Source organism: Sceloporus occidentalis, unplaced genomic scaffold, assembly GCF_023333645.1.
Source record: "Sceloporus occidentalis isolate IW3139 unplaced genomic scaffold, rSceOcc1.0.p SCAF_4, whole genome shotgun sequence".
Classification (NCBI taxonomy): Eukaryota; Metazoa; Chordata; class Lepidosauria; order Squamata; family Phrynosomatidae; genus Sceloporus; species Sceloporus occidentalis.
In genome coordinates, this window is record NW_028316984.1 from 186,782,193 (window position 1) to 186,926,371 (window position 144,179).

Here is a 144,179-nt window from a genome sequence, read left to right on the forward strand (position 1 = left end):
GAAGAGGGAACTTGCAAAACCACCTCCAAATATTCCTTGCCTATGAAAACCCTATAGAATTAATGGGGCTGCCATAAGTCAACAGGCAACTTGAAGGCACATACACACACACCTGTTTGGTGGAAGGACAGTTACCTACAACTCCATCCCAGCTACCCCAAAATGCCCCGATTTGGTAGGGACAGTCTCTATTAATTCTCTGTCATCCTACATTTTCAGCTACCTTTGAAGTGTGCTGGTTTCTTCTCTTTCCATTTTCCCTTTTCATCCTTTGTTTATTTGAGTTAAAATGCAAAAGTAGTTTGCACTCAATTAACTCAGTGGGGGAAGAGAAGGGAGCAGAAACCTGCCCTGAGTACCCTCCTAAGAGAAAAGCAGAATAATCTGTGTGCACTTTCTCGTTAATAACTTTTGCCATCTTGACTATACTCTGATGTTGCTTAATGACATATGTCCCAGGATTCATCTTCAATATGTTGGAGGATATGCAACCCTAGTAGTGATAGATAACTGTCTTCCTCCTACTTAGGTAGTAGAAAAGCTTAGGCTGCATCTTGATAGCCACATTAGGTTCCTTCCGGCTAATGTTCAGGGCCATCAATTATTAATTTGGACTTGAAAACATTACATCGACTGGAACCATCTATTTTATTTCCCAGTGCTGTGAATGGAAGCTTTGATTCAATATTAACCATACAGGAAATACAGTGTTGCTGGAACGGTTACAGGTCTGACTCAGAAAGCCATCCATTTGAAAGATGAATCTCTGTTGAGGAACGTGCTGCAATGTGAATACAAGGCTTCAATAAAACATGTTTGTTGGTTTTAAACATGCTGGGCAAATTTAATTAGGAAGGCCGTATGAGCATCACTTCATTGGTTTCAAAGGGAGAATGCCGAGGAAGTTTTGACCTGCTGCCCTTATCTAACCACAAGTGATTGCAGATTTACAGTATGCTGAAACATAAAGTATGTTAAGCTGACAGCCCAGGCCTAAACATCTTTAACTGGAAGGATGATGTGCTGGTATCAGTGGCCTTACTATATCACAAATGTGCTTAGGGCTGTCAAGGAAAGCTTGGAAAAGTTTGCACAATGATTTCATTTTTTCAGACTTCAGCTCTCAGACTTTCCCGACCAGCATAGCCGTGGGAGTTCTGGGAATAGTTGTCGGCAAAGTAAACTTTCCAGGGGGGATTTTCAGAAGAATGTTTCAAAATTCTCAAATTAATTTAAGGATGAAAAGAATCAGGGGCGCATTACAGACAGCCTCTTTGGGGCGGCCGGTAGGCACTCCTTTCCCCGGTGTATCGGGGCCTCAGCTGCCAGAACGGCAGCCTCCGAGGCCCCGATCTGCCGCTTTTCAGGCCGTGGGGAAGTGGCAAAAGGCCGCTTCCCTGTGGCCTGGAAAGGGGTGTCCTTGGAGTTTCAATCCTCAAGGACACCTGGTGATGGCGGGGAGGAGGAGAAAGGGGCTGCTTGGCCCCTTTCTCCTCTGCGTCGCTGGCACAGCCATCTAAAGGCTGCGCTCAGTGACGCAAAGCTGGAAGGAGCTCCGAAACGGAGCTCCTTCCGGGCTGCAGAAAGGGTGCACTAGGCGCCCTCGCGCAGCCCCACTATGTCACAACCGCGCTGCCTCGTTTGGAGGCGGCGCGGTCGTGACGTAGTCATGGCGGTGGCTGTGTGGAACGGCCGTCACCATTTTGTACGTGCTGAGCACGTACTAGGATTGGGGGTGTGCAGAAGCGCCACCGCTTCCTAACCCTAGTACGTGCTCAGCACATACTTAAAGGCCCGTCTGTAACGAGCCTAAGAATTTGAGAAAAACTGTATGTGAAGAAAATGGAAACTGACATGTTAATTCATTGGGCCTTGGAGTTTTCAGTGCTCAGTACTTAAAAAGGGTCCCCCCCCCCAAAAAAAAAAAAAGTTTGAATCCTTGCATATGCAGACATATTAGTGTTGAAATGGGTTTGCCTTTTTCTGAAAGTATCTTCGTTTTAACATAGGCAGCATGTTCCCCAGCAAGTAGGAACAAAAAGCCTTGGAACACCTGTACTCACTGGATATGGCCCATACAAATATTGAAATATTAATTTCAGTTCTTTTTTGAAGAATTAACAAAAATTGGCAAGTATGAGACAAGTTTTAAAAATCTAAAATCAAAAAGCAAATCTGAGATTTCCCATCCCTAGATCTAACACACACAGTGGATTCCTGTATATGTTTACTGTGAAGTAAGTTTTATGTTCAAGAGTAATTGCTCCAAGAGAAATTTGCTAAGAACTGACGTATGTACATTATAGTGTGGAACGTATGTCTCTATCAATGCTGTACAGTTCCTTTAAAACCAGGCTGGGTTGCCATTGCCTTCCTCCACATTTGTGATAAGGTTTCTACCTCCCACAAAGGTAAAACATTTCCTTTTGGTCTATATTAGCTCAGTTTTACCTATACAACATTTAAATACCCACGCCCACCCTGCACCCCCAATGTAGCAGTACAGAGACTTCTTGAGAGATTCAGTGTTCTCAATCTAAGAAAGGGACCCATGGCTTCACAAAAGAGAGACACCCAAGAGGAGTTACTTTACTGCTGCTAAAGGAGTTTAAATTTTACTGTCCTTTGTCCTGGTCTCCATATGGCCAAGAAGGGAAGTGGCCTCTGTCTGCCTGTATTGAGATCCTTCCAAACCAACTGAACAACAGAAGTAACATTTGATGCAGAATGTAGGTCTGTGACTCCCACAGTGTCACTTTTTCCTCTATATAATTTGTTTTAACATTTTTTCTTTAGAAGTCATGGAACTTCAAAAGCTTGCATGATGTATTTTGTGCATTTCGGTTAGCTGATAAAGGTATCACTTTTTTGTGAATTTTGGGTTTAATTTTTTTACTGTTGGGCCAACACAGCTGCCCCTGAATATATTCCCTTCCTCTAAGGCTCTGGACTTTATTGCACAGGGGAAAATCAGGGGTTTAAAGAGCCATTATCCCGTGATTGTGGGAAGATTTTCACACATTGCGATTAAAGAGCCATTATTCTGGGAATAACCAGGCAATAAACAGCAACAAATCATTCACAGGATTTCCTCATGAATTATTTATTGCTGTTTATTGCCTGGTTATTCCCGGGATAATGGCATTTTAATCGCGATGTCGTGTGGTAATCTTTCACCCGATCAGACGATTTTCACGGGATAATGGCCCTTTGAACCCCCAATTTTCCCCATTTGACAAAGTCCTAAGAGTCTTGCCCAAGGGCTTCCAAAGCTGAGTAGGGGATTTAAACTCTGGTCTTATAGAGTTCTAGTCAAACTACTACACTGTGCTGGCTCTCTGGGGAATTAGACTTAATGTTTTTTGGGGGGAAATCTATCTTTCACTCAGCATGCAAAGGGATCTTGTAGCACCTTTGAGACTAACTGGAAAAAAGAAGCTGGTAGCCTGAGCTTTCGTAGACTTCAGCCTACTTCCTTAGATGTTTGTTATCACTTTCATGTGTACATCTCACATGTGTGAGTGAGGCTCAGTTAAAGATGCTTTTAATGGCATGTGAAAGCACCAGATACTTATCCCACAGGATTCTTGTGAGAACTTTGTAATACCATTGTTATTCTATGAATGTGTAAAACAGGGCAATGATCTTGTGTTACATATTCATGTTTCATAGTAAGGGAAAGCAGATGAATGGAAATTATCCTTTGTGCATTTCCATTTGTGTCTCATTCCTCACCACAAGAGCCTACAAGTTAAAGAATCCTCCACTGCTCAGTAGAGTGCAGGTTTTTCCAGATTTGTCTGGAACAAAATCACTTGTTCCACCTGTTTGTTATCTACGCTTGCCAGATCCAAATCTTAGTGTTGCTGTTGTTGTTTTTAAAAAGAGCAATTTACAGATTTAAGACTGAAATCCCAACAACTGTCAGGTAGAAAAAGAGCCCTGCAGGATTAGATGGAAGGGCTATTCTGCCACTTATCTTGCTCTTCATCGTGCCGAACCAGATGCCACGGGAAAGCTTAAGCAGATAGCAAGGGGCTCTTCCTCAGCTCTTCTCCAACATATGATATTAAATGCTAGACTGTCCCTGAACATGAAGCCTTTATATCAAGGCTGGAAACCCTGGGCCCTCCACTGATATGTGTTAGACTCCAATTCCCATGGCAAATGCTTAGGGATGATAGGGTAGTAGTAGCCCCCCAAGCCTGCTCTAATCCTATATATTATTTTGGAAGTTGCTGAGATCCAGTTTTGGGGAAAAAAGCAGATTATAAATAAACCAACACAATACAATGTTGTTTAATCCAGTTACCCTCCACTGATTTGTTTTATCCCCTGCTAAAGCCCAATTTAATATAACAAAATTGTACATTACATCAAAAAAGTGATTGCTGGTCCTGATTCTATCGCCCTTCAGTTTTATTAGAGAACCTGAAGATCAGCTGCCTTCTTGTTAGTAGTTAAAAGCTGCAGTAATGTTTCTACTTTGCAATCTACTGTTTCTACAGTAGTTTGTATTTTGCAACCTTGAAATCATCAAAATACTTCCTTCAGCCACAGCTCAAGTAGGTGAAGTGTACACCAGCTAGCCATTCCTGAGTCGTTCATTCAACAAAGCATCCTCATCTATGTACAACACCCCCCCAACAAATGTGGGAAAGGGATCATTGGTCAAATTCAGACAGCATCCTTGCAAAAATATATTCACACTGCATCCACACAAATGTCAGTTTCAGTATTGCAACTGCCATTGTGATGTGGAGCATGAAAAGGGGAAATGAAAGAACACTTAAGATTAGATTTGTGTCGCTTTTTAGGAGGTACTTCAGATGCTCGAATCACCCACACATTTGCATAGCATGTCCTTTGGTGCATTAAAAAAAACCTATAGGAAACCAAAGTGGTCAGACCTAGTAGAAAGGAAAGGCACGCAGAGTCAGACTACAATGCCAAATACGCTTAACAAAAATAGAAATGGCAATGAACAGAGTTCTGTGCAAATAATCAAACTTTTCACGTATTGGGAAGTTTGATTCTCTTTGGACTGAAATAAATTAGCACAGGTCCAAAACACACTGCAGAAATAATCTTGTTTGAGACTGCTTCAACTGCCCTGGCTCAATGCTAGGGAATTATGGGAACTGTAGTTTTGTGAGACATTGAGCCTTCTCTGTCAGAGAGCCCTGGGGCCACAATAAACTACAATTCCCAGGATTCCCTAGCACTGAGACAAGGCAATCAAAGTGGTCTCAAACTGGATAATTTCTGCAGCGTGTTTTGGACCACAGCTGACTTAAAAAGACTGTGGTTGCCAGGAACTGCTTTCCTGAAAGGTTACTGCTTATTTTCTACACATTTCAGCTTTGCCTAAAAATGCCACCATGCCTACTCCTTGTATTAAATCCCCATTTACTGTTTTCTTCCTTATTGTTGTTGCTGTGTGCTTTCAAGTCATTTCCAACTTATAGTGACCCTAAGGCGAACCGATCATGTGGTTTTCTTGGCAAGATTTGTTCAGAGCAGGTGTGCCATTGCCCAAGATCAACCAGTGGGTTTAATTTTCAGACACTGGTCATATCAGAATGCCTTTCTCAGAGAGATTTAAAAACAAAAATCCTGACCAAGGGCTTCAAAACATGTGCAAAGTGGCTTTGTAGTAGAAATGAAATAACTTGTTCCGCATCCATGAACTCATGATAAAACGTCACATATCAGCTCAAGTGGACTTCTCCCTGAATGTTTTCATCACCATAAACATACCGTCTAACATTTCATGGAAGAAAATCAATTTCATAGATTTGGCCAGGCAACATCAGAGTGTAGACAAGATGGCAAAAGTGAGGAAGAACACACAAGCTGAGAACTGTAGTTGGTGAGGCATTTCGCCTAGATATATCGCATAGATATAGGATGTGGGACACCTGCCTTAATGAAACTACGTGTGAAAGGGATCTAAGAGTCTTAGTAGACCACAAGTTGAACATGAGTCAACAGTGCAATGCAGCAGCTAGACTGGAGCTGGGGATGTTTAGCCTGGAGAAGAGAAGGTTAAGAGGTGATATGATAGCCCTGTTTAAGTATTTGAAAGTATTGAGGAGGGAGCAAGCTTGTTTTCTGCTGCTCCAGAGACTAGAACACGGAACAGTGGATGCAAGCTGCACGAAAGGAGATTCCACCTCAACATTAGGAGGACCTTCCTGACAGTAAGGGCTGTTTGACAGTGGAACACACTCCTTCCTCAGAGTGTGGTGGAGTCTCCTTCTTTGGAGGTCTTTAAGCAGAGGCTGGATGGCCATCTGTCGGGGATGCTTTGACTGAAAGTTCCTGCATGGCAGAATGGGGGTGGACTGGATGGCCCTTGTGGTCTCTTCCAACTCTATGATTCTAGGTTGCTGCCATTTGCTTTTGCCAGAGTCTACTGGGAAGAGCATGATTCCACCCCATTCTCTACTCTTCAGCCTACTACATTAATTGAGTGTAAACTACTTTTGGAACTCAGTTTGCAGCAACTGAAATAAGCTGAGGACAAAAGGGGAAAGGAGGAAGAGGAGGAGAAAGAATCAGGGACATTTTAAAAGCAGCTGAAAATGCAGGATGCAAGGGGAGTCAATGAAATTGTCCTTGTTAAATCAGGCCAGCTGGAGGGTTTGCAGTAACTCAAGGCAAAGGCAATGGCAAACCTTCTCTGAACAAATCTTGCCAAGAAAAACCCATGTCAGGCTCACCTTAGGGTCACCGTAAGTTGGAAATGACTTGAAAGCACACAACACACACATTCCAAACTAACACGGCTATAAGGTGCATCTACACTGCAAAAACAATTCAGTTTGACACCACTTTCAAGTACTGTAGCTCCATCCTATGGAACCCTAGGATTTCATAGTTTAACAAAGTCTTTTGGCTTCTTGTGAAACTACAAACCCCAGCATTTGGTGGGATGAAGCCGCAGCAGTTAAAGTGGCGTCAAACTGCATTATTTGTACAGTGTGCACGCACCCTTTTGGCCAAATATCATGCTGTCCTAGTTTCAGCAAGCTACAGGGGACTCGCTTGTGGTACTTCTTCTTGTGCAGCGCTTCCTTCCCATTAACCACTGATTTACGTGCCACTGCTACTGCGCCTGGAGACCAGGGTTCGATTCCCCGCTTGAGCCTAAAATCACACACTGGGTGACCTTTGGCAAGTCACACTCTCTCAACCTCAGAGGGCGGCAGCTGTGAGACAGCTAGCCTTTTCTGTCAGAGGGCTCTGGTGCCACAATAAACTACAGTTCCCACAATTCCCTAGCATTGAGCCAGGGCAAGTTAAAGCGCTCTCAAACTGGATTCATTTCTGCAGTGTGTATGTGTTTTGGACTTTAAAGCTCTCTCTCTCTGAGGGGAGACTGACCACGCCCCTCACTCGACGCCCAAAACCTAAGTCCCGCCTCTTTCTCCTCAGATCCGTCCCTTAGCAACAAGGAGAAAGAGAGCGCCTGCGCGCGAGGGAGATGGCGAACCCAGCACGCGCCGCCGCCTTCGCGCCTGCGCACTACGTCTCCCCTCCTCTCCCTCCTCCAAAATGGCCGCCGCTGCCGCCGCTCTCTCTCTCTCTCTCTCTCTCTCAGACCAAGAGGGGTGGTCTCTTCCGGTTCATGTCGGAGCAGAGGAAGCCGGGCGGCCATTTTGGATCATCCGGGAGCGGCAGCAGCAGCAGCAGCAGCAGCAGCAGCAGCCGCCTAGTGCCGCTGTCTGAGGGAAAAGGAGGCGAAGAAGGGGGCAGAATCAGGGGTGCAGGCTTGGCGGCGGCCTCCCCTCCTCTCTCTTTCTCTCACCCACATATATATATATATATATATATATATAATATCTATCTATATTTGTATCTATCTATCTATATATGATATTATAAATAGATATACATATATAGAGAGAGATAGAGAGAGGGAGGGCATAGGAAAAGAACCCGAAGCCCTGCATATATCTATATCTATATCTATATATATCTCCCCCTTTGGGCAGGGATTTGGGGTTTCTTCTGTGTGAAGGAGGAATTAAGCGAAACATGGGAGCCAAGGCCTTTTGAAGCAGGGTTTGGGGAGAGGAGAAGAGAAGAGAAGAGAAGAGAAGAGAGAAAGAAAGAAAAAAAGAAAGAGATCAAAAGGGCTGAGAGAGAAGTCTCCTCCTGGGGAAAGGGCCACTGAGGAAAGAGAAAGAAGAGGAGGAGGAGGATCAGCCAGAGGGGTCCATTTTTGCCCCCTTTCATTCCCCAGGATTGCATTCCTCTCTTTCCTGCAGAAGCAGCACCCTCATCCCTGTTCTCCTCCCTTTCCCCCATCTGCTGCTGCTGCTGCTCCTCTCTCATTCCCTTTGCCTCCTTCCTCCTCCCTAATCTTGAGCCCCTTTGCCCTGCATGAGAATCCCTTCCTCTGTCTCTAATCCGCCCCACCTTTGGAGGGACTCTATATACAATTCAAATCTCTCCCTAGGATGATCCCTGGAGACTCCTGAGGGGATCCCAGGCTGCTCTTCGGAGATAAATGAGACAGGAGGGCACTCCTTCTGGCGGAGGAGAAGGAGAAGGTGGAGGAAGAGGCCGAAATAAGACCCCAGGGTTCACCCCCCAGGCTCCTTTCTTCTTCATGGTGGCCTTTCATCACCACCACTGCCACCACCATCATGCAGTGAAATCGCACTCCCTTTTTCTGTAAATATATATATATATATATATATAAGTATTTTGGGGGGAGGTGTTAGGATTTTTTAGTAAGACTATTATATAGCTGGGTTCGGCCGTCACGATCGGGGCTTCGGCGCAAGTGAACGAAAATGTCCACTCGAACTCCCTTGCCCACCGTGAAGGAGCGCGACACTGAAAATGTGAGTGGTCTCCAGGGCTGTGAATTGATCTAAGGTGGTTTTACAGTAACCTCATGGCATTTTAATAGCTGATGTTGAATGCTTACAACATGGGGACGCGACGCTGACAATGCGAGCGGTCTTTCAAGGCTGTGGATCGGTGCAATGTGGTTTTGCAATAACTGAATACAATACATTTTAATAGCTGATGTTGAGTGCTTATAACATGGGAACGCTTATAAGCTGTGGTTTTGCAGTAACTTCGTATCTTTTTAATAGCTGGTGTTGAATGTTTACAACGTGGGAACGCAACACTGAAAACTGAATGGTCTTCAGGATCGTTGACAGGTGTAAGATGGTTTTGCAGTAGCTTCGTATCTTTAATAGCTAATATCGAATGCTTACTACACGGGAACACAACACTGAAAATTGAATGGTCTTTGGGACAGTTAATTAATTTAAGTTGCTTTTACAGTAGCTTCGTACCTTTTTAATAGCTAATATCGAATGCTTCCAACATGGGAGCATGCCACTGAAAGTGTGAGTGGTCTTCAGGACTGTTGATTGATATAAAGTGGTTTTACAGCAACAGCACATCTTTTTAATAGCTAATCTTGAATGCTTATACTACTGTAACATGTTTTGCTTCCCTCTTCTAAGGTGTGTGCACAGGATGTGTTGTGTCTGCCTTGCCTTCAAGTTGTTTTTGGCTTACAGCAATCCTTAGCTGAACATACCTCGGGGTTTTCTTGGCAAGACTTGTTCAGAGGAGGTTTGCCATGGCCTTCCCTGAGGCTGAGAGAGAGTGACTTGCCCAAGGTCACCCAATGGGTTTCATCGCCGAGCTGGGAATCGAAACCTGGTTTCCAGAGTTGTAGTCCAACTCTTAAACCACTACAACATGCTGGCTCTCGTGATAACAACGTGGCTTATTTAATAGGGAAATGTGTTTTCCTGAAAGTACTTGCATTTTCCTAAACAAGTTCAAATGTTGGCATTAGTAATTAGTTTATATATATGCAGAATTCAGAGAGATAGCTGTATTAGTCTGTAGAATCAATACATAGAGAGATCTTGTAGTAGCTTCGAGACTAACTGAAAGAAATTGGCAGTGTGAGCTTTTGTAGACTTCAGTCTACTACTTCCTTAGATGCATTTACATCTGAGGACATAGACTAAAGCCTACGAAAGCTCATGCTGCCAGTTTCTTTCAGTGAGTCTCAAAGGTGCTACAAGATCTCTACATACTCATATATATGCAGTTAGACTCTGACAAGTAAACTTCTTTCAAAGGGTAGTTTGAGATTTGTCATATCCTCAGCCTTGCTGGTATTGTAACATCCATTGTCTGGCAGCTGGACATGTGATAACAGATGTTTTACAGGTTGCTGTGATGAACATTGTTATTAGGAAAGCTCTCACTAAGGCCTGCCTATAGTAAGCTTCTGTTCATGTTTAAATTTGGAACCCTCCCTTCCCCTTCTTACTGAGCCCGTCATACTTTACTCATATGTCTTAAGAACCCAAGGGAGAATCAAACATCCAATGTCTTGGACACACAAGACATGTGTTGAGGGCTAAAAGCAGATTATGAATAAACATACAGCAGGAAGGAGTGGGTCGTTCCCTTTCACAAAGAAAGGTGACCTAGATAACATATCTTTCAAATATGACTTGTATTTCTCTAGAGGGAGAAATCCAGTTCTTAGGTTGATGGATAATTTCATTGAAATTGTTTCTGGAAGGAAGAGGCTTATGCTATCTTCAGACATAATGCTTGAATGTCTTTTACATAGATGCTAAAGAAAATTGCATTGCTTTTTCATTAACATGACTTTTTTAGTGCTGTGAAGTTGTTTTGCTGCTTTAAAGGTAGATGTTTCCCTGGGACTTTGGTAGGAAAACTATATTTGTTGGTCTTAAGGAAAAACTTGTTTGGAACAAATCAAAAGATAGCCATGGGGATTCCTTCTGTAAAATGTATTGTGTAGAGGAAATGTATTCATTGATATAGATAGGGCTTAAGACAGTGCAACTCTTCTTTTGCCTTTTGGCCTGATTGCAGATTTTACAGTAAACCTAACAGTTTGATAGTCTTAATAATGAAGACTGGCTTATTCATGGTGCTTTTGAAGGCAAGAACTAGACTAAACTAATTTTTATGTTTCTGTGGTCTAGTCTGATTGTCATTGACTGAAAGTACTTGAAACAGGGATGTGGAACAATTGTTGTATTGTCAGTGCGTTGTATTTGTTGAGTCAGATAAAACTTCTCTATTTGTTTACTCTGGTTCCTGAAACAAACTATGAAGCTAAATGGCTATAATCAGCCAAAGCTGGATTCGATTATTATAAAAAATAATACTTGTATATTCCAGGTCCTCAACGTTTCATTTTGGGGGGAGGAAAATGGCCAGTATTGAGGCTTTCATTGTAATGGACTGTAAATCATGACATTTTTTTTCAGCAGCTTAAATCATGTGGCCACTCTCTTTTTGATACTTTTGGATAGATAGGCTACTGTAGTTTAGAGTAACTATATCTACAAGTTCATCTGATAGGCTGTTCAGTTAGGTTTCTCTAGTGTGATTATTCAGTATAGATGGGATGAATTTTTAAATAGGTTGTGGATGGATGGTTGTTCCAGTTTTAAAAAACTAAGCAAAGTTAATACTTGTTGGGTGTTTGATGGCAGGTGGTTGGACTGGATGGCCCTTGATTCCAGCCCTAAAGATTCCTTCCAGCCCTAAGATGCTATGGCTCTGTGTTCAGAAATGGGCCTGGTTCTGATTTAAAAATATAAAATTAATAATATGTTGGGACTTGTGGTTGTTTTTTGCTTGGTTTGTTGTATCAGAGTTTGCAAACTGGGCAAAACTGGATTGGCTGGTCACAGATGAATGTAGATAATACTCTGATGAGTTAAAATTATAATTTACAGCAAGGCCTGTTCTTGACCAGAAAAGTGTTAAATCACAAGATGATCCATAATATGATTAAAGGTAACACAGGTCAGTATTGTCCTGATTTTATTTTAAATTTGGCTATGTAGAATTAACTGTAACTAACTAGAACTTAATAAATATTTTATTAATTACTCAGTTTAAAATATTATTCCATTTCAGCTGCAATGAATGGGGGCATAGTTGAACAAGGCAGAAAATGCAAAATATCTAAGCAGCACTTTTGGCTCCAGCAGTCCTAAGAGCCTTTAGTGCATTTCACACTTAAAATTTACTCATTATGATAAGAGATAAGAGATATGAATGAGCCAGTGCTGAATTTTCCAAGGTAATATTCATCAGCTTCTATTGGCAGAAACAGATAATGTTTTCTACAGTTTCATATTGGTTTCCAAAAAAATGCTGAATGAGCGTTGTTCTTGCCTGTGCTTGAAGCTGAACCATGTTAAGTAATTGTAAAAGTGAAGACAAATTGTACAAGTCAGTGCAGAAACCCATTTTTCTTTAGAAACACCACTGCGTACAATGACATCCTCTAACAGCAAATCTAAAAGATTTACAGATTGAGTGAGCAAAGAAAATACTGGTGCTTTGAACCAAAATTCTGAATCCATGAGTTGTCACTATTTTGCATCAGTGTGTGTGAGTTTAAGGTGATGAATTTCTGCTCACATTTTGTTTGATTTCTACTCTGAGAAACTGTATAATGCATTGTAATACCCAAAGGCTCCACTAACCTTTCTGCTTGTACCCTTTTGTCAGGGAGCTGTAGAATAGGCCTCCCCTTGAGGGGTAAGAACACGTTTTCCTTGGGCAGCAGCTGCAAAACAGAAAAATAGATGGTGGAGTATACGATTGTATGTATATTTCATGATGTGGCTCTTAATTTTGTGTGCTGGGTAATAGCCAGTCAGTTAATGTACAGACTATTTTCCCCCCAGTCGCAGGTTTATAAAAAAAGTATCATATCAAACAGTTTTTGCATTACTTTCAGGCAGAAAGTTTTATTTTACACAACTGAAGTATTTTGTTGTGTCTCAGTATCATTATATTGGCTTACATTGACCTAGAAAATCTTATTCTATAAAGACATCTGTTTCAGATGCATTTTCTTGGGCAGTACTAAGGTTTCTGTAACTGACACATTTTACTCAGTCATTTTGAAGAGACACCTGTGGTGTGAAATGATGAAGCTGGTAAATTCAGCTTGCTTTGCTTCATATTCTGGCGCAGCTCAGTTTTTAAATTCTAGTCAAAAAGCTTGCTGAATGAAACAAAAATCCTTTCAGCTGTGTCCACTGGCTATCCAGTGTAGTGCATTTGGTATACTCTGCTTCACTGGGCTTCAGACTTGAGTGCTGCTGATACAAGTAATTAGTAGTGAAACTATACTGCATTGGTTTTGCATATATTCAATAGTAACACCTTTAGTAACAGAGATTAGGGTATTTGCTGTAGATCATCATATACCTGCTACAGTGCCACACATCACTGCTCTTTTCATAGTGCAGTCTTACACGCTTGGATTCACTTGGATTCAGAGGGCCACCTCATTCAGTTCAGTGGGGCTTACTTCCATGTAAGTGTCCATAGGATTGATCTGTCGGTCACACCTTGAGCTGGAACTAGGTTTTGGTCACATCTTAACAGGATTGCAAAGGAGACTTTTATATTGCAATGCTTTCTTTACAAAATGTGGTTCTTTGTATTCACAACCCTTGGTTAGATGAATGTGAAGAACCACATTTTGTAAAGAAAGAGGCAACATAAAAGTCTCTTTTGTAGTGCTGATCAGATGTAACCAAAACCTTGGGTGTGAGTGTCCTTGGTTATTTCAAAGTATTTGAATAAGTGAGGTGGTATCATATATCCCTTTAGGCTTTGAGTTTTATATTTAAAGTGCTGAAGTTCCCAAGGTCCTATTATGGCAAGTCTCAGGATCACATCTCTTAATTGAACTTTTGGGTCATAAACTGGCTTCTTTAAAACGGTATCTTGAGTCAAGGGATTAATAGCTGAGCACAGGTTTCCTAACACGGGTCTCAGAACTTTGACCATTGGGTGTCCTTCTGGTTTCATGCATAATTACTAACAATGGCTATATGGAAAATGGACTTAGTTGGCACTTTTATTGATGATTCAGGCTTGACTATGTCTTGCTTTTTAGTTGCTATATTTACACTTCAGTGCTGATGTCAGGAAGAACTTGTTTTGATCAGTGAACAAAGTCACTGTGACTTCGATGTAGTAAACCTCATATGCAGACCACACATATCTTTGTTTCTTTTAAAAAATCCAGTGGTAGTGTTTTTGAACTATAAAATGTCTGTTTGTTCCCTCTCCTTTATATAGAAGAATAATTTCTTAAGGTCCTCCTTACTTCCTATTTGAGAACTTATATTTTTTTTCATTTTGTGTTAGTTGCCACTCTACCGATTCAAGCATCCGGATACTTCAAATTTTGATCTGTCCTAGGGTTGCCATAAATTGGAAATGACTTGACAACACACAACAACAACAAAAAACAACTTCAAGTTCAGAGTTGGATTCTTTACAACAGTCATAATAATCTTTACAATATGGCAGTGTTACAGTTTAAGTATGACACAAAGAAACAATTGCTACAACTGATGTAACTTAACAGGAGCTGAGTACAAATGAGGAGACAAATTGCAGTCTTTTGGATTTGGTGGTACTTAAAGTCTTTTGGCCACCAAAGCTTAACAAGCTGTTCTTGTTTCTGTATCCTTGGCATGATGATGGCCAGCTTTGTCACTCTTCTCCAGTCTGCAGGTTGGCTGTGGATGGGATTCTATATTTGGAATATGTGTGCTTGCTTTTGACCTACATGGTTAAACCTGCATGAGAAATACAGTGACACTGACATATTATAAGAACTGTTGAACACAAATGCTGCTGGTACATACCTTAGGTCAAGGATGAGGAAAATGTGACCCTCCAGAAATTGTTTAATGCAGCACCCATCATCCTTCACCACTGTCTTTGTTGGCTAGTACTGAGTTTCAGTCAAACAGCATCTGGAGGGTCATAAGTTGCCTGTGTCAACCTTAGCCTTTGGCCAGTCAATATTGTTAGTTTTCTGGTGATTTACATGTCCTGAAATTTTGTAAATTTTATGGTAGTTCAATTTCACCCCAGTTACATTTTAAAAAATGATTATCTTTAATGTGAAGAAAATTAGGATATGTGTCAAGATGATTGAGCTATTTGTGGTAAAGATTATACTTGCTCTGCTGGTTATCTTTTTAAACTGATTGTTGTTTAGTAAGTATGACCTGGTTAAAGTGGCCAATCAGTTTAACAGTCGTAGGTGCTATATAATTTGAGAGGGGGGGAACCTACTCACAGACTACAGTTATTGTGTTTGTGCAGTAAAATCTTTCTAAATTGTAATATGGCTTCAGTTTACAAGTTTCTGGATGCCTGTTTTGTCATTTCAAATGTCTCTTTAAAAAAAACCTGAGTTGCTTTATTTTCACATTGAGATGGATTGCAGTAGCCCAAGGTGTGTGTCTGTCTAGAATATGTTCCTTTGACTCTATTTTTAGACTGTTTTGTTTACAGAAGTACACTTGTCCCCATACCCAGGATATAGCAGCATATGAAGGAGAGAATATGTTAAATAATGGAAATGTTTAACTGAAACAAATAGTTTAATGCATATGGAAGAAGCAAAGGTAGCATTCCCTTTTTTTGGGGGGGGGTATATTTCATCAATAATCACCAATAATCAAATTATTCTGATGGAAAAATATACTGGAGATGAGGCCTAAAATCTATAATAGCAAATGATCAAATACTATATTGATGTTACGTAAGGTATGCTTACAGAAGCATTTTTCGGTTAGTTCAGAACAACCTAAGTGGTTGATAGATTGCTCCATGATTTGCAATAAATGATTGATTCCTGGTTCTTTAACAATAATAGGAAAAATAATATTTTCCTCAGTTGGCTGATTAGAATCTCTGAATTGCAATATCTCATTAGATTTGTACTTGTATATTCAGGCTTTCCCAGTATGTGGCCTGTGGGATAGTGGGGATCTGGAATTCATGATTTAAAAAAGTTCAAAAAGAATATCATCCCCCCAGGCATTCAAACAAGCATGAAGCCTAGCCAGGCTTGCTGTAGATGAGGAGACAATATTCACTGGAGGAAAAGATGCCCCACAGTTGGTAGAAGAGGAAATTTTTCCTTAATATTGCAAAACCTGCCGCTCCAACTTAAATGTATTGGGATAAACATATCCAAGGATATCCATTTAAATCAAATGTAGAGTTTTAGGATGAGTGCTGATGAGATTGTGAATTAGAGCACCAGCAGTTACAGGTTCAGTCTCCCTTATCCAAAATGCTTAGGACTAGGAATGGTTCGGAGTTTTGTTTTGTTTTGTTTTGTTTTTGGATTTCAGAATACCTCTATTTACGTGTACATAATAGTCTTGGCGATGGGAGACAAGTCTAAACACAAAATTAATTTATGTTTCATATACCTCTTATACTCATAGCCCGAATTCTGTTCATGAAACAAAGTTTGTGTGCATTGAGCCATTAGAATGCAACCCATGAAAAAAGTCTTGGTTTTTGGAATATTTTGAATTTTGGAATTCCAGATTTTTTTTGGGGGGGGGGGGCGCTCAACCTGTAGCATGCCAAACATAAAGCCTTTAGAGATTGGGTGTTCAAGTAGAAGCTCTCTATCAGGCCTTGATTGGTAGTTTCCTAGACATATAGGATGGGTGATTACTGGCAAGGGTAAGACTGGGAATGATTAAAGGGAATACTGTATTCACCCATAATCACTAGTTGGTCTCTTAAAACTATCCATAGTGCATGGAGAGGAAGTCCTTAGCAGCCCTAGAAACAGTTTGACTCTCCACTTTGTTATCCTTATAGGCTTAGGTTTTATCTCCTGGACTAGACAAATGCTTCTGATATCAGTTTTATAAGGAAAAAGTTCATACTGGTCCTAAGACGAGGAGTTTGTGTTATTACTATGTAGATTTTGGATAAACGAGGATAGGAACTTAAAATAAACATGAAGCATTTTCCCTGGCTTTTTAGACATTTCTAGGCTTTTTATGTCTGAGATAGATAATTACTGAAAGTGCCCTGCTCTGTAACTGATGAAGTTGAGTGTTGTGTTACATTGAATACTTTCTATGGATGATGAGGATGGATCTGAAAGCCCCAATATACAAGGGCTAAGCATGGAGTAGTTATATGCTGGGAAGCAGGCTTGGAAGGGTCAAAACATTTCATGGGCTGGTACCTCTTTCTTATAACTTGAAATTATTCCCAGACCTTTCTGAGATGCAAACCTAATGGGACCCTCATGTGATCACTGAACAGAAGTATAAAGATGCATTTCATCATATTTATTTGGAGTGGAAGATCTCTGTCTGTCAAGAACATAGCTTTCCACACTGTATTTGCAGGATTTCCTATAGTCTTAGACAGTGATTCCCAAACTTTGGTCCTCCAGTATTTTGGACTCCCTGAAGCCACAGTTGCATTGATTAACAGCCAGGAATTCTGGGAGCTGAAGTCACCACCTGGAGGACCATAACAATCTTCACTCTTGGGAGCCTGGGACATACCATTTATATACCATTTAGTTTCTTTACTGTAAAGAAATATCCACTCTCAGTCATAATCTGTCTGATTATAACAGATTTATTTATTATTTTTGTATACTTAAGTGTATAATAAAAAGAAAAGATTAAACCCTGTAATATTCCGTTAGAGTATTATGGAAAGTGAAATTTGCTTTATACCAAAAGCAGTTGCCTATGTTCAAGCAGAGTTTGTATTATGATCCATTTGCTTCACTTCTCAAACATCAGTGTGAATCTGTATTGTTCCAATTTATCTAATATATATCCTGCCTTTCCCTTGGTATGGGACCCAAAATTATCTTTATTATAATCCAATAAAAAGTGTAATAATATATAAAGTGTAATCTAAAAAGTGTAAAAATATATAAAAAGATTACTAATATGTAGTGCAACAAAGTGACTATACTGCTTCCTGTTGCCCCATAGGTTTTAAATACCAGCTGAAAAAATTAGGGAGAATTAGGCACGGAACAGACAGCCCTTTTGTGGCGTGGTGACGGTGTAGGGACCATGCGGCAACTACACGGTCCCTAACCCTAGCATGTACTGGTGGTGCCTCATGTACACTGGTGCCGCCATTATGATGTAATGGATGCATAGTGTCTGTGCGTCGCCCTGTGCTAGTTACGTAACAAGTGCGCCACTCAGACATAACTGGCATGGTGAACTTGGATGTAACTGCCGTGGTGGAAACCCCCCCCCCCCCGCTTTTTGCAGGTCCTTTTCCTCTGGAGTGAAGTTGCACGGTTTGGCGGCTGCGGCTTCCCTCTGGAGGAAAAAAGACTGCCAGCAGGTCGCCCTTTTCGGTCACTCTGTCCCAGGCCTTAGTCGACTTTCATGTTGCTGTAATTTTTTTGAAGGGAACAACATGAGTTGGAAAGGTGGCCACTTGGCTCCTGTCGAAAGCAAACAGTTGGGGTACTTCTGCTCAAAAGTGTTGTTACTTTATTTTCCAGCTAACTGAATGAAAACGGGTGAGCAAAGTGTGGCCCACAGACTCCATGCGTTTTGAAACTCCACCTCTCTACCTCTTTTCTGTCCCCAAACTTTTTTGTTCCCAAAATGTCCAGTGGGGATATGGGGACATTTCCACCATATTTTGCTGCTCCTTGGCCCCCTTTTTTGAAACTCCAAACATGGTGAAAATGCCCCTATCCTCCCAAAGGCATTTAAGGGCAATATTTTTCTTCTCTTGTTTTGCAGCAGCAGGTGCAGCCTTCCATAGTTACCCATCCCTGAATTTAAAAATTCATCCCCAAATAGCAGTAAAATCTTGGGGAATATTTTGGATAATTTCTTCTTTTGGAGATGGTACCTCCCACTACTGGTTACTTAGAGATAGCAATCTATATAGTGCAGGTTGTTGCTTTACTGTCCTATCTGTCCTTCAGGTTGTGGTTAGGGAAAAAACTGTGCAGAAGACAAGTGTGGATGTCATGTGGATCCTTAAGATGTATTCAGAATGGACTGCATCTGCTTGTATTTCAATGTCTGCTGCTTCACAACATAACCATGTGATAATATACTGTGTAGTAACAGTCTGCTTGAGTTTTGGGGTCTAGAGCTATTCAATCATATGCTCTCCAGAGAATATCATAAAAGTTATTTTGTGCAACAGAATAAATATTCTACAGTTCTGAGGCTTGATATTGGTTTAGTACAGTGTTTTGTATGTCTTGCTCAGCCTGAATACATGGGTCATTTCCAAACACTATTTCATATTTGGGTTACAGTAATATTTCCACAGTTTCTCTGCAGAATACAATAAATATAAGTACAGGAAGTAGATTCTTCTAAACTTGCACACTCTTTATTTTGTATATTTTGTAAGATTATTATTTAGTGGCTATAAAATTTCATGTCAATTTTTCTGTCTTTTAATGCTTATGTAAAGTACCAGAAATCTTGCAAGTTCTTATCTTCGGTTTTGTGCTAATGTATTACAGTACTGTAATAACTGTGCATGCAGTACCTACAAATTGAAAATGAACACAAGTATTTCTTTAGTAAAATTCCATTGCCACCTTGTCCAAATTTTTATTTTTGTTCATCTTTCTCTTCTCTTCTTGCTCTCGTCATCTTATTTCTTAATGAGAAAGGATGCCGGAACTTCAGTAGGGGAAAGCTTTTGTGAAAAGGTGGGTTATAAATTTTGTTTGTAAAGATTACTTATTTATAGCTTTCCTCTGTGTATATATGTTACCCAATTTGTTTCTCTCCTGAGTTGGCTGACTTTATTCCTGACCTTCCTGAAGATAAGATCTTATTCAGTTGCTGACACTGCAGTTGCTTGCGAAAGCACTAGCCCCCAATCCACTAGCGTTTCTGTAGACTTGGGTTGTTTTTTTTAAACTAGGAAAGACAGTGACACCATCACAAATTCTGTGATCCTTCTTGATTTTTCAGGATTGCTTCCTACTAGTAGTGAGAGACAGCTTTGCTTTTTTCCCCTCCTTATATTTTGCTGACTTCTCAGTGCCTGCCTACTCTTGAATCTGATTCTGGATCAGTTTTGCTTAAGGAAGGGTCTGAATAGACATGAATGAAGGCTTGACTATTTCTGTTTTATTTTGAAATTATATCTATTTTGGGGCTGTGTCCCCTCTGGCTGTGCACTGTCCTGTTTGGGAATCCCGGGAATTGTAGTTCATTGTGCCACCAGAGCTCCCTGACAGAGAAAAGTCTAAATGCATCACAGAACTACAGTTCCCAGAATTCCCTAGCATTGAGCCAGGGCAGTTAAAGCAGTCTCAAACTGGAATATTTCTGCAGTGTGTTTTGGACCTTCATTACCTTTCATTCTTCCCAGGGTAAAAGGGCCTTGTGGTGGTGTTATTGTGTGCCTTCAGGTCATTTTCCTGAAGCGACCTTAAGGCAACCCTATCATGGGGTTTGCTTGGTATGTTTCTTCAGAAGGGGTTTGCCATTGTCACCCTCTGAGGCTGAGAGAGTGTGATTTGGCCAAGGTCACCCAGTGAGTTTACATAGCTGAGCAGGGATCTGAACCCTGGTCTCCAAAGTTGTAGTCCAGCGCACAAACCACTACACCACACTGGTTCAAATTGACCTGCCATTTGCTGAGGATTTTCTTGAAAACTGCAACAAAGCCTGGCTGATCAGTGGTACCGAGTCTCAGGTGTGGGAGATGGGCGCCAGTCTGGGGACCCATCCAGGTTAGCCCCTTCATGTTTCCTGCCCTGTGAGCTCCTCTGTTCCATAATGTTGACTACTGAAACCTTTATAAATGCCCAAAATATTTTGATTTTCTTGTGAAGTAAACAGAAATGGTTCCTCCGCATGTCTTATGACTAATATACAGTGCTAAACCAAATGACCTTTTTTCCCTACCCTTTAATGGTACCCTCAAATCTCTTGCTCAAGAGGCAAAACCTGTTGATTAGGATCCCTTTAGAGCAGGGATGGGAAACCTAAGGACCTCCAGGTTCTGGCAAACTACCATTTCCGTCATGCCCCACCACCAGCTAAACTGAAGGAAGTTTTAGCCAGGCTCATAAGGGCTTAGCTGTAACTCCTCCGCTTATGGTGAATGCTACATGTAGTATCACCATAAGGTGAGTTGTATTGTGTTTGTTGTGTTATGGTGGCCTAGATCTTAGTCCTAACTAGAGTAGAACCATTAAGTCGGTGGGATTTACCTGCATGTTGACTCATTCAGCAAATGGTTTAATAGGCCTATTTCACATGGGGTGAAACAAATAAATCAACAAACAAACCCTGAATCTGAGGAAAGAGTTTTTAAATCAAGGCCCACCAGGTTGGGGAGTGGTGGATGGAATGATGTTGCACTGTGGGAGAAGGGACATGAACAGATGAAGTAACATTTGAAAATCATGTTTGTGGTTGGATAGCATAGGACAAATGAAATGATAAGGGTAAGAAAGTATATGGGGAAAGGTGGAAGGGAGAAAAAAACCCTACAAAGCTAAAAGATACACAGCATAGTTGGTGTATGAATGCAACTAACACTGCCAATTTGGGATATTTAGAACACTGCAAAGAATTCTTCAAATTCAGGTGCACTAAAGTAATTTCTGTGCAGCATATCTGATGGATTAAATTCTTGTGAGCATTTTTTTTTAAAAAAGTATTGACTGTTCTGTTTTGCCTAGGATTTTTTTGTTTTGGAGGTGGGGGGATTGAAACCATATGTCATACCCTCTGGAATGAATTGGATCCTGTGCAGTTGCTGTGATGGCTACCTTTTACTTATTATAAGACACTATAACATAGAAAGTATTGCATTCTGGTGAATGTATTTAGGTGTATGTTTGTAATGTAATAGTATCACAGCAAGATTATTGTTCCTGTTTACTTTACTCTAGTGTTTCTGCTTACATCAGTTAATTTTTCTGATTTTTCTAAGAATGAATGAATGAATAAAATCCTGTATCCTCTTCCCATTTTAGAACAAATAAATGAGACATGATGTACACTTATGTTGTATGCATCTCAACCATTTTATCACCACACATTGTGTACTTTAGTCGCTTCATATATTTTTGTTTTTTACTTTTAAGTACAATTGGCCCTCCACATTGGAGACTTTAACTTTTGCAGATTTGATTATTTGTGTTTTTGATCAATATGTTTTCTCTAGGTCCTACGTCGTAACTCTGCCAGAAGTTGACCATAGAGTTGTGCTGGAAAACCTAGAAGTTCTTAGAGATGACACTTCTCTAGGCATTTGTAGATTCTCCAGCTGATACTATTATCAACTTCTGGCAGATGTTCACCATAGAGTTGCACTGGAAGACCTGAAGATTCCTAGAGAGGTTCCCTTAAGTAAAAAGAATAGTGTTCTTTTATTTGAAGGTTTTGCCCCTTCATAGGGGTCCTTCACCCCTAACCCCAGCGAATGTGGAGGGACCACTGTACAGTATATAATTTTCCTTGATATAGAACAGGGGTAGGCAACCGTTTTGAGCCGGGGGCCGGGTTGCTGTCCCTCAGACAACTGGGGGGCCGAAGCCAAAAAATAAATAATTAAAAAATTAAAAAATATATATATATAAATAAACCAGGACAAATGTAGGACAAAATTTTCAAATGGAAGACACTTTTTTTTAAAAAAAAAATGGAGGACACATGAAAAAATTTGCTGATTTTTTAAAAAATGTTAATATAAATGCATGTTTCTGAGGCTTCTATAGACAATTGCCCCCCAAAGGCCCCGGCGGCAATTGGCGGCAGGACCAGGCTGGGGCCGGTCCCAAGGCCTTGCCGGGCCGCATCCGGCCCGCGGGCCGCAGGTTGCCTACCCCTGATATAGAACAGTGGTGGGCAGAGTACAGCCCTGAGGCCATGTGTAACTCACAGGGTTGGTTTTTTTTACTATCCTTGCTATTTTTTTTCTCCCCAAAACTGAATTGCCTCTTCCAAAAATAGCTGGGTGTGCAATCTATCTTTTATATAGGTTGCAGGGCGTTCTTGCATTTTTACCCCACCCTCATTTTTTTCAAAATGGAAAGTTAACTTCTGGTGACTTCCAGGTGGGGTTTTCTTTTGTATGTTTCTTTTTTTGCTGTTCTTGGAGCCCATTGAAGTTCCTAGAGGCCACAAAATGGCTGATGGACCTACTGCAGTTGTGCTTGTTGTTGTTGTTGTGTGCCTTCCAGTGATTTGGAAATTATGGCAGCCCTAAGTCAGACTGATCACAGATTTTTTTGGGGAGGGACAAGATTTGTTCACAGGAGGTTTGCCTTTGCCTTCCTCCTAGGCAGGGATTAGAACCCTGGTCTACAGAGTCCTAGTCCAACATTAAAACAGCTACACATCATGCTTGGCTAGTGGAGAAGAATTATGCATTTATTTTAAATATATTGAAAAGTGCAGTATTAAGCTTTCATTATTGGTGGAGGTCTAGCAAATCCAAGCTTCTGTTTCAACTTCTCAATTACATTGATTTTGAGAAGATATGGCTTATATTATACATTATTATTTCAGTATTGTTTGGTTTATGTTAACCTTCTGTTCCTTCATCTGAGGTGGTATGTGTGAGAAGGCTTTAAATTGTTAGTATAGTTATCTGTGGGCTGTGAGAGAAAATAGTGGTGATACTGTAGGCATTGCATGGATTTATTTAAAATTGATCCCTGCTGTGTAATCATATTTAGTCCTTAACATGTATTAACAGTGTGTTTAGGAAATACTAGGTTTATAGTCAAACCTCAGTTGCTGCAAATGTTGATTATATGATGTTAACAAACATGTTTCATGGAATCTTAGAAAAAGAGCTTAGTTGCAAGTAGAACAGTGTTCCATTGCTACTTCTTTTTATTCATCACCTTCATCAGTGCACATTATGCTTTGCAGAGCAAAAGAAACAAAAAGGCAGGCCCCTGCCACAAAGAGGCTGCCATCTAAATTTTACCAGTTTGTAGGGGAGTGAATGAAAGAGAGAAGCAAGAATAATGTGGCAAACAGGAAAAATGAACGTGCTAAGGGTAATGGAATGAATGTGAGTAAATTGGAATTACACACACCAAGGCTCTGTTTTGGTTAGAGATGTGGACCAAAACAAAGCCTAGCAAGTTGCATTGTGTTCAGGGGGCTTACTTCTAGTTAAGTGACACATGGGTCCAAAACACACTGCAGAAATAATCCAGTTTGAGACAACTTTTAACTGCCCTTCTCAATGCCAGTGAATTCTGGGAACTGTAGTTTTCTGCCAGAGGTCTGGTGCCACAATAAACTACAATTACAGTTCCCAGGATTCCTTAGCACTGAGACAGGACAGTTAAAAGCAGTCTCAAACTGGATTATTTCTGCAGTGTGTTTTGGACCATAACTGTATCTTAAGTGTCTGCCTGCTTCTGCCTGCATTAGTTCCTGCTCTAAATATTATCCTTCCCTAGATTTATTTTACCAAACTGTGAAATATATTATTCCAGAAACGCAGTAATTATCTTTCCTGATGAGATGAGCATTACAGGTCTTATATTTGAAGACTCTGGATAATATTGAGGAAATTTTGGTGGATTTGAAGTATACTGTTATAAAAAGTGTTACAACAGAGTATAATTTAAGTATTTTGAAATTAGTGCTGAATTGCTAATTCATAGTATTACAGTAGTCCACAAGGAATTTTGGCACGTTTTAACTTTCTAAAATTAAACTAAAAGGGGTGAACAAAAAGGGGGTCCATATTCTGTTTCCAGTTGTAGCTATTTAAATAGTTTTGTGAATCTACAAGGAGCAAAGCCTCCAAATTTCCTCTTTGCCTCCCAAGCAACTATTCTAAAGATTTAACTTTAGATGTCAAGGCTAAAATGTATGGACCTAAACATTTTTAATTAGTTTAGTCCTTTTTTCAAGCTAAGCCTGTGGCCATCGTCCGTATCTCCTAGTATAGCAAATGCCATGTCTGTTGGAGGTTGTATTAATTAGTACTTTGTGTGTGTCGTAAACTGTTGCTGCATCAGTGTCATAAACTCTTGTGTGTCGTAAACTGTTGCTGCATTTAATTGTGAATCCATGTTTTAGTTTATTGAGCTGTAGTTTTATCTCAAAGCTTTGTGTTTCTTCATTACAGCACACCTCTCATGGTGAAGGACGGCAGGAAGTTTCCTCTCGAACTAATCGCACTGGGGCCCGCTGTAGAAATTCTATAGCTTCCTGCGCAGATGAGCAACCCCATATTGGGAACTACCGACTTCTTAAAACGATTGGAAAGGGGAATTTTGCAAAAGTGAAACTGGCTAGACACATCCTTACTGGCAGAGAGGTAAAGTATGGGGCTACTATTGAAAACTAAAACAATTTAAAATAGGTTCTATGTGTGAAAGAGCAGCAAATTACATTGGTTTAGCAATGCCATAATGTATTTATGGCATTGATGTGATCCCGCCTCAATCCGCAGGGAGAGGCGGGAAATAGAATAATAATAATAATTATTATTATTATTAATATTATTATGACTTCTAAAAAATTAAATAAACCTGTGAATTTTGTACATTTAACAGACAGTGGATTCTATGCTTATAAAATGGGTACAAAACCAGGAATGGTTTAATCTGAAAACAATTGGAAAAACCCTGAATAAGATTTCCAAACTGAATTTTTGTACACCAAGGCAGAATAAATAGTGCTTCATTCAGAAAACTGCAGGAGCACTAGCTTATGGAAGCAATTTTTCTTTTGACATGTGAATTTTCTGTGCTCCATATCCATTCCCCATAATATTTAGCCTGTATTCCAGCTGTCTATGCCTTCTTAGTATATGTTGCTGGAAATTTATTTGGGTGATCATTTCTGCTAATTTCTAGAAATAAGCACATAAGAGACCTGCTGAATCATACTAGAGGCTTTTCTAGTCCAGCATTCTCACCACAGTGACTAGTCAGATACATGTGGGAAGCTTGCAAGCAGAACTTGGAAGGCAATAGCTCTTTCACTTTGTTGAATGCCAGCAACTGGAAATCAGAGGCATGCTGCCTCAGATCTTGGATGCAGCATATACATATAGTTAATATAAGTAGTAACCATTGGTTATCTGCTTGCTCCATCAATTTGACAAGTTGCTACATTGGTGGCTGTTGTCGCCAGTCCTTTAGTGTAGCTATGCTCTGTGTACTTCCTTTTGTCCTACCATTTAGCTTCACTGTATAACCCTGGATCCTTTAGGAGAAAAGAAATGTTTCTATTTTTCTTATCCATGATTTTATCAACTCTTCTCATGTCCCCCCACCTCGCCTTTCTCCCCACCTCCAAAACTGAACAGTCCCAAATATTATAATGATTCATCATGGGTGAGCTTCTCCAGATCCCTGATCATTTTCTGCATCTTTTCCAGGTCTGCAATTTCTATTTTGTTTGAAGGTATTTGTTTGTTTGATTTGTTTGAAGGTATTATGATACTCACTGTATTTTGATCCTGTTTCTGAGATTCCTAGCATGGAATTCACTTGTTCCACAGCTGTTCCGCCATCAAACCCCTAGGATATATTTTCTTGTACAGTCACTGCTGATGTAGCCTCATGTGAAATTAGGATTTGTTTCCCATATCTGCATCACTTTAACGTCTTCACATTAAAAGGCACTTGCCATTTTAATGACCATTCTGTAGTTTGAACAGTCCTCTAGTGCTGTTGGCAATCTCTATTCAGTTTTACTGCCCTCAGTAATTTGGAATAACCTAACTACTTACTGTAGGAATAGTTGCTTTTAAACTTGTAGGCTTTCTGGCAGTTGTTGGCTTCCTGTCAATTTATTTGCATAATTTATGAGAATAACATATACCTATGAGCATCCTTGAACTTTGTGCAGTAAGACGACAAATCTGGGCTGTCTGAAAAAACCTGTTACTAATACAAGAAATGAAGAAGCAAGTCTTAATAGCTTGATAGTTGACTCCTGATAACTCCAGAGGTTCTCACTGCTTGCTAGTGTGACATTTTTTTTATATTACTGTGATATGTACTTAAAAATACTGATTACTGCTGCATCCATCCCTACGTCTTTATATATGTGGCATTGGGCAGTCTTTATTAGGCTGTTTTACAAGGTTATTTTTGTGCTTATGAATTTAACAGCTCATTGTACTCTGGTTTTTTTAGCCATACAAGGGCTGTGCCTTAGCCTTTGTGGCATAAGTTATTGAAGGAGTAGTTGGATGAACTAATCTCCTGTGAAGCTCAAGAAATGTCTGTTTCATTCCAGACAGTAGCAGAGCAAACATCTTGTTTTCATCCCTTAAGAGTTTTGTTGTAATGTATTGTGAGTAATAAACTGATGGTCTTTGTTTTCATGTTTAAAGCTGTTGAGTAATTCCTGGTATAAAAAGCACCTAGAAACATAATGGAATTTAGTGCCTATCTCAGACAAGAGTGATAACACTGCTTATAAGGCAAAGCAACTCTTTGCAAACAGGCAGCTGTCTTGCACCAGTTGATGTTTCTGAGTAGCTTTGCATTTCAACTCCCCCCTGCCCGTATGTTACAGTTAATCCAGTCTGAAGGTGATAAAGCTTCTCTTCATCTTCTGAGCAACAGAAGGAGGTTGCATCTTGTCCTATTGTGTTGTCATTTTGAGGATGAGCTGGCATTGCTCTGTGGGGAAACTGTCTGTGTTGAACACATTGTAGAGAGTTGAATCAAGGGGAAGAGGCTTACTGCCCAGGGTGGGTTTTTTTTTTTTAAGCTGATTGATTGAGGCATACCAATAACATAACAGGGGAAGAAGAAATGAGATGTCATCATAATCTGCAAGTAGAAAGCATGTGTATGTTCAATGAAACATTTTTAAAGCTTTTGTCTTTTAAAACCTCCATATCAGACATATGCAGATGGATATAGTTGTTGGATAAGCAGAGAAGACAGTGTTAGAGGTTTATAAAGCTGTATGTGGTATGGAAAAAATGTATAGAAGAAATTGATTTTTCTTTCTTTTGCCAAAAACTCCTGAGCAAATTTAGGAGTTTTGAGGTAAGAGACAATGTCTTCATATAGGTTTTGAATTGGTTATTATTATTTTTTAAGAAACCACAGTTTTGTCTCTTCAGAAATCTCCAGTGAAAGAATGTCAGTTACCTTCTGAGGTAGTTTGTCAAATCGCTCTTATAATTACAAAGTTCTTACTAAAATTTAGCTGGAATTTCTTTTCTTGTAATTTCAGTCCACTGATTTGAGTCCTCCTGTCTGGAGCAGGGGTTCCCAACCTGTGCTCCAAGGAGCCCTTAGGCTCCAGGAAAATGGAAGAAATAAAAATGGAATGAAATTAAAGAATAAGAATCTGTTCTTATATATACTTATACAGTGTGCCCGTGTCATTCGCACACCAGAAGAAGCAACGGTGCACATGCCCGTGGTGCCTGCGTTCCACTGCACTGCATGCATGAGCCCCATTGTTTTCAATGGGATTCAAGCATATGCGGTATTTCCCTTACGTTGATGGGGGGGGGGGTGGAACGGATCCCTTGCATAAGGAAAGGGCTCACTGTATATATTCCAGTAACTTGTAAGACATAGGGTAGCCCTCTTAGCGGCTCCCCCATAGAAATAAGGGCTCCGCAAGTCAAAAAGGTTGGGGACCCCTGCTCTGGAGTATCAGAGAAGAAGTTTGCTCCATCTGACATATTTTCAGGTATTTAGAAGTAACAGTTGTATCATTTCTCAAACTTCTGCAGACTAAACATGCTTTTCTCCCTTAGAGGTCCCTCTTAAGGCTTTGTTTTTAAATTTTTTACTACTTTGATGAGTTTCCTCTATACCTGTTCTAGATTGTTGGTGCCCTTCTTGAACTGTGGTGTCCAGAACTGTGTACAATATTTCAGGTGACCTCTGACTCAAGCAGGATAGAGTGGTACTTTTGCTTTCTTCATTCCAGACACTACTTTCGTTGTGCATCCTTGAATTGCATTGATCTTTTTACTGTTGCACCACAGTGTTAACTAAGGCTTAACTTGTGCTCAGCTAAGACTGCAAATCCATTTCACATGTACTTTTGTTAAGCAGGTGTCACCCATCCTAGCTTTCTGCATTTTATTTTTTCTTCTTAATTGTAGTACTTTACATTAACCCTTGTTGAAATATATTATGGCTGCAATTCAGAATCCTCTCAGTGTAGCATATGCATGGATCTGCATATGGACCTACACTAGGCATAGTCATATACCCTCTCCTGACTTACTCAAAGCCCGTGAAATTGCCCCGCATGGCTATTTCCCGTAATGTGGGAACAGGCAGGATTCCAGAAGAGGCTGGCCAGATGCGAAATGGTGAAATAATTTTTGAGATCCTGGAAAGACCATAGCAGATCTAAGCACTGAAGTCATGAAATAGGTTCATGAAATAAAAAAGAAGTCTTGCCTGCTCCTCATGGAGCAGGAAACATCCATGTGGAATGCCTTCAGGGGCTTTTCAGTACATGGGGGAGTTGGCACTGGGGAGGTAGGGAATAGCAATGTCTGCAGCACCCCAGATAACGTCTGCATGCATAAAGGAAACTTATGTGTGCAGCTGCCCCTAACAGGATGTCGGCCTTTGTTAATTTTGTCCTCTGGGATATTAAGCTATTCTTGTAATTCACGTCATACAAATTTGGTGGGCATACCTTCATTCCATCAATCAAGTCAATTCTGTTCAGCACCAATTCTGGGCGGAAGCCCCTGGCATTCCTCTTGTCACTTCTCTTCAGGATGAAGAGGAACCATTGGTGAGCATTCTTTGGGTTCGGTCTGTCAGTCTTTAACAAATCTACCTAACAGTTGTATTGTGTAGCCCACACTTTACCAGGTTGTCAGCAACAATATCATGGGAATTCTGTCAAAAGCCTTTTTGAAACCCAAAATACACTACACCCACAGCATCTCCTAATCTACCAAGATTTATATCTCTGTCTTAAAACAAAACAAAAAATGGATTGGCTTGATTTGTTTTTGAGAAACCCATGTTGGATCCTAACAATCTTACTAATTGTGTTCTAAGTGCTCACAGATTGTTTAATGCTATGTTCAAGAACATGTCTTGGTAAAAGTTGTTATTATTATTATTATTAACCTTTATTTTTAAAGCACTGTAAATTTACACAGCGCTGTACATACAATCTTTTTAATTAGATGGTTCCCTGCCCTCAGGCTTACAATTTAAAAAGACACGACACAAAAGGAGAAGGGAAAGGTGGTGGGAAAGGGGATAAGGTCCAGCAGTTCCTCTCTACCGCCAAGGCCTGGACCAAGGCAGATGGACTGGAGGGAGGGCTTGGCTTCATAATGGATGGTTAATCTTCTTCCAGGGAGGCCTGTTGGAGCTAGCCTGCCCCTCTAGTAGGATAATACATATAAAGTACATAGCAATACAGGAAATGGTTCGATAAAACAGGCACCAAAAGAACATCAAATAGCAAGCAACAATTATGCAATGCCTTTGAAAGCTGCTCTGAACAGGATAGTCTTCAACTTCATTTTGAAGCTGGTTAAGGAAGTGATGGCCCTTGCTCTCAGGGGAAGAAGGTTCCAGGAGTGTTGTTGTTGTTGTTGTTGTTATGTTCCTCCAAGTATGTTCACAAGAGGTTTGCCATTGCCATCTTCTGAGGCTGAGAGAGTTCTACTTGCCTAAGATCATCCAGTGGGTTTATATGGCTGAGCCAGACATGAACCCTGATATCCAGAGTTATAGTCCAATGGTCAGACCACTACACCACAGTGACTCATCTTAGTAGAGCACTCTTTTCTTTTGGGAAGAAGAGTGAAGCAAAAAAGGTTTCTGTCATTTCATGATTTGATAGGCACAAACTGAAATCTGGTGGGATGAGGTTCTACATCCTGTTGCTTTTTCACCATCTCCTCCATGGAGTGGCTTTACCATTTCCTCCTCCTCCTCCTGTTGGTCCAAACATAAGCAAGATATGCCTTTTAATTATTTTGGGCCTCTTTAGAGGCCTTCCCTTACTCTGAGGGTTGGGTTTTCTGACTTTTTCCCTACCAGTACTGACTATTTGTTGGTTGATTATGTCCTCCTTTCATTTCTTGTGGCTTTTAATTTTTAATTTTAATTTTAAATCCCTTTAAATTCAGCTCATTAAAAAATTCTATTACACATTCACCCTAGTTTCTTCAGACAGTCTCCATTTTTCTTTTTCATTGGAATTCTTTGCAATTGTGCCTTAAGCATCTCACTTTTAGGGGTGTCCCCCACATCATGAACATCCTTCCTTTTGAACATCTCTGACCATGGGATCTCATTCAATATTTCCCTAAGCTTACAGAAAGTTCTTGATGTCCAGCATCCATGTCTGGCTATGTTCGGCATCTTTTTCTCTGTGTAACAGAGAACATGGTTGCCACCACCACGAAAGATCCCACTATTATCTCATTGACCAGTTGTTGTTTTTTTACTTTTGGTTAGGATTAGTTCCAACAAGGTTGCTCCCTTTGTTGGTTATTTACTTTGTATCTTCCCCTTTTCCCCATTTTGCAACCTAGGGCTCTCCTGCCTTCCTCCAGCATATTTTTGTAAATCTGGTAAAGTGTGAGTTAGACAATGCTAGCCATTCCATCTTCTGGACAGCAAAATTGTCAGTAGGGCAAGCAAAGAAATTGCTTTACCTTATATTCTTCAAAGTATTTGACTTCTGTAACTTTCAGACTGCATTATGTTTCCCAATACAGTACTACTGTATCTCTTTGTTTTGAATGTTTGATAATCTGTTCTATGATGGCATCATCCATGACTTCAGTCTGGCTTGGTGAACTATAGAAGACCCACACACTGATAACACTGTTCTCCCCCGGCTTAATTTTCTCCAAAATGTTCTCAGTCTGTTTTCCAGCATTAAGTGATGGGTATCCTGACATGTGTACACATCCATGACATATAACGTTGTTCCTTTCAGTTTCCTGTTTGGTCTATTTCTTTGGATTGGGTTATATCTCTCGGTTGCTACATTCCAGTCATGAGCCTCATCCCACCAGATTTCAGTTTGTGCCTACCAAATCATGTTTGCTTTCCTGTGTTAATAACTGAAGTTCATCTTATTTATCACACTCTGTACATTAGTGTAGAAACATTTGAGACTATAGGTCTTTGCCTCCAGCTGTTTGTTCATTTTCTTCTTCTACCTGTTGATGGGTTCTTATACTGTCATCTCAGTTTTTCCTGTATCATGGCTGGTGTGCCCAGTAGTTGGTTCTGGAGTACTGTTTTCCTCCCATGTATACCTTGGTTTAAACATCATTCTGCACAGGTTGTTAGAGCTCATAGCAAATAGGTTCTTGCCAATTTCTAAAGTACAACCTTTATCTTGTTAGAAGTCTTCGTTAAAGGAAATGCCAACTGTGGTCTAAAAAGCCAAATAATAGCACCATCTGTGAAACCAGTTGTTTACTTCCAGTATTCTCTCCCTGGGCCATGTCCTTCAACAGGAAGGTGTGATGAAATAACAGGGTCCTTCAACTCCCCACCTTTGAAATACATTGGAGGCTATATCTTGAAGCATAATTCCTCCCCACATGATCAGGTTGATGGCGGGCTAAGTTTGTCAACCTCTCTGTTGTTACATCATAAATATTCATACCTGAAAGACAGCATACTTCTTGAGACAACTGCTTCTGTTCCTCTTAACCTCATGATTGCTTTTTAAGGAGAGAGCTTGGAATGAATTACATAGCTTCATACTCACAGATTGGTTCCTATAGTTCTGCTTCTGTGTGTCATGCTCATCCAAGTGTCTGCCTCTTACATTTGACAATTCTCTTCTTCCCTCCTCCCTGATGAGATTCTGTAGAGCTCAAATAGATGCATCTTCTCTTCCATCAACATTCAACTTGCAGTTATTGTAGCTGTACCCCAAGAAAACAACAAAGTTGTTGGAGATCTTTGCAGCTACTTCACCATCCATGTTGAGTGGCTCTGTGTAGGCAATGTCACACCACTCTGGTCTGCCCACTTGAAACTCACCTGTTTTCATTTCCTTATTTCATATGTGCCTGTTTGCAAGCTCCAGAGAATGAAGGAGCAGCTCTAGAGAGCTACTGGTTTGTTTGCTTATTTACTTATTTAGAGTATTTATACCTCTCTCTTCAGCTACAAAGGCTCTCAGACTGTCTCAGAAATGGTTAATTTGACAGTTCTCTGCCCTCAGGCTTACAGTCTAAATAAGACACACAAGGAAAAGGGAATGGCAGTGGGGAGGGGGATTAAGTCCTGCAAATACTGCTGGATTCAGGGCAGTAACAGTTGGAATGGGGGGAGGGCCTTTCATCTGCCTCTGAGTCTAGGCATGATAGAGCAGTGGTGGCTGATTCTGCCCCCAACAAAGTCACTGGTTTACCTCCTGTCCACACTCACTAGTCAACAGAAACTCCTCTGTTTAGATGGTGTCATCAGGCAGAGCACATGGTCTAAAACACCAAAATACCCCACACAACAGCTTAGCCAAACAACCAGTCTTAACACACATGACACAAGCCTGTCTTATTCTGGTTTTCACCCATCCTGTGTAAAATGTCACTGTTTCACAAGCTTGTGTTGTCGAGGAAGTAGCTAGTGGCTGTCAGAAAGCAAGAAGTTGAAAATGGAAATGTTGCCTTTATAATGCCTTTGTGCAAATCTGTATTGAAACTGCACTTAGTAAACTAGTCACCACATCTCAAAAAATATTTTAGAGCTGAAAATAATGGTTAACAGTAGGAAAAGGCTATTACCTTCATGTTCTACTTTTGAATTTTCTGTAGTTGGCTGCTCTCAGAATTAAATATAGTACTAGGCAAGACTGTGGGCTGCTTCAGCAAGTGGTGCTCATGGTCTTAAACAGAACAAGAAATTTGTTGAGCTTTGGACAAATGGAGTGATTTCAAGGAATTTCATAAACTCTTAAATCACTTTAAGATACCTTTGAAAGGCTAGATTTGTAACTCCTTTTGCTGCTTGAGAGTTGCCCTTACTTTGTCAGTGCTGCAGTATCTGTTCTTTAGAATTGATAGCTACATTATTTCTTAGTTCCATGATTGCTGCCACTACATCTGTTTCATTTCCCCCATTGCTGCTAGTGAAACAGTTTCTAATTACATGGCTGTATTGGCTGTGTACACCTCTTTCAGTTGTCCTGTTGTTGAACCTGTATGCGGAAGACATCATGAGCAGAGCAGGCTTAGACTCAGGCAGGAGGTGTGAAGATAAGGAGAGGGAACATCAACAATGTAAGATACACAGGTGACACAGTGTGACACTAGCAGAAATAAACAAAGACCTGAAGCAATTATTGAAGGAGGTCAAGGAGGAAAGTGCAGAGGTTGGATTAATGCTGAACATTAAAAAACAAAAACAATGATAGAATAGTTACAAGAATTCACCCTAAACAATGAGAAAATTGCAATAGTTTCCATACCTTGGTTCAAATATTGATCAGAATGGAGACTGCAGTCAGGAAAGCAGAAGAAGGCTTGGATTAGGAAGGGCAGCTATGAAAGAACTGGACAAGATCCTAAAGTGTAAAGACATAACACTGAACACTAAAGTGAGAATAGTCTAAGCCATAGTATTCCCCATCACCATGTGTGGATGTGAGAAATGGACAGTGAAAAAAGCAGATAAGAAGAAAATCAATTAATTTGCAAGGTGGTGCTGGAAAGAGTGCTGAGGATACTGTGAATGGCCAAGAAGACAAACAAATGGGTTCTAGAACATCAAGCATGAACTCTCTTTGGAAGCCAAGATGACTAAATTGAGGTTGTCTTATTTTGGCTGCATCATGAAGACAAATGAATCATTAGAAAAGACAATGCTAGGGAAGGTGGAAGGCAGTAGAAAGAGAGGACAACCACATGCTTGATGATTAGACTCATTCAAAGAGAACCCCAGGCATGAGCCTGCAGGACCTGAGTAGAGGGGGTCTTGGAGATGTCTCATCCATAGTGTGGCCATGAGTCAAAGTCAACTTTAGGGCAGCTAACAATGATGACCGTTGTTGAACTTTATCAGACCCTTCTGTCTGTTCTGCCAGCATTTTACATGCATAAGAAATGGCTTTTTCTCATGCCTAAACCTTGGAGTCCCTGCCAGTAGTGTTCCCCCAACACTACTACCCTAAAACCTCCTTATTTCAGATTGTTTTGGATTGTTTTGTCTTACAGTGCACACGCGCCATATGTGGGCACACTATACACGGCTTCGAGCTTGCACTGAAGCCGTACAACAGTTAAAGAAATGGTCCCTCCACAAGCACACACCCCATTTTTTGCAATAGCATGCAAGCATACATGGATTTCCCCTTATGCAGGGGGATCCGGAAGGGATCCCCCACAGAGGGGAAGGGCCTGCTGTATTACTCTGGCCTTGCATCTGTATTTTTAATTTTGTATTTTGAACTGATTGTTATTTTTAGGTACTTGTCTGATTTTATCAACACATTTCCTATTTCTTACATGAATTATTTTTCACTGTGGGTTTTGTTAGTTGCCTTGGATATTTTAATGGAAAAGTAGGATATAAACAGAACTAGCCCAGGTCATTTTACTGCTTGAGACAAAGGACAAGAAAGTTACTTTTCTTCATTTTATAGACGCTAACTAGATGGGCAGTTGAACCATGCTTTCAGTATAGGGAATGGGACAATGTCTAGCACCATACCTGTGAAGAGTAAATTGTTCAAAAATATTGGGGTCTTCAGCCTGCTGAATTTAAGAGATTTATGAATTTATGCCTCATTCACACTATGATTTAAAGCGGCTTGCGAATAGGATCAAGCCAGCTTATATGTGCCTCGTTCACGCTCGAGTCAATTTCAAACCCGATTGTGTTCTGGCTGATTCAGATTGAACCAGCACAATTCCTCCTGAACCAGATTTTTTGAAAACAGATCTTTTGCAGGTTATTTTCAAAAGAACTGGTTTGCAACTGATGTGAACAAATATGAATACTCATTTATATCTCATTAGTGGGAAGCTAGTATGATCCTTCAGTTATTTTGCTATCCAGTTTGGGATATGTTTTTGTGTGTTCCCTGTTTGGGGATGTCAGATTTTTGTGTTTGCTTTTTGAGCACCAACTGTTTTGATGTCCACCTGATACTAGCTTTTAACAATTTCAGTTGGATAAGTTGTGAGACACATGATGAGTTACAACCTGTGATTTATTTTGGTTAGAGATTGAAGGTGGCACATCATGCCTCATTCGTTACACATCCATAGCAGTCCTGATTCACATCTATTGAGGATAAATGTTTGCACCCTCAGGTAATGCCAGGTATATTTTTGTAATGCATTCTAATTTTACAGATTGTATTTTCAGACTTAACATTGTTTTGTTTTTTGCAGTGCCCTTTCAATGAGTGGTTCACTGTTAATATCATTACTGCCTCTGAATCTTAGTATTGACAAAACCCAGTCTAACACTATTATTATTATTTTCTTCTAGGTTGCAATAAAAATAATTGATAAAACTCAATTGAATCCAACTAGCCTACAAAAGGTAAGTTCACTTAGATTGGAATAGGGGATGTGTGAACCAACCTGTGGCCTACCTGGCCATTTTAGTCGCCTTCACAGCCTCGCCCCTCCCAATTTATTTTTCAAATGCTGTATGAGTTCCATGCACAACTCAAAAATTGTTGAATTTATTTTAAAAGAAATATGAGGAATTTATTTTAAAAGAAATATGAGGGTGTGATGATATCAGCTTTTCAGATGTTCGTTTCCCTTTATAACCTATTCTACTATTATTCTCTTGTCTATTCTGTTTGAGTTAATTTTAAGCAGTGCATGCATCTTACTTTTTTTTAGAGAACTGCATGTTCAGTAGTTGTTTCGTTTGAATTATGACTTTTCCATCCAGTGGAATCCAGTGGATCTTTCAGTGTCATCAGATGAATTTCTTTTAGGCGTTTACACAAAAATGTCTTGAAATAATCACTTATTAGCCATATTTCTATATCCTAATACCCCCAGACTGCTGCATGAACTGAACAAAACTGTGGGCAGCATCTAAATAAAAGACAACTGCAGAGATCTGTTTTCTTAGATTGGAACTACACCATGAATGACAGATTGAAGTTTGAAAACTCAGGTTGCCACTAGTGAAATGCAATTGAGTAGTTGCAAAAGATGTAACCCTGATGTGTTTCCTCTGCAACCCCATCTCTTAGCTGTCTTCCCTTTAGGTGCACCCTTAATGCAAATCAGGATCCTTCTCTGGGAAAAAGTAGTCTTTGTGGGGGGGTGTTTAGAGAGAAAAAGGCAAAAGGATGTAGGAATCCATCCGTCCTACAGCTTCTTTGTTGGCAATCACCTGCTGCCTTTCAGCTATTCAGTGTTGCCAAACGTACAGCTCCAGGCTGTGAAACTATGCTGTGTTTTGAACAGTGATTATTGTAGTTGTTTGAATATTGACTCCTTATATTTTTCTCCTGTGCTGTTCTGGCAAGCCAGTGATAGCATGCTAGTATAATTGAGGACAGTAGCTGGTATAAAATAAAAATTACTTGATTGCCATCCCCCTTTTGCATTAAGAACAGCTTTTAGAAAATAATCAAGAAAATGCTTGGGAATGTCAACCATCTGGAGTTTTGGGCCACTTGAAAAGATGTATGAACCAAACATTGTTTTGAAGAGGATTAAACAGTACTGCACTTCCTAGGAATCAGGCTTTTTGTGTTCTTGGGAAGCCTCCAAAGACTGAAACACTCACCCACCCATTGTACGTTATCAGCATTTTAATTAAAGTTTCTTAGTTTGTGAAGGCAAAACTAAAGAAACAAAAACATGAAGTTTAGGCTTGTAAATTCATTACAGTTGTTGCAGTTGTTGTGTGCCTTCTACTTTTTTCTGACTTAAAAGTACCCTAAAGTGACCCTATCAGAGGGTTTTCTTGGGAAGATTTCTTCAGAGAGGATTTTCTTTTACTTCTGAGTAAAGATTTCTTCAAAGGGATTTCTTTTACCTCTGAGGCTTAGAGAGTGTGACTTGACCAAGGTCACTCAATACGTTTCTATGACTGAATGGAAATTCAAACCCTGGTCTCCATAGTCCAGTGCTGAAACCACTACACCATGCTTGCTCTTATTACAATTAACTGTTCATTTGATGTAGGGAGAAATAACATACCAATATAGTGAAGTCAAAATTTTATATCATTTAATTATATCTTGCCTTCCTCCCTTTATGGGGATTCAGGGCTGCTAATAAGGCAATTATCAGTCTCTTTTATTATATGCCTTGTCATCTTAAAAGAACACCAGGATTTTTTAAAAACTAATGAATGTGTGTGTGTTTACCAAATGCCCTTTTAAAACTATTTCCTAAGAAATACAAAAACATTGTTTGCTTTTAAAGAAGGATTGCATTTGAAAAATAGCAAGTAAAGATTTGGGGTGAGGGGATTTACATTCTCTCAGTACATTATGGGTTGTATTCAATGGCTGACCGAAAGCATCCATCAGTGGACTAGAGAGAGATTTGGTGATGTATGGTAGGTTGTAGTGGAAAAGGTGGACATGGGCTGCCCCAATCCACTGGTGGAAGTCTACCATCTGTAGAGTTACCAGAATTGGATATACAGATATCTGTGATCAGTGGAAGAAACTGCCCTTGTTTTGTGCAATTGTTAATTAATGCAATAGCAACCCCATTTTCTGGCCATCATATTCTGCTTAATGTGCAATGTTTCACAATGGAGTGTGATTTATTCTTTTTTTCTTTTTAAAATAGACAATGGAAATTCCTAGAGTTCATCAATTTTTTAGATAAAAGAAAGGCAGAATATAAACCATGAGAAAGATTTGCCAAATATGTATTCAGAGTGCCCCCCCCCCCCCCAAATACTTGTTAATGTCTTAAGGACTGGATGGCCCTTGTGGTTTCTTCCAACTCTACTATTCTGTGATTCTTAAAACATCCTTTATAACTGTGATATGTCCCAGGATAGTTTCTTTGTTGCTGACAGTTGAGTATTTGCTTCCCTGCTAGGATTTCTTTTTGCTTAGGTAGATAGATATTTGTTTGATATTGGGAGACTTCCTTAAATTCATGGTATTTTCTGTGGCTCTGTTTCACCATCTAAATAGGCATGTTGAAGGAGGGAATTGTTTGTAGAGAATGAAAAGGAATGGATCATTCATAGGAGTTGTCTTCAGTAGGCAGACGTCTGGTGCTATATGCAAATGCTCACTTCCAAGATGTGTTATACTGACAGAGTTCTGCAAACTTTGCTATTCTTCTGTATCTATGGCTTAATTTTGCTACTGAAAAATTGTGCAGCAAGAAGATGCCTAGTTTCCTTCCCCATTACTATTCTTGAGTATTTGTGTTAGCTTGTTGGCAGGATCACAAAGGTCATTGTGTAACTTTTTTAGATAAACACTTGATTTTGACCCCATTACTGGACACATTCCAGATACCTGCAAAATTATGGTTGGAATGTTCAGCCCTTGGCACTTGGAGCACTGAAGTATTTCTAGAGTCCAGATTAAGAAGATCTGAAATCAGTTTGAATGTCTTTCTGAAATCTCTTTAGCATTAGCATCTTAAAAAATCATAGAATCATAGAGTTGGAGGAGACCATAAAAAGCTTTGACTTTAATGAGCATGGCTTGTATAGTAGCAGGGTGCAGGGAGGTTCTTTGCTCTAAAGTCTTTCCTGAAACAGCTTTCATTTTTCAAGGTCCTAAAAATGTGATTATAGCTTCTGCTTTATTTTAAAGAAAACAAAGTTGATGGTCATTTTTATCATTAACCTCTGTATTATCTTTTGTTCTAGCTCTTCAGGGAAGTAAGGATAATGAAGATATTAAATCATCCCAATATAGGTAAAGTGTTTCTACATATATTTGTGTGTGTTTGTGTGTATTCTATATGTATTGGCACATATGTTGAAAAAAAATGCCAAAAAAACAACCCCCAAAACCTGGGTCAGCTTATATGTGGGTAAGTGCTGGAATAGGGACCCATTGCAAAAGCATTTACAAGAAGCAGAGGCAAGAAGCCCCTCTTGGCATGGCAGGGTGTGGAAGCAGCACTCTCATCCCATTATTCCCCCCTTGCCCAATCTGGAGAAAGAAAGGCAGCCCTCCCTCCTTCCTCACCTACTTTTTTTGGCATGAGTGGTGTTCAGAAGCCATGGGGAAGTCTAAATAAGGGCATACTATATACATCTCTGCAGAAAGATTGTAGTGTGCATTTTTATAAGAGCATTCTTTATAAGTCTTTCCAGCTGCCATTTTTACAGGGGCATTCTGTATAAACCTCATGAGGCCTGGCAGTCTCTGCAGAGAAGCTTATACACTGTGGCTCTATTAAAAATGGCCACTTCATTCTCTCTTCAGTCTCCCTCATGTTGCTGTTGTATGCTGCTTGGGCCAAAAAAAAAGTAGGCGAGGATGGATGGAGGGCTGCTTTCATGACAAGAGGGGCTTCTTACCTCTGCCTCTTCTCACTGTCTTTGTGCTGGGTCCCTAATAGAGCTTTCCTTGCTCCCATCCCTTCTCCTGCTTTCCTTGCTGTTCTCCCACCTCTTTTTTCCAGGCCACATTCTCATTTTTTTTCTTCATTTATATTCCTTTTCCTATCTGTATTTGTATAAAGATATTTGAAGATTGGCAATGCCATTTATGCTCTCACTTGTAATCTCTTAAATAAACTCTTCTCTGGCTCTTTAGCTCTTCCTAAGTATGTTCCCACTGTACAGTTTTAAACAAGAAGAAAATATTTGTTTGTTATGTGCTCCTGAGTTTTATCCTTGACTTGTCTATGTGTCATAGCAAAATCCATAATCTGCCCTCAATTTATGCATGAAGTCGACTTACGTATGTATGTATATGTATGTATGTATGTATGTAGAGAGATCTTGTAGCACCTTTGAGATTGAAAGAAAGAGGTTGGTAGCATGAGCTTTTGTAGACTTAAGTCTACTTCCTTAGATGCATTTGGTTTGGTGGGATGTGTATATGGTGTGTATGTGTGTGTTGTATATATGTGACTGTTGAGCCATTCAAATCCTTTTTAAAAATGCATGTATAAACTGAGTGAGGTTACTGTACTTTGAGTAGTTTCATGAACTGCTTTTGCTTCTCATCCTTCGGCCTGTTCTGGATTTTGAACTGAAACATTACCCTGTGTGTATAAAATACGACATTTCAAAAAGTATTATTTAATCCTGTGTGTATTCATATTAACCACTGTGATGTTGCTCTAAATTTCCCTACAAAATTAATGCAGTTTGACACTACAGTGTTACAGTGCCCTTGGTCTATCTCTAACAAATTGTTCATTTATAATAGATTAAAGTTAGGTTTACATGAGAACAGTAGTGCCCTAAAGAGGCCCAAAGCCTTTTGTGGAGAAGAAACAAACAAACCCAAATGCAACATTCAGACCACTCATGCAATTCCTGCCTCTCCTTAAAGTTTCATAAGCAGTTGCTTGATACATTAACTCAGTCATATGATTATCTGTATAGTAGATTAACACTGCCCTCAATCACTGCTCCTCCCTCCCAGTTTTGCTGCACTGCAGAATGATGGGCTCATCATAACTACCTTCAGGATACCACAAACTCCTCATAAGTCAAATGATTGAGGCAAGCTGATATTCTACAGGGAAAGAAGCTTTATTGCTCATAAATGCAAGTGTAAGGAGTTTACTTGCTCTATCTCAGAGAAGATTACTGGGCACTTACACCCAACATCTCAGATACATTAAAATTACTATTAATGGGATTGCTTTTAATTGTGTAAAGTACTGATGCAGAAGTAAGAAACTGGTGAGCCAATCCATGTGGCCCTTGTCCTTGGGTCTTACTATCTCCATTCCATTAGCTGCTTGCTCTTCATTATAACTCACCACCAATCAGCACAACCTGCCTTCCCTGAATGGAGCATGGTTTGACCCTACCTCCTACTGTCATGCTGCCTTTAGAAGGTTACATATGATACAATATATCTTCAGGCTGTAAAGTTTCAGGTTTTTCTGCAAGTAAACTAGCTAAAGGATGACCTCAAGTCCTGTTTCCTTTTCTTGAAGAGAATGGAAAGTGGGGGTTGGTAAAAGGTGATACTCTTTTTGTGTTTTTGTGTTGCTTATAAAATAAATCTCATGACTCCTAAATAAAGAGTTCCAACTATTACTCATCTCAGCACTTCCTAATCTCCAGACTCAACTCAGATTTCTCTTGACAGCTTCTACGTAATCCTCAGTGCCTGCCTTCACACTTACTATGAAAATTCAAGGCAACTAAAAATGTCCAGTATAACAATAAGCTACAATTGATACAGTAACTTACAGTAATGGTTTCTGAAGATATTAGTAATTCCAGACTCTTTGTGCAACGAGTATGTCTAATGTACAATATAAAAAAGAATGTACTGATAAAACCTTTTTGTTCTTGGGAGAGTTGTTGCACATACTGAATTTAAAATCTAGGCATGCTTTTGCATATACAAGTGAGTTTTGCCACCTGTAACTAGCATTCAAAAATAGCCACAGCATTCCCAATTAAAATAGCTTAGATTTGCCTAAGCTATTTCATTGGGTTGGCTTTTAAAGAACATTGACACCTATTTGTTCCCGATGTTGGAGAGAACCTTGGAGGGAAAAAATGGTAACTAGTTTTTAACTGCCAGGAGATTATTGATCTTTCTGTCAAATCATCAATGATTACATTAAGGTTTCCAGGGAGTTTTTAGGAGTGTAGAAACATTTTGAAAGACTGATTTAAAAAACAAAACAAAAAAAACCTCAAAAACTTTTATGATGCAACTCTTTTCTTTCCTCAGAAATATTTTTATATTAATAATAATAATAATAATAATAAGATTCATTTATATGCCGCCCAAACACTGGGCATCCAGGCGGCTTAAAACAGAGGGGATAATAGACAGTTCCCTGCCCTCAGGCTTACGATCTAAAAAGACACGACACAAAAGGAGAAGGGAAATGGGAGGGAGAGGAATCAGGTCCAGCATTCTTCTCTCCCTTTGAGGCTTGGTCCAAGGCCGATGGACTGCAGAGGGGGCTCTTTTTCATAAATTTTAAACAAAAACTGATGGGATGCATTCATGTGATCTTAGTGTGCCATAAAACCATCCTTTCTGACACAACTGCAGATTGTGATGGATTGAAGCTAGAAGTATTTCATTGAACAAAGGGTGGTAAACTAGGTAACTGATACTCAAGTGGTGGTCTGTGTACTGGTGCCTATCTGTGGACAGTTGCCTGCCAGCCTGTTGTAAGTTTCTAGGAAGGAGACAGTTGTAGTTAATGGGTATAAATATGGTGTTGATCTGTAGCACACTGCAGCAGGGGGACTTGTCATCAGATAGGCGCGTTACAGACCGCCCAGAAGGGGCGGTCTGCCCTCGCCACCATTTGCAGCGTGGAGGAGCCCCAGCGTCCAAACCGCGAGGCTCCTCTGCGCTGCAAATAAGAAGTGGATATGACACTGCGAGGCGCCAATGGCGCACTTGCAGAGTTGTATGTGCTGTGTGACGTGTGGACGCAGCGCGTCCACTACGTAAAGATGGCGGCCCCCGTGTGGAGGTATCCACTTGATTTCATTTCTGGTGAACATTCAAACATTTCGGCACCTACTTGGCTAACAGCTTCTGCATAGCCAACTGCTCACGAATTGCAAACCTGATGTGTCCCCAGGTATTTCTCATGTCTCAGCAATTGTTTTAGCTGAGATTTGCCCAACTGCCAAAGTCAAGTCATGAACACCCTCAACAGTTTCAGGATTTGCCACTGTTGAAGGCCTCTTAGATCTTGCTTGTATCTTCGGTCTCAGAATATCCACACTGAAAGTTGGCACACCACTTCTTCACAGTTGAGTAGGATGGGCAATTTTTACTCAGTGTTTGCATCATAAACTCATGGGTTTCTTTTTGAGTTTTCCTCTGCAGAAACAAGAACTTCATGATAGCCCACTTAAAATTCTACACTTTTTGTTGACATGGTTCTATCAATGATCTGAAAAAATCAGAAATCAGAGCTACAGGCCTGCAAATTGGCAATTTACAATACAAAAACCACTCTCTCCAGCTACAGTGACAAAATTACACTGATTTTGCGTAGTTGGTTGGGCCAAGACCTTTTTAGCACCCCCGGGTAGAAGGTAGAACACTAGCTGTACAAGTGGGATGTAAATATGACATGTAGTGATGATCTTGCTGCACAATAATTTTGAAAGTCCATATAGCTCATTTCTGAGATACCTTCTAACAGCCATATATGCTTTCTCTAACTGAATCTATAAATCTTCATTTTATTATCTAAATACAGACCATACTCTGGCATATGTGAATGATATTGTATCAAGACCTTGTGAAGCAAAGCAACAATTTCTTTTACAAGTTTTCCTCACTAGATTTTTTTCAATTTGGAATGCCTTTGTGTAGTAATAGCAGGTATTCAAGGAAAAGGTTATGAAAAATATATGAACTGTTATAGTTGGTATATAAATAAGTCTGTTGTTCTGCACACTTTGTAAAGAATTGAATCCTCATTTTATGCTGCCGTTTGATTTTTCTCCCTTTCCTCCTTCGGTTACAAGGCTTTAGGCAGCAAGAGCTAGAATTCAGAATTACAGGGCTAGGAAATCATTGTTTTCTAGAACAATAATGGATGGTGCAGATTTGAAGTGAGCACATTGTGACCTATGAGTAGCATGTAGTCCCCCATGGCTGTTCTTGTGACCCCTAGCACCCCCAAAATAAAAATAAATAAAAAATAAATAAATTTTATTTCTACCCCGCCCTTCCATGGAAATGATCAGGGCGGCTTACAAAATTTATAAAAACATTACAATACAGGATTAAAAATTCAATATAACAGTTAAAACCATTACTACAAAAAACAGGAACAGGAAACAGTAAAATAGGAAAATACACATATCGGGCAGAGGAAAAATGCAAAAAAGTTCCATCGATCCAGGGTCAGAAGGGAAAAAAGGGGGCAGGAAGAATAGACAAACAAATTAAGGTGGGAAGGCCAGCCGGAATAGATATGTTTTCAGCTGTTTTTTAAAAACAGCTAATGAGGCGGCAGAGCGAAGCTCTGCAGGGAGCTTATTCCAAAGTAAAGGGGCAGCAGTAGTAAAAGCCCTCTGTGAGGTCCGGGTAAGGTTAGACCTAGGGACCTCCAACAATTTAGTCCCAGATGTTCTGAGTGTGCGGGGTGGATTATATGGGGAGAGGCAGTCCTCCAAGTACCCTGGGCCCAAGCCATTTAGGGCTTTATAGGTCAAAACCAACACCTTGTATTGAGCTCGGAAGCGAATAGGCAGCCAGTGAAGGTCTTTTAAAATAGGTGTTATATGGTCCGACCTGGAGCTACCAGCGACCAATCTGGCTGCCATGTTCTGCACCAATTGCAGCTTCTGAGTTTGGTACAAGGGTTGCCCCATGTAGAGCGCGTTGCAGAAATCCAATCGAGAGGTTACCAAAGCATGTACAACAGATTCTAGGTCCTTTCGGTCCAGGTAGGGACGCAGCTGGCGTATCAGCCGAAGCTGATAACAGGCACTCCTGACCGTCGCATCCACCTGAGAAGTCAGCTGGAGCGACGAATCAAGGAGTACTCCCAAGCTGCGCACCGAGTCCTTCAGGGGGAGCGTGACCCTGTTCAGGGCCGGGTGACAGATCTCACCACCAGAAACCGGGGAACCTATCACCAGTACTTCCGTTTTCCCTGGATTCACACTGAGTTTGTTCTCCCTCATCCAGCCCATTACCGACGCCAAGCAGGCATCTAGAGGAGAGATGCCATCCTTAGTTACTGCATCAGTCGGAGACATAGAGAAAATTATCTGGGTGTCATCAGCGTACTGATAACACCGCGCCCCATGTCTCCGGATGATCTCTCCCAGCGGCTTCATGTAAATGTTGAATAGCATAGGGGACAGAATCGCTCCCTGAGGGACACCAGATATCAGGGCCCTCCTATCGGAGCGACAGTCCCCCAGCTCCACCATCTGGGACCTACCCGAGAGGTAGGAACGGAACCACTGCAAAGCAGTGCCCCCAATTCCCAACTTCCTCAGGCGTCCCAGAAGGATACCATGGTCGATGGTATCAAAGGCCGCTGAGATGTCCAAGAGCACTAACAGGGACACGCTCCCCCTGTCCATGCCCAGACGGAGATCATCAACTAAGGCGACCATGGCGGTCTCAACTCCATAGCCCGCCCGGAAGCCAGTTTGAAATGGGTCCAGAAAATCGGTGTCGTCCAAGATCGACTGAAGCTGGAAGGCGACTGCTCTCTCGATCACCTTCCCTAAGAAAGGTAGCAGCGAGATGGGTCTATAATTATTATGAAGCAGGGGGTCTAAGGAGGGCTTCTTTAGCAGGGGTTTAACCACTGCTAATTTTAATTTAGATGGAAACTGACCCTCACTTAGAGATGTATTGATTATGTGATGCAACATTAGTCGCACCACATCTCCCCCCTGAGCTGCCAACCATGAGGGACAGGGATCAAGAGAGCAAGTCGTCCTCCTAACACTTCGGAGGATCTTGTCCACTTCATCGGTACTAACAAACTCAAAGTGATCCAGTATAACAGGGACCACGGACGCTTCGGACACCTCTCCTATAGGATCTGCACAAAAACTGGCGTCGAGATCAGCCCTTACCCGAGAGATTTTATCCGCAAAGAAGTTGTTAAAATCGTCGCAGCAGGCTTTAGATGGCTCCAAAATAGGGCTCAGGGTGGGAGGGAGCCGAGTTAGCTCCCTCACAACCCTGAACAGCTCTGCCGGACGCGACTCTGCGGACGCAATACGTGCAGCATAGAAGGAGTTCTTTGCTGCACGTATTGCCACTCCATAAGCTCTCAAATGAGAGCGAAGGAGTGTCCTGTCAGACAAGCGCTGATGTCTTCGCCATTTATGCTCTAGTCATTGCACGACCCGCTTCCTTGCCCTGAGATCTTCCGTATACCAGGGTTGTTTATTGGAAGCAGGCCGGAAAGGACGCTTGGGAGCGATGCTGTGTATAGCCCTAGAGAAATTAGTATCCCAGATGTCGGTTAGGGCATCAACAGAATTGCCGTCAGAGCCAGTCGTATACCCCTCTAGGGCTTCTTGGAACCTTATGGGTTCTATCAGCCTTTGAGGGTGGACCATCCTAATAGGTCCGCCACCCCCGGGAGGGTTAATGGTAGGAGCCTTGATTCTAGCCTCAACCAGGAAATGATCCGTCCATGACAAGGGAGAGACATTAGAAATCTCTACCCACGGAGCCTCCATGTCCATTCTGAAGATCACATCAAGAGTATTACCAGCGCAATGAGTTGGCCCCTGAGACTAATTGAGACAGGCCCATGGCTGCCATGGTAGTCATGAACTCCCGAGCCGCACCTGTTGGAGTATCACTGGCCTCGAAAGGGATGTTGAGGTCCCCCAGGACAAGAAGCCTAGGGGACTCCAACACCAGTTCCGAGACCAGCTGTGTCAGCTCGGCCAGGGAGTCTGTTAGTGCACGAGGTGGCCGGTAGACCAACAGAATCCCTAGACTGTCTCTGGCCTTCAGGGACAGGTAAATACATTCGATGTGATCTGTTTTCCGGACTGGGATCCTGGTTAAGGAAAGAGTGTTTTTATGGACCAAGGCAACACCGCCCCCCCGCCCACCTAACCTGATCTGGTCCTTAACTGAGTACCCGGCTGGAAGGGCCAGTCCAAAATATTTATTTTGCTCGAAAATGCCCCAATTGCAGGCATTTCCACCATGTTTGAAGCCCACTGCCCCTCCCCCAATGGTCAAAAAACATTTTTGCGAAATGTTTCAAACCTTTTTTTACTCCAGTTTTACCTACTTTTATAGAAAAATAATGCATGTGAACATAAGGAACTGCTTAGTATTGAGTCAGATAAGTAGTCAATTTAGTCCACTTCTTTCAGAGGCTACACCACCTGGATGACTTACAAATTGTCTGTGGATTAAAATTCCCAGTCTATGCTGGCAGAGGCAGATAGAAAATATAGTTTAAAACATTTTAGTCAAATGCAATAAACGATTGGCTGACTGACATTGGAGAGCCCCAGTTTGGGGTGATCTTTGCTGTGCTGTTCCATAGAGCTGCATGAAATCCTTTTGAAATTCTTTTAACCATGGGTGCAGTGAGGTGGACCTAGAACCTCTTAAAAACAGTACATGTACTCTGCCACTGAGCTGTGTTCCCAGCCATTTCTTGTTAATATTGCTGTCACTCTTAGAAATCTGAAACACTTGTGGCAAGGTTTTTTCCTTCTCTGGGAAGTTGAACTTCTGTTCATTTTAGCTAATGACAGTGACTACCTTGATAGAATAACAAGTGGCCTAAAGATTGGCAAGACTGTTAATTCTGTGCAGTTCGTGTGTTTATTGGTTTAAAACACTCTCCCTAATTCAAGATTAGCTAACCAGTCATTCTCTTTGTTACTGTTTCCCTATAAGAATATATAGTTAACCACCAAAGTAATCTGTTTCCTAATCTAGATATTTTTTAGTGTTCCTAAAATGGGTGACAGTATTTAAAAAGTAAAACAAAACAAGTAATGTGGTCTTAGCCTGTCTTAACTAAAAATGCAGGCACAGCCTACGGCCCATCTTAACTGTGCCTTGAATTTAACAAGATAAGAGCATGTGCAGTTCAGAGCTTGAATATGATAAAATTTAGTGTTTGTATGCTTGTTCATTAGTAATTTCTGAGATAGTATTCCTGGTATGTTTGGATAGTTTTATTTTTCATGTTATAAATATTGAAAACTGTAATATTTATTTGTCTAATCTGTATTAAGCTCATATAAATGATCATAAAATAGGATGGACTCACTTGGATGTTTCTACATTAGTCTGTGATTTTTGCCCTTAGCCGAAAAGAGTTCTGTCAGTTTCCTAAAATGTAATCAATTGATGCTTCCTGTAACCACTTAGAGGACCTGCCCCATTGATTTTGTAAGTGGTTCCAGGGTTGCAACATTAGTCTGCATCCCCAAACACACCACAAGTTGCAGCTACAGTACGGAGAACTCACTGTAGTTCTGTTTCCAGAAAGGCTTGTAATAATTCTCCTGGATCATTCAGTCTGTGTTGTGAATGGCTTTTGATATTCCCCAATGTTTCTAAAGTGGCTAGTCTTAAAGTCTGAAGTCCATGTTGTTGGGACTGAGTGGGAATCAAATGCTTTGTTGCATTTTGCAAAGCTGGGCACATAGGTTTTTAGCTTGAGAGTTGTGGGCAGTGGTAATATCTAATGGTTTGAGTTAAATGCTGAAGGCAACTTTTTGGGAGTTGGGAGGAACATTGATCCCTTTTAGTCTTCTTGGAGCAGAGAAAACATTTGCTACCAGTAGGCAGGAAAGCAGTAACAGCCTCCAGAATCACTTACTGAAAATGGCCCTCCCTCCATTCCAAATGCCACCACCCTAGAAGAACGGGCAGTATCAGTTGGACTTCTCCACTGCCATTTCCTTCTCCTTCTGTGTCATGTCTTTTTAGATAGTAAGCCTGAGGGCAGAGAACTGTCAAATTAGCAATCTGTAAGCCACTCTGAAAGCCTTTGTTGCTGAAGAGCAGGGTATAAATACTTTACATAAATGAATACAATAACATGCTGTTGGTAGTGACAGAGTTTTCCTTCAAATACAAGCTAATTCACTCAGATTTGATCACAGTAGAAGGGCAAACTAACCCCCACTCCAACAAGATACAAAGGATGTATATGCTTTGTTTTCCAGCTGCATAATGTTCCCCACACAGAGTGATTAAACTGGAAAGCACCTTGTTTTAAAGTGGGGGTGTGTATTTTTTTTCTTCTGCTTTTGGGTTGCTGCAATGAAGGAATAAAATGCCTTGCTTTGAAAGCAAAGGTGTTTTCTTTTGTCGCTGCAGCAAAATTTCAATGATTAGGAGAGGGCCATATTCATAATCCCTGAAGTAGTCAATTCACATGAATTTATGTAAGATGACAGCTTCCGCAGTCCAGTAAGTGTTTGATTGAAAGATACATATTCTATAAATGTTTACTCTGTCTCTGTACAACATTTGCTATGCCTGTTTGAAATATAAAGTAGGAAAACAAAGGCTGGTTGACAAAAGCTGTATGTAAATAAACCTAATTGATACTGATCTCCTGAATCAGTTTTTTTCCCTTCCAGTTAAATTATTTGAAGTAATTGAAACAGAAAAAACACTCTACTTAATCATGGAGTATGCAAGTGGAGGTGAGTATAACAAAGTTGTAAACAAAAGAGAATTCTTTACCAAGTCAGGATTGAGGTAAAATTATGGCGGGTTATAAACCGCCACTTTGAGGCGGTCTGCCGCCGCCGCCGCTGCTTGCTCCATGCGGGAGCCGCAGCAGCCACACCACGCGGCTCCCGCACGGACCGAAAAAGAAGCTCCAAAATGGAGCTTCTTTAAGCGGCGCCTCTATGACGTCGCGAGGCGCCAGGGGCGGACTCGCGACGTCATAGACGCCGCAACACGTGCGGACGCACAGCGTCCGATACGTAAACATGGCGGCCCCCATGTGGAAGGGGCGCCGCCATGTTGTACGTATGGAATACGTACTAGGGTTAGGGGGGTGCGGAAGCACCGCCCCTTCCTAACCCTAATACGTATTCCATACGTATTTTTTGGTGGTTTGTAACCCGCCTATATGTTAGAAATGTTCAATGTTTCAAAATCACTCTCTTTTCTCATTTTAAATGCAAAAGTATTTAATTGCATTAGAAGTCATTTAAGAGCTTGCCCTTATCACTATCTTTGAGTAGTAAATGAGACTTTTGCAACAAGACTTTATATGAGTATGCTGTTTATTAAAATGCGGGTGAATAGATGCTCTGTTACATACATCCAAGCCACATTCTGCAGAAGGAATAAAACTTGATGTTTGTAAAATAAAACACACTAATGACAGTGAAAGACAGGTATGAAAGGTGAGTTGCCAGAGGACTATTACTGATAGTGCTGATGGCATCTGCTGAGAATTTCCTGTCTTGGGTTGTCTGTCTTGATATGAATCATTTAATTCCTGATGTACAGCAATTGTAGTCATCACCTTGTATTTTAATTGGCTCCTATGACTTGTTCCATTAAGGGGTACAAGCCTTTTAAAATTTCTTTTGGGAAGTTATCATCTTCTTCAAATATTTCAACAAGTTGCTACAAATCTTCAAGCACTCCCTGACAGATTGTGTTTTCAGTAAGGGAATAGCCTTGTTGGCTACATGTTTCTTCCATGAATGTATGCAGATACACAATAGTGAATTTGGTTCTCTGATTGCTGATTTTTATGTAACTAAAATGGCTCAGCCCATGTGTAGCAGTGGAACAAACAAACCTAGAGGTGGGTGAGTGAATCACAATATAGTCCAGTGACAACAGAACTCCTCATGAGAAGAAAACTTGGAATTGCTAAGGGAGTTAGAGATTGTTTTGGTCACAGTTTTATTTGAATTGTAATTCTAAAAATACAAAAAATGTTGTATCTATTTTTATTCAAGTGGAATCACCACCACCCTGGCACCCCTTTTCCAGCCCCTTGTATTTATTGAAAACACTTGAACAGAGAATTTGGTGTTGTGTTAAGTGTGACAGGAGAATTGGCTGAAGTTAGAGGGAAGCACCAGCAGCATGGGTCTTTCAGGGCTACTAGGGAGTTGAGGGAGAGAGTAGTCATTGGATACATCTCAGTGTTAATAAATCTCCTTAGTTCTGCTTTAGACCATTTTTCTGTCTGTAATATTACAACAATCACTACTTCTGGTTTGTGCTAGTAGAATATCTTACTTTTGTGAAATGATGTTCAATTAGCCGTATGTCTACCAAATTAATTCTTAAGAGTCATATAACTTCTTTGTGTCTCTTGTCATAAATTGTTGGTGTCATCAAAGTGCCACTGTCATGTTCAGAAATAAACTAGCTGCTGCTATACTCAAATTCTGTTTAATCTTTTGCATATCTTAATTACAGGAGAGGTATTCGACTATCTAGTTGCACATGGAAGAATGAAGGAAAAAGAGGCAAGAGCCAAATTTAGACAAGTATGTATGGACTATGCTAGATTTCTAGATAATATATTTTTGAAGATTTTCTCTATAATGTCAGTTCTTCCTCCAAGAGGGGTTTGATGATGGAAAATACTGACAGAATCGGCTAAGCCAACTTGGTTGCAATTCACATGCACTTGTTGTGTAGCCATGTGGGTTAGCACTAAAAAGAGCTTCTACATTGTTGATTATGTATTGTTAATTCCTGGAAAAGGCAAGATAAAGTATCCAGTTGCACTCATGTCCTATTTTATACCACAGTATGGGCTAACCACTGTAGAAATCCTGACTAGGTAGGATTTTTATTTGAACCAGCTCTTGTTACGTTTCTTCAGAAGTGAGTCATGGCTGCCTTCTGGAAAATTATTTTCATTGCTTCCAAATAAAAATGTTAGGGTAGTAGTACTAAGTTAGCCTAAATATCTACATGCACCAGATCCTGCCCGATCATGGAAGCTAAGCAGGGTCAGCTCTGGTTAGTCCTTGGATCATAGAATCATAGGGAAACCACCAACCAATACTAGGTGCTGTAGGTTGTATTTTAGAAGAAGGAACTGACAAAACCACCTCTGAGTATTCCTTGCCTAAGAAAATCCTAAGAAATTCATGGGATTGCCATAAATTGATACAAAAAAGACTGATTCCTGAAGCAGATTGGCTATAGTGGGTTGCCTGGGTGTTCTTTCTGACCTGAAAGATGGTATACCTTCTTGCTACTTTAAGTTATAATCCCTAGGTAGCACCTCTGTAGCAGCTGGTTCAGATAACACTTAATAAAGAAGAATTGTTACTCAGACAGTAACACCAGGTCTGGTCTGATTGTGGAATCTAAACAATCAGCTTTGGTTAGATTTGGATGGCTCCCTCAGAACCCTGTTGGTTGGAGGGAGCTCGGGCCAGGGCCAAGGCTTGGCTTTTGGAGCCCAGAGGCTCTGTCTCAGGTGCTGGGCCTGGGGACAGGGCTTCAATGTCCCAAGCCTTGGCCCTGGACCCGGCCAGGGCAAAAAGGAAGGAAGGAAGCAGGTAAGGATGGAAGAAGGGAGAGAAGAAGGAGGAGGAGAAGGAAGGCAAGAGAGGAGAGGAAAGTAGGCAAGGGACCTTTGTCCTGTTGTTTGTAATGGTGGCGCAATCACAAGGCTGCCCCGCCATTAAGGAGAATGGAACTTGAGCATCCACAATGTGATTTGGTATCTGTATGGGGTCCAGAATGGATTCCTCGTCGATGCTGAGGGCCCACTGTATTTTTAATTAAGGCCATAATGGAATGAAAAATACATGAATTGAAAAACACTGAGAGAAAGCACATAGTCAGTTTGTAATGATGTAGTCATCATTCATGAATTTTGGAATTTTGGAATATGTAGTGTGAATTAACATCTTATTTCCTATTTTAAGGAAAAATTCTATAGCTGTTTTCACCAGCTTCATGGCTTAATTTAAATATGGATGATATGATTTACAATGACAGTCACATAATCCAATTTGTAAATTGCAAATAAATTTCAGTAAATCGATGAATAACATGGATTACAGAAATATAGTTTGTAGTAGAAAGCACATAGTCAGGGGTGAGTTCTAGAAAATGCCCATTTCCAAGATGTTATAAGAGTGCATATACAGAATAAATGGCTTAATTTCACCAAGATCTCACCAAGGCATAAACCTGAAAATCTGTTTTCGACATCAGTGATCTGAACAGACTAACTGACAAGTAATGTCTAGTCAAGCCCTTAACTCTCAGTCTCAGGAAAAAAAAACCTTCAAATCTCTCTGATGAAAAGAGTCTGTTTCTAGCTGGCACATATGCCATATTAGAATGTCAGTTTTTATGGGAGGAGAGTGAGGGAAGTAGGGATGATTGAGGTTGGGGCTAGCACTCTTCTTCTCTTTATTTTTTTTTCATTATTCCTACTAAAAGAACACCTAGATAGGCCTGTTCAGTGCACTAGATTGGTGTGGGTCAGTAGTTCACTCCATTGCCTAAGTAGGCAGGAATTTTGTGCTGGCAGTATCTTTACTTCCCCAGAAAATATTGAAAGCTGGAGAAATCTTAATCAAGGTGTTATTCTTGCCACATACTGTCCAACTGTTAAATCTTGTTTACTATACAGAGAAGGCTCCGGTGGCCTGGGTAATAGGCTTGCCTTCACTTATCTCTCTGACTGTTACTCTAAATGCACTTATTTGAATAATTCTTATTGATTTCACTGGGAATTAACCATAATTAAGTGAGTTTAGGTTTGTAATTTACTTGTAATGTGTATTACATTGACTGTGTAATTGCTTCTTGATTTTAGAAACTACTGTTAAAAATGTATGACTGCAAGTCTGTTTCCTCGATATATGCCATTTTATATAATTGAGTTTGTTTTCTATCCAGATAGTATCTGCAGTGCAGTATTGCCACCAAAAGCATATTGTTCACAGAGATCTCAAGGTAAGAAGAGAATCCCAAGAATTTCTGTATGAACAATATTCACATTTATTTTGTAGATCATTCTGATTTTGGATAGGTATTGATTTTTGCTTATTTTATACTGGAAAAATAAAAGATGATTTTCTGTAGCTATGAACCACTGCTTGGAATATCAAGGATAAAATGCCTGCCTGATTTATAACTGCAGATTACCATATTTCTAAAACAGAATGAGAAGCACATATGAAAAAATCCGGTGGATAAAGAATTGTCTGCCTGTTTTCTATACCATCACTGCTTGTCTCTAGGAAAAGGAAGCAATGACACCAGGGCTAAAGTCCATTTCATGGAGTCAGGCTGTAACAGCAGCAGTATTTATGCTGTTGTATACTTTCTTGTCCTCACAACTCATCTTCTGTTGAACCTTATGGGTAATTCTTACGCTTCTTTGGATCTTCGTGTGTCACCATACTAGTTTTTGTGTGTCACCTTACCCCTTTTCAAGAGGTCTCTTTTCTTAAGCTCCCACTACCACTGTTGTTAGCCTGTGCTCCCTTATCCCTTTCATCTCCATTCCTCAGAACTCTTACTTCATAAACAGGAAACTCAGTTCCAGTGCTGCTGCTAGTTGAGCCCTCCAGGTAATTTTACATAAATTCATTATGACAATTCTGCTTTCAGAAGAACCAGAACTCTGTTTTCTGTGTTATGATAAAAGGAGTTTCTTACTAAGCAGTTGAAGCTGGGATATGCCAAACATTTCTGAGTCAATAGGAAAAAGAGTTTAGAAAGCTGACTGTCCTACAGTTCATATAAACAACTAATTGGCTAAAGATACAGCCACAGCTAGTCAATGGCTGTATATTTATGTTCTGCAACAATATAATCTATGAGATGCCTTTGCCAGGGAAATTTTATTACTTTCTCACTTCAGCTCAATACATACTGGATATCAAATATGGCAAGCTGCTTTTTAAAAAATCCTACAGGGAGAATATTTACATCTTATTAAATATTTTTCCATCTAGGCTGAAAATCTTTTGCTTGACGCAGATATGAACATTAAAATAGCCGATTTTGGTTTTAGCAATGAGTTTACAGTTGGAAATAAACTGGACACATTTTGTGGCAGTCCTCCTTATGCTGCTCCGGAACTCTTCCAAGGCAAGAAGTATGATGGACCTGAAGTAGATGTTTGGAGTTTAGGTGTTATTCTTTATACTCTTGTGAGCGGATCTCTGCCTTTTGATGGACAGAATTTAAAGGTACATGCCTCACTGAGGATGATGGTGGGCTTTTATCATTTTTAAAAATGGTTATATGTCAGACACATATGCAGCTGTTGTATTTTGTTTGTTGTTTGATGTGCTTTTAAGGAACTGAGAGAGAGAGTACTGAGAGGAAAATACAGGATTCCTTTCTACATGTCAACAGACTGTGAAAACCTGCTAAAACGTTTCCTGGTGCTAAACCCAACTAAAAGAGGCACACTTGAGGTAATATAATTGCTCACTTTTCTCTTTACTTCATTGCAAAGATTTCACTAAATTTGAGCTATAAATTTACTTATGTGTTATTCTTTTCCCTCAATAGAAAGGAATACCGTATTTTGGAATTAACTGAAAAATTCTTCTGTTATGCAGCCATAATATTCCTCTGCTGTAGTTAGGAAATCATTTGCTCTAACCTTCATACAAGCTGCACCTAAATTACAGTTGATCTTGTGGACGAATTCATGTAAATACTGAATTGAATTGTGCTAATTAAACCAATTATACTGTTAAGCAGTTGGACATAAATTAGTGTATTGTAGCAATTCATCATCACACTTCTTGGTTAAAATTGTTATGGAAGATGTTGAGCTCCACCTAGAGGGTGTTCTTTGTCTTAATTCAGGCCAAACCAGATAAATATCTTTTTGGATTCAAGCTAACACTGGCAAAAAACAAAACAAAACATGAAAATCGATAGTACATTCTAGGTAACCTAGATTCCAAAGACTGCAACGTTAATTCCAGAACGCATTTGGAGACTTGTACTGTGTTGCTGTTGTTGTGCGCCTTCAAGTTGATTCTAACTTATGGCGACCTATGATAGGGTTTTCTTGGCAAGTTTCTTCAGAGGGGGGTTGCCCTTGCTGAGGCTGAGAGAGTGTAAATTGCCCGAGGTCATCCAGTGGGTTTCTATGACTGAGCCAGGATTTGAACCCTGGTCTCCTAGTGTCCTGGTCCAGTGCTGAAACCACTACACCGTGCTGGCTCCATAAACCACACTGGCTCCATGTGTTGCTGCTTTAAAAACCTTTCTTGGTCAAGTAATTGATTAGATATATATCTTTTAACAGCCAAGTTACTATGAATATACAACTATTTCATTTTAAGACATGAATAGATTTTTAGGATAGAATCATCTAGTATAAGGGTGGGCAACTATGGCAAAATTTCTAGTGCTGATGAATCTTACCTTTTTTGTATGTTTTTTGAAATCAGTTTATTTTTTATTTCAAACAACTTTAATAAAGTATTACTAAATTCAGTATAACCTTGATATAAAAATTGCATTCATTAAGAATCCTTAGCAAATATTAATCATCAAATGCATAATACAATAAAATAAATTGCATCCATTAACCTTAATTCTTGGGGATTTTTTAAAAAACCATAAACTTTACTTTGGGGAAGTAGCACACTTGGTGCAGAAGTGGCTAGAAGCTGCTGTTAGTTTTCGCTTGCTGATAAACTAATAATCCATGGATCATAGAGATATGGGGACAGTTAAGAGGAAAAAAAGACTTTCCAGTTTTAAGAGTGGTAAATGGTACCAACATTTTAAATAGTTTAACAAGATAGACTCATCTTTAGACACACAGAAGTAGTTGTTTTCATAGACGTAATTTATTTTTTCCTCAGAGTGTGACATCCTTTTCTAACTGAGCTGTAGTAGCTTGCAGTTTACTGCCAAATTTTAGCAACATTTTACAAATTTCTCCCCCCCCCCCCAAGAATTTGGGAGGAGGAGCTGTATTTTATTCACTCCTGCTCTAGTTGGGATATGTGATTGGTGTTAAATGAGCTCATTCATAAGTTGCTTTGAGTCCTATTTGGGAGAAAGGTGGGGTATAAATTAATTAAATAAAATAATTTCAAAAATGGTAGCATTATAGAGTAGTGGAGCTGGTGCAGCTGTGAAGTACCCGGAAGGCCAGGGGGGGCTGCTGCAAGGTGGGGGAGAGCCTTTTTGGCCCCTCCCCCAAAAGCCCTGCTTCCCCACACTGGGTGACACCCCAGGTGGGGACACCAGTGTTATAGAGCAAAGCACCAAAGACAAGGTGGGGGTAGATAAGAGGAAGGGGTGAGACTGAAGTTAAATGATTGCAGGAGCACCCTTTATTAAAGCCAGACTCTTGTTCTATTGCTATGGACAGCAGGGCTCTCACTATTATTCCTTTGCTTTGCTTTTCCTTGCGGCTGCTGAAATTTATGGAGCTGTGAGTGCTAGAAAAAATAGTATTGGCATAGGTTTCAAATGTGCAGTTTAAAATATATATATATATATATATATATATATATATGATGATGGCAGTATGAGTATGTAGGGGAAAGCAAGGGCCACTGTCTTCATCTTTGATTAAGCCAAACCTCCTCACTATACATTACTTGGTTTAAGTTGACCTTTACTATAGATTTTTTGTTTTGTTACTGCTATACTGAAATCAAACTTGTCTTCGCAGCAAATCATGAAGGATAGATGGATCAACGCAGGGCATGAGGATGATGAACTTAAACCTTTTGTTGAACCAGAGTTAGACATCTCAGACCAGAAAAGAATAGGTATGTGCTGACTGGAGATCATTGGTGTGTGTGTGTTGTAGAGATAATTGGCATAATGATAATAAAATAATTGGCATAGTTGTATATGTCATGAACCACTTCATTTTACATTCTACAAATTTAAATAGACCTTTAGCCCTCACATTTTGTTCCATGCCAAGAGGTTACATTTTATTTGTTGTTACATTTCATTTGGACACTAAATATAATAATAATAAAATTTTTATTTATATTTCCCGCGTCTCCCTTCGGATTGAATATGAACTTTATGTAATAAATTAATAGGTCAGTAGACTTTCAATTTATTTTAGACATTATGGTTGGAATGGGATATTCTCAAGAAGAAATACAGGAATCTCTTAGTAAAATGAAATATGATGAAATCACTGCTACGTATTTGCTACTAGGAAGGAAATCATCAGAGGTGAGTAAAATGCATAAATATTGTGAACTAATTCCAGACATTCAGAGGTTCAGTCCAGTAAGATTCGTGCTAATGTGAGAGGGACAGTAGAGTTGCATTTGTGTCTGTGTTGTGAATTTCCCATATGCCACAACCAAAGGACCGATTAGTTTTATTCCAATAAGAAAAAAGATTCCACCCAAACATAAGAACAATTGCATATTCCAGCTTTAAAATTCTGGGTCTAGTCTGCAGGCTCCATCTCTCAGCCATTGCAACCATAAGGACAACCGATTGATTTATATTACCATATATATTCTTGGTCTGCTCCTATAAGTGGCATACACTGACTTTAAATGTGGGGTTTGGTTAGAGGACCCACCACAGATAATAAAAATTGTGAATGCTCTCTTCACTATTAAAAGTTTGAAATTACCTCAGACTAACCAAAGCCAGGCCAAGAAGCAGTGCCAGGGTAGTAGTGCAGGCTGAAAGGCTCGGGCATTCTTCATGATTTGGTGATCCTTCTCTTTCTTTCCAAAGGTGGAAGCTGTGGCACACATACTCTCAGCAGGAAGAATGTGCCTCTAGGCTTGGGGCTTGCAATCTGAGCATTAGTCTGTACTCATGCCCCTCATGTCTTATGGAAGGGAATCCCAGCAAGTACCTGTCAATTGAGGCTTTGCTCTCTTCTGCACACACCCAGGCACTCGGTGAAATTTCTTTCCATGAGGCAAAGGTGTGTGTTTGTGTAGAAGAGAGTAAATCCCAGTGGCCAGGCTTTTGGTAGGACTCTTTCCTCCCAGGAGCTGGGGTGGTGGGAGAGTTAAGCCATAATTGACAGTTGCTTGGTGGGATGGGGTTTCCTGCCATGAGGGGTGGGAGCAGAGACTAAAGCCCAAATCAGAAGCACCAGAGGCACATTCTTTTTCCTAGGAGCATGTGGACCATAGTTTCCACCTTTTGAAGAAAAGAAAAAGAATTGCCAAAGCAGGAAAATGCATGCCTTGTGCTTTGACCTTGCTGGCGCAGCCTGGCTGCAGTTGGTTGAAAGCAAAAAATAATTAAATGTTTATAGGTTTTTGTGGGTTTTTCGGGCTATGTGGTCATGTTCTAGAAGAGTTTCTTCCTGACTTTTCGCCAGCATCTGTGGCTGGCACCTTTTTCCAGTTCACTATGGAAAAAGAAAAGGAAGGAACACTGCCATTCTTGGATATCCTAGTCATCCGCAAACTGAACCAACATCTGGGTCTCACAGTATACAGAAAACCCACACATACAGACAGATACCTGCACAAGAACTCCAACAAAAAAAGAAGCACAATCAAAACACTGGTAGACCGAGCAAAACGCATCTGCGAACCCCATTTCTTGGAAGATGAACTGAAGCACCTGAACCAGGTTTTACAGGCTAATGGTTATTCCAGCTCAGACATCAGAAGGGCTGCCAGGCCCAGGAAAACCCAGAGGAGTGAAGACAAGCAGCCACCCAAAGGGAAGGTATTTTTACCATACATCAAATGAGTCACAGACAGAATAGGCAATGTGGTGAGGAAGCACAACCTTCAAATGGTTTACAAACCAATCAAGAAAGTCCAGCAAATGCTTCGCTCAGCCAAGGACCAGAGAGACCCTCTCACAGCCGCAAGAGTTTACTGCATACCATGTAGCTGCAGACAAGTCTACATAGGGACCACCAAACACAGTGTGCAAACAAGAATCAAGGAACACGAGAGACATTGCAGACTGGGCCAGCCAGAAAAATCAGCAGTAGCAAAACATATCACAAACCATCCTGGACATAAAATACTGTTTGAAAACACAAATTCTGGACCATGCCAACCACTACCATGTTAGGATGCACAGGGAAGCCATTGAAATCCACAAACACCTGGACAATTTCCACAGAAAAGAGGAAACCCTTAAAGTAAACAAGGTTTGGCTACCAGTCCTGAAAAATAGCAAGATAAAGACTCAAGAAATGCAAATGAGAAATCTCCCAGCAGACAATGAGCACTAATCAAGCAGACACTAACCCTCCTTTGCAGACCCTCCCACCCTGAGGCCTGCCATTAGCAACAAAACAATACACATGCAAATCACTCCTGCCTTTCCAGGTCACACAATATATATACTCAAGTCCTTTCCAGGCAAGCATTCTCTGAAGATGCCAGCCACAGATGCTGGTGAAATGTCAGGAAGAAACTCTTCTAGAACATGGCCACATAGCCCGAAAAAAACCACAAAAAACTATGGATGTCAGCCATGAAAGCCTTCGACTTCACAATTAAATATTTATTCGTTTCACTTGGCAGAATCTCAGATCTGCTGATGTCAAACCCACAGATAATGAGGGCCCCCTGTGCAAGGTTTTTCTAATCACTTTTTATTTGCAGTTCTAAGATGTAATTACAGAAAAGCATAATATCGGTATTATTATTATTATTATTATTAACCTTTATTTATAAAGCGCTGTAAATTTATTTTGGGTATCAGCCCAAACTTCAAATAGAACAAACTACTTGGGAATATTGGGTATCAGAAAAGAGACTCTGATTATTCTGGTCATTCTCTATTTGAATACTGTTAAATCTGACCAAGCAAGAGGTTGAAATAATTTGATAATCATAAATAGTAACATGGCTTGCAGACTTGTCAAGAAAGAGATGATAAATGATGCATATTCAGTATTGACATTTAAGTTGCTGTGGTTAGTGGTAGATGGCTGCAGATCATTTTGAGTGAGTAGTGTGTAGATATAGCAGTATTTTATATTGTGGTGAATAGCTGCAGGGCAAAGAATTTTTGACAGATTGTTGTAGCTCTTGTTTAGAAACATCCTTTTATTGATTACATTTCACTCAGTTCATGAGACATGTAATACATCATTATTTTTATTGTTTTTGAGCTCAAGCAGCACTACATACATCTTGTTCTTCAATGTGAGAAAAATAGTATTCAGATATGAGCATCCCTAATTTTAACCTTTTTTTCCTCAGTGAGTCAGCAAACTGGAAAGATAATAAAGTATATAATACCTAGGTATATAATTTGCAGCATCTCTCAGGTTTCAATGAGAGGTTTCTTCTGAGATTTTAAAACTGGTTTTGTTTGAAGGCTATCTTGAGATATTAGGTAGTTCACAAATCCTCCACTAAGCTGCGGCTCTTCAATGCATTTGTGTTGCCCATCTTAGATTTCAGGGGCAAAGACTGATAGTTACCTTGTGTTTCAAGTGGATTTGAAAGAATATGTTATATGGCCTCATTTTTATGATTGACGCTGTTTTGGGCAAGTCTCTTACCAAATATATTCCTTCATATGTGTATACTACCCTTAGCACACTAATCTTTCTATTCAAATCTGTAAAGTTGCAGTAGTAACAGGTTGAATTGCATTAGGTCAGAGATGATAGTTCTTTAGACGCATGAAGTGTTGAGTTGTACAGTATTTATTATATTGCCACATTCTGGACTAGAATGCTGTTATATTTATCCTGTCTGCTTATGTTTTAGTTGGACGCAAGTGACTCCAGCTCTAGCAGCAATCTTTCACTTGCTAAGGTCAGGCCAAGTAGTGACCTAAACAACAGTACAGGACAGTCTCCACACCACAAAGTACAGAGAAGTATATCTTCCAGCCAGAAGCAACGACGGTACAGTGACCATGGTAGGTGACATTACACTGGCTTTGAACTTTTGTTGCAGGAATACACCTGATGATGTGCTTATCCACTGTGTCTCAGTCTCTAGAGTTACAGGAGAATAATAATAATAATAATAATAATAATAATAATAATAATAATATTTGTATACCGCTTTTCCAAAGATCAAAGCGGTTTACAGTCGATAAAACCAAGTACAACACATCTCATAAAAATCCATATTACAAATATACAATATATAACACTAAAAACTACAACACAGTCATTCAAAGGGTAAAGCAGAGAATCGATGGCAACAGAATACACAGCTTCATTCTTCAGGGGGGAAGGCTTGACAAAAGAGAAGGGTTTTCAATCTCTTTTTAAATGTTACTAGGGGGGTCGTCAGACGGAGCTCCTCGGGAAGATTATTCCACATCCGTGAGGCCGCCACTGAAAAGGCCTTTTGGGAAGTGGAGACATATTTGGATGAAGGGACTTCCAACAGATTCTTCCCTGATGTTGCGGGGCGGATTATATGGGGGGATGCGGTCCCTCAAGTAACTCGGGACTAAGCCATATAGGGCTTTATAGGTAATAACCAACACCTTGTATTGTGCTCAGAAGCGAATGGGCAGCCAGTGAAGATTTTTCAAAACAGGTGTTATATGGTCAAACCTAGATGCCCTGGTGACCAGTCTGTCTGCCATATTTTGTACTAACTGTAGCTTCCGAGCTTGGTACAAGGGTAGCCCCATGTAGAGTGCATTACAGAAATCTAAGTGAGAGGTTACCAGAGCATGTACCACAGTTTCAAGGTCCCTTTGGCCCAGGTAGGGTCGCAGTTGACGTATCAACCGAAGTTGATAGCAAGCACTTCTGACCGTCGCATCCACTTGAGATGTCAACTGCAGGGACGAGTCCAGAAGTACTCCTAAACTGCGAACTTCGTCCTTCAGGGGAAGTGTGACCCCATTCAGGACAGGTGGATAAATTTCCTTCCCCGGGCCTGGAGAACCTATCACCAGTACTTCTGTTTTTTCTGGATTCAGACTGAGTTTGTTTTCCCTCATCCAGCCCATTACCGACTCCAGGCAGGCATTCAGAAGAGAGACGCCATCCTTAGTCACTGCATTAGTCGGAGACACAGAGAAACATATTTGGGTGTCATCGGTGTACTGATAACACTGTGCCCCATGTCTCCGGATGATCTCTCCCAGTGGTTTCATGTAAATGTTAAACAAAGTGGGGGTCAAAATAGCTCCCTGAGGGACACCAGACGTCAGTTCTCTCTTAGAGGAGCAAGCGTCCCCCAACTGTACCATCTGGAATCTACCCAAGAGATAGGAACGAAACCACTGGAGCGCAGTGCCCCCAATACCTAACTCTCTCAGGCGTTCCAGAAGGATGGTCAATGGTATCGAAAGCTGCTGAGATGTCCAAAAGCACCAACAAGGTCACACTTCCCCTATCGATGCCCAGACGGAGATCATCGACTAAGGCGACCATGGCAGTCTCATCTCCATATCCCGATCTGAAGCCAGTTTGAAATGGGTCCAGATAATCGGCTTCATCCAAGACTGCTTGGAGTTGGAAAGCAACCACCCTCTCGATCACCTTACCTAAAAATGGCAGTAATGAGACCGGTCTATAGTTATTTCTCACCAGGTGGTCCAGGGAGGGTTTTTTGAGCAACGGTTTAACTGTTGCCAATTTTAAACTAGATGGAAATTTACCCTCCCTGAATGATGCATTGATTATGCGTTGCAATAATGATGTTACAGCATCACCACCCTGGGTGGTCAGCCAGGAGGGACAGGGATCAAGAGAGCACGTCGTCGTCCTAACACTTCCAAGAAGCATGTCCACTTCATCGGTATCAACAAAGATTTTATAGAGGATGAAGCATGCATAGACAAGTCAATAGGAAGTTGAAGTTGGTGTTAGAGACCAATTACTTTTGTTGCCAGTCCTAATAATACTATGAGACCGTTTCAAATATTCATGGCATATAAATTCTGAACTGAGCTGACATATAACCAAATGGATATCAAGTCTGTTCCTCTTGTAGAAAATCTGTTCGAACTAGTATAGGTTAGTATAACATATTGTTACTGCCCCAATAATAACATAGTTAAGACCAGGCTACTTGTTATAGAGGTTGTTTCTTTAATAATAAGAAATTACTCCTCTTCCAGTTTTATACCTTACTTCAGAGGAATTTCCGCTATATAATAATAAGCTACAATGAAATTTTCTACCCATATAGAAGTATTGACCAAAGCTAGAATTCTATTGGTGCACAAAGCTAGTGTTTGCACTTTTTTTGATGCACTTTTTTAGATTGTAAGCCTGAGGGCAGGGAACCGTCCAATTAAAAAGATTGTATGTACAGCGCTGTGTAAATTTACAGCGCTTTATAAATAAAGGTTAATAATAATAATAATAATAATAATAATAATAATAATAATAATAATGGTGGTGGTGGTGGTAAGGGAAGGCAAATAGTGCCTGCCAACAACAACTTGTTTCTCCAGTGCCTTGCTTCTTTCCCAAGCAGTGTGCCCATTACGTTTTTCTTCCATCATTGTGGTTACTCCAGCATAATGTACCAGTAGGATTCTGGTCATGGACAACAGTTCCTCTGTGTCCTGATCTTTAGGGAATTATATATGTGCATTTTTTTCAAACATCTCTATGTGAGATTTATTTGGCCCAAACAAAAATATCTAATTATTTGAGGAAAAAAATGAAGGCTTTTTAGCACTTCTCAGTTCTCATTACATGAGGGACTTCCTAGTGAAAAGAAAATCTACTTCTCGTAGATTTGGTTTGCTACTGGTTTCTGGTCACAGTGACAGCTCAGGAACTTCCTTATTTTATACTGTCATTCTGATCAAGTCTTACTGATATCTTCAGTATGTTTCAAATAGAACCCTCCCTTTGCCATCATTAAGCAGTTAATATTAGCCACTGGTAGCAGATGTCTAAAGAGTAATTTAAGTTATAACTCTTCTTGGTCTCAAATATGCTACTGAAATTTGCACTAATCTAGACATTACTTACAAGTACATTATCTGCAGTGTGACACCCTCTGTTTGTCAACAAAAATGAATATATCACTTGCCAAGAAGCTTAGTTGGCTAATGAAATTTTTTATTAGTTAAATCATGAACTTGTTTTCCTAGTGTGTCCCTAGGCATTCATTATTGTCCTAGAGAGGATTTCTAAGTATCTTGCAAGAGGTCTTTCAACAAGCACCAAAGTTCCTTCTCTTAATCCTTCTTTGTGTGTGCCTTTTTTCTTTTTGACACTATTAGGTCAGCCTGTGTTTAAGAGAGAACTGTGCATTCACTAGTATTTCTTTCCACGTCCTGTCTCCTGAGGGAGTGTCGTCACTTCTGCATAGTCTGCGAGTTATGCAAACAGCAACATGCAGGCTCTTTGCCCAGTATGTCCTAGTAGAAATTGGTCATCTTTTTGATCTGTATGCACTGCAGGGCTTAATCTCAACTTCAGAAAGGTCATTTTTTTCTTATGCAGTCTCTTAAAATCATCTTGATTTGGCTTGAAGTGAATAAACATTACAAGCTTTGCTTTTTATTTCAGTGCTGAGAAAAATAAAGCCTTGCAAAAAGTTATCTTTTGCAGGAATACCTTGATACCTACCTCAGTGTGATAGAAATAGCAGATTGTTTATGACAGTCTGAGTTAATTTTGTTCATTGCAGTAATTTTACATCTACACCTAAAATCATAGTGTAAACTTTATGAAGTTATTGGCCACTGTTGTATCTACTGTTCATATAATCACAAATATACTTCGTAATATATACTACAGTAATAAGTGTTGAACTTAAATAGGGTAGCCTGGGTTTTTTTCTCTTTATAGTAAAACATTGTTATATTACTAGTCTTTTAGGTATTTGTCTTACGTTTCGAGTGATGTCATGGTAAAATAATGTGTAATAAATCTTGTTTTTTTAGCTGGTCCATCTATTCCTCCAGCTGTGGCATATCCAAAAAGAAGTCAAACTAGCACTGCAGATAGTGACCTCAAAGAAGAAGGGATTCAGTCACGGAAATCTAGCAGCAGTGCTGTTGGAGGAAGAGGAGTAGCTCCTGCTAGCCCCATGCTTGGGAATGCCAGCAATCCAAATAAGTCTGATATTCCTGAGCGTAAGAGAGGCTCTGCTGCACCCAGTGTAAGTAGACCATAAAAAGTTGGCATGTACATCTTTCTTTTGAAGTTAGCCAAAATTATCAGAAACAGTTTATGGAAAAACAAATGAAAATCACTCATTCAATCAGATGAAAATTTTGATTTCTTTTAAAAGATAACATACGTATTTAATCACATAATCCACTAGTTTATTAATCTTGAAACTTTGACTATAAACATTTAAGAGCTTTACTTAGACAAAAATCTGAATGTAAGCAGGATTGTGAGATCCTATTGTGTTTTTTCCTTCCATCTCCATTTTATTTCAGCAGTCTCTGTCTCTTGGCTAATTACGTGAACTCCTTTTTACTGTACAGTGGACTCTTCGTATTGGTGGGCTGCTGATCTGCAGATTTGACTGCCAATGGATCACAACGCCCCATATTCTTCAGTGGTGGCACATGCTAACACTTCCATATTCACGTCATCACCATTGAATAATATGGGGTGCAACCATCCATGTTTCGTGTCATCTACTGGGGGAGCCCAGAACTGAACCCCCATGGATGGGAAGGGTCTACTGTGTCTGCAGACATACTTATACAAACAGGCACATTATCCTTAAACATTTCAACATATAGGAGCTTTATTTTTATTATGTTGTACAGTGGAACCTCGGGATACGAAATACCCGGGTTACGAATTTTTCGGGACCCGAAAAAATCCAATTGGAAATAATTGTTCCGGGTTACGAACGTTTTTTCGGGTCCCGAAAAAACTTTTGGTGCTTTTTGCCGCGATTTTACACCAAATCGCGGCTTTTCCCCATTAGCGGCTATGGGGATTCGGCTTGCGAAAGCCGTTCGGGTTACGAAAGCGGCCGCGGAACGAATTATTTTCGTAACCCGAGGCTCCACTGTATTTCAGGAAAGTTATCACACTTTCAGAAGGACTAAACCTTTGTGTCATCTGCATTTCTTCGGAAGGCATCTCTATACTTAAGACATAGAGGAACTACATCTTAAACAATATAACATAGACATGTATCTATTAAGTCTCATCTGTTGAGGAACTGTAGTGGGTTACAGACCGCCGAGAAGCGGCGGTCTGGCTCTGCCTCCGCTTGCAGCGTCCGGGAACCACAGCCTTTAAACGGCGCGGCTCCCGGATGCTGCAGAGAAGGAGCGCGGAAATCACGCTCCTTCTCAGGCCCCGGAAGAGGTGCCGCGAGTACCAAAGTGCACACTCGCGGTGTGACTTTCGCCATGCAACGTGCGGACGCAGAGCGTCCGCTACGTCAAAATGGCGGCGGCCGTGTGGAACGGCCGCCACCATTTGTCACAGACTCTGTCCATGATAGAGTAAGGGGCGTCTGGAGGAGACGCCCCTTTTCCAAAATGGGACGTCCTAAGGACGTCCTTTATGGCGGTCTGTAACCCGCCTATATATATCTAAATAGGCATCTGTAGACACACTGACATTTGGGGGGTTAAAATATCCCTGAGCAATGTTATACCTAGAACATCCATTACCGTCAGAATGGGAAACATTTAGGATAGTCTTTTTGAGAACAGAGATTCTCTTACCAACATGATCTAGCTTTTTCAGCATGGTTTGGTCAGCTATCACCTTGGAAATACATAGCTAATCTATACAGCAGCTTTCTTCATGTGGCGGAGGCTGAAGTTCAGGTCACATACCCCAATCTGTCTTCTCTCAGCCTGTTGTATATCAGTTGGCAGGCCTCATCCAATAAGATAGTCATTTAAAGCTTCTCATTTATGTAAACAATTAGTTCCTTCCTTAAAGGTGATGCAGCACTTCAAGTACAGTTGGCTCTTGGCTGCCTTTCACCAGATTACATTAGATATCTGGCTACCTCTTTTTGTTATAGGTTAATTCACTGTTTGTACTAGCTTAGAATTGTTTATAGTTACATTGACCATGTCCAGAACTAGGCTCTTGGTCATACATACACACACCGTCTTATGCTTCACAAATATACTATTTATGTTTCTAGGTTTAACGTTTTGTATATTGGAACCCAAATAAGTGTGCAGCCTGTATCAAAGAAAATACTGGAAAATAACTAATAACAGCCACAGAATTCTCAAGACATTATTTCCATGTAAAGCCTATTCCCCTCCCTCCCCAGGACTGCTTCAGGTCCCAAAATAGCTTTAAAAAAAAAAAAAGAAACTAGAACTGAAAACTCAGTTGTTTCCTTTTTAAAAAATGTTTATTTATTTGAAAAGAATTTTTTTTTGGCACCAGACATGATCAGAGACTTCTATAGTAACATTTTAATGGTAAATATCACCCAATATGCCTGGAGATTCTATTTGCTATTTTTTCCAGGAACTGATTTATAACCTGGGAATTGGAGATGTGGCTCCATAAGGTCCACAGAGAGGGCAAAAAAGGCCCCCTGGGCCCCCAGACGTTGCTCACCATTGTTGTATGGTATGTGTGGATGTTCTGACCTCCTCCTCCACTAAGAACTGATGACAAATTTCAGAGGCATTGGTATATGCTCATTGTTTCCTGGGGCAGGGATTTATGTAATTTATTTACAGTCATCCCTCCATATTTGCGGATTTGATATTTGTGGATTTGATTATTCACGGATTTCATTAATATGTTCTCTCTAGGACTGTCTAGGTCTTCCAGTGCAACTCTGTGGTCAACTTTAACTAAAAGTTGCACTGAAAGACAATTTGTAGCTACTCCAGTGCCATTCTATGATCAGTGTATGTTGGACATTGACCACAGAGTTGCACTGGAGGACCTAGAGATTCCTAGAGAGGTGTCCTCTCAGGTAAAAACAGTGTTTTTGTTATTTACGCTTTTTCCATATTCATGGGGGTCTTGTTACCCTAACCCTAGCGAATATGGAAGGACAACTGTATTTGATTTATATTCCACTTTTATCCCATATGAGATTAAAAACAACTCCTTGACTCAGAAAAGTTGTTTTACAGTAATATTTTTTTACGACTACTTCCATGTTTTCTCCTATGCTTGCTGATTCATGCAAACTTTAAGAATAATTTTCTGGTTATAGTGAGTTTTGGTAACCCTTTAATTGGATTTGTGATGCTAAAAAGGCAAAACCTAAGGACATCTGGATCTAATGATGAAATGGGGAAAGTGAGGCTCTAACAATACCATTGGACTGCAGTAGCCATCATGCCTTACCATTGGCTATGCTGACTATTGACTGATGATAGTTGCAGCCCAGGAAATTCCAAAAGACCATATACAGTATTGTACTTACAAAACTTCTATAGTCTACTACACTATTACTGTACAACAAGTGAAAATTTTGTTTCTATTGTGAGATAAAGATACTTACCGTAATATAAGACTACAGTTTAGATTTTTTACCCTTGGATATAATGTTGTAATCTGCTGGAATCTTGTATTGTTATCTGTTTCAGTGACACACACGTGACATTTTAGTATGAATGAGTTGGACCATATTTCCTGATTTCATCTACCATCTCTTTCTACCTTCATAGTCGTTCTTCAAAAACAAATAAAAACTGTCTTCTTTTTAGTAACTGAATAGATAGATTCATATTTTGTATTTTCAGATTGGCTTTAAACATTGCCTTTAAAATTTTCAGTTCTTATCCTGGCACTTGGGTTTTTTTGTATGTGTATTGATATTGGTAATCAAAGTATGTGCTCCTTTCATGATGTCACGTGGCATTGGCTCTTAGGGCATCTGATCTTGTTTGCTCAGGATTACAGCTCCCATTTGTTTAGCTCTTTGCCATCTTTTAGTTTTTGCATTTCAGTAGTTAGCACTACTCAAGTAATCAGATATAAAGCTGAAGATATAAAATTGTCTGAAAATATTAAACTGCCTAAAATTTATCCCTGTCGAAAATTCATTTTGCTAGTTTTGGCCCAGCTCTCCAATCTTTTATGGTCATTTTGAGTCCTTATTCTGTATTAGCTACCCTTGCTAATTTGATATCATCTGCAAATTTAATAAGTATTCTCCCATACCATCATTCAAATAATTTAGAAAGAAGTAGAACCATACCTTCCTGGGGGAGAACCCTGAGGAACCATTGATGAACACTCTTTGGGTTCAGTCCATCAACCAGTCACAAATCCAACTAACACTGGCGGGTTACAGACCGCCCGTTTGGGGCGGCCTGCACCCGCCCGTTTCCCCGCTGTATCGAGGCCTCTGAGGCCCCGATCTGCCGCTTTGCAGTCCACGGGGAAGTGACAAAAGGCCGCTTCCCCGCAACCTGGAAAGGGGTGTCCTTGGGGCTTCAAGCCCCAAAGACACCCAGCGACGGCGGGGAGGAGGAGAAAGGGGCCATGTAAAGGCTGTGCCCAGTGACGCAAACCCCAGAAGGAGCTCCGTTTCGGAGCTCCTTCTTGCACCGTGGAAAGGGCGCTCTAGGCGCACTCGCGTGGCGCAAAGACGTCACATTTGCGCCGCCTCGTTTGGAGGCAGTGCGGTCATGATGTTGTAATTGCGGCAGCCGTGTGGAACGGCCACCGCCATTTTGTACGGACTGGGTCCGTATTAGGGTTAGGGGCGTCAAGAAGTGACGCCCCTTTCTAACCCTAATACGGACCCAGTCCGTATTTTCAGGCCCGTCTGTAACGGGCCAATGTATCACTATAATAAGTACTGGAAATAAATTCACTGTAAGGTGATATAGTGATTTTATTAAATGGAAATTTTAAAATAAAGTTTTTTAAAAAACCAACTAACCATAACATTGTATACACCACATTTATTTATGAAGAGACTACAGGATTCCTCTAGCAAACCTGAGTCATTAGGCACTTTTCTGACTTTCTCTCAGTCTGTTTTCCATGCTTTAGGTCATGGATCTCTTCACAGGTATGGGCAACCCTGACATACAGTGCTGCTACTCCTCCTTTCTTGTTTTGTTTATTTCTTTGGATTAGGTTATATCTCAGCTACTTCATTCTAAACATGAGACTCATCTCACTAGTTTTCAGTGATGTCTATTAAATTATATTTTGCCTTCCTTGTTAAGTCAAAATTCACCTTTTTTGTTCCCCATGGTCTGTGCATAAGTGTGTAGACATCTAAGTCAATGGGTCATTCTCTCCAGCTGCAGTCTTCTTGTTTTTCTTCCCACTGTAGGGTCCCTGTACTGTCAGCTCCATTCCTCCTGTACCATTGCAGCTTTTGCCCCCAGAACTTGGTGTCCCCCTGCCCTCTGGAATACTGTGTCCCTCCCCAACCTAACTCTGTTAGTGAGACTCCTGCCAAATATAGTCTTACCATCTGCTGGAAGGTGCAGCACATCTCTTGCCAAAAGTCCTTCAGGAAACCAAATCTTTCCTGACAAGACAATCTGTGATGCTGATTGTTAACTTCTGCTTTACTTCTCTCTCTTCCTGGACTGTGTCCTTCAGCAGGAAGGATTGATGAAATAATATGCTGTGCACTGAAATTCTTCAGCATCTCAACGTTCCTTGCAATATGTTAAAGACTTTATTTTGTAGTATCATTTGTTACTACAGGGATCTGAAGGGAAGTATAGTGGCTGGTGGATTTGATGTGCCCTGGTAGCCTCTCTGATACATCATGGATCTTCACTATGCCTCTTGAGTTATCCTATTAGTTCCACACACTACTGCTTCTGTTTCCCTTTGCTGGGAATCACTTAACACCACCAGATGTCTCTTCCTTGGGAACAGGGAGGAGCATCTTCCAAGGTTATTTCCGTGGTCCAGAAAACCCTTCAAAGTCACCACCACACTCTCCAAAACTGAGGCTTTTATCCCTGTTCTTGAAACTCATACACACGGAATAAGAGGAGAGCTTGACATTCGTTATGTGGCTCCAAACTCACAGCATAGTTTCTGACAGTTCGACTTCTGTGTGCCACGTTCATCTGCTTTGTGTGTTTAGGAATTGTTTTCTAGAGGAACCCTCTGTCCATCACCCTTCTAGGAAAGTATATGCAAAATTACTCACACTTACTTCTTCACTCCCTCCTCACCATGAAGGAAAACAGTGGGCAAAATTACAGATCCCACATTCAGATTAAGCATAATATCACTTTGGTTGTTTACCTCTCTCCAGCAGTAGAGAGCATGTGCAAACTAGTCCAAGGCTCAATTTTGCTGCTTCTCCCTCTCCAGGAGGGACAGAAAAGTAAGCCTTTTGCAGGCTCAGTTGCTAATACAATAAATAAGTGTGGTAGTAAAATTAATTAATTTGAAGCTCAAAGTAGTTCAGTAAAAGACAGTTTTGAAAGCTGCAAGATTTCAATCATCTTGATATATTTAGACAAGATAAGAAGCCCCCAGTGCACCAGATTCTATATGATCTTGGAAGCAGGTTCAGCCCTGGTTAGTATTTGCATGGGAGACTGCCAATAAATACCAGGTTCTGTGGGCTATATTTCAGAGGAAGGAAAGGAAAAAAACCACCTCTGAGTATTCCCTGACTAAGGAAAACCCTGTGAAATTTCATGGGATTGCCATAAGTCAACAGAACAGGCTTTTGCAGGTGCCATATTGCAGGGAATAAAAATGCTTCCTTGCTTAAACTATTTTACTCCTTATAAACACTTAATCACCATCTGCCATGTGTCAATTTAGCTTGTTTCCTTTCCACATTTTTTTATGCACATTAATCTCCAGACTCTTTTAAATAATTATTTCAGTATTTGTTATATCACTTATCAGCATGGTGTTGTGGTTTGAGCATTGGACTATGATTCTGGAGACCAGGGTTTGTCACACACTCTCAGCCTCAGAAGGAGACAAAGGCAAGCCCCCTTTGAACGAATCTTGCCAAGAGAAACCTGTGATAGGTTTGCCTTAGGGTCACCATAAATTGGAAACTGCTTGGAAGACACACAACAACAAAATAATGGACATAAATCTTCATGGAGTTCCCTCAAAATAATTGAAAATGGTGTCCTTGTTTATGTTCACAAAATATGTCTGTCATTGTATCTCATAATCTGTCTGTTCTTATCAAAGTGTTTCCTTAGAATAGAACTTAACTAGATTTCCATTAAAACAGTCCTTCCAAGATTTCCTCACCAGTTTTGACTTAGATATCTCATCCTCCTTGTATTGCTTTGAGTTTATAGTGGGTGGAGTTGCTTGTTGCTTACTGGTAATTTAGCCCATGCTTGCTTTTTTTGTACTATTCAAGAAAGAGATAAATTGCAAAACTTTCCATTTTTCTTTGTTCCTGAATACTTAGGGGCATGTTTATTTGATTTGACCATATGCTTTGTCTACTTTCAGTGCCTCTCATACTTTTAAAAATCATTCTGTTATCTGCTAGCTCTTCTGTCGTTCCTGGAAAATTGATCAGTGGCTTGGGCCTATCTCCACGCTCTTTCTCTATAAAGACAGAGGCAAAGTAATTATTTAACTTTCATTGTGCTCCTGCCCCCCAAATAAAATGTAATTTTTTAAAGTGGGCTTATATTTACCTTTTCCTCTGTATGTCTTCTTCTGCTCTTCTACCTTTTCTATTTTCATTTTTTCCTATTTTAACTGTATTTTTCTTTGCAGCCTTGGTTATTTTGTGTTGAAAAGTGTGGGATATGTTTTTTTAAACTTCCTCGTATATTTAATAAAGTTTTTAAGAGTTTATCACAGTCTCTACTAGTCTTATGAATTATGTTCTTGTCAAAAATTTGATTAGAAAAGAGATTAATCTGTTATTCTGGAAGAACCATAAATGTTTTAAACTAAATTGCAAAATTTAGTTTTGAGCACAATCTTTGGTTTCCATATAGCAGAAAGATGGTTTTAGCCCAAGGAATGTAGTGTTCTTATGACTGAACATATTTAATTAAGTTCATAATGAACAGTAGCAGAATCTTGAACATTAGCAAGCATTGTAAGATTTGTATTTTAGGGTAAGCTGCAGTACATAAGTTAATAGGACCTAGAAATTAACAGATGTGTTCCCTTTCATTGTAGAACAATACTGCACCTGGAGCAATGACACGACGAAATACATATGTCTGTAGTGAAAGAACAACTACAGACAGACACTCAGTCATTCAAAATGGCAAGGAGAGCAGGTAAGCATTTTCTGAAAGGAAAAAAAGGTCATATAAATAATTGTATTCTTCAGGTTGCCATTGTAACAGTGAAAGGATATAGATTTTTTTTCACTCTCTAAAGATAATTTTTTTAGCATAAGCTGTGGTACATGATGGAATTTCTCACTAGGTAAGTCTCAGTTTGCCATCTTTAGATATAGAGAGTGTGGCAGTTCAACAATAATTTAAATATTTCTAGTTTTAATGAGAATACAGTGCAACTGCATATCTACTCAGAGATAGTGGGAGTTCAAATTATATTAAACTGATACAGGATTACAACGCTAAGCACATGCTTAATGGTTCTTCTCGGCTAAAATGAATAGGACCTACAAAGTGCATAGGACTAGGTTATGCCCATGATTCGGTAGAGGGATAGTGTCAAAAAGTTTTATCACAGGCAAAGCCAAGTACTCATATTAAGGAAAATAAAATGTGATGCTGTATGTAATATGCTGAAGCCATGCAGCACACAGAAGCAAAATGAATAAAATTGTATATTTCATTCCTAAAAGGGCTCCAATCATTGCACATTTGAAATACATCTACTGTTTGTCAGAGGCAGGTGTTCTTCTTGTGTGTGAGGGTTCTCTATGCTGAAAGAGCAAGAAGTATCTTACATCTCCATGTGCCAAATGAATCCTATAGTAAGAGAGTGGGATAGGATTATGTAAGGTATTTTTTTGCCTCTTAGAGTAAATATGTTGGGTATACAGAACACCTGTGTGCTGCAGGTTTATCACATATGAATGCCACTTTTGCTTTCGTTCTGCCATATTTTCCATAAATATTTAATTTTTTTTTATTTTGACCTTCAGGAGCTACAGATACTTATTTTTTGGCTAAACGTCGTCCTAAATGTGCTGAGACTGTGGTCCAAAACTATTAATCTATCTCCTCCCCAAATGTGATATTGCATTAATTACTGATGGAGACTTCTGTAAAACAAACCTCTTGCCATCAGCCATTTCCTCCAGTTTCTGCTGTATACTGTTGGCATTCTGTTGTGGAAGCCAAATCTATTTATTCACATTTATGCATGGCAGGGGGTTGGACTGGATGGTCCTAGTGGTCTCTTCCAACTCTATAATTCTATGATTTCATTTCTCTGCCACCTTTCTTCTGTAAATGGACCCAAGGCATCTCACAGATAATATGGCTAACCCCAAATTGCAGCCAATCTCTCATTTTAGGATCATTTGCTTCTGCCTTCCCAGTTTTGAAAAAGGAAGCATTTTGCTAAGCTACAAGAGGTATGATGGAGAGTGAAGGAGCATTATGAGTAAGAACAGAGTTAGTTCATTTTCCTATTTATATAATCTGCAGGTTGACTCCCACTGAGATCTTAAACCAATTTTCTTCAGCCTAATGCACCTTTTCCTCATGGGCAACAACTCTAGCACCCCACAATGTATATTTCTTGATATTAGATATACTATTCTCTGCAAATTGAAAATAACTAATCTCGGACACTGCTCCCTTTACATCTTGGGATCAACAGCCAAGAAACCTCTTGTCCATGTCAGCCTTGCGGCAAAGGCCAGTACAGACAAGACACTTCTTGGTCACTGCTCGGCAACTGCTTGGTTGCTGTTCTCAAGGTGACTAGTTGCAAAGAGTGAAGCTTCTCCCTAGCGAGGAAAGATTCTCAATCCGGTGTATGTGTAGAGGATTTACAGAAGCCACATGCTTTGGACTGAAGACTAGCATGGATGGAGAAGGGGAGAGACTTTAACTTCAGAAGCCATTCTAAGGTGAAGATCTCTTTCCAAGAATCAGTCCCAGATACTCATCTCTTTCCTTCCCCAGAGACATGTCTTCTCCACACAGCTTCAAATGTCCTCCCCCTCCACAGACAAACATTGTTTCTTCTGTTACCTCTTCTTTCACCCTGTCTGATTAAAGAAAACAGGAGCAGTGGTGCAATTCCAACTTGCCAGCCAAGACCCAGCAAAGCTCACAATGCTCATGCAGGGTCCCAGATTTGGAAAACCCTTTTTGTCACTGCTTCTCCCCTGTTGCCACATGCTCTAACTCAAGTCAAGTCAATCTGTTCCAAAATGGCACTACCGTGAGCCACAAAAGTGATTCCCTGCACCTAAGCCTTCTGAGAGTTTCCCAAGCACCACTACTAACGAAAGATTATGGGAGTGAGCTTGCACAGGCAGGCACAAAACAGGAGACATCACCACAGAAAACAATCAGCAAGGCAGTGCAGTGGTTTTAAGGGGGCCCTGAAAAGAAGTTTCATGCAACTCCCATCCCCACCATGCTCCTAAAGGTCACTGGTTCCCGTTGTCTTTCTTGCACACCAGTACTTTGACAGCTGCCCCCCTTTTCCCTCACTGTCCCCCAGATTTTTCCAGTGCCCCCAGGGGGGACTTACCACCCACTTTGTGGGAATCACTGCACTGTAGAAATTCATTTTCTATTCTTTCAATAGACATGTATTGTACCATTACCACATTATAACACTTTAGTGTATCAGAACTGGACTCTAGTGCACAAAAGCTTATGCCATCATAAATTTCATAGGCCTAAATTCAATTGTTAGTTCCAGCTAGAGTAGAATCAGTGGACTTTGCACATGTTTTGACTTAACAGATGCCCATTGATTCAGTGGAAATAACAATTGGATTTAGGCCAAAATGTGTCACAAAATACTGTCTGGAAGCAAGATATGGTCTCGGCCCAAACTGAATACACTTATTGATGATTGTACAAACAGAAGAAATAAGGTTTGATTCTGATAAATAATACTGCTAAGTATTAGGAAGGCTTTCAGATAACCATTTGTTGCAGTGCTGTTTTGTATCTCCAGTGGTGATGACCCTTTATCCTTAAGCCCCACTCAGATTTTGTTAGTTTGGGGAGTCTTTGCTTATTTTGAGTACATGCGATTATATGTCACCACATACCAAGCTTTCAGTTCATACACTGAGCATGTGAAAAACAATAGTCATAACTGATTGAATAAGAACATTCTAAGGCCTTAAAAATGTAGACAACTGTTACAGACTGCAATGCCATCTTTTAAATACAGTCCTTTTAAAGACAGTGCCTTAAAACAGTGTATCTGTGCTGCTTTTTGCTTCCTGTGGGATTTCGAGCTGACACCAGATAGAAAATGGTTTGGTATGGTTTTAATTACTATGTATTTTCACTAAATAAGCCTGCAAAATCTAGGTTTGGGGTATCTGATTTAGATAGTATGGGAGTCCCTGTTTGACATAAAGTAAATCCAGAGAGAGAGGCCACAAATGTCAATAGGAATAGTTTTTAAATTTGGATGTGCACAAATGTGTACACAACCATTTGAGCAAGAAACTAACATAATAACCTGAGATAAATGCTCTCATTTAATTTAACTAGATCCTGTCCCTAGTTTACTCAGGTTTCTTGTCCAAGCTGAACTTTGGTTTCCATGGCCCAGCTGTCTCTATCAGTTCTCCAGTTCCAACAGATTTAACTCTTTCTTTTCTTTTGGTTTGCTACCTTCTTTCCTTCCTTCTTAATGTTTGTGCTTCTTGGCTTTTGTATCTTTTCTGTCTGCACCTCCATTCACCAAAAGGATAATTTCTTGTTTTTCCCTTGCCAGTTTTTTTTCCCTTGAGTTAAACTCTTTTTGTCTGCTTGTTAAATTTTGTAGCCCAGTGTGCTTTCTTTGCTGAGCATATGTTGCTCCATTCCCAAAGCTAAACTTTTTGACCTTGGTAATCCAACAAACATTTTGATTCCTAAACTATATTAACCTTTAAACTGAAGTTTTCACAAAAACTAAGAATTGGATCTTATTTTATTCTAACATAAAACAAATTAAATACAAAATGGAGGTGAGATGTGTTCCTTAACTGTCACAGTAACAAATATGAAATGCCTGATATAAGTGGAAGATAGTCATCCAGCATTGAATAATAATAATAATAATAATAATAATAATAATTATTATTATTTATTTATTTATAGCCTGCCTCTCCCTGGAGGATCGGGGTGGGCTACAATCAAGAATAAAACATAATAAAATAATAACACAATCCCTAAGCCACAATCAAAATACAACAGCATAAAAATCAATTATTAAAATCACAGTAAAAATTACAATAAAATTTAATCCCCATTACAATGAGGCGATGTAAGGGAGAGTCAAGGAGGCACAGTTGTGGGACAGTGGAGAGGACCCATGTATTAGTCTGCGAATGCCCGCTGAAAGAGATCCGTCTTGATGGCTTCTTTAAAGGCCTCAAGAGATGTTATGTGACAGATCTCCTCTGGTAGGTCATTCCAAAGTTTAGGAGCGGCCGATGAGAAGGTCCTCTGGGTAACTACAGCAAGTCTGGTCTTCTTAGTCTGTAGTAAATTTGTCCCAGAGGACCTGAGTGTGCGGGGTGGATTGTATGGAAGTAACCTGGACCTAAGCCATGAAAGATAAGTAGTGTGGACATTTTATAATGCCCTTCTAGAGGGGCATTGTATAAATGGGCCATACAGCTTAGAAGGCCCTCCATTCTCTAGCCATGTCCAATTTGATTTGGTAGAAGCATTCAGAGGAAGGCCTCTGGATAAACACTTGAAAGCCTAAGAGAGGATGCTTGAAAAACTTCACTTCACCCCAAATTGCAATATTAAAAATGGTGGCATTCACTTACCATAACACTGTGCACCCGCACTATATGCAGGTGCACCATACACAGCTTTCAGCTTATGCTGAAGCCACACCGCAGGGAAAACAATGATGTGCTTGCTGCATGCATACACCCATTATTTTCAGTGAGGCTCGAGCATACATGTTTTTCCCGTGGGGGGTGGGGGGGTGTCTGGAACAGATCCCCTGGATAAGGGAAGGGCCACTGTATACATAAAGAGTGAGACATACCTCTGTTATGCAAATTAATCCTCAAACCTCCTCTGAAGAAACTTGCCAAGAAAACCCAATGATAGGGTCACCTTAGGGTCTCCATAGGTTGGAAACAACTTGAAGGCAGACAACGACTAAAATACCCTGTTATAATAACAAAAAAAAACAAGAGAAGGAAGAAGCAGTAACTGAGATGTAGGTCAACTTTTTTCATTCATAAGATTCCTGTTTGTACCCTGATTTCTCGGGTGAAGACAAACTTCTGGCTAATAATAATAATATAATAATAATAAAATTTTATTTGTATACCACTATTCCTGGGTAGATCATAGCGGTTCACAACATACAAAAATAATACAGTGAAATAACAACATATATCCCCAGTAACATCCAAGAATCTTCCCCCACCAATTAAAACTTTAGAATACAGCCTAAAACATTACATCATAAAACCATTTATGGCTAAGACTTTGAAGAACCTCTGCCAGTGAGAATACACAGTACCAGACTTGACAAACATGTTCATCATTAATACTTCTGTAACTAGCAAGACAAATAGTTGTCCACAAACCTTAACTCTTGATGGATTTAATTCTGATGGACTATTCGGCCATAATGGAGGATTCGTATGGGAGGAAAGGTGTTTGCTTTTTACTAAAGAGTAGTCGGCAAGTTTGTCATTGGTCCATCATACTATTCTTTTTGCCTCTGCCCAAACCCAACCCTCTCACAGCCTGACTGAAACGTTCGTTTATGCAGCTAGCCCTGATACAGTTTATACTACATCCTCCACCAGTGTTCGGCTGCGACATCAGAAGTCGATGTCCATGTCAGCCTCTATGCATGCGAAGATGATGTTACCTCCAGTAAACAATGGCGCAGATAACCTCAGGTCTATGTAAGAAGTGGTGACACTATTATGAAACTAACTAGTATCTGCTGCTGCTTAACTCCGTGCTACAGAACTTTTAGTCCTAGATAATGCTAGAGGTTACCTGTGAGGTGTGTTTGCCTCCTATTTTTGTTGTTTATATTTGTCTTGTGGTCCAGGTTGTCTGTGATGTGATCCCTTCTTAATAAACTACTTGAGTATTCCTTGCTTCTTTAGTGTTGCCAGAAATCCTCCTATGCTGCCATATAGTGATGGTCCAGAAAATATTAGAATTGATAGTTTTAAAAGACTGTCTTTCTGTAAGGCAATCTGACTATTTTTTCTCTGCAAAAATATTTACAGATTATTAACACAAGGAGAAAGTGTAGGAAAGGACAATTCTTACATTCACATTAAAAGAAAAAGGTAGCATTTGATCCCTTTCCTTTCTTGCAATAGCATTTTCATTTTTAAAAAAACATGAAATCTGTTTATGCTGAGCTTTTCTCCTAAATACACAGATTTTTAGATTAACCTTTGTGCTTATAATGCATTTTTGTTTAATAGTTATGAATTATTTATATTTTAAAATAATGCTCCCTCTAAATTGTAATCTGTAATCCTTTTTGTACGGTATTGTAGCGATCCATCATGCTGTGTAAAATGTATTGTTTCATCTTGAAGAGAATTGAATTTCTGCATGTAAAGGTTTTAACTCATCCCAATATTCTTTTAGTGCTATTACCGATCAGAAGACACCTGTTGCTTCAACTCACAGTATCAGTAGTGCAACAACACCTGACCGCATACACTTCCCAAGACGATCTACCAATCGTAGCACTTTCCATGGCCAGATTAGAGAACGGCGTACTGCCACTTACAACGGACCCCCTGCATCGCCCAGTCTCTCTCACGAAGCAACACCACTCTCACAGACACGAAGTAGGGGCTCCACTAACTTGTTCAGTAAATTGACTTCAAAGCTAACAAGAAGGTATGTATTTTTAAAAATAAAAAAAAATCACAGAATTTTGCCTAGGGCAGACATTCTCACTATCCAGGAATCTAATCAGGTTGAATATTAAAGTTAGGTACTTATCATCTTAGCCTAACAAAATAGAGAAGGCAGATACATGAATATGTGGTAGCCTTTCTCTCCAATCTGTGAATGCACTCTTTAAATGGGCAACGGAGTAGGATTTGACCCTGCAAAAAAGACCCTGATTTGCATAGTTAAACTATGAAAATACTCAAATTATCAGAGCAAGACTGTAGAAACTATTTTAAACTAGCCCATCATTTTGTCAGTAATTTAGGACAAAAGTACTGAGGTTCTGTGGCCTTCTATAATGCTGAGTAAGGCAATCAATCAGTGACTTAACTTTTAAACTAGGAATCTTTTTGGTGGAGTTCTGTTTCAGCCTCATGCAGCAAGCAAACTTTTTTCTCTTTCTCTCTGTGACTTACCCTAATAAAGCTTTGGGCAAGGTGTGGCCCAGGGACCACATGCAGCCCCTAAGGATGTTTTTATGGCTGTCAACACCTCCAGAGCCTCCAGACTAAAAAGGAAGGTGAATTGCTGCTCCTGGAAGCTTGCTCCTGTACCGTTTAACATTTAAAATAAAAACCCAACACCACAAATTCCAGACACCTTGTGAGTTTTTGCTTTATTTTTGGGTAGTCCAGGGGGACTGGGATATAAAAATTGCCCCCCTCCCATTGCACTTGCAGTTACCCATGCCTGCTGAACACCTCAGGAATCTTGATAATTTGAAAGCTATGTCAGAAGCTTTCACCGCTATTGAATACACCAGGAGCAGAGTTTGCATGTACCCTGCCTTATAAAAGATAGTCCTCTTACTGGAAGGGCTGCCTTAGAATCCTGAGAATGGGGAAGAGCCTTGAAACTATCCATCAGCAGTTAGCAATAACTTGAAAAGCAGAATGAGCACAAGCACTTTGCTCCCTTTTTTCAGTGTTTGCCACAATAAATCTCTTACATTTGTATTCAGTATATTAAATAAAAGTAATTATTTCTAAACTGGCACCCAGGCATATAAGTAGTATAAGACAAATGTGCAAAACTTTCTCCTTTCTTTTGGTTATTGCATTTCCTCTTTTTTGGTAGTGGATAAATGGCTGCCCAAACCAGGAGCTTCAAAACTCATAGAAAAGTACATCTTTGTTATCATGTGACACCTATAATGTGCACAAAATACCAGCTTTAGAATAGTTGTTGTGATTTGGTGTGAAAAAGCTCAAGGGGCAGAACCAGACAGACAGTGTAGGCTTTGTTCATCATTGAGCCTGATGCTCTTGAAATGAGAAACTGGAAAAATGTACATACTCATTCCATTTATTCCTTAATGGTGGGGTTCCATGTTAAAATTGCACTCAGTGGACATGGCAAAGTCAGGAATTGCCTGGCAGGCATTCCACTTACTTAAAACAGTGTTCATTACAGTAAACCCTCCATCAGCTTATGTTACCAGGCAGGGCACCAGGGGATGTAGCTTGACCAAAAACGTTAGGATTTGAATACAGGGAATCCTGGTTTCAGTCCTGAGCATCTAGCTAAAAACAGTATCACGAAGTAGCACTTGAACAGTGGGTTAAGTACTTGGATAGGAGCTGCACATCAGAGGGGACAGTGCTGATCTCTGTGTTTGTTGAGACTCAGTTTTAACTCAGAAAAAAATACCTGGAAGACACAGCTAGTTACAGTAGTTTTGATCAACCATTGGGGTATATTTTCCATAGTCCATTCCAGTTTTGTCGCCTTGATATTTTAATATATCCATACCATATTAGTCATTGTTTACATTCCAAAGACCTCACAATGCATGGAAATCCAGCATGTTTGACTACATCTGGTGAATGGGATGGGAGCAGCATCTCATGCTTCTGGATGGGAAATTTGGACACAGCACAGATTAAATGAAACTAGAGACGTGTAGACGTCATTGACTGCCCTTCTTGGCTTCAGTGGCTTTCCAAAGCACCAGCAACCTGACTTTTTAGAAGGAACTTTTGTTTTCCTAAGGGGATTGAATACTTATAAGGTAGGTTCCTTTCAAAGATATAGCTGTTAGTCTGTAGAATCAGTATGTAGAGAGATTTTGCAGCACCTTTGAGACTAACTGAAATAAAGAAGTTGGTAGTGTGAACTTTTATAGATTTCAGTCTGCTTTGTCAGATGTTCCTGTCATATGGGAAGGTGGAGGGAATTTGTAGGAGGCCTGTAGCGAGTATAGATAACATTTCAGTTCACTTTGAGGCTCCTAGGATGAGGATTAGGTGTGTTAATTTATTGGCATACTTTCCACATTGAGTAAGCTATTCCTTTGCATCAATAGTCCTTCGGAGCAGGGAACATATTTGTAGACATTCATTTGTTACACAGTTATGTGCTGAAGTGTTCATAGTTTGATTTCCAAAATGACATTCTATAAATCAGGTGGAAATTTTTTATCCAGTTCTTTTCTAGGAGCTTCCAAGTGCTCTAAAAAGGAATAGCTTTCCTCCTTCTTATCAAAGGCCTTGCAGGCCTACTTTCCAGTATGCACTGTTTTGGTCAGTAATGGGCAAGTGGCCAAAATGCCAACTTTGTACCTCAGAGTGCAGCAATTTTATGCTCGATACACAAACAGGTGAAAATTTATTTTTATTTATCATTTATGCTTTAATTGATTGGCTCTATTTGTACTGTGCCCCAATAACAAGATAGGTATTAGACTTAAAATATTGGTGATTTTTGTCCTTGGAAAACAGGAAGGGAAAAGAGGAGGACATAGGTTGGAGTTGGACAGAGACTTCCAATTCTTTTTTCTAGAAGATGATAGTTTCTTCTAGATTCCAGAAGAAGTGTTACATGAACTTTTTCCTTTTTGGAACCCCCAGGGCTTTAGTAAGCATTTGGATGGGCATTTGCCCAAGATTAGAAGCTGATTTTTTTTTCTTCTTGCCAGTCTCCAGTGGTGCCTCAGATATTCTCTGAGGGTCAAAGGACCCTGTGAAGTGAGGGGAAGCTCATGGACAACCAGGCAGTTTGCAGAAGATGCCATTGCCCAGGTTTTTTGCAGAACTCTACCCATGTCACAACCCAGTCCATTCAGGAGGATCCCTCAGTCCATAAGGAACACTTGTGAGGAAGGGCAAATCTTCCACTCACCTTCCTCTTCATCTGGATATCTCAGTCCCATCTATTTCTTACAAGACGCCCTCAAATCATGCAGATTATATCTGCTTCTTACAAATAGCTGTAGCGTAATTGATCTTCATATAATTACCAGTATGTAGAGAGATCTTGTAGCACCTTTGAGACTAACTGAAAGAAAGAAATTGGCAGTATGAGCTTTCATAGACTTCAGTCTACTTCCTCAGATGTTTTTGTTGGAACGTAAGCCAGGGACAGGCATATATATGCCATAGCTATGTGAGAATGTCAGTATTTAGAATTCCCAGCTGTGCAGGGGAGGGGCTGGCTCACCCATTTAAGCAATACTGGGAGCACTTTGGGGAGGAAATTATCAAAGGCACTTCCATTCTAATAACCCATTTTTTATTTCCAGAGTGAATTTAAAACTGTTGCTTTCACGTTTCATTAAGCTAGTCTTATCATCCTGTGTCTCACATGTTGAATGGATTTTCAATTCATTTTATATCAACACATTTTGTTAATTATTATTTTGGCTTAATTTCTTTTAGAAACATGTCATTCAGGTTTATCAAAAGGTAGGATATTTATATTTTAAGAACCAGCTCTTGCAATTAACATTGAATTTGGCTTTCTAGCCTTGGTTTTTCTTTAAAATAAACATTGAAACAAAACTAAACTTTCTGCTGAAAACTAAATACTTTTCACATACCCAAGATAAGAAGAAAAATTATTGACTAATAATAATCCCTGTGGATCTTCTGGTACCTGAATAATGAGATGCAAAGCATGCCTGTGCACTTTACTTACTTTGATAGTACCCAAAATAATTTTGTTCTTTATACTAATACACTTAGCATGCGTATGGTTGAAGAATGATATGTTTAGTAATACCAATTAAAAGTGTAATACTGCTTGCTTATCAGTTTTAATTTTATTTTAAGAGCCTTGTCACTTTATTTACTGTTGGTAATAATATATTTGGAACCCAGATGAGTGTTTTTTGCTTTTAAAAATATTCAAACAGTATACTGAATATTGATATTGATAATAGAACAGTATGCAGCTTTCCTGATAGCAATCTTGTCTGAATAAAATCTTCATCATTTTGAATTGGAGATGGAATCTTTCTCAGCTATTTGACAGAGAAATAAATATTTTAAAAGGTAATGTTTGAAGTAGGGACCTCCACCTCTCTCTCTCTCTCTCTCTCTCTCTCTCTCTGTGGGAGAAGTACAGTAAGTCCCCAGTTAATAAATAACTGCCAGCTGTATGAGTGGGTCAGATATTCATGGGTCAGTATAAAAGTAATTTTATATTTTCCCCCAAAGTTCAAAAAATCAGTAAATTGCAATACATTTTTAAGCCACATAGATTCATAGTTTTTTCTACTCTGGGGAAAAATAAGATGTCTTATGTGTTTGAGTTCAGTTAATGTTTGTTGGTCCAGAGTTTCTTTCACAAAGTTGCTCCAGTTAGGGGGTAAATTATATTTTTATTTATATTTATAAAAATATAAATATGTTGGGGTCACTTTGTTTACTTCCCTCCAACCGGTGATCGGCTCTGATTTTTGGACTTCTGGTTTCTATATAATGCCCCTCCTCTGAGAATTTCCACTACCATTTTCATGAATCTCAAAGGTCTGCATGGGTGTTTCTTCGAATGCATATAAGGGTGCCCACATTGACTGTTGTTTTCACCTCTTGGGGCTCTGAGATGGAGTGACTAAGGCCTGTTACAGACTGCCAAAATAAAGCTGCTTCGGGTCTCTTTGGAAGTATGCTATTTAAATTTTGCATGGGTCCTAAGAGTCTGGAGGTTGCGCCAAAGCCACACTCCATTCCTAAGCACCGGAGTGCAGCTTTGGTGCAGCTTCCAGACTCTTAGGGTGCATGCATCATTTAAACAGCATACCTCCAAAGAGACATGAAGCAGCTTTATTTTGGCAGTCTGTAACAGGCCTAAGTTCCATTTGTGGTGCATCTGACTTAAAATACTATTGTTCCCTAAGTGATCTGAAATAAAATATGATCTTTTGCATCTTGGCATAGATCTTTTGTTGCAGATTCTAAACAAATGTTTTGATTTGGAATACTACTTTAAAACAATAAAATGCAACGTGCCAAATGTTGTTGTTAAAGTATTAAGTTCTCTGTAGTAATCTTAGGGCCAAAACAGACAGGCACGAAGGGGCAGCTTGATGCCGCCCCTTTGAGCACTGTGTTGCGGCTTCGGCAACTTCACACCATGCTCCCAAACCAGTGTTTTGCCAGCTTAAAAAGAAGCAGCAGAAAGCTGCTCCTTTTGAGTCAACAAAAAGCCAGCTTTCCCGCTGCTTCTTTGTGGTGCTCCTGTGGCATGTGCTGTCTAAATGCCATGCTGCCAGGGCTCAGCAAAGCCGCCCACCATGTGGTTGGGTGGACAGCTTCACAGTGGCATGGGGGCAGGCATCATCTAAACAACATGCCCCCAAGCTGCAGCAGAGGGGCTGTCTGTTTTGCCCCTTAGTGAATCAACAGTTTTGCCTTTGTTTCCTTGTAAAACTTTTGATTACATGGGTTAATGTAAACATTTTGGGTTCCTATATTAGATTGTTTGTAGTACAGATTTTATCAGTTTAGGGCATTGGTCCCCAAACTTTTTCCAGCTACCACCCCATTTCCTGGTGAAACGTCAGGAAGAAAATCTTCTAGAACATGGCCACATAGCCCGAAAAACCCACAAAAAATCCTATTTCATCCTTCTTAGACTAGATGAGACACTTCCAGAGGTCGAGACATTATGCTCAGTTACAGAATTTGCAGTAAATTGGACTGTCAGATAGAATCATAGATCCATAGAGAATGGAAGAGACTGCAGGGAAATTATAGCTAAAGTGCTACATGAGTCATCTAGGTCTTTGAACAAAAACTTCAAAGAAGGAGAGTTGGACCTCTGAGGCAGTCTATTCTGTCATGCAGCTCCTACAGTCAATATATTTTCCCAAATGTTTAGGCAGAATCTTTTTTCTTGTACTTTAAATCCATTAGTAGAAAGTAAGCTTTCTAAATGGCAGTCCTTTGAGTATTTAAATATGGCTATCATATCACCTCTCAATCTTCTCTTCCCCAAGCTAAACATATCTAACTGCCAAAGGCATTCCTCAGAGTTCTGTGTCCAGAGTTTTACAGTCTGGGGCACTCTCCTCTGGCCATGTTTCAGGTTGTTAATAACCTTGAACTGTGGTGCATAGCACAGTAGCAGTGTTACCTGAATATTATTCTCTTGCAGAATGCACTGGCTTTTTTGTCTGCCTTATCACACTGTTGACTCGTGTTTAGCTTGAAAGGGTTATTCATATATATAATATATAATGCTCAAAAATATTTTATAGTCAAACACACACTGAAACAATCACTGCTTAAAAGTAGCAAAAGAGCAACAGTAAACAAAACAGCAAAATAGTAAGAACAATAAACAAAAAGTCCTATTATCTAAAGGTTTACTGAAAGAGAAGTCTCCATATTATTCTAACATATTAAAATCAGTATCCTAAATTAGTTTGACAAGATGTAATATATCTCATTCTAGTTATTCAGTATTTCAACATTGTATTATGTGTTATCATTATGTATTATGTATTGCAATTTTTTTTTCATTTTAACATATACATATGTAATTGTATAGGTATATAATCAGCCTTATCCTCTGATTTAATTAGCACAAATGAAATGCAGACACATTTATGTTGTCCTGGTGTGTTAATTCTATCCTATCAGAATAACTGGTAACCAGATCTTGAGTCTCTTGAAAGTAATCTGTCCTCCTGGGTCCCTTATGCCTATTTTACCAGTTTAAGATTTGCTCAGACCTTTTTTGGCCCATTACTCACTCTAGCTTGTGCATTTCTTCCCATTTACTTAAAAGATTAAAACATGTTGGCATCTTATTGAGATAAAATCAAATTCTCTTAACTCAGAAACAGTTAAACAGAGAAAGAAATGGATTGTAGGGGTAAGAGAGTATCTTCAACATTTCTTGTCTTCAACCATATAAATATAAATATCCCCTGCCCTATATCTGAAGATACTTTCATGCAGATCTCTACTTTTCTCAAAGACAGTATGACAGTATGTCAAGCAAATTCAACCAGTGTTGCGTTCCATTAGTGTTCAGTACTTTGCTATGTGGATGTTTAGTATCCATTTAATTGTACTGCTGAATTTTCTTGTTCTGAAGCATCAGACTTTACATTCTTTTGAAGATCTGAATCTTCTACTGGTCAAAAAATTCCTTTCAGGTTTGGCACACATTATTGAATAAGGAAAAGAACAGAAAACTACAAAGAGAAATGGTATATTTCTCACAAGTTGTGGTTTAATTCAGAATTATCTGCCATGGATGCATTGCTGGGATTTGTAAATTGCTCCCCATGCATGTCTCTGCACATAATTTCCTTATGTATAGTGAGCTGATCAAATTCAAGCTGATTCAAGTTCTACAGAGGGCTACAAGGGCAGCACTGAACTTGAATATTCTGCGAAAAACTTTCCATTCCCAAAGTGTCTTCTCTTTAACCTTTCTCAACAAACCAAAATCGTAAGATGAAGCTGACCTAGCAGTGAAAGGAGAGGATTTCTCCCTATTCTGTTGGCTAATTTAATTTTAGAGATTTGGAATATGTCCAGGTTTTCATGAACATGGTGTTCTTGAACTACTTGTTGGAAAATGAATGGTATTCTTCTTTCACACCCAGTTTGTTTCCAGGTTGTCCTTTCACCCCACCCTGTAGCAGTTGAACTGTTTCTTACACTGTTTCTTATAAAGGGTTCTTTTAAAAGGTTTATCCTCAACAGGTAAAACTGAGGGATGATAAGTGACTGGAGTTACATATAATGAACCATCTTGTTAATATCTGTGAAGCTGTGAATTATATTTATTAGTTGATTATAAGATTGATTCATTTATATATCAGAGGAAAGATAAAAGCCTAGTAATTGTGACATGAACTTTAACTAGTGCTACCTAGAGTTAAAATGAATTTTTAGTTCTTTCAATTTATGCTTTCCTAACAGATGCCTGTGAGATGACTTTCCTATGAGCAGTGTTCCACTGTTGCAAATCCTTTGTCAGTAGACTCCTTTGGAGGGTTACACATAGCTTTCTTCTTTAATATCTATATATATAGTTTTAACAGTAAGCATTTGAGGCTTCCAAATATATTTTATTTGGGCAAAGGCATGTTGAATATCTTCAGTCTACATATTGTTTGTTTTTAAAGCCAACAATTGCAGTTAATACTGAGTGAGATGTCACTGTGCAGTGTGCTGCCAACCTTATTCATGCTAGTGTAAGATTTGTCTTTTCTTTCCTGCTTTTCTCTGTGCTTCGGCATTGTTTTCATTGAGGCTCCCGACTGAATATGAGAGGAACGGGAGATATGAGGGCTCAAGGTGAGGGAAATTATTTTTTGCTTCTAATGTTAAATGTAGATTGAGTTTAACTCTTTCTCCTCTCCTTCAAATGGCATAGGCAGTAGTATACTGGTGATGGTGTTCTTAGCTTAGAAAATACATAAAACCAAGAATACCTCCCATCTACAGAGCTGTGATTAAACTATTTAAATTACATGATTCTGACTTCTCATGTGTACATACACACAGTTCTGATTCTTTGTAAAAATATAATACTTGCTTGTGGCTGATAGAGCCAGCAGATTCCTAGACTACCATAGAAGCCTTCACTATTTAATCATAAATCATGAAGGAACTTTATTCCTTTGCCAAATATAAAAAACATATGCATTAACTCTCAAATTTCAATTTCCGGGAGATGGCATCTTTTGCTTTCAGTTATCTACCATATTGTAACACAAGTTCCAGTTTCATGTAACGAAGAATTAATCACAGAAATGTCAGTAAGAGAATCTTGGTTTTGTAAGTGGTGAGCTCATTTGCCACAGAAATTCTAGGATTTCACGGAGTTATAATTTTTTTATTTCTCATATATATAATATATATATTATTTTTTAAAGAGAGTTGGATTTCTAAATTAAGTACATCTTCTCTCTTGAACACCACATGAAAAAATATATTTCTGGAAGATTTTTGAAGCTGTTAATAACTGATTTCATCCAGAAAGCTAAATGCTATCACATAACTCTTTTCTCCAAAAGAAAAATACAATTTTGAGACTACTGGTTTTCAAAAAACAGAGTCACTAATTCATTGTTTGAAGTAGAAGAGCAGTAAGAAATTCTAGATATGTCTGTGACTTCCTTTCATTTCTTCTAAAAACATAGGATTGGGATGGGGATCTGTGGCTTCCGCTCCTGTACTTAATATAAACTTAAGTGTGTATTCTGCCAGAAGGCTGTGGTCCAGAGAACAGCAAGTGGAATCCATTCCATAGGCCAGGGGTAGGCAACCTTTTTGAGCCAGGGGCTGGGTTGCTGTCCCTCAGACAACTCAGGGGCCGAAGCCGGGGGGGGGGGTGGAGCTTCCACCCTTCGGGGGCAGGGCTACATACCAGGGGCGGAGCTTCCACCTAAGCCCCGTGGGGGGAGGAGGCGTGTGCCCGCCCTCTCCTCCTCAGTCCCTTTCTGGCCAAACATCCCCAACCTGCATTGCAAAACACACACAACAGCACATTTGTGCATTTCACATGGCTTTACTTAACGTGGCCTCTTGCATATTTCAGAGGCTTATTCCATAACCAAACCCCTTGGGTTTAACACTTAGCATGGTTTAACATGGCTATGCATATTGAACATGTCAAGGTGGTGTCACCGTTCTTGCACCAAGTGTACTTCTCAGAAGTGTGTACTTGGTCAAGGGACTTTGGTTTTTCTTCACTGCGCATGAGTTTAAGTCACACTCTCTTGGCTTCAGAAACAGTGCGTCCATGCCTCTCAAGCTGACTCATATCATCATCAACACCACCACACTATCACTGTCAAAATAAGGGAGACTTGTTAGCATTAAAAGCACCCAAAACACACTTTGGAAGGTGACACTCTCTCGGCTTAAGAAACAGTGCCTGCATGCCTCTCAAGCTGACTCATATCATCATCATCATCACACTATCATTGTCAAAGCAAGGGAGACTTGTTAGCACTTAAAGCACACAAAATAAAAATTAAAAAAACCTTGAGGCCTCTGGCCACTCACCACCACCTCCTTCTGCCCCCCCTCCATCTCTTCCTCCTCCTTCTGCTCCCCCCTCTTCCTTCTCCTCCCCCCTCCTCCTCTTCCTCCTCCTTCTCCGTCCTCCATGCGCCGCGCGGCCTGGGGGCGGAGGAGGCAGAGGAGAAGGAGGTGGGCTGCACGGGGAGGGTGGCATGGGGCTTCCCCCTTTGCCTCCTCTGCCCCAGGCCGTGCGGCCCTCCTCTTCCTCCTCCGCGCGGTGCAGGAGGAGGAGGGCAAGTGCGGTCGCACGGTCGTGCGGCCCAGGAGGAGGTGGAGGCGGCGGCAGGACTGGGCTGGGGCCGGTCCTGCCGCCTCCGCGGGCCGGGGGTTGCCGACCCCTGCCATAGGCACTGATGTGGCCTCACTTGCTTTATTCACTGAATCACAGCCATGGTGTTTGATTGTACTAGTTATAATAACTAGTTGAAAATAATTGATCTTTTTGTTATGAATGTCATCCAGTTTTGTCTGGTTATCGATATTAGAATAAATGTCTTGTTAACCTCGGGATTCCTCCTCAAGCTTAACTGTTAACTAGCAGTTTTATGCATTCGTCCTGACTACTTAATGAAAAAGTAAAAAAATTTAAATCTTCCACTTTGTAGGTAAATCAGATTGAATGTCTGAGTCATAGGCACAATCTTCATGTGCGTCCAATAAAGTTAGAGAACAAAGGAAGTTACAAATTTTTTGTGGAGGGTTGTAACACATCTAGTGATTTTAGTGGTGAATGTACTGTACCCTGTGTTTTGAATACCTCATTCACTGGGGACTTGTGGGATTCTTTGTTTTGAAACCCTAATGCCAGAGTCAAATTTGAGTCTGCATTTGGTGTATTATGCAAGTTTGGCATATTTCTTCCATAAATATAATATTACAGGATAGGTAAGGAGAACTGTTTGACCCCTCATGAGCAGTGGTGCATTTCAGTAATTTTAAGCCCTGTTCTCAGGTCAGGGGAACTATAAGTAGCCATATATATTGCTTCAATAATGAAATACACACCATTTGTTTCTCCTCCCCTACCACCAATTACATCCCATACTTTATAGTTGCTTTTACATGTGTGATACATTAGAGCAGAGAGGGAATAGCCTATTTGCAAATCCTGAATTTAAAAAAGAAATATTCTTAGCCTGTGCAATTTCACATCTTAAATTTACTTGAATCATAGCACTGATATAACTGCAGAAACGGGTTGTTCCTGTTACTCTAATGCTAATTAGCATCACTTTTTGTAGGAAAGTGAAGTTAAAAATATTACAATTAGCATCTGTAACCATGTATATTTCCCTCAATTGTCCCCTGACAGTAAAATGCTTTTTAATAATAATAAAATAAGGTTGTGATAGTAAACATTGTCACTTGCTGACCCAAATTTGCTGCTATCCATTACACATAGCTCTGGGATTTGGGATCCTTGATTCTATTCTCATGGTCTAGTCTTGGCTGCACCACTTGCCATATGGTTGAGACATGGCTTTTATGGGGAAACAGCAATGAAGCAGCAGGCTGGAAAATTATTAGGCATCATGTCTCCCACCCTTGTATTCCACAGATCACCCACACAGAGCTGCTTTCTGAGGGTAGAACTGATCCTTGGGGTTGGGTGACTCATTTGCATATAACATCTAATTAGCTTTAGTTTTATAAGAAATTTTCTAATTGAGACATCTAAGCACTAATAGGAGCTTTTAATCTCAGCAGGGATTGGTAACAGCCACAGAGAGGACATGTTCTAATAATGCATGCTGCATAGATATTGGCTTTTACTAACATAACTTTCAAGAATACTTGGCTCATTTGCTGAATACTAAAACCTGATTACTTTTCAGTCGTAATGTGTCTGTTGACCAGAAGGATGACAACAAAGAAGCCAAGCCTCGTTCGTTACGATTTACTTGGAGCATGAAAACCACCAGTTCCATGGATCCTAATGACATGATGAGGGAAATTAGTAAGGTCCTGAATGCCAACAACTGCGACTATGAACAGAGGGAGCGTTTCTTGCTTTTCTGTGTCCATGGGGATGGTCATGCAGAGAATCTTGTTCAATGGGAGATGGAGGTGTGTAAGCTGCCAAGACTGTCACTGAATGGAGTCCGCTTTAAACGGATATCGGGAACATCCATAGCATTTAAAAACATTGCTTCCAAAATTGCCAACGAGTTAAAGCTGTAATGAGAAGAGCAATCAAGTTTGTAAATTTAAAGTAGCAATTTCAAGGTTGGTTTTTTTTTTTTTTTTTTTTGAGAACATCAATGGAAATGTATAGAATAATATTTAGGGCAATAATTTCTGCATCTTCTGAATCATGATATTAAAGCAAACAAACAGTTGAGTCAAGCTGCTGAGCTGGGAAGGGAGAGTTGGACTTTTTTTTTATAAGTGCACTACAGCATTAAAGTTGCCTACTATGTAAAATATTATTTCCTTCTGCTTTATTTCCAGTCTTGGCGAACAGTCTGAAACACACAATATATACATTTGAATATTCCTCCTGTTTGTATGGATGTGTGAATGTACAGTATGTGTGTATAATTATAATATAAAAGTATTACATGTAAACAATTCATTTATACCATCAGAGCTGTACCAGTACCTCTGTTGAGGCCAATTTTGGTGCTAAAATTGAAATGGCCAAGGTGGAAACACTTGAAAATAATTGACTAGTTAACCAGTAAATGCAGGATTTGCAATTCACTGCATTTTTTCTTTTTTAGGTGTTGCATTCTTTCTCCCACCTATTTATTATTATTTAAGTGTGAAATCAAATTAAAACTACACATTTGTGATAACTAAAATTGTGAGGACATGCTTCAAGTTTTTCTTTTTCCTTACTGAGCAGAAGTTTTAATGTTTTATCCTTTTGATCTTTTAATGTCAAGATTTTATATTTTTATTTTTCAGCCTTGTTCTCGATTTAGCTTCTGTTCACTTCACTAGAGCAAGTGCAGGGAAAGTTTCTGAAGGATTGTACCCTTTGCTGGTAGCCTACAGAACTGAAGTGATTTCTGGACTTACCTTTTCATACTTTATGCTGTGGTGGAAATACGCCTTTAACTTGAAACTGATAAATCATCCCCCTTGTTAATGGTATTCTCTGTGTGACAGAAGTTCCTGTAGCAAAAAAGATGAACAGATAACCCAAAAGAGAAGATATGTGAGAGAATTCTTGAATTCCAGTTATTGATAAATTCTACTCAGAATTGTTCTATGACTTAAAAATTCTGTCCTGGCCATTGATGCTGACAGTCCATTAAACATCAAGGGAAAAATATTTTTGGTACTTTATGCAAAAATTTAAAGGAGAGGGAAACACTGTTCAGTTTTTATGTTCCATACTAGGCTTCTTTAGGGCTCCCCTGATTTTTAATTCCCATCACCCCTACCCAAATGCCATGTTGATTGACATGATGGAATTTGGTTGCAGTGAATACATCACGAGGGTTCTGGATTGGAGATGTTGTTAGAACAAGGTCTTACAGTAGCCAAAATTGTCAAAATGATGATTGGTGGCCTAAATTGTACTAGTCTACTAGTGCAGCTGTTGAGTAATACATCCATGCCCCTAAAGATTATGTCCCTAAAGACAAAAAAATATTGAAAAGGAAATGCCTTATGAGCCCCCAACCTGCACTATCACAACACTGCTTGGAATGGGTTGCCTTGATAGCTAAACTGTAAAGATGCTGCATGCATGCACACACTAAGAAGCTCAGTGTTTACAACTATAAGCAATTCTGCAGCTATAATTCATTTTCTTGAAAATGTGGGAATTTTGTAGAACTTCACACATAATTTCTTTAGTCATGTTGGAACAAGGATGATAAAGGTCTTCCATATTAGCTATCATGCTGATCACTAAACACTCCACTTTCTCAGCTTTTGATTGTACTTAACCAAAGACTTTCAGATGATTTTTTTTGCAGTAATGATTGGTAGGAATGTTATTGATTTTAAAAAAAAATGTCTTGCTAGAGTTAACTAGTTCTTGCTTTGCAGGCTATCATTTCCAATGTATTTGCAAGTGCATAATTGTATAATTTCTCTTTAACCACTTGCCTTTTTGAGAATCCAAAACTAATCCATCTTTTCTCAGATCTTCAGAGAGCTTTCCTAGTGATTCCTACTGGATATGTTTTATTTGAAGCAACCCATAAGAAAATCACATTATTCCTGCTGATTGGGTCAGTGTTTTCCAGGAGTTAGGCTTGATATGAGTTTAAAAGGCTTACCTTGTTTTATGTGATTTCATCTGATTTAGCACTTATGCCCATTATGTAGCAAAGAAGACTTTGATTTAAAAAGAACTATTTCAACTAACGTACAGTGAATTGCATCATATATATTTTTTCGTCTGGATGTATCAACTTGTTTTTGACCCAAGATGTTAATACAGAATATTTCAGATCAGTTTTCACTTCTGTGTAAAGTCTCCTTGATATTTGGTAACTCGTTATACTAGTTAAAGGATCATCTCAATTATAGGAGAGTATAAAATGTTTGGGTTTGGTTTTTTAAAGACATAGCCACATTCTGTATAGACATCTAATGAAGGGAAATGTTCGATATTGGCTCTAATCAGTACCAGTTATTTTATTTTGTTAAAGCAATAAACAATATTTCAGGATGCTTCTTTAAAATCTCAGGTGAGTATCCAGCTGTTGCCTATTTAATAATTTAGACATGTATTTACAAGATGGCAGATCAAAATATGTTGTAGAGGCCTATAAGATTTGGTCCTTTAATTGGTGCCCTGAAGAGAAACAGACCAAAGGCAAGAAATGTTGAAATAACTTGATAATTTTAATTCTCCTAGAAGATGTTGAATGAGCTTTTGCCATATTTAACTGTGATGTCATTTCTGAGAAATATAACTATGCTATGACCATCTACTGCCATATGCAAGGTTCAGTGGATTGGGACATCATCTATTGTCAGGGCTGTTTTGCTGCAGTGGTTTTGGAGACAGCAACTTGCAACTTTCTCCCAAACTCACATGTTCTTCAAAACCTTTCTGAGGCGACCACAGTAATTTTTAATCCTAACTCTGCCCTACAGCTTTTGTTGGGAATACAGTACCATTTTCTCTTTACTTTTCCCTCCTGACTACAAACATTCTGGGCTTTTTTAAAACAAATAATTCTAAGCAATTTTTTCTTTAACAATCAATGGCTTTACAAATAGTGGTGTAGTGTAGTGAATTTTATGAATTTTTCCCAGTGTTTCAGCATGAACAAATTTACTTGTGTTTTTTAAAGATAATCCAAGCTCTGCTCAAAAACATTTTGAAAGTTCAACTATATTATTATTATTATTATTATTATTATTATTATTATTATTTCCCCGCCTCTCCTGGCGGATCGAAGCGGGGTTACAGACTAAAAAAGCACAGTGTTTACATAAAAATTCAATTAAAAGCAGCTAAAAACAATAAAATATACAACATCTTACAGTAACAGTAGCATCAACAAACAAGGCAGGGATCATACACAGACGGCAAGTAATTCATATCAGGTGGGGTATGCTCGGCTAAAAAGCTCGGTTTTAATCGCTTTTCTAAATGTATCTAACTAGGTCGCCGAGCGGATCTTCTCAGGGAGACTGTTCCAAAGTCTCGGAGCTGATGTTGAAAATGCTCTTTGTGAAGTAGCAACATACTTAGAGGTTGTTATCTCCAATAGGTTCTTACCCGATGTTCTAAGAGTGCAGGGGGGATTATATAGGGAGATGCGGTCCCATAAGTAATTCGGGCCCAAGCCATGTATAATGCCAAACACTTTAGCTAATTAACCCATCTAACTATTTATTAACATTCCCAGGTACAATTTCCCATGATTTAATAGGCCCATATACACATGCAGACAGACAGCAGTTAATTTAAGTTTTCTAGATATAGAGATAATAGTGCAATTCTATACATAATGTCTCAGAAATACATTCTACTGAGTTAGGTGGGGCTTACCTAAGTCGTCCTATTAGACTGCAGTCTATTTTTGTCCTCCATAGCAGTTTTCAAACTCATATTACTAACCCTGGGATTTATCTTAGATTGTGATTAAAAATACCAGTAATGGTAATCTATCTCTGAATGACAGTATGTCCCCTATTACCAGTCTTCTCAGTTGGTAACTTTCCCTACCCTGCTATCTTTGGATGTGCTTGGCAGACAATAGTAGATGCAATGCATTTGAAAGTCGCCAGGATAAGAAAACTGCCATACTGTATGCAGCATCTTTAAGAATGTAGCATGTAGGGCTAAGAGTCATGTGTTTATAATCCAAGATACCCTGGTGCCCCTTGGTAGAAAAATCAAAGCAAAAAGCTTCTTGATGATAAGTATCCTTGGAAAGCTATAGTATTAAGAAATACATGGTTATCTGTGTGCAGAGTGACCATTTTATAGTTTGTGGAAGCCAAAGCACTGACTATCCTAAATTCAGTTTAATGTTGCAATGATTCAGTTATTGGTTTATTAAATATCACCAAGAAAGCACAACTATGCTTTAGCATAGGTGTGGAGATCGTGTGGCCCTCCAAATGTTTTGGGACTATAACTCCCAGCATTCTTCACCTTTGGCTCTTCAGGCCAGGGTTCTTAAGAAGTTTCAGTGCAACATCTGGAGGATCAAAGAGTCCCTACCCCTTCCTCAGGATTTTCAAAATAGCACACTGTATTGTGTTTTTTTCACATGACGAAATTTCACAATATGTTTTAATCATAGTAATCTACTAATCCTAGCTCATCGTGATTTTCTGATGTTACTAGGAGTGGGGCAGTCTCTTCCCTCTTTAATTGAAAGACCAGGAGAGCTTATTTCGGTAGAGCTGCTATTTGAGCTTTTCAAATGATCTCAAATAGTCTATATTTTAAAATGGAGAAAATGAACAAAAAGTGTATGTGAAATATATGAGCATTGATATTGAACCTAACTCAGGTCTTATCTCATTCAAAACAACATGTAGGTAAAAGGACTAGCAGCCAGGACTTAGAATGAAAATGTTGTAGAGTGGATATGTAGGGAACTGGACTTTCAGGAAGAGTTGAGGAGAAGTGATTTTTAGATCTCACATTCAGCCTAGACACTGGATGTACGTATGTTTAAGGAATGTATAACATAATAACGGGGTCATTTACAAGCTTATTAAACCGGCCTGTACCAAAAATAATAATGCAGATTTCAGTAGTTGCCATTTTTCTAGCAGGTTGTTCAAGGTTAGCTCATGCTGTAGGGATAAATAAGAATTTCCATTGTAGAATGCCTGTGAAACTGTTTCTTTTGTTAGGATGGGGTGAGCTTGTGCACCCCCTTGCTTAGGGTAGTGTCAGTATGTTTCAGAACAAGAGAGAAAAGATATTTAAAAATCAGGTTCCATGATCTGGTGTTAATGGGGTGCAAAACCAGCCCTAGTCCAGACCATAAACTGGGTCTATTGCAGCAGCATCTGGTTCATCCTGAGGACTCGGCTGAACAACAGCTATGAAGAAGGACTGCTTCACTGAGCTAAAGGAACGCAAGCTAGCTTTGCCTGTCTTACACCTTCAAATGTCAAGAAACCATAGTTGTGTTGCAACTGTGACTTCATATTTTATGAGTGGCCCTTGGGCCTTAGCTGACATGGGAACTGAATGGATCAGGCCCATGTCCTTTCCCAGGTAACTCCATTATTTACCATCCCCATATGCAGGTGGCCAGTGAGCACGCTCATTCCACATGGAGCTATATCAGATTCTCCTCATTTCTTTAGAGGTGTATTATCTACTTCTGCAAACTGCTTTCTCCCCAAGTCTAATGATACTTCCAGCTTTGGCTATGTAAGCTTCCCTATGTAAGCTTTATGTTAAGTAAAATAATGCTGTAATCGGTTTAGAGATTTATTTATTTAAGTTGTCAGTGAAATTTGCATTGCTACAATAGAAAAACCTTTGTTTCTGTAATTCTTCAGTTAGGGGGAGGAACAAATGTAGGGACTTCGTGTGGTTTTTGCTCCACTCCCGAGGAAAGTTAAGAAATGGCCTAAAGGAGACTAGAAATGAAGGGTCATGTAGAAACACATGCTCTTTAACATTTCACAGATAAAAAGCAGGACACGTGTGGCCAAGCAACATCAGAGTGTGGTCAAGATTGCAAAATTATTAATGAGGAGGAATACACAAGCTAAGAGAGAGGTTGCATCAGTTTGCTTTTGCCTGAGTCTACAAGGAAGGGCAAGATTCAACCCTGTTATCTCTGTTCCCTGCTACTGAGTTGACTGCAAACGATTTTTGCACTCTGAACTCAGTTTGCAGCAACTAATGTAAGCTGAGGAAAAGAGGAAAGTGGGAGGGGGAGAAAAACTGATATTTCAAAAAGTGGGACAACAGAGGAGTGAATGCAAGTGTCCCTGCCAAATTGGGACAGTGGGAGAGTGTATAGAAAGGTTACCAGAGGGCTGTGGGGGAAATCTGGCCTGTGGGCCACACATAGCCCCAGCCCGCCATGACATTTTATTTTTAAATTCAAAATTCTCCCTATGGTTTGTAAGAGCAATGGGAACAAGTTTGCCATGTTTTTGCACTCTGCAGACTGTTTTAGGCCCAGTGAAGTCTTTTGCTCAAAACTAGAAGGTACTTATGGTTTCATACTCTCTTGCTGTCCTGAACATACATCCTCATTTTATGATGGCGTCTTCCCCTTTGTTTTTTGATGTTTTTCTAAAGACTTCTCTTAGGCTTCAAAAATAAGAGGTGGGGAGAATATGGCAAAAATCCCCCCAGAGGATGCAGGGGCCGATTTGAGTAATTATTTAAACATTTTGAAAAATTGTGTGAGAGGTGTGGTGAAGAATACTGTTCCCATTCAACCCAGATATGGGAATGCTCTGTGATCAGAAGAGGGACATAATACACATCCACGGTGAAATTTTAAAAAATTGAAACAATACACAGAATATCAGAAGGGCTGCCAAGCCCAGGAAAACCCAGAGAAGTGAAGACAAGCAGCCACCCAAAGGGAAGGTATTTTTACCATACATCAAAGGAGTCACAGACAGAATAGGCAAAGTGGTGAGGAAGCACAACCTTCAAATGGTTTACAAACCGACGAAGAAAATCCAGCAAATGCTTTGCTCAGCTAAGGTCCAGAGAGACCCTCTCACAGCCGCAGGAGTTTACTGCATACCATGTAGCTGCGGACAAGTCTACATAGGGACCACCAAACGCAGCATGCAAACAAGAATCAAGGAACACGAGAGACACTGCAGACTGGGCCAGCCAGAAAAATCAGCAGTAGCAGAACATGCCACAAACGGTCCTGGGCATAAAATACTGTTTGAAAACACAAATTCTGGACCATGCCAACCACTACCATGTCAGGATGCACAGGGAAGCCATTGAAATCCTCAAACACCTGGACAATTTCAACCAGAAAGAAGAAACCCTTGAACAAAATTTGGCTACCAGTCCTAAGGAATAGCAAAATAAGAACTCAGCAAATGCAAATGGAAAAACTACTCAGAGTCAGGGGCTTTCCCAGCAGATAATGATCACCAATTAGCAGACACTTATCCTCTTTTGCATTAGCCTCCCAGCCTGAGGCCTGCCATCAGCAACAGAACAATCCACATGCAAATCACTCCTGCATTCCCAGGCTCACACAGTATATATACACCCACCTTTTTCCAGGCAAAGCATTCTCTGAAGATGCCAACCACTGATGCTGGCAAAACGTCAGGAAGAAACTCTTTTAGAACATATCCACATATGGGATGATGGGAGTTGTTGCTCTTCACCTCAGGCTGTAACTCACCACCTTGTTGAAGCTGAGCTGACCAGCTTTGGTCAGTGGTTATTGCTTTCTCCCAAAGCAGCAGAGTTTTCTGAGAATAGGCTGAAGACCCTGACAATCTTCTCCAAGCCTTCTCACTCTTCTTCAGATGTCTCCAAACACCATCAGGATTCTGCTGGTTCTTGTATCTTCACTCAAGACACCAACACAACTCAGTAGTCTTAGAAAAAAGATCTACTTTATTCTACTATATACAGTTACTATCTCTATATGCCCAACAATCCACAATATCTCTACACTCTACCAATACTCCTCAACTACCCACAAGTTACATTAGCAAAACTGGCAATTATTATAGCAAATGTTTGTTACCACCCACTAGACAATTACCACCCAGTGGGTGTGTACATTCACAATGATTGGTTGACTTTTGTTCATCCCATACTCAAGTCCAACCCATGAACATCATCTGATCACCTTGTACATGTAACAAGTCTCAGGTGTTACCAATGTACATTCCTTAATTTTGTCCTTGGCTCCCAAGACTTCTAAATTATATCATCCTTTACACCTGTGTGATTTCTTAATTGTTCATGCTTAGTCATTCTGACTCTCACATACATATTTTATTTCTATAACTGCATGTCCCATGTTGCATTTCCTTGACACGAAAAACCCACAAAAAACCATGGATGCCAGCCATGAAAGCCTTCGACTTCAAAATACACAGAATAGTTGTATTAAAAATGAAAGAATGAAGTACGCATGGGATGAAGAAATTTACACAGATGAACCCCAAATTTTGGAAAGCAAAGTGAAAGCTGCTCTCAAAGCAATTGGAAAGAACAAAGATAGGAAGAAGGAACATTAATAATCTAAGATGTGCAGATGACACAATACTACTAGCAGAAACAAAAACCTGGAGCAGTTACTGAAGAAAGTAAAGGAGGAAAATGCCAAGGTTGGATTAATGCTAAACATAACAACAAACAAACAATGGAAGATCTACAAGAATTCATCCTAGACAGAGAAAATTTAAATAGTCAAAGAATTCTTATGCCTTGGTTCAAATATTGATCAGAATGGAGACTGCAGTCAGGAAATCAGAACAAGGCTAGAAATGGAAAGGGCAGCTATGAAAGAATTGGAAAAGATCATCAAATGTGAAGACATAACTGAACACTAGAGTGAGGATTGGCCAACCCATTGTATCCCCATCACCTTGTACAGATATGAGAGCTGGACAATGAAAAAAGGGGAAAAAATCACCCATGTGAGATGTGGTGCAGGAAAAAAATACTGAGAATACCATGGATGACCAAGTAGACAAATGGGTTCTAGAATACATCAGGAATGAACTTCTCTGGAAGCCAACTTAACTAAATTGAAGCTGATGTACAGTACTTTGGCCACATCATGATGAAAAATGAGTCATTAGAAAGACAGTGATGCTAAGAAAGGTAGAAGGAAGTAGACAGAAGGGAAGACAGCATGTCAGATGGTTAAACTCAAAGAGGCCACAGGCTAAGCAAGCTTCAAACAAAACAAAACAAGCTTCATTTATATACCGCTTCATACCGCCTAAGCAGTGTCTAAGCGGTTTACAACTGTAAGCTAATTTGCCCCCAACAATCTGGATACTCATTTTAGCGACCTCAGAAGGATGCAGACCTGAGTCAAGCTTGAGCCCTTTTGCTGGTCTTGAACTCGCAACCTTGTGGTTTTGAGTGAGTGGCTGCAGTACAGGCATTTAACCACTGTGCCACCAGAGGGGTAGAGGATGGGAACTGAGATGTCTCTTCAACAGGGTCTCCATGAGTTGAGGTCGACTCAAGGGGAGTTAATAGCAACAATAACAGTTCTCAAAGGTCTTTGTGTTGATCTCATATCTCAGGTAGGATATAAGATAGTTCAGGGGGAAATAACTATGAACCTCCAGGTGTTATCATCTTGCCTCTCATCAGTTCTAGCCAGCTTTGTCAATGATGAGCGATTATGGGAATTTGAATTCAAAAGTGAGTTCTAAATACTGGGGCCAGACTGCTGACAGGGGCTGAATATATAACTCCCTTATTGAAACTACTTCAATGGCTATCAGTTAGTTTTCAGACACAATCATGTAGCTTGGATCCAGGCTATCTGGAAGACTGTATCTCCCAATACAGCTTGGTTCCAGGCTATTTGAAGGACCATATCACCCACTAGAGCACCGAGATTGTCCAGAGAGGCCCTCCCCAATGTCCCACCACCCTTTGGGGCAAAACAAGAGAGGGCTTTCTCAGTGCTGCTCCCAGGCTCTGGAACTCCCTCCCTAGAGAGGCCAACATGACCCCATCCCTGCTCTTCTTTTGGTGCCAGATAAAAACATGCTGCCAGGCTTTCTCACACTGACAAAGGTGCTTTTTAAGGTTGTCTTAGAGTTTTATATAGAGTTTTTAAATTTTAAAATTCAATGTATAATGTTTTTGACATTAATTTTTTTAAAAAAATATTTGCATTTTTAATGCTTTGAATTGTTTAAAACATGTGCTGTTTTAAATACTGCTAGCTGCCTAGGGTCCCTATACTGGAAGGAAGGCAGGACATACATACATACATAAATAAATAAATAAATAAATAAATATAAATAGTTGTTATCGTTATTATTACTATTATTATAAAATAATAATATGAGCCTCCTTGAATTTTAAAGTCCTCAAGGGAGGGCTTTCTCTCTGTCCTACCATCATGCAAGAGAGAGCTTTCCCAGTGACTGGAATTCCTTTCAGTGAGATGCTAGGCCTCTGAGTGATAACTCTTGTACAAAAGCTCTTAATCCAGGTTGAGTTGGATTTGTACTGTTAGCATTTTATATTTTAAGTGCCTTTTAAAAATTATTTTAAATCAATGTTTTAAGGTAGAGAAATGTTAATTTTGCCTGTATACCCTAATAGGCAAATGTCTGGTTTTGGAAACTAAATAGGGTCAGCCCTGGTTAATACTTGGATGGGAGACTACAGGTGGATGCCAGGTACCATAGACTATATTTCAGAGACAGGAACTGGCTAAACTACCTCTTGAGTATTACTTGCCTAAGAAAACCCTGTGAAGTTCATGGGGTCGCTGTAAGTCGACTTAAAGGTACACACTTACAAAGGAAAGCTAAGCCTAGAAAGTTGCAATGATTGTGCTGTCCACATGGTGGCTCTCAGGTGTAGAAAAATAAAAGGAGATTGTGGGTTTTGTTGTGCTCTCAGAGGGCTGCTGAAAAGCCTTACACTGTAAAAGAAGGGGTTCTTTAGGTTAATTTGGTCCACAAACAGTTGAAGACTCTTTTTATTAGATTTTTATTCCACCTTTCTCTCTCAAAACATCAGATTAAACACAACATTAAGTATTAAAACTCTCAAGTAGTAAATAATGTCACAGCTATTGGTGTTATTATTTTCAAAGAGCTGGGAATAGTATTGGCTCTCTTTTGGGATCAGGCTATATTATTATTATTATTATTATTTATTTATTTATTTACTCATATCTCGCCTTTCTCCCAACGTATGGACTCAAGGTGGCAAACAGCAAATTTAAAATAATACAATTTAAAAACAGTACAAAAGCACCAAAATGTATACAGTTGGACCTCTGTATCTATGAGGAATCTGTTCTGGACTCTTCTCCCCCCCCCCCCCCCCCCGGACACCAAAATCTGCACATGCTCAAGTCCCATTAAAATTAATGGTGTTTTGGTGCCTGCTAGCACAGCCACATGCATGCGCTGCCATTAAGCAAAATGAGGGCTTTCCATCCATGGGTGGTAAAATCCACGGATGACAAGTCAGCCAATGAGGGTGGACTGTAATATGAAATTTAAAAAGCAAACAATATTAGAAATTAAAATAGTTATGCATTAAAATGTAATGTGTTTAAAATTCTGTACAAAACTTAAAATCTGAATAACACAGCATTTAAAACCCAACCCTTGTCTGGAGGCATAAGAATATTTTTATGTGCCACTGAAAGAGGAACAGGGATGGGGCCATCTTTTGGCCTCTCTAGGGAGGGAGTTCCAGAGCCTGGGAGCAGCCACCAAGAAGGCCCTCTCTCTTGTTCCCATCATACGATTCTGAGAGAGGTGGTGGGACAGAAAGAAGGGCCTTTCCAGATCAATAATCAGTCCCAGCTCCTGCTAACCATGGAGTCCTGGAAATTCATCAAGTCTGGCTGCAGTGAAGTGGGCCAGAATTTGGAACTGACTGCTTAAAAATAACTAGCCAAATAACTGAAATTAATTCAGTGTTTCAGTAAGGTGTAAGTACAGCGGAATTACATTATGATTTTAATTAGCAATTAACATCTCTCCTTTTGTGATGTAATACTTCATGTAATAATAATAATAATAATAATTTGTTTTATTTATATATTCCGCTATTCCAAAGATCATAGCAGTGAACAGCAAGTAAGCTAATTTGCCCCCAACTGTCTGTGTACTCATTTTAGCGACCTCGGAAGGATACAAGCCTGAGTCGAGCTTGGGCCCTTTTGCTGGTCTTGAACTCGCAACCTTGTGGTTTTGAGTGAATGGCTGCAGTACAGACATTTAACCACTGCACCACCAGGGCTCCTGTATTTGTAGTAACCAGGGTGAGGCCACACTAATTGGTTAAGGAGGAATATAGCATGGTTCAAGTGCTAGTTCACATGGTAACTTGTATTGTAGTTGTTGAAGTGATCCCAAAGTGGATGGGAGCTAATTGTGTTTTCTGCCACAGTCCAGTGACTTGGAGCATGAACAGTTTTGTTTTGTTTTTTTAAGGTTGAGTAAAAGTAAATATTTTAGTTACTTTGGAAAACCAAGATTATTTTTGTAAAAAGAAAACAGCAACAGAAAAGTGACGAGTAATTTGAGGGAACCTTGGAACTGTAACTTATTTTTTAAAGCTAATTTTTCCATTGTGGGTGCAACTGAGATAGAAAGTCTGATTGTGCCAACTTCAAGGGTCTGTGTTTCCTTCTGCCCTCTATCCAAGCATTCATCCAGAGCTGATCAAAGGGAGAACTGGTCTGCTTTGCCCCCATGTCCCTGCAAAGTAACCCCCGCTACCCACAGCTCTTCAGTGTATGGGGACATTGTGTATGCAAGAATGTTCTCATCTCCCTCCTGTTTTTGTACATACACGCATAAGTCTCTGTAGGAGTCAGTGGCAGCCAAGGTTCTTGACACGCCCGATAAAATTAGGATTAAAGTTGGTTCTCCTTATCCAAGGATTTTTTATACGCAGATTCAAGCATCCATGGCTTGAAAATATTTCAAAACAGTATAAATTCCAAGTATCAAACCATGATTTTCCCATTTTATATAAAGGACACCATTTTGCTATTCCATTGTATTTAATGGGACTTGAGCATCCACGGATTTTGTTATTCACGGGGGTTCCTGGAACCAAACCCCAGCAGATAACAAGGGCCCACTGTAATTTTAAAAAGATACCCACCTTGCCTTTCCAGCTAAGACAGCTCTGAACAAAAGCAAACAAAAAGGGTTATTTCTTGCCAAGTTAATTTCAACTTCTGGTGACCATATGAATGAATGAGAAACCCATGGCTTCCTTGATTGAATCAATCCACCTTTAATGCACTCTCCCTCCTTTCCTACAGTCTTCCACTTCACAGAGCATTTTTGTCTTTTCCAGAGTCATGTTGCCTCCATCCAAAGTCCAACAGCCTCAGTTCAGTCTTCTTGGCTTTTCAGGAGCGATGAAGCTCATTCATTTGTCTTTTTGACAGTCTATTGGAAACGGCATGGAAGCACACAATAACAACAAGAATATCCAAAGAACTCTACCAGCACCACATTTCCAATTAGTTGGTTTTCTTCCTGTTGGCTTTCTTCACAGTCCAACTTTCACAACCATACATAGAAAACAAAAATGAAGACAAATGAAAAGAACTTGTCAGGAAACCTGCAACAGTAAGAGGAGCCTTAAATAAATAATTAAAACACACCAGCAATCCACAAAAAATAAAACAAGATCAAAAGTCTTGAAATATCTTCTGATTTCAAATTCCGACAAATAAAATAGGCGTTGCCAGGTATCTAAAAGTGAATTAAATAAGCTAAGTGAAAAGACTAAAATGGTGAAGGGTCTGGAAACCATGCTCTATGAGGAATGACTTAGGAAGCTGGGGATGTTTAGCCTGGAGAAGAGAAGGTTAAGGGGTGACATGATACCCCTGTTTAAATATTTGAAGGGAACAAACTCCCTCAGAGTGTAGTGGAGTCTCCTTCCTTAGAGCCCCTGAAACAGAGGCTGGATGGCCATCTGCCGGGGATGCTTTGATTGTGATTTCCTGCATGGCAGGGGGTTGGACTGGATGGCCCTTGCGGTCTCTTCCAACTCTACAATTCTATGATTCTAAGTGTTCCCTCATTAGACCAATAGCCAGGCCGAAGTAGGTAAAAGACAGGTGTTCAGTGAAGCAGGTTTGTATGGGAGCAAGCTGGACAGGTTAAAACAGACACCTTGCATTGCATCTAGCAGCAGATTGTGCGGGGATACAGAGAGAACACACCTTCAGGGGATTCTGCTGTGCTCCTAGTTATTCATTCTCCTCTGCCTTAGGAAAGAATTTCACGTCACATAGCCTGTCCAGTTCCCTTAAACTGGACAGGGGCATGTGGCAGAGGCTTCCATGTCAGTTGAGCACTCAATCCACTTTATGAGGCTGAACTTTAAAGGACACCTCCAAGGTGCTGAGCCTGTTTTGGGGATGGGGACAGAACTATGCATAGGTCCTTTAAAGTTCAGATCAGAACCAGGAACAGATTTCCTGCCTCCACTGATGTGGAAGCCTCCAACCTGTCTGATGCTCTTAGCTGTGATGGATGGAGAATGCTATCCTTGGGTAACATTCAGCTGTGACTGCCCAGTCATGTTCTGGATACAGAGCAGGGAGTGGAAGACATTGCCTTTCTTCTCACGTCAGGCTACAAAATGTTTTGGGCTAACTTTGCTGGGAACAAACATTAATGCCAAAAATGTGGTTCCATAATCTTGATATTTCGCAATACACCAACTTCAGCAGGAAAGCTGTCATTGCCTTTTGTTAAAAGGATATTTGTATGGGATAGAGCCAGATTAGGGCTAGTTACTTTTTTAGGACTGGGGAACTGTGGGAGTAGTAATCATTTTCAGGGGTATCTGTCCTGGCCATTTAGCAAAGTACAATAGCATCCAAAACCCACAAGACATTGGTACCTTTATTCAGACAACCAAGATGCACAAAATACATGATGCAAATTTTGAAGCTCCTCTGGCTTCTTTCCAGTGTCACACGGCCAGAATGAGGAGAGGTCCACTTGCATAGATATCCCTCTAAAAAACAACACAAGCCTGTGACTAATACCATCATTTTATGATTTCCTCTCCTGTATGATTCTTAATGTCTTTGCCTGATTAAGAAGCCGACGGACCTCGAAAGCTTGCATCATATATTTTGCGCATTTTGGCTGCTGAATAAAGGTATCACTATTTTGTGGATTTTGGATGTTATTGTACTTTCCCAAAAAGTAATGTTTCCAAGCTCTGGAAGCAGCACTAAGACGCAGCCACTGTCCCCAACCAAACCAAACAATATGTGAAATGGCTGTTATTTGCCTGGTTGACATGGAAACAGCTGCATTGCCCTCTGGCTTTGCTGTTCCTTGCAGCTGGTTCCCCCCCCCCCTTTTTTTTTTTTCCATTTTGATTTAAGTCCAGCTGCTGTTTATACGAGCATAACCTCAATGAACCAATCGAAAGAGAATCACTGGCATTTCCAGGGTAGCTTATTGTATGGCATTCCTTCTGTTAGGTTGGGGAAGAAAAGAATACAAAGAAACAACTGGGTATTTGCAGCTAAAAAAATGTATCCTATCTATATATAGATATTTGCAAGCCTATCTAATCAGCATGGAGAGCAAACAACCATACATGGAAATAAAGCCCAATCTGAGCTGACATGCTAAGAAATAAGCCCTGACCATGAGAGGGCTGTAACTTCTGCCTCTAGTTAAAAACCTGAGATCAGTTTATGAAAGTGAAGCTTTAAAAGATTATATTCAAATGGAATGGTTTTCTGCTGAATGAAACTTTCTGCCCTTTTTGTTTTTGATCTAGTTGTAAATTAACTACCAACAACATGCAATCTAAAGCCTAGGAGCCCTTAGAAATCTATTCCAGGAAAGGTTCGCACTGCCACAGGGACACTAAGACTGAAGGGCTGTGACATTGGAGTGGTCAGATGGTAAATTTTGGCATATAGGAACTCACTCTGACAGTCCCCATAACCACATATCCCAAGGAGGGTCATATCTCCAGGAGCAGCTGGACTCTTGTAAACTTTGTAGTTGTTGTGTCCCTTCAGGTCATTTCTGACTTGTCTGTGTGTCAACTGTCTGTGAGTCATGGCAACCCCATGAATGAGGGAGATCCTATCCTGAACTGCTCTGCTAGCAGGCTCAGGGCTGATGGAGTCTACCCATCTGGTATGCAATAGAATTGAAAGATATAGCTATGCTAGTCTCTAGAATCAGTATGTAGAGAAATCTTGTAGCACCTTTGAGACTAATTGAAATAAAGAAGTTGCAGAATAAGCTTTCCCCTTTTCTGTGGATTGGAATGTATATTAAGTATGTCCAGTCTGTGGGCCATTGGTCCCCCCCTCATATTTGTTGGTAGATTTTAGTTAAAACTAGTGTGCACTCTGCCTCTGTAGATTGAAGCAGTTCTATCAGCATATCACCTGTTTCTGATTGTTTATTCCTCCCCAGTACTCTGTGTCCATTCTGACTAATGACAACCCTATCATGGGTTTGCTTGGAAGAATTTGTTCAGAGGGGTTTTTTATCCTTACCTTCCTCTGAGTGTGACTTGTCACTCAGTAGGTTTCCATGGTCAAGCAAAGACTTGAACCTGGTCTCCCTAGTAAACTTAATGGGTCTTAATTGCCTATTCAAAACAAGCCTGATTTGAAGGTAGTGGGTTATTTCACTTGCAATTGATTGTTCAAAGCCTATTACACATTGATCTCCTTGTTCCCTATTCAAAACCAAACTAAACCATCCCTAAGAACTTTGCGTTATAGCAGGCGTAGCTCAGAAATACAGTCAACCTCTGTTTCACGGATTCTTTACCCATGGATTCAACCATTTACGGCTTGAAAATATTTTTTAAAATATAAATTGTAAAAAGCAAACCTTGATTTTGCCATTTTATGTAAGGGGCACCATTTTTCTTCCCTATTGTATATAACAGAACTTGAGCATCCATGGATTTTGGTATCCACGGTTATCCTGGAACCAAAACCAAGGGCCCACTGTATATACAATAGCAGGAATGTATGTCCATCACCACCAGATCTGCATCCATCCCCTTCAGCTATTGTGAAAATGACAATTCAGCTCTCATGGAATAGGGAAGTCTGAGATGGGGAGCCAGATGATGTTTTTTTCATCCCTGGCTATCAAAAGTGTTAGAGCTTTGACCCAGTAAGCCCTGACTCCATTACACCACTGTGCCCCTGGTAAGAGGCTTTTCTGCATAAAGGATTATCTTTGACTGTATGAACCCAGTGGGAAATAGATTTTGTTCTGTGAGGCCAAAATTACACATTATGGAAAACACAAGGGGGGGTTAATTTTAAATTGACCTTTCTGAATAAAAAGCAGCTATAGCTCTCTGATTGGAGCGTATCCATGGAATGGGTTGAGATGGGGGGTGCCCTTTCCTCTGCACTCTACAAGCTGTTCTTTGTCTCTGAAAATGCTTAGTAGAAGCAGCACATTTATTTTGGACCAAGGAGCAGCTGGGAAGGAGGTGATTTTCAACAGGGAATTGGTACAGGTTCCCAAACCTGACAGGAAGTATACAGTATTTAGAACCAGGGAAGAATACTGGGGCACCTGCAAGAGTAACTAACATTTTAACTGCCATCAGCTTTTATGGACTATAGCAAACCTAAGTGGATGCAGTCCACAAAATAAATAAAATTTTAATTAGACCCATTGGTCCTCCAGTGATTTTTTTCACATTAACGTGATGTCATCTTGTTTGTACTGAAGAAAGTCCTGAGGTGTGGAAACACTGTCACACAAAAGTGTAGAGAGGGGCTCACACACTCAGTGCTTTAAATTGGATATAAGTTTGCTTGTGCTATCATAGTTTTGAAGATGCAAGGACATATCTGCTCTCATAACTTCCCAGATGCTTCATCCATAAAAGTCATTGGTTTAAATCCAGTTGCTAGTCTGGACTAAAGTACATCCATTGATTCAATGAGAGTTACAGTTGATTCCATGGTCCCATCATAGTTGGGAGTAGTCACTGCAAGGGAAGATGGAGAACCCCCCCCCCAATGTTATTGGACTGCAGCTTCCATGATTCATTAGCATTGGTTACAGTGGTTAGGGCTGATGGGAGTTGGAATCCAATGAACTCTGGATAACCAAAAGTGATTCATCCCAGATTTAAGTCATTCATTAAAACCCAAGCCTATTTGTCAGTGGTTAAATTTGAATCTAGAACAGCTTAGAGTCTATTCATCTCTTCATGCTGGCTCCTGATGATGGCTTGATCATCATCAACAACAATAACAACAGCAATGGAATCCATTTTATATTAAGTAAGCCAGTTGGTTCATGAACCTCAGCATTGCCTCGTATATCGACTGGCAACGAGTCTCTGAAGTTTCAACTAAGCATCTTCTCCAGTGGGGTGGGTGTTGTGTGTCTTCAAGTAATTTCCAGTTTATGGCAACCCTAAGGTGAATCTGTCATAAATACTAGGGATATCAAACATATGCTTTACTACTACATTACTGTCTGTTCAACCTGCCCCACGTTCCTTTCTCTCCCTTTTTTAAATAAGAGGTTTTCCCCCTCCACCTGTCCCTTACTTTGTGCTTTATCTGAATCCATTCCTCCCTACGGAAAATTACATCAAAGTACATTCAGTTGGAACATGTTAGGATTTCCTCATTTAATGAGAGTGTCATATTAATTTATTGTTGAACTTGCTTAAGCACATTCCTTCTGATAAACCTATTTCTACTATTTTACTATTAAATTTATGACCAGATTTTCAATGCATACGAGTGTGTGTGTGTGTGTGTTAGACACAATCATCCATTTCTCCATATCAGTCTTCCCCCACCCAGAGAGAACAGCTGGGGATTATGGGAACTGTTCTCCAGCATAACTAGAAGTCAGCAATTTGCCCAAGGTCACTCAGTAGGTTTTCATGCTCAAATGGAATGGAACCTTGAACTCCAGGATTGTAGTCCAATGCTCAGATCACTATACCATACTGGCTCTCTTTGCTGTAGAATCTGTGTAGGCCAGTGGTTCTCAACCTTCCTAATGCTGCAACCCTTTAATACAGTGCTACATGTTGTGGTGACCCCCAATGATGTTTCGGCAACTCCTGTGAAAGGGTTGTTCAACCCCCAAAGGGGATGTGAGCCACAGGTTGAGAACCACTGATCTAGGCCGTCATCTGAATTGCTGATTTAAAAACCTGAAGGTTTAACCAGTGAAGTCCTTAAAGCAGAGTTAAATGAAATGGTTATCTCTACCCACAATCAGTAAAAATAAGAATCCCCCGATACTCTGTTCTCATGGTTGCTCAACTCATTCTAAGAACCTTGCACACAAACTGTAGTGTTTGTAGGATTTGAAGTGTTAGGAGGTTAATTTTAGTGTGAATCACTATGCATTTTACTGAGGACCTCAGGCACAAAAAGTGGAGGAACATCATTTTTCACCAAATGCCTCCACAAATGTTGAGCATCTCTATTAATTTTATTTTTAAATTATTTATTAAGCCAGCATGGTCTAGTGGTTTGAGCATTCTGGAAACAAGGGTTTGAATCCACTCCTCAGCCATGGAAACCAACTGGGTTTCCTTGGGCAAATCACAGACTTTCAGCCTCAGAGGAGGGCAAAGACAAACCACCTCTGAACAAATCCTGCCAAGAAAAGCCTATGATAGGCTCACCTTAGGATTGCCATAAATAAGAAAGGACTTGAATGCACACAATAACAAAACAATTTTGTTGTCAACTGTCTTCAAGTCAACTTGGAACTGTGGTGACCCTATGAATGAGAGACCTCCAAGTCACCCTATCCTCAACACTCCTGCTTAGATCTTGCAAACTTCGGGCCCTGGCATCCTTGATTCAGTCTAGTCACCTGCAGCATGCAGTCTTCCTCTTTTCCTACTGCTTATCAAGCATTATTGTCTTTTCTAGGGAGTCATGTCTTCTCAGGGCATGGCCAAAGTATGACAGCCTCCGTGTAGTTATCTTGATGTCTTGGGGGAACTTAGTCTTAAGTTGCTCTGCTGTTATGTTCCTCCAAGTCATTTTTGACTCATGGTGACCCTAAGGCAAATCTATCATAGGGTTTTCTTGGCAGGTTTCTTCAGAGGGTGTTTGCCATGGCCATCCTCTGAGTTTGAGAGAGCGTGACTTGCCCAAGGTCACCCAGTTTTCATGCTTAAGTGGAATCAAACCCTGATCTCCAGGGTTGAAGTCCAGCACTCAGAACACAACACCACCCTGGTCTCTTTGCTCTAAGATCCATTTATTTGTCTTTTTAGCAGTTCATGGTATCTGTAGATATTAACTTTACATGAGAACAAATGCATTATGCATTTTCTCTTTCAATGGGCTGGAAGACAAGAAGGAACATATTGAAAACTGGGAAGCTGAGCATTGCAAACCAGGTTCACAAGGTAACAGTTGCTCTCTTATTTTCCCTCCCCCCCTCTCAACCTCTTTTTCTTTAGCATGTTAGCAAGAAAGGCTTTCTGTTGTGCTAAATGTCCCATACCTCTGATACAAGCGATAGTAAAGATTTAAGTGTGTTTTAAAAGTTACGTAAACTGGGCAAAATTGTATTTTCTGTTCAGACTGAAATGTATCTTGTCTTTTTCTGGGCAATCATTCATTTCAAATAATAAACACACTTCTGATATAGATGTTCTTCAGTGTCGATTTTTTGTTTTTTGCTGTAAAAGAACATTAATTATCACTGGGAGGGGGGCGGGACAAACAGTGTAATTTCCATTTCATCTGTGCATTCACTCTAGCATGTCACAATAAAAAAAAACAGGACATGTGTGTGGCCAAGCACTTCAGAGTGTGATGAAGATGGCAAATGTTATTAATGAGCAAGAACACACAAACTAGGAGAAGCTGCAGCAGGTTGTTTTGCCTGAATCTAGTAGGAAGGCAAACTTCCATCCTCTTGCCCTCTTCCACTCTTGTCCTTGCTGAGTTCATTGAGTGCAAATGCCTCAAGATCCTAAAAAAAGATCAGACCAGTGTGTGTGAAACCTGCCTACTCCCTTTCCTCAAAACTACAACTTTTAGTTTTCTTAAGTGGCTAGTTTGGAACAAAAAGAAAAGGTCTTTCCTTCCCTCAATAGACATAAAAAGGAAAGTCTTCTAGGACCACAATTCACCTTTTGGGGTCCAATCTGGAAGAGTGAAAGGATGCTTGGAGCATCCAAGGGGGCCAAATGCTAGTTGGTTATGGGCCACCCAGTTCCTTCTAGTTTAGAAAATAATCTGTTGCATTGCTTTTTACTTTTCTGTTACTTTATCATCATCATCATCATTATTATTATAAATCTGGTAAACTATATACAAAACATGAGACAACAATAAAGCAAAATAAAACAATTCATCTCACAACTTTGAATTATTTTGTGGGTCTCCTTCTTGGGTTCTGCTCAGTGTAAGCGGTCGTTTTAAAGTCCAGTGCTGTCTTTGTGTAGATTTAGTCTGGAATGCCCAACATTTCTGTTACTTTAAAAAAAACAAAACCTTTGAGACTCATAGAAAGTATAACATTCTGGAAGAGTCCCAGCCAAATATTTCTGAAAATGCTCTTAAAATTAACCTTGGAAAGTAACTAGGAAATTATTCTTTATGGCAGGATGGGTATCATGTGCCTCCCCCCTCCCCTCCAGTTGTTGGACTATAATTCCTGGCAAGCCCCACTATTCCACACAATCTGGAGAACCTCATAATTCTTCCTCTGGGTTTACACCAATGTAGTATTGTCATCCTCACTTTTTAAAATTTAAAATTTGGGCAAGTCACAAGCTCTCAACCTTAGGGGATGGCAATGGCAAAAGTCCTCTGAACAAATCTGACCAAGAAAACCCCATGATAGGTTCACTTTAGTTGGAAACGACTCAAAGACACACAACAACAACAACAACAACAACAACAACAACAGCAGGAGCAGCAGCAGGAGCAGCAGCAGCAGCAAGCTTTTGTTGCAGTCTGATTACCCAAACAAAGAATCATATAATTATTTGACTTGTAATGTGTTACTTCCACCTTCTGGATAAGTGGATTGTCTTTTTCTTGGCAGTTGCTGGATGGAAAGGGTGGATTGAGAGTGGTGGGAAAAGGTGAAATAAAGAGTTTACAGAGAAAGAGAGGGAAGGCGTAGATCCATTCCAGTTTTCACTCTGACTTTCCATCAACATGGAGTGCCTGACAGACTTGCTTATAGATACATAATGCTGAAGATTTGCTAATATGGTAAAAATGTGTAGTAAGAATAACTTCATGTCAGAAGACTTGACTCTGTTCATAGTGGTCACCATGTTCTAGTCCGTTGCATGCTCAAGTCTTTCATCATTCTTTATTGCTGCCTTCTGATCTTCAACCTAGTCTCCCATTAATATATATTCACACACACACACACATGCACAGTGATCTAAATCAGTTCAGAGTGCACAGCTGCTTAGTGGTAAGGCACATTCATGCCTCCCACAATACACACCATTTGAATATTTTCCCTTTTGTGAAAGCGATGAAGGATTGAATCATATTTGCCATACCACCCACTAAAGCATAGTGCTTTCTTCCTTGACAAGCAAGATAGGCGTCATTTTCTGTTGATCTGCTCTAGGCAATTGTGGTATCTACCAGATGCTTTAAATTAAAAACTGCATAAAATGTATGTGTTCTTCTTTTAAAGCTGTCCAGGAGTTGAGATTCTAGATCATCTGACAATGAAAACATTCTTGATTAAAATCATACTGAGGCACTATGCATGGCTGAGCTCTTCCCCATGGAAGATTTTTTAAAGAAACCTTCTGTACCTCAAAAAGGAGCATGCCAGGGATGAGAGAAATTTAAAGCATTCATCTGACACCTCCTTCCCTCAAAGTTGGCAGTATTTTCAGGACTTTGCTGTCAAGTAAAAAAAACAAAAAAACCAAGATGGCATCTTGCCTCCCATTCCATCTACAGAAGCTGACTGGACTGGCAGTTGAATTGTTGAACTGAATTGTTGAATTCAGCACTAGTGGCACCATTGTTAGTGCTCTGAATGTTGGGCTACAACTCTGAAGGTCAGGGTTTAGTTCCCCGTTCGACCATGGAAACCCACTAGGTGACCTTGGGTAAGTCATATGCACTCAGCCCCAGAAACCCCTGTGATAAGTTCACCTTAGGTTCACCATAAGTCAGAAGTGACTTGAAGGCACACAACAAGAAGAAGTGCCAGGATAGCCACTTCTGCCTTTTTTCTAGAGGCAACAGGCTAACTGGCGCTTTTAGCCCCACTATTTCTAGGACCAGTTTTATCACATCATCAGCTGTCTGAATGCAATGTGTCTCAGAAAATTAACATCCAAACCTTGCGGCAAAGTATGCCATAAATCCATGGTGGGCTGAAAGCAGAAATTATCACATTTGCCTAAACATTAGTTGAATGCGTTGGCTGTTCTGATTTCTTAGAGTTATTCCTTGTGAGAAGCATCTTACAGAAAGTTTCCATTATCAAATGCAGAATTTGGAAAGTTATTTCTTCAAAGAAATGTGTTCCCATTAGTCATTGCAGTGTTTGACCATTCATTCATTCTCATCTTTTGACAACTGAAAGCCAGCATGGTGTAGTGCTGGACTAGGACTCTAGAAGAGCAAGGTTTAAATCCCTACTCATCCACAGAAACCCAGTGGATGGTTTTGATCACACACTCAGCCTAAGAAGACCGCAGTAGCAAACCTCCTCTGAATTAAACTTGGCAAGGGTCAGCATAAGGTGGCACAGTGGTTAAATGCCTGTATTGCAGCAACTCACTCACAAACCACAAGGTTATGAGTTCAATCCCAGCCAGGAGCTCCAGGGTCAACTCAGGCTTGCATCCTTCTGAGGTCACTAAAATGAGTACCCAGATTGTTGGGGGCAATTAGCTCACACTTTGTAAACTGCTTAAGGAGTGCTTAAGTGCACTGATAAGCAGTATAGAATTGTACTTCCTATTGCTGTTGCAAGTCAGGGTTTGCTTGAAGGCATATAACAACTCCTCTAGGGGCCTATCTCTTAAACCAGTGGTGGGGAACCTATGGCTTTTAAACACACCAGGTGCAGATGAAATGCCTGTCTATAGGGGGTGAATATGTTCACTTCAAAGCCTGCCTGCCTTTCCCTACAAAAAGAGGTGGGATTCTCAAGGACTCAACTGAGATGAACTATCAGATAGAGAAACTCATGACTGTCCACACAGTGTTTGCTTCTATGTTAGCCCATAGTGACTGATGAAGCGGTATAAGACCTTAGGAAAGCTGAGTTTTGCTCAGTGTCTAGAGCAAGGAAAGAACCAGGCATCCTTCCTGCAAAATGTTGTAACACTGCAGCGCCCACAGTATCCCTTGCCATCATAGCCAATGGTGAGGAATCCTAGCAGCTGTAGACCAAGAGTATTTCAAAGGCCAGAGGAAGAGGAAAAGGTGGTAGAGGTGTAATAAACAGAGGAAAAAATGGCTGCAGGTGTTGCAATGACCAAGGGGTGGCAGCAATACCTGTGCCAATTAGGAGATAGAGCTACCCTGGTGCCTTCCAACCTGTTTGGGAGCTGGCAGGGCAGCTTCATCTCTTGATGTGGATATCCTCCCAAGCCACTACACCAAGTCAAAAACCTGGTTTATGTTTAAGTCAACAACTGGATCCTCACCATTATTACTTTTTCATGGGAGCCATCAGGCACCATTGGTCTCAAATTAAGAGGTGCCATATTCTACTTCACCTACTTAGTTATGGAGATGTAACTCAGTATTATCTCCTGGCCCACCCTGCCACTCCCAAACTTACTTTACCACGCAATAGCCACAAGACATGGAGATCTGTTCAACTGGTGATCAGGGCAGGATATAGGAGGATGACATTTCTAACTCCCTCATGCCATCCAATGGGGTTGCAACAAGGAATTGTGACAGGGCACCTGCTTCAAATTGTCACAGCCTTGTTCACTGGTAGGAGAGGTGGAAAAGTCATCCTCTAGTGCCCTGATGGTCAGCCAAACAGACCTCCATATCTCAATGTGGCTGTTGCCTGGTAAAATAGGTTTGGAAGGGTGTTTACAATTGTGGCAATAGTGCCACAATCATGACTATGTAGTGTTAGTGAATATGGAACAGTCATGGATCTAGTTTGTAAATCCATGCATGCAACACAGTATGCCAGCCCTTGTCTCTAACTTTGGTTAACTCAACCTTCACATCTGCACTGCATGAGCTAAGGAAAAGCCTTATTTACAATGTAAAACATGTAAGCAAAGGCCAGGGGAGGACCTGCCATATCCATCACCTGTACCCCTGCTAGCTTGCCACAGCCAAATAGTGAGATGGTAGAAAGAATTTGCTTTTCCATGAGACTGCTGTCTTAACTGCTAAATTGTTTTTGTGTGTGTGTGTGTCTTCAAGTCGTTTCAGACTTATGGCAACCCTATCATGGGTTTTCCTGGCAAGATTTGTTCAGAAGTCTGCCATTGCCTTCCCCTAAGGCTGAAAGCATGTGATTTACCCAAGGGCACTTTCTGGATTTCATGGCCAAGTGGGGAATTGAGCCCTAGTCTCCAGGATCGTAATCCAATACTCAAGCCACAACACCACACTGGCTCTCAACTGCTACATATTTTTTTAAAAAACTAGATGACAATCAAGACATTTTTCAAGCCAAACAATGGTTTTATTTCAGTTTCTCCATGACAATTTAGCCATCAAAAAATAAACTCTAACACAGATGGATGGAAGACTTTCTACAAGTGTTACTAAGTGGGGATTTCTCTGTAGACTCCAGGGTTTTGATTGGAGCATTTCATGGTTGTTTTTCCTCTCTTTTTTTGTATTATTCATCCAATAAGTTAGGAAGAAGCATAGGGATGTTGGGATGTTAAAGTGCTTTTCATTTCTGAGCAGGGATGAGGTCGTCAATGCACTGCCCCTTCTCAAGGCATTTTTCCATTTCAATCAGCAATTTCACCCCGTCGACCACCATCTGTACCAGCTCCACCTCGGAGAATCCAAGCCGGTCAGCATTTGAGACATCAAACACTCCTCCCACTGCAGCGGTGTCCACACCACCTAAAAACCCACAAAGAAATAAAAGACAGCAATCAGATTAAGCAGCTGCTTCCACACATTGCTATTATGTTTATTAATGATGTTGTGACATAAACAACTAGCACTATTAATATCAAAGGTGCTACAAGATCTCTCTACATACTAATGTCCCTGCATAGGTCACAGTTCTGGGCTTCCTACCTCTTCATCAGACCCCGTAAGAACAGGTAACTGTACCGTGTTTACTGCAGGTAGTTCAGCCATGAAGCCTTTGTGAAGCTGCCTGCATGACCTCTTAAACCCTGCTGGAGATTGTCCACCTTTCAGCCATGCTGGGTATGAATCAGGAGATGGTGGCTGGACAAGCAGTATCGTGGAATGGTGAAACTAATATCTGACTGAGCATGAAATTCCCTCAATGGCCTTGGGATAGTCACAGACACTGCCAGCCTCTACTACCTTGCTGGGTGGTTATGAGAATAAAAGAGCCATGTACATCACTTTGAGCTCACTGAATGAAAGGCAGGACATAAAAGGAACTAATCAGGTGTTGTTTTTAAGTTCTTGCATTCTGGAAGTGAATCCCATGCTTCAGCTATCGGATGTTGAGCAACACCAAGTCAGGCAAGTCCATGCCTCCTAGCACTTCCTGCACCAAATGAAACAAAACCTAAAATAGACTTTGTCTCCATGGCAATTTACGACATTGGCCTGAGGAATTCACCTCTTCTGTTTACGGGATTATTTGCAAACAGCTGCCCAACACAGACAGTGATTTAAAGAGCTGACTATTGCCCTGATAAACACCCAATGAAATTTCACAGGGTTTTCTTAGGCACGGTATACTCAGAGGTGGTTTTGCCAGTTCCTACCTCTGAAATGTAGCCTACAGTACCTGGTATTCATTGGTGGTTTCCCATTCAAAAGCTAACCCTGCTTAGATTTCATGTTCATGCCAAATCTGATGTTACTGTCTGAGCATCAATTTTGAGTGTTATCTGAGCTGTCTGCTACAGGAATGTTGTGTTGTTCTGTGCCTTAAAGTAATTTCCAACTTATGCGGACCCTTAAGCAAACCTATCATTGGGTTTTCTTGGCAAGATTTGTTCAGAGGATGTTTTCCATTGCCTTCCCTAAGGCTGAGCGCATGTAACTTGCCCAAGGTCACCCTGTGGGTTTCATGGTCGAGCGGGGTATCGAACTCTGGTCTCCAGAGTCAAATGATTACACTACGCTGGCTACAGAGGTGCTACCTTGGGATTATAAGCTAAAGCAGCCAAAGGGTATGTCATCTTTCAGGTCAGAGAGGACATCCAAGCAAAGTCAGCCTTATTGTTAGGTGGAATGAGATGGTCTCTTCAGACAGCAGTGAATTATCTAGGATAGAGCAATGTGCCACACAGCCTATATCCTGGAGCCTCTTAAACTAACCTGTTGCCTTCAGGTTTGCAAGAGGATCCTGAACCATCATAGAATTTTCAGATGCCAGTCCCACTGGCTGTTGTACACAGGACAAAAGGAAGCACTCTCAGGCAGCCAAATGTCTTGGGTTGGCCCTGCCTTAAAGGTCCAGTGTGTACTTTGGTAATAAACCAGTCAGAGTTAAAGCAAGTCAAATTGAAGGTATACAACTATGCTTGGAAACTGTTCAATTTTCTTTTCTTTATTTGCAAAACCCACCCCTACATAGAAGTACAGGCATACCTCCATTAACAAAGCCTCTGACAAAAAAGCTCCTTTTCACAAAAGTCTTTTTACACCCTGCTCCCCTTGCCTTTTCCTCCTTGTCCTCAGTCTAAGTCGAAGTTTATTTAGAAGCATCAACATTGGGAGGCCAGTGAAGGAGGGCTAGAGAAACATGGATTTTCTGTGTATGGCTGAAATAAAGTTTGAGCTTGGGGAAAAAGGGATCATGTTCTAGCCATTCCTGTTGTAACTGTGTGGACCTTCCTACAACAGGCAAAGTAAACAGCTGCTGCTTTGAGAGTCCTTTACTGAACAGACAGCAAAACAGAGAGAAAGGGGGAAAGCCTGCCTCACTAATTACCCCAGCATTTTTTTTTAAAAAAAGAAGCATAGATCTAAATAAGTTTGGCCATCAAACTGGAAATCACAAGAAACATGGAAATTGGGGATGGGAAGAATTCCTGGATGCATTTTGGAAGAAGTTTTCAAATCTCTAAAATGTTCAGAATGTTTGTGTTTACTTAAACAAGGCCATATCTGACCTGATTGTTTCATTTCACATATGCATATTGTTCATTTTAAATTTTAAAAAAAGTTGACTGAAATCTGTTGAACTGGTAATCTCTTTTTGTGGACTAGGAACTCATCCTTATTCTTTCCATGCTGTTTCTGACACTGGTATGAAATTTGCTGTTAAAGCAGCAATGTGCAGGAACATATCTACTTCATTAACTGAGGCACACACATAGTTAAGTTTCAAGCTTTAAAAGGCTTTAGCCTTTTTTATCAAAGAACAATGCTTTTTGGCATCGGTTAAAAATCTGTTCTCTTCTTTTTTGGCACAGGCCTTTTGCGTTTCATTTGTTTTCATGCTGAGAATTATAAATGCTTGCAGACAGTAATGTTTTGTTTTAATGTCCTGTTCCTTTTGCATTGCTTCTGTGGCAGTTTTACAGGTTTCACTTTGTCCTGGCTAAAGAACAGACAGTCAATTCAAAGACAAGGGAGAAGAAAAAGATACCAAGTTTTCAGTTTCTCACCTGTGCCACGTTTCTGCAGCCTCAGCCTCTTGAGGATTTCACCAAATTTCTCATGCTTGCCAAGGTTGGGCAATTTAATATGGACTCCTGCACGGAGACCTGTGCCAAGGTTGGATGGGCAGGTCAAGATGTAGCCAAGGTGGGGATTCCACATAAATTCATAGTTTTTGGATTTGAAGAGCGTTTCAATCTAGATGGAAAAACAGAAAATTATGAGAATTTATATGCAGGCAGGGCAACTATCCCTTTCAATGCTCAGTCAAGATAAATCTTGCAACACACCTTTTTATAGTGTTCTTGTGTATTAATTTGGAAACAGTATGTCTATCTGCTATTCGTTTACATCTATAGACATGTAAAGACTTAGAAGAAGGTTGTTTAAGCAAGCAAAGCTCTTAACATTCCAATACTGATCAGAAATTTGAGGGACAAGACTTCTTTATTGGGTTAATGCTTTTATATTTCTATTCCTGCAAAAGAAAAAGAAAAAGCAGGCAGGTACTACTACAGTGTTGGCCAGCAGAGTTGTGCTGTCAGAGGGAATCTGCGTTCTTTCCTTCAAGCGCACTGCACCAGAAGCTGTGTCTGGACTGGGAATTCACAGCCCAGCCAGCGCATGCTGCTGCATTTATTTTAGAGCCAACACTTAAGTCAGCATTTTGGATTGAGCACTGCAGAGGAAGCCTGCACCAATTCACCACCTTCAGGAAGTTTCCATGCAGCTCTACCAGCAATCATAATTTACCTGTGTTAGCCCTGTACAGAACCGGGTAAAAACTTCTCTCATATTTCCACCTTTCTGCATGGAAATAACTCTAAGGTGGTCTTCCTCATTGACCCAGACAAGGAAGGTCTTGTTGTCATTGTGCCTGAGGGGAGATAAACCAGGAAATTGGTTGAATGATCCACATTTTTTTACACAAGCTACAGAGCTAATAAATAGAGCTATGTGTTAATTTGTTGCCAGTGATTCTCAACGTTGGGTTTTGTAGGGATTTTGGACTTCAGCTCCCAGAAGTCCCAGGTAACTTAGCCAATGGTCAGCCCCCACGAGTTGAAGTTCAAAACATTTTGGGGATCAAAGAGTCAGAAACATTGACTTGCATCATGAGTTTGTACTTTCTGAAATAACCTGTCAGTGCTGTTGGGCCTAGCACATAATTATCTTCCAGTAATATTTGTGAGATAACTTCTTAGGCAGTCTCTCATCCAGAGATGGAGGAGGCATGTCCTTACTTTGTTCCAGCAAAGTAAGTGTATTGTGTGCTCCAGCAGCCAAGGACATTTGAGTTCTCCTAGGTTATAGCTCAAGCACAGTAGCATTATCTAAGAAGGTGACAGTACAGATAGGTGTAATATATAGGTATAATATATGAGTAAGTTGAGAACCTTCCCCCTTCAGTTCCAATTCTCATTCTTTATCAACTCCATTTCAAGTTAGAAACTTTAGGGATATATCAGTCGGAGTCTCCCTTATTCAGAATTCCAAAATACTCCAAAAAACAAAACTTTTTTCATGGACAGCTGAGACAGTGACATTTTTCAGTGTACACAAACTTTGTTTCATGTACAAAATTATTTTAAAATATTGTGTATAAAATTACCTTCAGGCTATGTGTATAAGATATATATAAAATATAAATACATTGTAGATTGTACACCATTGTCAGGTTGTATACTTTTATTGATTAATTATCTGTATGTACAGTGCTGTGTACGTGTACAGCACTATAGAAATAAACTATAATAATAATAATAATAATAATAATAATAATAATGTAAAGAATTAAGACTTGGGTCCTATCTCCACGATTATGCAAATATTCCAAAATCGGGGGGGGGGGGGGGTGGAATCCAAAATGTTTCTGGACCCAAGCATTTCAGATTTAATCACTGTAAATTAAGAAAATCATTTATGGAGTTTTGCTGAAGATGCCTTCTGTCTCTGTATTCCTGACTGCCAGCTACCATGGACAGCAATCAGTTCTGTTGGTTCTTAATATCAAATTAGAGGAGTGGGGTTTAAATTCCATGCCAGAAGTAGGTTTCCAAAAACCCACTGAACGGTTACATAAATAAAACCTTCAGAAATGGACAGTTATACAAATAGTTACAAAAAATGCAGGACTTAGTCTAGGTGCCTAGAAGACTTGCATTTTCTCTCCCCATCCAGCTTCCCAAAGATGCAGTTTTCTTCTACTTAAGAAGCAAAAATATAAAGAACATATTTTAAATATTCCTAGAAGGAATCTTCCCAGGTAGCTTTCTAAAAAAATCATTTTAAGCATTACAAGCTCAAAACCATGCTGGACTTGTACCTGAAAGTTTGCATCCAGATCCTGACTAGTCAAGATGGTTTCTCTGCCTAAGCAAATTCAAATATTGTTGTAAAGGGTATTAGATATCTATATTTACCTTACAGAGGCAGACAATATATGTCTTCCATAAGTTTTGGACCACAGGTCAAATAATCCCCATCCTTTGGCCATGCTAACTGGGATTTATGGTAGTTATAATCCAAAACAGCGAAAGGCCACTGGGTTGGCTACCCTGCTATAGAACTTAGGAAGCGAGACACCATGTCTACCACTGGAGCAGAATATCAAAGACACCTTCCAACTGAAAAAAGTGTCAATGTGGATTTACTTTGTATGGCTCCAACAAAACCCGAATTTTGGACATTAATTCATTTATGACTAGAAGTTGTACTTTTTTGGTCATGGCATCATGTCTAGATTCAGTTCACAGTTATGTAAGGGAGTTGCACATGCAGTTGTCTAGTCTTGGATAGTGCAAAACTATCTGTTATTGCCACTTCATTCATTGGGATTGAGGAAACAGCAAACACATTCAGAGATAGGCAATTGGGAGAAGTGGTGTAGCACATCCACCACTTAATTACTACTTGAGTGTTGATTCACACAATACAAGTATGATGTAAGAGCTTAGCTGAGGTTTGGATTTCCAATCCAAATATGCATCCTGGTTACAGTTTGGAGCTCTGATTGATTTGCATAGCCTTTGTGGATGGTTCTACCAGTTCTAAACAAACAAACCTCACAAATCCTTGAGAAAGGGAATCCCAGGGATGAACTGGCAAATGCTTTGTGATATACTGGATGAGTCATCAGTCTGCAGTTGGTTTTTCTGAGGTCAAGTTACTCTAGCCATGAAGCTATTATATCAGTTCTAACCCAGTTTATTGGAATCATGTTTTTTCCCCTGCGGTTGTTTGAAGGACATGTAACACACTGAGAAACAACTCTAATGAAGGACTCTCATGTTTCTTATTATGCTATAAAGATTTGGTATGAGATAGTTTCAAATGCTTAATTTGATGCATTTGAGCAGACCCAGAGTCTACAGACATAAGGCGGCTCTTCTGTCTCAGTGATGACTGTTGGACTAGACAGGCTGTACCAAGCTGTCACTATGCTCCCAAAGTATTCTTAAGACATGCAGCATTTTCTAGACCAAAATATCAGGATGTTGAACAGTAACCTTTAAAAGCAGGACATTATGTGGCAGCTAATGCCCCAAGACCATTTTCCACATTAAGAGACTGCATTCTAACCACAACTTTAAAAAGGCTTGACCTCATACCCACTGAATCCACTTGCCATGCCAAATGTAGGATTCTGGAAGCTATAAGCTATGCTCATGTCCTTTGGGAAGCCAGAAGCATCAATTCAAAGATGTTATATTTCTATTAAACATGACTTACCAAATACCCCGGCCGTCAGGCCAATCTCTTGCCATTCCAGAGGCCAAGAGCAATGGAGAAACAGGCTTGTCAAACAGGAAGTGATCATCAATGAGCTGCTGCTGCTCAGCATCTGTCATGTTCTTCAGTGCATAGTACTTTCCATTGAGGTCCCCTTCCAGGCTAGCCAAAGCTAGGAGACAAGATAAGATGCTTGCAGGATTTGTTGTGGCTCAAAAGAGTTAAACACACAGTTCAGGGAGGAGAATTCAAACAAAATTATTTTTCTATCTTACTACCAGATCTTTGTGTGTGTATATTCTCCCACCCACCCAAGGTCTCCCACTGCTTGGTACACCAAAATTAAGGTTAGCCAGTCATCCTAAGCGCTCTCTGGGGGACTAAGCAGACAGGCCAGGATAGCAGGGGCTGAGCCTGTGCTATCCTGGCCCTGGTACTTGCCCAAGTTGGTCCCCATACTGATCTGAGAACCAGCACACATTCCTTACTTTGTCATGCAGTTGCTCCAACTGAGACGTTTCCTGACACCATGTCTGATGTGGAAACAGGGTGCCTGGCTGCATCACAGGGCTAGGCACCCCATTTCCACATCAGATGCAGTGATGAGGAGCTTCTCCATTGGAGCAATGCATGGCAAGGGAAGGAGTGCAGGGCAGTGTATAAAACAGTTAAGGACTGCCATGGAGTTTCCAGGAAGTTCAGCAATAAACCAGAGGTTATATTACCCTTGGATCAGACCATATCCACTGGATCCGTGTCTGGTCTACCAGGATTGGGCTTGATCCTGGCCCCAGGGTTTTGGCCTATGTCATCTCAACTACATGACACAAGGCTGGGGTGAACAAGGGCCTTCTGGCTCGTGCATACAACCCTACCTTTAAAAAAAAACTATCCACAGCCAGGTAATGAATTGACCATTTCCTAAGAAGTTAAGAGCTGGAGAGAATCAAACAAGGCAAACTGAATGCATTACTTCTCTCTCAGAAAGTGGGCCTCTGTTTCCTCCTTAAGTCAATCTATCATTGTTAGCTCTTGTTAAACATAGGTTGTTTAATGCCATGAGGGGCCTGCATTCTCATTGTGGGACAAGAGCTTCTTGGTGTCATGCCAAGACTAATTCAAGCACATGAAAGGTTTAGCAGAAATACAGCACAGCATCTTATTCCAGGTGTGGTTTGGCTACCTCTGCATTTGACTGTTTGACATAAGCATTCCTCTTTCACAGAGGTGTAAAAATGCACTGTTTTGGCCCATTAGATCTCAACCTTTGACCCTCCAGAAGTTTGGTAGATCACCTCCCCAACCACCTGACACACTAGCCATACTGACTAGGACAGTTCAAGATATATGGAGGTCTAAAGGCTAAAAACAACCAACTTGGCCCCACATGTGTACCAAATTCTCATTTTCCAGCTTGTACCAGAGATATTAATTTGGTACAACCTGAAAGAACTTGGTCACCCCCTTTGATTGTCCCAACTAGAGTAACCCCCTTAAAGCAATTGTGGAATGGTGAAGTAACACCTGGGTAAATCCCACTGATTCAACAGATCTATTTCATGGATTCAAGTCCTAATGTCCTGGGATATTCTTGATTGTCCAGTTGACTACTGGGTTATTTTCAAAACTAAGCCAGGTTAATTACATTTGGGCCACAAACTCGCAAGCAACAAGTATTGCTGAACCGTACCTTCCACAGAAAGCTTTTCAATAGCACGTCTCTCTCCTCTGCTACAATGAGGGGGAAGGCAGAAGCCACGAATGCTCCTACCAGTTCGGACACGCGAACTTAGGACGTAGTTGGGGTCCAGGTCATCACCACCCTGCAGGATGGAATAAACATATTAAGTAGCCTCTCCTGAAGAGCAGATGATCCGGTGTCGAGTGTTACCTTGAATCACCTGCTCATGTAATGCTCACCATTTAATGAGGGCAAGCAAGTATTATTTAGCATTAGCACAAGTCATTCTGTTAAGCTTTAGTGCTGAAGCCTGAGCAGATTCTCCCTGCCCCCCCCCACCATTAATTATAAAACACTTGATATCCAGTTCCCAACCAGCAGCTCACAAGTTCTCAGTTGCATCCAGTCTGTTTAGTTCCAACAAGAATATTCTTATTTAACCAATTGACTAGTGATGAACCAATATGTAGGTAAATCCCCTTGATTCAGTGCATCTACTCTAGGTGGAACTAACAGTAATAGCCAGACTTCTGTCTGCTACAGCCAATTACGAGGGATGGCCTAAATCTGTTTAGCCTTTGCTAGCAGAGGTCAGTGCTTTTTTATACATTCTCTCCAAATGCTTTAAACAAGGCCAGCTCCTAGCTTAAAGTATTGTGTTTTGAGTCCTACAGAAGGAAGCATTTTAAAGCAATTTGTGGTCAAGGTCTTGTAGGTCAATGAAGCATGAGCGCTCTCAGAGAGGGGAAGATGTATTTTATGGCTCACCTCCATACAAGCCAAGACTTGCCACACAAAACAAAAGATGGTCTTGAGCTTGCCTTGTTTTACGTAATCCAAATATGACGTATTTCTATCTTGCCTTTCTTCCAATGAGCTCCCAGTAACTTGTGTAGCTCTCCTCCTTCCCACTTATGTCTGTCTGGCCCAAGCTCAGCCAGTGAATTTCACAACCTCACCGGGGACTTGAACCTGGATCTCTCCTGTCTCAGCCCAATGGGCTTGGTTCATGCTCAGAGCCAACTCTTCAATAGGCCTGAATGGGCAAAACTCTTCATTTTGCCCATTAGGTCCTGTCAGCTAGCAATCCTGAGGAGCCACTACAATTTTATTTATATAGTTCTTGCTGCATACAAACACACTTACTTTGGCTAGAATCTTGTTGGTTAGTCCCAGCTAGAGGAGACCCACTGACTCAACTGTTGAATGTCAACACATAGAGGTAATTCCAGTTGGTTCAATGAATCTACCCTAGTCAGAACTAACAACAGGATATTTTATATCTTATTTTTCCTTCAGGATATTATCTGATCTGAATAATACCAAAGAGCTAGAGAAGGAGAATTTGCAGCTTGGATTATTAACCAAAGTCAACTATTGTACAGCCCCCCAGATTGTAATGGGACTCCTTTCTTTCCTGACACCCAATTATAGTGTGCATTTATTGATTTCCCCTGTTTTGGGATAAAGGTCTGGGTAAAACAACTTCTACTAGTTGAATGAGAATGTTCAATAGTAGTCCTGGTTATTTTAATTTTCAAGACTATTCCTTGTTCCAAGCTTCACAATACTGGTGATGGTGAGGGTTACGTTTAAGGTTGTCACAGCAGCACTGTAGGAAATTGGGGAGATGGTGGAAGGACAATATCCACTGGTATGAGATGCCAATTTAAGAGGGAGATTTGTAAGATCTCCCGAGAGTAGCAATATTCAGCAGCAGCCAAGCCAGGAAATTAAACTTAGACCAAAGGTTGCAACAGTTTTAGTTAGTTTTTGGACCACAACTCCCAAAACCCCTAAGCTAGCATTGCCAGTGACTGTGCTGGTGGGGGGATACTGGGTGCTGTATTCTGAAAAAACTTTTCCAGGCTGTAGTCTAGACATTAGGAATAATAGGCCCAACGGCAAGACCTAAGTCTGAATATTTCCATCTGCACACATATCTATACTACCATTATGACATCTTAAAGCAAGGGCGGGAAGCAATGCCACATGTTTCTGGATTGCAACTCGCAGCAGACCTCCTTATTCCGGCAAAGGCAACTGTGACTTACAGTGCAAAAACATCTGGAGGACTGCATGATTCCCATCCCTGTCTTAGAGGCAGAGATCTCAACTTTTAAAAGATCTTGAAGGCCTCGGGACGAGGGATTATACTCCAGCCTGCAGTCGTGTTTTTTTGACAGTTTGCTTGGGAGGGAAACATCACTAACTTTCTCCTTCTGCACTCAGACCAAATCATCCTGTGTAATATTGTGGCCAAACCAGGAACACCTTTGGGTAAGCCTATTGCATTGCAGCAGAATGAATTTGAGAGAGCAAGACCATTGGACATGCATGTACAATCAAAACAGGCTATTCTGTCACGTATTCCTTGTTATTCAGAGGCTTACCTACCTGCAAGTTATCAGCATTCAAGTCTGTCTTGTGCTGATCCGTAGGCTTGTAACCTCCATGTCGGTCCTCAATAACAGGATCAAAGAGTTCCTTAAACACGTCGTAACACTCCTCATCACCAGCTACACATCCTACTGTCATAATGTATGGATGGCCTAGAGTAACAAGCCAGAGGAATATTGGGTGATGCTCAAGTACAATTCCAAGAGAACAACAGCTTGCATTCCCAACTCAAAATTATAAAGCAAGGCAAAAACTACAGATTTTGCATCTCACTGGGGTTTTTAAAAAAGAGGCCTAAGCAAGCCTTGTTTTGCTATAATGTAAGAGCCTAATTCATTAAGATTTTACAGTTTACATACAAGTTGGTGTAACCATCTGGTGCACTGTCTTATTAAAATGGTTATTAACTACATAGAAAAATGTACGTTTTTAAAAAAACAGTTATTTGTAGTAGAGTCTATATCTCTGATTACTTCAAAATTATGCAATCAAAAAAATTAAGTCCTCCAGTCACAATTGGTTTAGTTTATTCCTCCAGTCACAATTAATTGGTTTAATTTATCCAAGTTGCATGGCAAACAGTATGGGATGTAATTTCACTGGAGGTCACTGGAAAAATACTGAACAGTAGATATATAAATTACTATTCTCCCTTCCAAATCCATTATATAGGCATCTAGTGTTAATACTGCTTTTGTATACAAGGTTGTGCATTTTCCATGCTAATGTTAAAATCCTGCATGCAAACAATACTAATTCTGCAATTAGTGCACATTATGCCAGCTGAGGCTGTACTTTCTTCTACAATTCACTCTGCCATACTTATACCTTTGCATAATTTAATCCAGTGAGAACAAGGAGTTAATGCAGAGCACTGAAAATACAAGAGTTAAAACCTCTTGAAATCTTTAGCAATTTCAGCAGACATAACAGTTAGGGCTAGAAACATTTTTAATTTAACCCAGCCATATTTCTCAGGAAAGTAGACTTTTACACGCAATATGGATGGCATGCACACAGTCACACAGCCACTCATACGCACTGGACATTCCTTCATGCTACAATTTTCTGTTGGCAGGGAGATTTAAGGAAAAAATTCAAGATAACATTTTGAGGGTTTTCTTTCTCCCCCAGCAGTGTGAAGCCATTTTGTCCATTCTGTCCATTTAGCAGTCTTACCACCTTATTCTGGATGATGGCAAGGGCTTTAATTTGTTTATTTTATTTACTTTATATGCCACCTTTCTCCCAGGCTGAGACCCAAGATAATTTCAATCTAAACCAGGAGTGGGAATAACAGAGCCCTGTGGATGATGTTGGACTGCCAACGCCCAGCATTCCTCATCTTTGGTTATACTGGGTAGGGCTGCTAGGACTAAGTCCAGCAACATCCAGATGGCTACAAGAATCCAACTGCTGTGTATGTGTAAGGAATTACTTGCTCTCAGATTCTGGAAGAATTGTCCAGAATTTCAAACTAAAAACCAAAAGCTTTTATTACAGTCAACAGAACATTAGGTCTAGAACTAATATACACCACTAAGAAGCAGCCCAATGGCTGAGAAAATATTTTGAAAACAATGCAGTCACTGCTGCAGCACAGTTGACTCTGTCCAACAGATCAGTGTGGGTTGAAGACATCCTAGTCACAGATTTCCATAGTTCAGGGCTGGGCAACCAGTGGTCTACTGAATGTTGCTGACTCTGATGTGCAACCACCCACTGCCAGTCTGCCCCGTAGTGAGGGATGATGGGAACTGCAATCCAACAACATCTGGAGGACCACAACTTCCCCAACCCTGTTATAGAAGATTGTCTCATTACCAATAAAAGAATGCTGAGCCTGGCGTTGATGTCACTGAGAAACCTACAAGCAGGGCATCTAGCTGAGTTAACCATTTGGACTACAATTCCTAAAATTGTACATAGCATGGCTATGTAGTCCAACCATCACATAGTCCAAACAGTTAACTTTTCTAAGCTCTCATCTAGCCTAGTGGTTCTCAAATGTTGGTCCTCCTGACAATTTGGATTTCAGCCTCCAGAACCCCCAGCTAGCCATGCAATGATTCCAAGAAATGAAGTTCAAAACATCAGAAGGGTAAAACACTGAGAATGACTAACAATAATTCTTTCCAAAATGGTGGACACACCTGGGTACAGAGGTTCTATGAGTTACCAGAGAAAGCCCATATGCAAGATGACAATGATCCTCCCTTGCTGTTCTTCACTGGAGACTCATATTTAGACTAGCTTTCATGACTACTGATAAGCTCATTGTTATGTGCCTTGAAGTCATTTTGAACTTATTGCAACCCTTTACTTATTTAAGATAAGGTTTTCCTGCCAAGTTTTGTTGAGAGGTTTATCACTGCCTTCTTCTGAAGCTGAGAGAGTGTGTGACTTTTCCAGGGTCACCCAGTGGAATTCCAAACATGGGTGTCCCAGAACCCTAGTCCAACACAAACCAAGCTGACTGTCTGGACAAATTTATAAAGGATAAGACTATCAGTCTTTTTCAAATGTATTGTCTATCATGACAGTAATCTGTAAGGGTGTTATTACTAAGGGCCCGAACAGACAGACCAAAATAAATCTGCTTTGGGTCACTTTGGAAGTATGCTGTTTAAATGATGCATGTGTCCTAAGAGGCCAGAAGCCGTGCCAAAGCCATGCTCCAATCCTAAGGACTAGGGCGCAGCTTCTGACCTTTTAAGATGTGTATGTCATTTAAACAGCATACCTCCAAAGTGATCTGAAGCAGCTTTATTGTATTCAGGCCCTAAGTCAGAAAGTAGCTGTGACTGAGGAGGGAAAAGGCATTAAGAAGCTGCATTATACATTCCACAGTTACACTCAAGTAACAGAAATTTGCTCCAAGCTTCTTGTTTCAGCTTTTTTGCATTTCCAGAGTTACAGCTGTACTCCCATCTCTCTCACACAAACAAACACACACTCAAAGCAAAAGCCACTGTTACATCAGCTGGTTTTGCAGAGAAGATTCGCAAAGCTTTGGGCGGATTTTGGTTTCGTTTTTTACCAGGATTATCAACCCCAGTCTGAATGGTATCATCCAAGGTGAAGCCACTTGGGGTGACTCTGTCTCTCAGTTTCTGGTACAGTTCCAGGGTTAAGACCTTGGCCATGTGGTTGTTGTGGGTGCTCAGGTCCGGGTATTCCTCATCAGGAGGCAGTTTCTGGTTATTAAAGGGGGCCATTTTGCTCTTGCTAGAGAGTGATAAAACACACAGAACACTACAGGGTTAAAGACAAGATTGCAAAATATCACCAAGATCTGCTCCCCCTTTATTTGCCAAAGAAGTGCCACAGAGGATAATCAAGTTTTCATAGGAGAGTTTTTTTGTATACATATATACCCCTCAAATTTAATGGACATTAAGTTTCCAAAGTTTCTTAACAGGGGAGAAAAAAAGAGAAGATCTTGTATTTCTCTTGCTGTGCATCAAACTGAGTATTTAGCAGAGCATTTACACAGGGTTTTAGAGTAAAATTGGTTTTGCAAAGCAGCTACCTGTGTTTTCAGTTTGCATGCCTCAACAAATCAAGCTACCTTTAAACATCCAGGCAGTGCCAAGCAGGTAGGCCTTTGGAAGGGTTCATAAGGAGGTATTTTGAGATGCCATTTTCAAAGCAGCACTTCCTCATTTAATGGAGGGAGAACAGATCCGGATCAAAGAAGGGCCGCCCCGTATCCTTTACCTGGGTTGTCCACCCCAGTCTGAATTACATCATCCACGGAAAATCCACTAGAAGTCTGCTTATTCCGCAACTTGGTATACAGCTCCAAGGTCAACACTTTAGCCATATGGTTGTTGTGGGTACTCAGATCTGGATACTCATCCTCGGCGGAGTAGTTCTTCTTCAAGAGGTTGTGGCTGTTTGAGAATGGCATGGTGGGCACCTGACTGCAAGGAGCTAAGGGAGAACAAGGAGAAGAAGAGAGGGGAAAGGCGTCACCTCGCTTCCTGCAGGGAAGGGAGATTAACTTTACTCAGGCTCTGGACAGAAGCTGGGCCACTAAGCAAGGTCACCTTGCCACTCAAGTTGCTACCTGCCAGACATTCAAGCACTCTCCCTGCCTGGCACCTGTGGTGGCAACGGCAGAAGGTTGCCAGGCATTGGGCCAACATTACAGTTCCTCCTCCTCCTGGCACCAGATGCAGGGACCGGGACCAACACACAGCAGGAAACCAGCAGTCACACTAAAGGATATGCACAAGGTCAAGGCATTGGATCAGTGGCAGAGGAGGCCAGGGATATAAAACTAGCCAGCATCTCTGTCTTTGAGTTTCTCCCCATTTCCTCCTCCTCTTTCCACCAGCTTTGGCAGAGCTGCATTAAGGCGTGCCTCCTGTCCTTGGTCCCAAGGGGTCACCTTCAAAAGGTAGACATATAAATATATATTTTTGCTGCAAAGCAGAAAAAAGCAAGATTGGGGAATCCCTTTCCTGGCAGGTGGATGTAATAGGAAGCCTCCTCCTTCTCAATCTCAATCTTTCTCTCTCTCTCTCTCTTCTGTTTATAGTCACCCCTCCATAGACACAGACCCTTTATCTATGGATTCAACTATCCATGGCTTGAAAATATCCCCCCAAATGTACATTTATTGGAGTGTTTATAGCTTTTTTTTTTTGCAGTGCCCTCCATCTTATTCTTCAGTGTCCTACATTTTGCAGTGCCTTATCCCATCTGGTCCTAATATACAATCTCCAAAAAGCAAAGCCTGATTTTCCTATTTTATATAAGGAACAACATTTCCCTACCCTGCTGTGTATAATGGGACTTGAGCATCCATGGATTTTAGTACCCATGATGTGTGTATGTCTGTGTGTATCCTGGAACCAAACCCCTGCGGATACCAAGGACTCACTGTAATACTGTTTGACACCACTGTAAGTGCTCCAGCTCCATCTGGTACAATCCTGGGATGTGGAGTTTGACAAGGTCTTGTGCCTTCTCTGCCCAAAGAGTGCCACAAACCACAAGCCTCAGGACTCTGTAGGATGGAGCCAGGACCATTAAAGCGAGATCAACCTGCATGATTTCTACAGCAGAGCCCCAGGGCAACCAGATGTCCTAAATGCAGAGGAGGATGAGGCACTGCAAAAATGTAGGACATTGAAGAATAAGATGGAGGGAACTGCAAAAACAAAAGCTACAAAACTCCCATAAATATGAATCCCTGCTTCTGAGTCCCGCTCAAAGTAGAGGACATCTTGACATTCCTCCTGGGCAGCAGGCGGAAATGGAGGGAATGTCACCCTGCGTTGCCCTCTGCTCTGCCAATTTGATGCCCAGGGGCACTGGGTGCTTCCCTAGGGAAAAGGGAGTGCCAGGGAGGACCCACTCTGCCTTTCCCTTTCCCTCTCCTTCTCCCCCAGGGCCTCCCCAACCTGGGCTTCCCTTTTGCAAGAGCAGAGGAGCCGGTTAGGGATGTGGCCACTTGGGTTTGGCACAGGACGCAATGCCAGCTTGCCAGGCAGTGCTGTAAAGAGCTGCCTACACAAACACACACAGATGCACACACACAGGCAATGATGCCTTGGTGTTTTGAGGTTCTTGATCTCTCTCTTTCCTTGGATCTCACCTGGGCACAGGGGAGGCAGATCTCCAAAGCCAGCTGAAGGGTAAGGCAGAGGCTCAGGCTGCATCCACACAGCAGAAATAAACCGGGTTGACACTGCTTTGACTGCCATGGCTCCATGCTATGGAATACTGGGAATTGTAGTTGGTTTTGGTTTCCCAGAATTCCATAGCATGGAGTCAGGGCAGTCAAAGTGATGTCAAACCGGTTTATTTTTGCCATGTGGACGCAGCCTCTGCCAGATAAAATGTAGGACACTCCAGAAAAAATGGAGGATGCCACCAAATAAAAACTCAAAGAACACTCCTAGATCTATAAATCCCTGCTGCTTCATCCCGCTCCCCAAAAAACTGGAGCACCTTTTGGAAGGCCTCCTGGGCAGCAGGTGGACATGGAGGACAGGTCCGGGAAAAGGAGGACGCCAGAGGCTGCCAGGGCTAGCTTCTCTCTTCCTAACCCCTGCTGGGGATGATGGGTCTGCCTCCTCCCTCCATCAGCCCAGGGCTTCCTTTTCCCTTCCAGCTCCAGGAGGAAAGGAACGAAGGGGAAAGGAACGGCAGCAGCCTCTCGTTATGTAACGAACTCCTCTGGAAGAGCAAGATCCTGTAAGGATGCAAATACCCTGCTAAATACCAAATGCTGCAAATGCCAGTCTAGGAGGGATCCAAGGGGCAGAGCCAGCCTTGCAAAGGAACAGATGAGGATGAGGGGGATGGAGGCTGCAGTTTTGGCTCTCTTCAAGGGAGACCTTGCGGGGAAGCATCTTCTCCTTGGACTTGGTTATCCTCCACCTTGCTTTCCTTCCTTCCCTTAACCAGCCATTAGCAACCCCTCCCCAAAAGAAAAGACCTTCAAATATGATCAAGCCTCCTTTTGCAAGATCCTCATATTTAAAAAAATGCCAAAAATGCAAAAACTGGTTTTCTTCCTTTAAAAAAAAGGGGGTGATTTCTTGGCTTCCTTATTAAAATAATAATAATAATAATAATAATAATAATAATAATAATAATAATAACCGCAGGCATGCAAAAAAAAAAAAAAAAGCAAAAGCTATTTTAAAAATTGGGCTTCTTGGCTTCCTTATTTTTTAAAAAAAGAAAAGCTCAGGCATGCAAAAATAGAAAAGCTATTGGAATAAAAGGGCTTCTTGGCTCCCTTATTTTAAATAAAAGGGCAGGCATGCAAAATTTACAAAAGCTATTGGAAAAAAGAGGGCTTCTTGGCATACAAAAATACAAATCCTGTTTTGTTTTGTTTTTTCCTTTTTTTAAAAAAAAAAGAGGATTTTTTTGCGTCTTTCCCAATAGCAAAGAAAAATAAAATGGAAAAAAAATCCCTGCTAGATGGACTTCACTTTCCCTCCCCAAGCCCTGCAAAGCTAACTGCTGAACCAGAACCTGCTCCTTTTTTTTTTGCCTGGGTTACTTACCTAGAGTTTCAGAGAAAAGAGAGCAAAAAGAAAAGCAAGGGAAGCAGCTCTCTTCTTTTCTTTCCCAGCCTCTTGGAATCTGACAGCTCTTCCAGACAGACCTGCCTCGAATGGAACTTGGCCCCCACCTTCCCATCCCTTTTATACCCAGCCAAAGCCAACCAGCCATTGGCTGCTATTTATATTCCATTCATTCCATTGGAGGCTTGCTCTCAAGGAGGGGAGGGGAATCCCTCCCAGTTTGGCTCCCAGTCTGAGGCCAGGCCTCCCAGTCAGATCTATGGGTGTCTATGCAAGAGCAAGAGAGGGAGACAGAGAGACTGGGCCCCTAGAGTTTCTTTCATTTGGGTCCCAGGTCAGAAAAGGAAAAAGGCAAGGCAAGAGAGAAAGGTTCTTTCCCCCCTCCTTTTCCTCCAAGGAAAGAGCAGAGTGGAAGACAAAGGGAAAGGATGATGAAACAGGCACAATGTGATTCAGCATCTCAGGGCCAAGAAAACAAGGGCGGTGCCAGTGGAGACAGGTGCTGCGAGAGCAATGCCCACAGAAACAGAAGCATCCGAGAGAAATTGCCAGAGATAGTATCGCAGTTAGTGCCATCCACCCAAGAACGTGCCACCTGGGCCAACAAGAGCACACTAGGTTCTTGGATCATCTCTGCCAGCATGGCTTGAGTGTCGGACTTGGCCACGAAACCCACTGGGTGGCTTTGGGCATATCACACACTTTTGGCCTCAAGGGAAGGCAAGGGCAAACCTCCTCTGAACTCATCGTGCCAAGAAAACCCTCATGATTTGGCCACCATAAGTCGAAAATGACTTGAAGGCCCACAACAAATTTGGATCATTGATGGGCCAGAACTCTAGTCTGTGGTAACACTTGGTAGACTATAAAACTGCCATGGGGGTGAGGAGGAGGTGGAGGATGAGGAGGATGAGGATGAAAATAATAATATAACATCAGCTCCTGACAGGTAAAGACCACCTAGCAAAGAGAAGTCACTTGGAAGGTTTCACTGAGAATGATGGGAGCTGTGTTGCAATTCTATCTAGCCTTTACTTGGGGAGGCAAACGCTTGTTTGTGATGTAAATAAGACAATGTGGTACTTCTGTGCAATGCTGTGGGGTATATTTCTGGGTAAACATGCACTGTGGGGGTGTAGTGATTTAAGCATTGGACTACAACTCTGGAGATCCGGGTTCGATTCCCCGCTCGAGCATAAAAAACCACTGGTTGACCTTGGGCAAGTCACACATCTCTGATCAGCAAAGTACTTTTTACAAAAGTAAAAGACTGTCAACAATTTAGTGAAATCACGAATGAAGGCCTTCCTAAAAGGAATCAGCAAAGAGAATTTACTTAGAAGATTTGACTGAGAATTATAGGAGGTATGTCGCTATCTTATATCAGCTTTCTTTGGGAGGGCAGCAGCTTGTAAATGATGTAAATAAGCAGATGCAGTACTTCTGTGCACTGTAGTGGATCTATTTGTGAGTAAACATGCATCGTGGTGGTGTAGTAATTTAAGCATTGGACTACAACTCTGGAGATCAGGGTTCGATTCCCAGCTCGAGCATAAAAACCCTTGGGCAAGTCACACTCTCTCCTCAGAAGATGGCAATGGCAACCCCCGCTATGAAGAAACTTGCCAAGAAAACCCCCTGATAGGTTGCCTTAGGGTTGCCATAAGTTAAAAAAATGACTTGGAAGCATACAGCAACAAAAACATGCACTCCTACCCTACTGTCAAACTCTACACATACATTTTATTCGTAACAACAAATCTTGCATCACAAGGGAGCCAAGGAGGTTTTGCTCATCTGGGCTCCTTCTGGGTCTACTGCAAATGCAGGGATGATTATTAATTTTTACCCCCCCCCCCCAAAAAAAAAAAATTAAACCAAAACCCCCAAACCCTGGGCTGAATTGCAAATAAGCGCTTTAAGGGATTGGGACTAGCTGGACGTAAGCGTCATGTGAGTGATTAACTGCCTCTCTGTATAAACTTCACAGAAATTAACCACCAGAATGCTGGGGGCGGAGAGCTGCCATTCCTAATGCTTTCTCTCAGAACTAACCTCTTCTTGACATTTGCAGGCCTAGCCTGGGAATGTTTACTTGGGAGTAAGTATTGCTGGTTTCAGTGGGGCTTTGCATTCCAACAAGGTCAGTATGCATGGACCGTATGGGACTGCAGATTTGATTCCAAAAAGACACAGATAGATTCACACATATACCCCGAATACAGCTGCCAACAAGGATTACAACCACAGTGACCGTGGCTGGCAGAGAGGGATGGGAACTGTAGTCCAGCAAAGGAAGGACTTGATTTTATGTTTTGCAAGACAGACGTAAAACCTTGACATTGTGCAATTACAGACACTTCTAAAAAGTGTGTCAAAACTTTTCCCGGGCTTCTTTTCCAGCTCCTGTGCCTTGATACAGAAAGGGAATTTCCACAAAGCAATGGAGGAGAGGGTTGATGGATCCTGTGCAGTAGAAGCATTTTGAGCAGGTGCAGCCGCTACAGCCTAGCATTGTAGGCAACCCTTAACAGAGTCCATATTGTGAAGGGCCAGCAAAGGCTCAAGGATTAGACTCCCTCCACCCACAGCTGGAGATGTAGACCACAAATCTCTTTTTAACCCTTTCCGTACTGTATGGAAAAAATGGTCACTGCCGAGACAAAATTCCCCTTTGCCTGCTGCTGTGAATTGTTGGTTTTTTTTGTTGTTGTTTTTTTACTGTTTACATCAGATACAATGAGCAGAAGAAAGGTCTAGCTTTATTGGGTTGGATAATTTCTAGAAGAGGAACAAGGATTTATAACTCCAGAACAATGAGCAGCAGCAGCAAAAGAGCTCCTAATTATGCCTTTAATTAAAGTATTGAGATTAAGACTGTGTAAAGTAACCATGGATTGGAAAGCTAGGAGAAGCAGCAGGCCTTTTGTACTACAGCTCCCATAACTCCAAGGATGCTCTGGAAGTTGTCATTTCAAACCACAACATTTAAAAGCTCTGCCAAGGCTAGATGTGCTAGAGGGCTTTGGACCCCATCCAGTTCCAATACTTAATAGGCATTCCTAGACACAGAATTATTTAATTCTAATCCAGTTAGAGGATGTGGATGTTCCAGTGAAAGCCTGAGTTCTAGAAAATGCTCCCCTCTGCAGTTTGCAGTAAGGAAGAAGAAACAGATTTTAAAAGACATCATTTGTTTGTTGTTAATTGTCATCAGGTCAATTTAGGCTGCATCTTAATCACTGCAGAATTAATGAAGTTTGACACCACTTTAATTGCCATGGCTCAATGTTATGGAATGCTGGGATGTGTATTTTTGCAAGATATTTAGCCTTCTCTGTCAAAACTACACATCCCAGAATTCCATAGCATCAAGCCACGGCAATTACAGTGGTGTCAAACTGCATTACTTTTGCAGTGCAGATGCAGCCTTAGATTTATGGCGACCTTATGGATGAGACTGCCAAGGCACCCTTTTCTCAATAGCTTGCAGACTCAGAGCCATGGCTTCCTTGAATGTAAAGATACAATAAATAAAGATACAATGGATAAAGCTGCAATATTATATCTGTATTGTAAAGATACAATAAATTCCTTAAAGCTGGGGTAGGCAACATGAAACCTACATGTTGCTGAACTGTAGATCAGTGGTGCTCAAACTCTGCAAGGAGTTTTGGACTTCAGATCCCAGAATCCCTGAACATCCCTGAACAACTTGGCTGGGACCTTTGGGAGCAGATGTCCAAAATACTTGGAAGACCAACATTTTGGAACTGTTGCTGTAGGTGTTATTCTGACCATCAGCAATGCTTGTTATGGATGAGAAGAATTGCAGCTCAAAAACATCTGGAAGGCCACAAGTTGCCCATCCCTGAGTAAAATTAAAGCCAGAGTATAATAACGCAGGAAACTGAACAATAAGAACAAAAGTAAAAGACTGTCAAAATTGAGTGAAATCACCAATGAAGGCCTTCCTAAAAGGAATTAGAATTTGGTTTGCTAAGTGGGAACACAGCAGGGCTTTCTTCGTGTTGAGTTGTTGTGTGGTTCCAGTCACCCTGTGGCAACCCTAAGGTGTACCTATCACAGGGTTTTCCGAGGCTGAGAGTGTGTGTCATGGAAACCTACTCAGTGGGTTTCCATGACCGAGCAAGTACTCGAACCCTGATTTCCAGCGACCTAGTCCTATGCTCAAACCACTACACCAAAGTCATCTGTTATTTTAGGTAGATCTTAGAAAAGTACTTTTTTGGACTGACTGGCAGATATGCTGGCTGGGGTATTCAGGGACCTGTAGTGTAAAAGGAAAAGCTTTTTCAAACTCTGGTTATTTTATATAGACTGATCTGGGGACCCTTTTTAAGGCTAAAAGATAGCATGCAGCAGCATAGTACATAACTAAAGATCCAACAGAGAGTAGTGTGATGATTCGCTCCGGGTAAAGAATTTTGGATGCAACCATTGAAAAGGCTCTGGAAAAATAATGATTACACTAAAGAGAAAGCAGTTGTTATTGTCTGTATATTGATAAATAAAACCAAGAGTGCAAAGATATGATAGATCTCCAGTAATCTCTTATCCAACACTAATGAAACCATAAACCAGGGATGGGGAAACACATCCCAGTGCAGATGTTCTTGAACAGCATCTCCCATCAGCCCTTGCCAGCATACCCAAGGGTGAAAAATTCTGGAAATTATAAATTCTGGAGGACCACAACCATAGTAGACTTATGTCACTTCCTCAAATACATCTGAAGAAGTAGACTGAAGTCTACAAAAGCTCATGCTGCCAACTTCTTTCTTTCAGATAGTCTCAGAGGTGCTACAAGATCTCTCTACATAGGGATTACCTGTGCCTTTAATAGCTACAGAAATTCAACAGCTTTCCCTAGCATTGTTTCTCATTGCTAAGAAAGTGTTTTAACCACTTGCCCTGCAGTCATTAGGGACATGGAATGTGATGGGGAGAAGTAGAAGGCAATTGTGTAGTAAGTGCCTTTCATTTTAACAATGACTTTAGACTTAACCACAGAGCTGGATTTCTCTGACCTGCTTGCAAAACAAGAGCTTGTGCCCTACGCTCTGAAGAACATCATGTTTCATAATGCTGTGCAGCTACATTAATTTAAATGGGGCAATATGCTGCTAAGTGTTTGTAGAACTGGTTCTCTTTCCAAGATTTACCTAGGGATATTGCAACATGCTCTATCAACGGCTCCAATTAATAATTTCCGGATTCAAGGTGCAGCTAGTACTACACAGAGATACAAGCCTGAGTTGAATGAAATTGCAGGTAAGTAGGCATGCAAGTGGTCCACAAAATCAGGGCCAACAATATCAGTCTGAATCTCATTCAGTGACCACTTAATCTACTCCCAAAGGTTGTTTTGCGGGTGAAACAGAGATACCCAAATCCATCACCCTGACCTCCTCAGAAGCAGAATGAGGTGTTTTTAAAAGTTTTAAAATCATTATGCTATTAAAGAATTAACCAGTTTTGGTCTACTAAATTTTACCCTTAGAAGCCCAGCAGGCATATCAAGGAGAGAACCACAGGATGAGAGACAAATTCCCAAAGGCTCTCTGTTTATACATGATTCATTAGCAGATGCTTACTACTATAAAAAGCCATAAAACATCTAAATATTATCACAAATGAAGACTGGTATCATGGCATTAAATGAACTCGGTATGAGAACTCACATATCCATGCTCCTAAAGAGAGTCAAAAATGGAAGAAGACATGTTGTTCCATTACCAGCAAACCAGTTCTAGCAGTTTTCATCTCTACCAGAACAGTTTGTAAAGCTAATGGGTCCTAATTGTTTATCCTAGACTAGGACATGCTAAAATAGTATTAGCCTTACAATCACAATAGTTCCCAGCAATATGTCACCAATAAGAACGTCTGTTTTTCTGGTTTGAATGTTGGACTCAAGGTTCCAGGACCAGGGTTCAAATCCCGGCTTGGCCATGAAAGCCACTGTGACCTCAGGCAAGTCACACTCTCTCAGCCTCAGAGGACAGTAATGGCAAGCCCACTCTGAAGAAACTTGCCAAGGAATCTCCATGATGGGTTCACCTTAGGGTCGCCATAAGTCAGAAATGACTTGAAGGCGCACAGTAAGAGGGGATGTGACAAATGTAGGACACAGATGGTGTCAAAATCAAAGTAAAAAAGGCTGAGGTTTGAACCCTGTGAGATTGGGTACCACTCTACTCCACTGCTGTTATATGTGCAGGCAGGAATCTCACCTATTTATGCATCTCAGTCTTTGAAAAAGCTCCCCCTGTTGTATTTCGTCTTACCATGTATGCAATGGCTAAAGGTCCATTAGGGAGGCCACATACAAAAGAGGACAGGGCTCCTGTACCTTTTAATAGCTATGTAAGAGAAGGGATTTCGACAAGCACTGTCTGTTCTGCATGTTACATATGCTGCAATTCCCCCTTTGGCACTACTGTTAAAGGCATAGGAGCCCTGTCCTCTTTTGCTTGCAACCATTCCACCTTCCATTAAGAAACAGCAGCTAGCCCTGTGCCAGTTACAACATTCTTCAGGTCTGTAACAAGTACAGAGAAACTCTGATTTCTTCCTGCTTCTCCCATACCATCAAAGGAGATGCAAGCAGACCCACTGTCTCATTAGCAAGGCTCCAGCTGAGATAATTCCCCTTAATGCCAGCCTTAAAGGGTTATCTCCTGCTAAGTTCTGATTATTCTGGTACCGGAGTGGGAAAGTATGTGGCCCTCCAACTGTTGCTGAACTGCAGTTCCCATGGGTATATCCAATGATAAGGAATAAGGGGGGTTTGCAGTCCGACAACAGCTGGAGGGCCATGTGTCCCCATCCTTGGTTTAGATCAATGCATCACAACATTTGGCCCTCCAAATATTTGGAACATTAACTCCCATAAGCCATTACCAGCAGAAGCA

At 40.5% G+C, this 144,179-nt stretch overlaps 2 protein-coding genes across 15 annotated transcripts; one reads left to right on the forward strand and one right to left on the reverse strand.

Moving 5' to 3' along the window:
• The first annotated feature begins 7,613 nt into the window (after positions 1 to 7,613).
• On the forward strand, positions 7,614 to 93,933 carry MARK3 (microtubule affinity regulating kinase 3). 13 transcript variants are annotated; one of them, XM_089522602.1, is made up of 21 exons: positions 7,615 to 8,858; positions 19,538 to 19,576; positions 24,991 to 25,182; positions 36,308 to 36,361; positions 39,644 to 39,692; positions 50,018 to 50,083; positions 51,837 to 51,907; positions 54,294 to 54,350; positions 55,358 to 55,594; positions 55,706 to 55,825; positions 58,060 to 58,159; positions 58,471 to 58,583; positions 62,078 to 62,231; positions 66,192 to 66,409; positions 73,682 to 73,759; positions 74,329 to 74,432; positions 80,042 to 80,206; positions 80,916 to 81,173; positions 84,887 to 84,913; positions 89,726 to 89,770; positions 93,340 to 93,933. In XM_089522602.1, the coding sequence occupies exons 1-21, from the start codon at positions 8,808 to 8,810 to the stop codon at positions 93,683 to 93,685; spliced, it is 2,544 nt and encodes an 847-aa protein (XP_089378728.1). In that variant the 5' UTR covers positions 7,615 to 8,807; the 3' UTR covers positions 93,686 to 93,933. The 13 variants fall into 13 exon arrangements, with proteins under 13 accessions (XP_089378731.1, XP_089378728.1, XP_089378729.1 ...); XM_089522605.1 differs by lacking the exon at positions 89,726 to 89,770 and having other exon boundaries at positions 7,614 to 8,858; XM_089522603.1 differs by lacking the exon at positions 84,887 to 84,913.
• Positions 93,934 to 119,257: 25,324 nt separating this feature from the next.
• Positions 119,258 to 137,389, reverse strand: CKB (creatine kinase B). Of its 2 annotated transcripts, none has more exons than XM_089522616.1 (8): positions 137,221 to 137,389; positions 133,907 to 134,122; positions 130,184 to 130,338; positions 127,796 to 127,928; positions 126,106 to 126,277; positions 123,127 to 123,250; positions 122,382 to 122,571; positions 119,258 to 119,676 (listed from the first exon to the last, which is right to left on the reverse strand). In XM_089522616.1, exons 1-8 carry the CDS (start codon positions 137,387 to 137,389, stop codon positions 119,498 to 119,500), a joined length of 1,338 nt encoding a protein of 445 aa, XP_089378742.1. In that variant the 3' UTR covers positions 119,258 to 119,497. The 2 variants fall into 2 exon arrangements, with proteins under 2 accessions (XP_089378742.1, XP_089378743.1); XM_089522617.1 differs by lacking the exon at positions 133,907 to 134,122 and adding an exon at positions 133,227 to 133,414 and having other exon boundaries at positions 137,221 to 137,311.
• Between the last annotated feature and the right edge of the window lie 6,790 nt (positions 137,390 to 144,179).

Coding starts and splice junctions, on each gene's coding strand:
- CKB (XM_089522616.1), bottom strand. CDS start 137,389: ATGGCTGGTTGGCTTTGGCTGGGTATAAAAGGGATGGGAAGGTGGGGG. Junction 127,929..130,183: donor TGAATGCTGATAACTTGCAG/GTAGGTAAGCCT, acceptor TCCATCCTGCAG/GGTGGTGATGACCTGGACCC. Junction 126,278..127,795: donor TGAAAAGCTTTCTGTGGAAG/GTACGGTTCAGC, acceptor CTTGTCTCCTAG/CTTTGGCTAGCCTGGAAGGG.
- MARK3 (XM_089522602.1), top strand. CDS start 8,808: ATGTCCACTCGAACTCCCTTGCCCACCGTGAAGGAGCGCGACACTGAA. Junction 58,160..58,470: donor CTCAGACCAGAAAAGAATAG/GTATGTGCTGAC, acceptor AATTTATTTTAG/ACATTATGGTTGGAATGGGA. Junction 74,433..80,041: donor CAAAATGGCAAGGAGAGCAG/GTAAGCATTTTC, acceptor ACCCTCTCACAG/CCTGACTGAAACGTTCGTTT.